The 144,179-nt window shown below is 32.7% G+C and overlaps 8 protein-coding genes, 1 non-coding gene and 1 pseudogene across 14 annotated transcripts; 4 read left to right on the top strand and 6 right to left on the bottom strand.

The window, feature by feature from the left end:
- Positions 1–7,666: 7,666 nt before the first annotated feature.
- LOC109177515 lies at positions 7,667–9,206 on the top strand. Its single transcript, XM_019326882.1, has one exon. The coding sequence runs from the start codon at positions 7,757–7,759 to the stop codon at positions 8,924–8,926; it is 1,170 nt and encodes a 389-aa protein (XP_019182427.1). The 5' UTR covers positions 7,667–7,756; the 3' UTR covers positions 8,927–9,206.
- Positions 9,207–18,353: 9,147 nt separating this feature from the next.
- LOC109177582 lies at positions 18,354–22,917 on the bottom strand (annotated as a pseudogene).
- A 19,260-nt stretch (positions 22,918–42,177) lies between these two features.
- On the top strand, positions 42,178–45,276 carry LOC109177885. Its single transcript, XM_019327362.1, has 5 exons — positions 42,178–42,703; positions 43,121–43,771; positions 44,109–44,436; positions 44,679–44,751; positions 44,857–45,276. Exons 2-5 carry the CDS (start codon positions 43,204–43,206, stop codon positions 45,052–45,054), a joined length of 1,167 nt encoding a protein of 388 aa, XP_019182907.1. The 5' UTR covers positions 42,178–42,703; positions 43,121–43,203; the 3' UTR covers positions 45,055–45,276.
- A 407-nt stretch (positions 45,277–45,683) lies between these two features.
- Positions 45,684–49,375, bottom strand: LOC109177886 (RNA-binding protein Musashi homolog 2). Of its 4 annotated transcripts, none has more exons than XM_019327365.1 (14): positions 49,156–49,375; positions 48,899–49,076; positions 48,741–48,830; positions 48,429–48,494; positions 48,249–48,314; positions 48,050–48,135; positions 47,872–47,917; positions 47,714–47,768; positions 47,462–47,538; positions 47,023–47,161; positions 46,796–46,926; positions 46,616–46,720; positions 46,291–46,437; positions 45,684–46,082 (listed from the first exon to the last, which is right to left on the bottom strand). In XM_019327365.1, exons 2-14 carry the CDS (start codon positions 48,917–48,919, stop codon positions 45,996–45,998), a joined length of 1,116 nt encoding a protein of 371 aa, XP_019182910.1. In that variant the 5' UTR covers positions 48,920–49,076; positions 49,156–49,375; the 3' UTR covers positions 45,684–45,995. The 4 variants fall into 4 exon arrangements, with proteins under 4 accessions (XP_019182910.1, XP_019182909.1, XP_019182908.1 ...); XM_019327364.1 differs by having other exon boundaries at positions 48,899–49,097; positions 49,231–49,375; XM_019327363.1 differs by having other exon boundaries at positions 49,231–49,375.
- A 1,008-nt stretch (positions 49,376–50,383) lies between these two features.
- On the bottom strand, positions 50,384–67,977 carry LOC109177545. 3 transcript variants are annotated; one of them, XM_019326926.1, is made up of 5 exons: positions 67,618–67,977; positions 67,302–67,492; positions 67,137–67,170; positions 66,156–66,775; positions 50,384–50,800 (listed from the first exon to the last, which is right to left on the bottom strand). In XM_019326926.1, exons 1-5 carry the CDS (start codon positions 67,937–67,939, stop codon positions 50,552–50,554), a joined length of 1,416 nt encoding a protein of 471 aa, XP_019182471.1. In that variant the 5' UTR covers positions 67,940–67,977; the 3' UTR covers positions 50,384–50,551. The 3 variants fall into 3 exon arrangements, with proteins under 3 accessions (XP_019182471.1, XP_019182473.1, XP_019182472.1); XM_019326928.1 differs by lacking the exons at positions 66,156–66,775; positions 67,137–67,170; positions 67,302–67,492; positions 67,618–67,977 and adding exons at positions 52,639–53,252; positions 54,695–54,728; positions 54,840–55,030; positions 55,152–55,290 and having other exon boundaries at positions 50,543–50,800; XM_019326927.1 differs by lacking the exon at positions 50,384–50,800 and adding an exon at positions 64,794–65,096.
- Positions 67,978–75,329: 7,352 nt separating this feature from the next.
- Positions 75,330–76,284, bottom strand: LOC109177652 (transcription factor HEC2-like). Its single transcript, XM_019327066.1, has one exon. The coding sequence runs from the start codon at positions 76,214–76,216 to the stop codon at positions 75,518–75,520; it is 699 nt and encodes a 232-aa protein (XP_019182611.1). The 5' UTR covers positions 76,217–76,284; the 3' UTR covers positions 75,330–75,517.
- A 7,666-nt stretch (positions 76,285–83,950) lies between these two features.
- On the top strand, positions 83,951–84,023 carry TRNAR-UCU. Its single transcript has one exon. It is a non-coding gene; the product is annotated as a tRNA-Arg (tRNA).
- A 14,998-nt stretch (positions 84,024–99,021) lies between these two features.
- On the top strand, positions 99,022–100,311 carry LOC109177854 (mitogen-activated protein kinase kinase kinase NPK1-like). Its single transcript, XM_019327326.1, has one exon. It carries the CDS (start codon positions 99,113–99,115, stop codon positions 100,139–100,141), a length of 1,029 nt encoding a protein of 342 aa, XP_019182871.1. The 5' UTR covers positions 99,022–99,112; the 3' UTR covers positions 100,142–100,311.
- A 1,437-nt stretch (positions 100,312–101,748) lies between these two features.
- Positions 101,749–103,531, bottom strand: LOC109177855. Its single transcript, XM_019327327.1, has 3 exons — positions 102,889–103,531; positions 102,288–102,473; positions 101,749–102,199 (listed from the first exon to the last, which is right to left on the bottom strand). The coding sequence occupies exons 1-3, from the start codon at positions 103,369–103,371 to the stop codon at positions 101,915–101,917; spliced, it is 954 nt and encodes a 317-aa protein (XP_019182872.1). The 5' UTR covers positions 103,372–103,531; the 3' UTR covers positions 101,749–101,914.
- Positions 103,532–111,235: 7,704 nt separating this feature from the next.
- LOC109177852 (transcription factor SPATULA) lies at positions 111,236–114,191 on the bottom strand. Its single transcript, XM_019327325.1, has 8 exons — positions 113,469–114,191; positions 113,264–113,368; positions 113,063–113,128; positions 112,893–112,958; positions 111,982–112,296; positions 111,827–111,896; positions 111,579–111,735; positions 111,236–111,500 (listed from the first exon to the last, which is right to left on the bottom strand). The coding sequence occupies exons 1-8, from the start codon at positions 113,718–113,720 to the stop codon at positions 111,440–111,442; spliced, it is 1,092 nt and encodes a 363-aa protein (XP_019182870.1). The 5' UTR covers positions 113,721–114,191; the 3' UTR covers positions 111,236–111,439.
- Positions 114,192–144,179: the final 29,988 nt, after the last annotated feature.

The raw sequence follows: 144,179 nt of genomic DNA, 5'->3' as shown, positions 1-144,179 counted from the left end.
ACCCAACACAGAACCCCACTTATCGGCGAACAAAACCCAACAAAAGACACATGCAACAACCTAGACTTCCTAATCTAAAAGCAGCCGAATGCACAACAATAAAATGGAGAAACAGTATGGAAACGAAGTCCCTAATTGACCTCAATGAATAAGTAAAAGCTTGGCAAAGCAAAAATGGAAGCCAATTTTTAATTACAAAGCACCCCCACCCCAAGCCTCATTTACCGCTGGCCAATGCCGACACTACAGCCCCAAACCGCCGAGCATACAAAAACCCAAAAGCCCGCCGGAAAGCCACCTCCCTGCCACAGTAAAAACCCACATAAAACTAAGAATAACTAAGCAATGGTGTAGAGAATACCTTGAGCAACACCAAACGAATTACCCCCTCGTCGCTTTGACCGCCTAGAGGAGGAGCAAGCCATGGAGAATGCAGACCAAAGGAGATCGCCGAGGAAGAAGCGAGATAGACTGTGGTCGACTTCTCTTCTGCACTGCTTCCGAGGAGAGTGGAGTAGCTTCAATTAAAACACACGCAAAAGGAAAACAAAAAGGCCGTATCGCATATAAAAAGGAAAGAGAATAAATACACACGGAAAATTACAGCCCTACCCCAATTATATTCCATAGTAGTCATTTACAATAAAAACAAACTATAAATCACAACCGTTCAAAAATTAAGATGAATGTTCAGGAAGTGTGTTCACGGGCTCGGCTGACTAGGGGGTGTGCACCGGATTCAAAATCTATATATATATATATATATATATATATATATATATATATATATATATATATATATATATATATATATATATATATATATATATATATATATATATATATATATATATATATATATATATATATATATATATATATAAAATAATGTATATATTATACACTAATATTAATAATGTACACATACTAGGTGGGCTTGATGCCCGGCTCGCCAAGCCCGCCATTTTGGCGGGGAGGGACTAAAATGGGAGCGTTATGCTGTGCATCATGCATGGTGCACACGGATGCAAAAATGACGTCGTTTTGACGTTGATTTCAAAAAAATAAATAAATAAATAAAAAATTCATAACTTCATAACTATACATCCAAAATTGCATAACTACACATTCATAACTTCATAACTATACATCCAGAATTGCATAACTATACATCCATAACTTCATAACTATAAATCCAGAATTGCATGCATAACTACACATCTATAACTTCATAACTATACATCCAGAATTGCATAACTACACATCCATAACTTTATAATTATAAATTCATAATTGCATAACTACACATCCATAAGTTCATAACTACACATCCATAACTATACATCCAGAATTGCATAACTATACATCCATAACTTCATAACTATAAATTCATAATTACATAACTACACCATGCATAATTACACATCCATAACTTCATAACTATAAATCCTGAATTACATAACTACACATCCATAATTTCATAACTAAAAATTCAGAATGAATAAACTAAAAATCTAGAATGAATGAACAACATAATGCTATTGCTGGGAATCGAAACTGATTTTTTTTTTTTAAAGTAGGACGCGCGTTTTTAGTCAAAACGATGTCATTTTTGCATCCGTGTGCCCCATGCATGGTACACACGGATGCACAACATAATTTGCCGCTAAAATGTCCGTCAAAATACGGGCAATAAAATTCAAAGCCAGGCGAGGTAAGACGAGCTAGCCCGGCGGACTAACCCATTTTAACAGCTCTAGTTATGGTCTTTTTTGGTTTTCAAGAATGAAAGATTCTCACATAAATAATTTCTAAGTTTATTTTTACCACATCTTCTGAAATCTCAATCCTTTCAAAATTATAAGTGATGCAAAATTCTTTTAAAAAAAAAAAAAGAAAAAAAAAAAAAAAAGGAAGAAGTTAAATTTAGAGATGTAACCGCGTAATTAGGTTTTAATTACGATGTTGTGTATGTTTGTGTAGATTGAATGAAATGAACTTTAAACGTATATGTAATGTAAAAAGGCCAAGAACGATGAAGCATAAATCCTCAAAATGGCAAACATCGCATAACCCTAGACACGTTTACTAGATTCTTTAACGTGTATTACCGGTCAACTGACTGTAACAAATAACCGACTAATTAAGGTAATTAATTTCATTTAATTTCTCGTAAAGTATATTTTTCTCTCAGACAAGTACGGGTTTTAAGCTGATCAAATCCACATGGAATGATATAATACAATATGATATATGCTTTATAAAAATGTTTTTAATCAAGTGGTCTCTAGCTTTGAATCATTTCTTGCACGTGTTTGGTTCCATAATACAACCGTTAGTTGCTAATGATCTTAATTAAGATGGCGAAAAAAAAAAAACATCATGGGGTTACCTAATATGATTATTAAAATTTAAGGAAACTTTTCCAATATTGAAATTGAAAAGGTACCGTGGATACCACTAAGTATAAAAAGGGACTTACATTTTTAAAAATTAAATGATAATTATTTATAAAAAAAAAAAATCACCATTTCTTGTTTTTTTTTTTTTTGTTTTTTTTTTATTTGGGTAATTTTTCTAATCAACTGGACTCTGCTTCTAGAGTCACTGCAAAAGTAAATTACACTTTTTAGTGGGATTCAAATACCCACGCTGCTGCCTTCAGTGGTGACATCAAGTTAGACTACAAACCACTACGTTAAGCTCCACAGAAGCTTCTCCATATTTTTAATTGTAGGCATGATACCTAGCATAATAAAATTTTCTGAAAATTGAAAAAAGTACCAAATTAACCCCCCAAGTACCAAGAAGGCAAGAATAGTGTAATTCTAGTTATTAAAAAAAAAAAAAAAAAAAAAAAAAAAAAAAAAAAAAAAAAACCTCTAATGAGGCCCCAACCTAAAGTGACTATAATATGACATATTCAGCAAGTTACTGCTAATGTAATACTAAGTAGTCTAACATGTGATGTTTTAGACTTAGCCACATAGGTGGATGTTGAGTATACTTTTTTTATTATTTTTATAAAATAAAATATATTTTTAATTCTTAATCAAAAGATATATTTTTATTTTTATTTGTTTGAAAAAAATCGTCGTTAGTCTTCTTCTATTGACAACCGTCAAACAAAATAGACAATAATAAAAAAAAAAAATGATATAGCTTAGTTTTTCCCTCAATTTTAAATGCGAACACATTTTCTTCCTTAGTTATCCTCAAAATTGTTATTTTTACTGAAATCAATTATTTTTTTACAATTGACATTTGAAAACCTAAATCTGATAGACATTTTAAGAATATTAGCTAAATCTTCCAATGCGATAATTCGTTTTACCCAAATATGTGAAACAGACAAGTTAATTTTTCTCAATTATTGTTTTCAAACACTAATTTCACGTCTAAAAACGAAATTTGAGAAAAATTATCTTGTCTATTTTGCCCACTTAAGTTAAAAGAATAATGACATTACAAAATTCACTTGATATTTTCTTTTTAAAAAATAATAATTTTAAATGTTTACTAGGAATAGTTAACTGGTTTGGATAAAAATAGCAACTTCGATAATAATTGTGGGAGAAATAGTGATGAACTAACTTATTGTTGTGGTTAATTATTCACTCGGGTTCTGTCTTTCGTTTTAAATTTAATATTTGTTTTAATATAGAAAGTTGAAGGTTTCCGATCTTGTTATAGTTGTTTTAGATTTTCCCCTCCAATTCCCCCCCCCCCCCCCCCCTCCCCCACCCCACGAATTTAATGCGGTTTAAACAAGAGTCTGGATGGAACACATGTCGAGCTTGCGACATGATCTAGACATGCTATTCATGCACGGTCGGGATGGCGACAATTGTATTGATCCCACGTGCCTTGAGAATTTGTACAGATCGCATGAAGATGATGTGACTATACAATCTGGTCAGTTATGCTCGGGAAATGATGCCGATCACCTTTGGTACGGTATCCAAACACAATTATATATTCGAGTTTGGTATAATCCCTATCACTTATATAATAAATGAGGGTAAATTAACTATTTCACTACAATTCATAAAGAAAAAATGGCATTTTCCCTTTTATAAATTAAATTGCATGATAAGTACTGTTTAAACGAAGTAGTTGAGAAAACATTAGGCAAACTTGATTTACCTCCTCATAGGTCTAAGGGCAGGTTCATGGGATTTAAGATATAATCCAACTTAACTTAGATACCTAGGTCATAAAAAAAAAAGTAGTTGAGAAAGTCAATCGCATATTTTTTTTTTAAATATGTTTTATTTTTATTACAACATCTACTGTTCTAACCGGAATATAATATGAATTGAGGTAAGCTATTCATGTCACATATATAAATAATTTTATCACTAATCAATTCTAACATAATATTCTTAAAGACTTGTTTCCTCTGATCTGCTACACCAACCGCTCAGATCATCCTCACCAACAAATTTAATTGTTAGGTGTTCAACAATATAATGTTGAAGTTGTTACTAAACCAAATAGCCATCCCATGAGTTGCCGGTTAAACATCCGATCAATTCACCCATTCTACAATGCCTTTATCATTATATGGACTGCTAGCTACAGAGTCATTGTTACCATATTATTATCACTTATCAGGACAAAACATCATATAGGAGGGTCCATCTCCTACACTTTCAACCACATACACTTCATTTGCACTGAAAATATAATTCTGCTTTATACTACAAATCATAGCCAAATACAAGAAAAATAATTATCACTTGACCTCAATATATTAATATTTTTATAGTAACGAAAAAACCCACAACCATTATTGGAAAGAGTGTGCAGTAGGTAAGTCCGACACATGTGTACTGTAATATTCAAAATTTATCTATTTGAATTAGTGTAGGGAAATAATGGATCCAATTAGTAACTAAAATTTAGTGGGAACAATGACAATATCTAATTAATAACTAAATTTTATTTTTAATAAGTGGTGATGCCAACCAATTCATGACAGTCACATTAAGAGAGAAAATATTGGAGGTGAAATTTAGGAGGGGAAGAATTCTTTTTTTTTTTTTTTTTTTGCCACAATTTTAAAAGAAAATGTCAGTCATGGAAAATTGGATAAAACTTTTTGCAGTTCCTCATCTTTATAAAGCATTGAGAATCAAAGCAAATGAAATTAAAATATTCAAATTGGAAGCATAACCTGCCAATGACTAAACACAAAACCTTGCCATGCCAGTTTTGGTGTTATTAGAATCACCTCTGCCTTTTCGCTCCCCTCCAAGAATTTCTATGGTATGACACAGTGAAGTAGCCAAGATTTTTCCTTGCGACATCTTTCATATTTTCTATGGATGTACATATAGACTGAGATAGGCTAGATATTATATTTATTTGTTTCGAAATCTAACCCAACTAAAAATTGATTGGAACTTGAATTTTATCTTTTCGAATGATGAGAGATAAACCTGCAATTACAACATTAGTGTGTGTACTGGGTAAGGGCAAATTATATCGTGCACCGCGGTGCATAATCGATTATGCACCGCACATCAAAACGACGTCGTTTTATTTAATGAAAAGAAACGGAATCCGTTTCGCGTCGTTCCGCAAAATATAACTATGTTTTTCAGTTTCATTTTGTATACACTGCATTTTCAGTTCAACACAACTACAATTTCATTTTGATATAACTACAGTTTTGTTCAATATTTATACACTCAAATATGTGAAAATGTTATTTAATTTTATTTTATATATACTATAGTTTCATTAAAACACAACTACATGATCATTTCGATATAATTACAGCTTCATTGTACAATATACACTCATATATGTGAAATGTTATTCAGTTTCATTTTATATATACTGCAGTTTCATTTCACCACAACTACAGTATCATTTTGATATAACTGCAGTTTCATTTGATAATATAAAAATAATACGTGAGGCAGTGTCGGTTTAGATACACTGTAGTGTCACTCCGTTAACACTAACAGCAAGCTGTTTCTTTACTTAAAGAAACGACGCCGTTTTGATGCGCGGTGCATAATTGATTATGCACCGCGGTCCACGATATAACGACCGCTGGGTAAGTGGGCAGATTTCTTGTGCGCACCGACATTTGGCCATGTCTGCTGAACCATTGAGTCACCGTGATTTACATCCTCCTAAATATCGGGCCGGGGTGTGGGGGCCCTTAGGGTTGGAGATTCAACATTTTGGGAGAAGAGTGTGTACTAGGTAAACCCAACCTTATGACCTTAGTTAATAAATGACTAAAAGGAGGTAAATCATCATAGGTCTCGGGCAACTCAGTTGATTTCGGGATAATAGATTTTAGGCAAAAACCCAAAATCAAGCCCTAGCAGCCACAATGTTGGAGTTACATTCATTGTGGAGGTTCCTTATGGGCACCAACCACCAGGTACTAGTCCCCACACTTAATACACATTGAGTTATCGTGATTTATCCATTCACTATTCTATTGGGCCGAGGTGTGGGGCTATAGAGACAAAGGAATTTCGCCTTTTGTAGACAAGCATAAGTTGTTCATAAATGACTATCTCAAATCAAGAATGCCACCGGCTCATATCGGTCAAATTTTACCCTTTTTTTTTTAATTAAGTTGATGCATCTCAATAAAATAAAATAAAAAAGAGAGGAATTGATTTAGCTTTGTGAACCAGCAAACTTCACGGCACGTTTGATAGTTAACGTTATGAAGCAAATGGTTACGCAGTAGTCAACGGATAGCTAGCTATTTTGGCTTGCAGATAAAGCATTTTTGACCTTCAATTTGGCTTGGCATTGCGACAATTGTGTTGCTATTTTACTTTCTGAATTATAATTTGTCACAATTGGAGTAAATAATTTTTATTATTTTTTTAAAGAGATTCATTTAGGCCATTTACCAACGACAAATTACTTATAATATATCCAAGAGAAAGTGTTTAGCTTTGAACTTTTGGTCAAGTTCCCCACACTCTCACCCCCAAAATACACCTTATTTACAAATAATAGAATCATTTTCATCCTACTCTTATTATACGTACAATTATGTATATTGAAACAGGGTCAGGTTTCCTTGCGGACAGTGCACCCGTACAGTCACGCATCAATAGGTATGCTTAAATGCACCATAAAGTATCTGAAAATGCATCATTTGGTGTGGTGTATTCTTTTGGTGTGTGGTAGTGTATTTGTGCATTTCATTCTGGTGTATTTTTGAGTAGTGTGTTGTATATTTATGCATACCTAATGGTGCAATACACTCTGGGCACAAAGAACCCTACTCTATTGCTGAAACAAGACTTCTACTTAAACCATTGAGCTAAATCATGGCGGGGTATGGCTAAATTATTTTAATATTAAAGACTCAGCATTCTAATTCCCAGAAGCATCCCTAACCCCAAGTTTCGATTCCGCGTATTGTTAAATTCTAGTCCTTATACGTTAATATAGGAGTTTACTCTGTATGTAGTCTACTAGCTGAAAATATACGCAAATCTTACACGGAGTAAGTGAGTTTCCGTTAAGTCCCAGATTCCATTGTCAACAACTTAAACAAATACGAGTAAAAACTTAACGACACAGAAATGTGGCGGTGGCGTTAGCCAAATCTCAGATTGGGCCCCACACTACACTGCCATGCTATAAATACCCTTCTTTTCCCCATTCTCACTTCACTCCCTCTTCCGATCCTCCATTGCACTTTCCGGCCTTCCATCGTTTCCGGCGTCAAGTTTTTCTTGAAACTATAGTTTTGGAGACCACGATGGTCGACGTTGACCGGAGGATGGCCGGTCTGAACCCGGCTCACTTAGCCGGACTCCGTCGTCTATCAGCCAGGGCGGCGGCGCCCAGCCCAGCGACGCCCGTTCCTCCTCGGAACAGCCTGCTGTCCTTCACTACTCTCGCCGATAAAGTCATTACCCACCTTAAAAAGTCTGGGGTTCAGGTGGAGCGTGGGTTGTCGGAATCTGAGTTTGCGAGAGCGGAAGCTGAGTTTAAGTTTGCTTTCCCTCCCGACCTCAAAGCGATCCTCTCCGCCGGCCTGCCGCTGGGTCCTGGCTTCCCCGACTGGCGGTCCTCGGGGGCCGCGCGTCTCCAGCTCCGCGCGTCCATTGAGCTCCCGATTGCCGCCATCTCTTTCCATATTGCCCGGAACGCTCTCTGGTCCAAGTCCTGGGGCTCCAGACCGTCCGACCCGGAAAAGGCAATCAAAATCGCTAGAAATGCTCTGAGGAGAGCTCCGCTTCTGATTCCTATTTTTAACCACTGCTACATTCCCTGTAATCCTTCCTTGGCGGGAAACCCCATTTTCTACGTCGACGAGAATCGGATTTACTGCTGCGGGTTAGATCTCATGGACTTCTTTGATCGCGAGTCTTCTTTGTTCCTCCGATCAATTAGCGAAATCTCCGCCGGCGATACTTCCAGGAGAAGAAGCCTTGACGCGCTCGCCGGCGGACGCACGCCGCGGTGGGTTGAGTTCTGGAGCGACGCCGCCGTGGATAGACGCCGGAGAAACTCAAACTATTCCTCATCGTCTTCCGCTGCTTCCCCTGAACGATTCTCCGGTATGCCCAAGTCCCAAGTCCCCATCTGGGTCAACGAGTATATAGACCAAATCGGGTCGGTTTTACGGGAAGGCGGGTGGAACGAATCCGACATCTCCGAGATCGCAACCGTTTCCGCCGCCGGTTTCTTCGAAGAAGAGATGGTGCTTCTGGACAACCAAGCCGTTCTCGACGCCCTCCTAGTCAAAGCCGATCGTTTCTCCGATTCGCTCCGGAAAGCTGGGTGGAGCTCCGACGAGGTTTCGTACGCATTGGGGTTTGATTTCCGAACGGAGAAAGTAAAGAAACCGACGAAACTACTCTCGCCGGAGTTGGTGGAGAAAATCGGAAAACTGGCCGAGTCGGTTTCCCTGTCATCATCATAGTCGTCGTCCCCTTTTCTGGTGCAACGGCCTTTTACTGGCTACCGGCAAACATGGAGATTCTTTTCTTTATCGTACTTTTAGATTTTCTAAACATCGGTTTACTTTTTTGCCTGTTTTTGGTTAAAAATAGATTTGAAATTAAAAAAAAAAAAAAAAAAAAACTATGCGATTTTTAAAAATGGTTGTAAAATTAGATGAAATGATTATAGTGCATGGGAGAAACCTCTGTAATTACGAATATATATAATATAGGACATATTACGGAATATTTGTTTTTATTTACATCATCTATATATTAATAAAAATATATTTTTAATACAATAATTGCATTATCTTATCTGCATAGTCACACACCAGTAATGAGTGTGAAGAACATAATTCGTGTCAGAAACTTTAAATTGTCGTATACATATTTTTATTTTCTACATAGTTTCCGTTAATTGATTATTAATTTTAAAAATAATTTTTAAAAATATTTTTCATGTTTAGTTAATCAATACACCTCACTAGAATGTATATACTTGTGTAAGAATATTGTTATAAATCTTTATGTATCTAAATTAGTTGAATTATTAGCTTGATAATTATAAAATTTTAAATTTAACTTCTAATTAAAATGTTCTATTAACTATTTGAATCGATTAACTATGAAAAATTTATATTAATTAAATTTATTATAATTTTTTTACTATAATTATGAGATGAGATTTATTCAAAATACATTTTAGACAGCGATAGTATGTTTTTCGCAAATCAAAATATAAGAATAATTAATAATATCCTAAAGTTTTATATCAATATGAAGAATTTCGGTAGTGGGCTGATCGGGTTGCATTGGGCTTAGCTTTTTGGAAAATTGTAAAGTGGCACGGGTTACGAAATGTGATGCGCACGTGTGAAACTGTGTGAAAATACTAAAGAGAAAGACGTTATTGGGTCCCACACCGCGGTCTTTGGAGCCTGGGGCATAGTCTGGAAATCTACAATCCATCAACTCAAAACTGGGATGATGATAGAGGGCAAATTATGCTGGGCATCCGTCTACATGGTGCAGGATGCAAAAATGATGTCATTTTGCATTAAAATGCGTGTTTTATTCAAAAAATAAAAATCAGTTTTAATACTCAGCAACATCATTATATTGTTCATTTTTTAGTTCATTCATTCTGAATTTTTAGTTATAAAATTATGGATGTATATGTATACAATTCTGGATTTATAGTTATGAAATTATGGATGTGTAATTATACATGGTGTAGTTATGCAATTATGGATTTTATAGTTATGAAGTTATAGATGTATATTTATTCAATTCTGCATGTATAGTTATGCAATTTTGGATGTATAGTTATGAAGTTATGGATGTGTAGTTATGTAATTTTAGATTTATAGTTATGAAATTATGGATGTGTAGTTATGTAATTCTGGATGTATAGTTATGAAATTATGGATATGTAGTTATGCAATTCTGATTTTTTTTTTTTTTTTTTTAAGTTAGACATCAAAACGACGTCGTTTTTGTATCCGTATGCACCATGCACGGTGCATACGGATGCACAACATAACGATTGATGATAGAGCCAACTAAATTGGCTAAGCATATAAATTTAGCAGAAAATGTTATATGTACTCTTATTTTTTACTCTCAAGTTATATTTTCACACATACAATTTTAATGTAGACACTTTGTACTCATAAATTTATAATTGAGTTAATACCCAAAATCGTCCTCGACTATAGTGGTTTTTCTCAATTTCGTCCTAAACGATTTTGGTGACCTAATATCGTCTCAGACTTTTGTGTTTCGCTCAATTTAGTCCCAAACTTTTGTGTTTTTGCTCAATTTAGTCCCTCATTTGTTATTCTGTCCATTTGGTGTTAAATAAATAGACAATTAGTTTTCAAAAAAAAAAATAAATAGACAATTCAGTAATTTTAATATTGGCATCTCTTTACTCATAGACATGTGAACTACGAAATCCTTTTTTTTTTTTACGAATTACTCCCAGAATTACTCCTAAAACTGCGAATATAAAATTTGATTTGCAGGTCCGGGAGTAATTCTGGGTGTAATTCGTACAAGAAAGAGGAATTTCGCACTTCACAAGTTGAAAGTAAAGAGAGATCAATATTGACATTACTGAACTGTCCCTTTATTTAACACCAATTTGACGGAATAACAAATGGAGGACTAAATTGAGCGAAACACAAAAGTCTGAGACGATATTAGGTCACCAAAGTCGTTTAGGACGAAATTGAGAAAAACCACTATAGTCGAGGACGATTTTGGGTATTAACTCATTTATAATTATAAGGTCAGAGTTTGAATTGTAATTTTTTTTTTTTTTTTGGTTTAAAATAGTCAATTATGAAAATCTAAATTAGTTTACCTCCTTACAATCATATTTGGTACACACTATTGAGTTCGATCATGTGACATTTCCTCAAAAAGAGTTACAGATATACCAATTAAGTATGAAATGTTTGGCAATCAATTTCCATTTAATTTTAGAAAAATTCAAAATTCATTTTTTTCTACATACTATGCTATAGGTATATTATACAAATATGATGAAATAATAATTTAGTATATTATTAATAAGATATAAGATATAATTGTTTTTAATATAAAACACCATATTGTTAATCTGCAATCCAATAGAATGGACAAGTTTACCATGACTTCTTAAGAGTTAATTCCACCAAAGGTCCCTTGTTTTTTGTGATAATTTTAAAAATTTAGTCTCAGATTATCATTTTTATCATTTAACATCCCAGAGTATTATTTTTTGGACACTTTTAGTCCTTCTCATGACTTTTTCTATATTTAGTAAGGGCGCTTTTGTCTTTTCATATTTTTTTTGGTTATTTTCCCAATTTTAACCGGTTTGATTGGTTTAGGACTTTAGGTAACCTCTGATTTTTAGTAATCATATTTTACAACCGGTTTTAGTAAAGTCCTAAACCAATTATACCAGTTGAAACTAGAAAAATAACAAAAGAAAAATATGAAGAGACAAAAACGCCCTTACTAAAAATTAAAAAAAAAAAAATATATGAGAAGGACTAAAAGTGTCCAAAAAACAATAGTCTTGTATGTTAAATGACAAAAATGATAGTATGAGACTAAATTTGGAATTTTCACCAAAGACATGAGACCTCTGGTGGAATTAACTGACTTCTTAATGCTCAATATTGCCAAGCACCTTGTGCTCATATAGTACCTCTATGACTTCCCTTGAAGGAAGGTCACAGGATCGAACCCTAGTGGAAATTTGCAATAGTTAGAGAAAGTATATAACATATACTACCTTGTAATAGAGTCAATAGTATTAAAAAAAAGAGTTAATACCCAATATAGTCCTTGACTATAGTGATTTTACTCAATTTAGTCCTAAATGACTTTTTGTGCTCAATTTAGTCATCAACTTTTTATGGTTTTATACAATTTAGTCCTTAGTTAAAAATTCTGTTAGTTGACTGTTAGAAATAGAGTTCTAATGGTAATTTCTCATCCTTCATCCCATTTAGGATGATCCCTTCTTCTTCCCTTATTAAGATCTACGCAGAAATGCAAATCTTCGTACCCAAATTTAACTTCAACCTAAATAAATAAATACTGAGTAAATAAAAATTGGGGTACAAAGATTTACATTTGTGTGTGGATCTTAGTAAGGGGAAGAATGAGGAATTATCCCAAATGGAATGAAGGTTGAGAAATTACCATTAGGACCCTATTTCTAATAGTCAACTAACAGAATTTTTAACAAAGGACTAAATTGTGTAAAACTATCAAACTCGATGACTAAATTAAGTACAAAAAGTCATTTAGGACTACATTGAGTAAAACCACTATAGGGTATTAACTCATTAAAAAAATGTCCAATCATTAATACAATGTTCAAATTCTTAAATTCACTCTTTCCTTATTTGTTATATACTTTGCTTTTTTTTCTTTTTTTTTGTGGTAAAAATATTGTGACAACAAGTTTAAAAGTATACACACAACTACACAAGAGATATATTTCCCATATAAATAATTAATCAAAATCTTAATATCATGTTAAATTTTATTTTTTTTAAATAAAAAATAGTTTCAAATTTTTAAAAATATACTTAACATATAATAGAATCATTTTCAAATAATTAATTGTTACAATTATTTTAAATTTGCACCAAATACATTAGAGTTTATCTATAATATACACCATATATATTACTATATTAGGATACTAAAACTGCCCTAGGAAGGAATAATGGTACATTGTATTTGCTTTATAGGAAGTGACATAAATGATTGTAGTTCCCACTGTTAGAGCATCCGCATTAGTTGGAGATATTGTGGGGAGGATGTAAGAGTGATTAAGAAAGAGAATGTGGGATGGGAGAGAAAAAAAGAGGAAAAAAAGAATAAAATTGAATTTTATAAAAATAAAATAAAAAAGTTAATGCGTCAGGCGCGTAGACTCAGTCTTTTTTTTTTCTTTTAAAAAATAAAATAAAAAAGTTATTTTTTTTCTTTTCTGACATTAATTGGGTCTTTGCAGGACAAATATTTTCTAAAATAACCCCACCCCAAATTTGCTATTAACCCCACTCAAGATAAATGATCAGACATTAACCCCCATTTCACCTTTGATGTGGATGCTCGTGTAATTAGACTATTAGAGCATTTTCATTAGTTTTTTTTGTTTTTTTTGTTTTTTTTTGTTTTTTTTGTTTTTTTGTTTTTTTTTTGTTTTGACTTTTTGGAGTTTTTTTTGTTTTTGTTTTTGTTTTTGTTTTTTTTTTTGTTTTTTCAAATTTTGTTTGAGATGAAGAAGAGATGAGAGTAGGGGTGACTATGGTTCCGGTTCCGTGGATGGCGAAATCGGAACCGGAACCTTATAGTAAGGTTCCGGTTCCGGTTCCGATTGGAACCGCCGGTTCTAACCGGAATTATTATAAAAAAAAAACTATAATATTTATTTTTTTCCGGTTTGGAACTGGAACCGTCGATTCCGGTTCCAAGATTTTACAAACCTTAACCGGAACCGTACGAACGGTTCCGGTTCGCATAGTCACGGTTCCGGTTCGAACCTACGGTTCGAACCGGAACCGTGGTCATCTCTAGATGAGAGACAAGAGACGGGATGAAACATGTTTTTGATACAAACATATTAATATTTTATTTAATACTTTCACATAAAACACGTAGGAAAACAAACTACCACTGCAAAATATCAACATAAGCTTGTAAGATCAAGAGTTCATAGTACAACTAAGATCCCAGTCATATACACAACAAGGAAAATCCATAGCTTCCTACACTATAATCTCATTGCATGACTTGTCATCTATGCTACCTGTGTCCTTTTTGTCTGAAATTTTTTCTGCTTTTCGTACTCTTGTTGAAATTGAAATCTGGAAAAAAATGAGTGAAAATTCGTTACCATCTGTTCCCAGTAAATTCTCAAAGTTTCGTCAAGTTTTACTGAAATTCACAGTTTTGCGCAGTCAACTTTGAAAATCTGAAAAAAATAGTTTCCTGTGTCTTTTTTTGTCTGAATTTTTGTTTTCTGCATTTCGTAAACTTGTTGAACTTGAAATCTGGAAAAAATTGAGTGAAGATTCGTTACCATATGTTCCCAGAAAATTCTCAAAGTATCATCCCGTTTTTAGCGTTTTATGTCCAGATTATGCCAATTCTTGTGTAGCTTGAACTTTTGTTTATTCTTGCTGTTTCTTTGTTTTCCTATTGATTTGAAGTGATCTTTGCAAAATAATAATAATAATAATAAAATAAAAATAGAAGAATACAAAAAAAAAAAAAAAAAAAAAAGTGTTGGAGATCATCAGTTGTTGAAATTCTGTAACTATTTGATACTGGTTTATAAACAAGTATTGAATACTTGTCATCACTTGTTTCATCCTTATATTTATCATCTATCATTCAGTAATTCTTGTTTGGAAGTATTGCCTTATCTGTTTTTCCTTTTGAGCCACACTTGAACAACACATTCCAGCCTAAATTGACCCTACCCTAGCCTTTCACCTTTATCCAAATTGTTATGTTTTAGTCCCATTTAGAGTACTTTTGGTTAGACTTGAGGAACCCGTCAAGAACTCGAAGGACGAAGCCTTGTTTGTCATCTTGGTTGAACTTTAGTGAGATTAATAGAGAGTCAGATACACGAGTGGTAAGAAACTGAGTGATCACCCCTTCCAAAAGAGTGCGAGTGAGGGAGTGCTGAGAGGTCCTTGAATTACTCTATTTTTTTTTTCTAACAAGTTTTGTGCAGGTTAAATATGTCGGGACCTAGTGAAATGGATGACCAACAAGTAAGCTCCGACGTGAGGTTCATGGTGCGGGTTATGAGGGGAGAGTTTGAGAGGGTTAATAGAAGGTTTGATGGGTTGACAGAAAGAATTGAGATAATGGAGCGAGAAGTGAATAGAAATCAAAATGGTGTACAAGCTCAAAATAGAGGACAAAATGGGAGGGAGAATGATAGTGAGGGAGGTAGTGATGGGGATAATGAGGAAGAAGTTGTGAGGAATCCGGAGAGAGGGAGACATAGAGGAGGAGTAAATAGAGCTATAGAGGGTAGTGATGATGACATGGGAAAAATTAAGATGTCTATTCTTAAATTTCAAGGAAAAAAAATGATCCTGAAGCTTACTTAGAGTGGGTGAATAAGGTGGAGAGAGTGTTTGAGTGTCATAGATATTCTGAACGAAAGAGATTGAAATTATCCGTTCTTGAGTTTTCTGATTATGCTACCATTTGGTGGGAAAAAGTTTTGGCTGACAAAATGAGGAATGGAGAAGATCCTATTGCATCTTGGCAGCAACTTAAGGGTATGATGAGAAGGCGCTTTGTGCCTTCATGGTATCAACGAGAGCTGTACCAACAACTTGAGGGGTTGGTACAAGGATCACGCAGTGTACCCGAGTACATTCAAGAAATGGATAAGCTCATGACCAGACTTAATATTGATGAGAGTTCAGAGCAATCCATGGCACGTTTCCATAGAGGACTGAATTGGGAGATCAAAGACGAGGTTGACAAGCAACACTATGTGGATTACGAGGAGTTGGTCCAATTGACCATCAAGATTGAACGAACACTCAAGAGGAGGAGAATTCAGACTCAATCAAGTTCTTCGTGGCGACACAAGGATAGAAGCAAACTGGATGCTAAAGTTGAATCTTGCAAGCCAAAAGAGTCCCGAGAGCAAAGAGATAAAGGTAATTAAAAAATTAAAAAGCCTAGTACTATTAAGTGTTTTAAATGTCAGGGAAGAGGACATGTTGCTAAGGAATGTCCAAACAAGTTCAATATGACGGTCAAGAAAGGAATAATTGTGACTGATTCCGAGCATGAACAGAGTGATCCTAGAGACAATATAGAAGCAGAATCTGCTAGTGAAAAGGAGTCCAATTCAAATAGCGATGAGGGATACGTGGGGCCGGTAGATGGAGAAGCTTTGATGGTAAGGAGATTACTTAACATTCAGGTCAAAGGGGAAGAGGAGCAACGTGAGAACATCTTCCATTCCAAGTGCTTTGTTCATGGAAAGGTTTGCAACTTAACCATTGACGACAACCCATATTTTCAAGAAAGCTCAATAGAAAATATTCGATTTGTAGCAAACTTCAACGGCACTTGGATCGTAGATTCGAGGTCGAATCTCTCTAAAGAGGGAAGGAATGTTACTAATACATGAGCCATCCATGATTGAGTTGTTAATAAATTATGGTGCTATTATAATTTTAAATTAATTAGTTTTTAGGAAATTATTATATTAAGTATTTAGTTAGTTAATTTGGAATTTAAATATATTGTTTATTGTTAGTTAGTATTAAATTAGATTTAGGAGTATTTTTTTTTATCTTAGGTTTCTTTATTATTTGTTATTCATGTTTATCATGATTAATTTGTTAGTTTGCTAGAATTTCTAGTTATCTTGGGAAGTGTTCAACGAAACTAGGATTCTACAACTATAAATACAGTTGTCTTATATGAATAAAAACAAAGTTAAGAATTTTTGAATTAGAAAACTGAATGTTTTCTGGAACTCAGAATGAGTTCGGCTGTAAGTTGGTCATGGCAAACCTGACTTATCAAGTGTAAAACCCCACTTGTGGCGTCATTCTTATTTTATTCTATGTATCACCTTATAACCCGGTGTGGTCGAGGACTTATAAAAATCCAAAAATTAGCCATTTTCCCCAACCTAAATCAAACATTCAATTCAAATTTACCCAACCGAATAAACCATCCTACAGTATTTTTGTAATTGGAGTGTGAAGAGAAGATCAGGCCAACCAGATTCGCATCAAACACACTACCAACTAAAAGAAAGAGGACAAATCGTGAAGATGAGACAATAACAATGTTACTCAATAGAGAATTAAGGATACTTAAAATTCAAATCAAAAGTAGTATTTATTTAACTATCGCTTTTAGACCAAGTATTTAGACTATTGAATTTACAAAGTTGCAAACATTTTGTTAGTAACAATTATAATGAATTTCCTATACCCATAGTAGTTTTTTTTTTTTTTTTTTTTTTTCCAAAATGGTGTCTCGACTATTGTTCATTCTCAATTTTTCATCGCGCACCATGAACCATTCTTGATTATTCATGCCGCACCATGATCTTTAATAAGTGATATTTAGAGCCATAAATCATAATTTTTTTTCGTCTAAAACTTTTTATAGGTTTCCTATAGGTTACCGGTAATAATATGCTGACATGAATTTTTTATTAATTTTTTTTTTTTTTTTTTGTATTTTTCTTCTTTCACTGTCATTATAATTTTTTGATATTTTTCTTTTTTCCTAAACGTATGGCCTACTTTTCACTTCTCGTATCTCCGATACCAAATGGTCCTTATATAAAAATGAAAATAAATAAAAATAAAATAATTAAAATTATTTTTTTTTTCTCAAAATGGTCCATCAACTATTGTTGGGTGTATTAAGCACAAAATAGGTAAACGGACCAAAATTTCCTACATTTTAACGATGAATAAACAAATGGATGGGTACAATTGAAAGTCAAATGCAAAATTGAAAATAAACAATAGCGGATGGAGCATTAGCCAGTAGGAGATATTGCGGATGTTGTGCGTCCTACATCTGCTTGTTTTGCCGTATCATCCATTCTTTACTTAAAGAAAAGAGAGACATTAAACGGAAGTGCAATGGTCTGTGAAAGCTAAGTTTTCAAGAACCATCTGAAGTGCAGTTTGGTGTTTCTGAGTAACTGCGAAGAGACGAGATGCTGGCAGAGAATACTAAAATTGATTGAAATTTATCTTTATGAGTAGTGAAATTCGTTGGGGGTGCATGAACAAAAATACAATGTTTTATTCTCCAAAATCACTCCCTAATATAACATTTCTCCTTTGTTTAGAAAGGGATAAAAATAATAATTCCTTAGGCGGGGGATTTGGCTGCACCGCCGGCAGGAGCCCCGGCACCGCTAGAAGGAACCCCGGCACCACCGCTAGAAGGAGCCCCGGCACCACCGCTACAAGTAATTGGTGGAACTTGCTTTCCAGTGAGGGTAGGCTTCACATTTGAACAAACAGTTTTGGCAGCACCTCCTTTGAAGGTCAAGTTAATGTCACCCACCTCTACACATTCACATGGCACCCCACTACTGCATTTAAAGATCACAGCTTCCTCGGTTGCAGAAGTACCCTTTATATTCTTATAGCTTATTTTGCTGAGCTTTACTAGCTATGGTTTCTACAAATTAAAATTAAACAAGCTAAGTTAAAAAAAAAAATTGTCATCCATCATGAGCAAAATCAAGTTCTACTCGTTGTGTAAAGTAGGTGTTATGTACCTCTAATGAGCACTGGTAATTCGGGCAGTATTCTTGATCAATCACAATTGGATTTTTGACATTTTTCATCTGAGAAAATTACACTTTTGGTCCTATGACTATAGTGGAGGTGATAGTTTCAGTTCGTGACTTTTAAAACTAACAGATTTAGTCTTTTTAGTATGCTTTTTTTTACACATTAAGTCATTTCGGCTAATTTGCCGGTAGAAATCCGCCGGAATGTCAATTGGAGTTGTTTATTAATTTTTTAGGGGGGGGGGGGGGGGGGGGGGGTAAAATCGTTCGTACAGGTCATAGAAAAGGGGGAAAAACGACTTCCCAAAAAATTATGTTCACGGCTTTCTGTTTTTGGCCGTCCGGAGAAGGGAGGATGCTCTGTATGTGCTACTGGTTTCGTGAGGCATTCTCCGGCGTGACATTCCGGGTGAGTTCCTCTTTTAATCGGTGCTTTTACGTGGCTTGTCTGTGTTTTATGGTTTTGGGAGTGCTGACCGGCGAAAGGGAGGTTTCCGGCGTATACGCCTCTGTTTATTTGACCCCTGTATGTGGATGGTTTGGCTTGGATATGGCGCCCGGAGTTTGGACTGTGGTGGAGTGGGTATGGGGGATCCCAGCCCTCTGGCTGATTGTCCTTGGTTTTTCCGGCCGTATTGGGGCATTTTCCGTCTGTGTTTGGGTGGTTGTAATAGTGGTGAACGAAGCACCGGCGAGATTTCCTCCGTTGTTCTTGGCTTCTGCCTGGCAGTGTCTATGTGTTTACAGTGTTTGTCGTTTTTCCGGTGAAATATATGTCGCCGGACCTTCTCCAGCTGCCGGCATGTGTGGGTGGCACCGGAGCTCCGGTGGTTGACCGCCACTGGTCTTTAGAAGGAAGGGAGGCTGTTTTTAGTATCTACCGGATTTTGGGGGATTGATTGTCAATCAAGGTTGATGGAGAAGATACGCACGTTTTGCATGGGGTTTGACTGATACAGACCGGGTCGCCCTGGGTATGGGAATCCGTTTTCCTCCCTTTTCTATGACCTGAACAGACGATTTTACCCCCCCAAAAAATTAATAAACAACTCCAATTGACATTCCGGCGGATTTTTACCGGCAAATTAGCCGGAAGGACTTAATGTGTAAAAAAAGCATACTAAAAGGACTAAATCTGTTAGTTTTAAAAGTCACGAACTGAAATTACCACCTCCACTATAGTCATAGGACCAAAAGTGTAATTTTCTCTTTTTTCATCTCTATATTCTCATAATGTATATCAGTTACAACTCCAGGATGAGAGTTTGGCCATGTTTTAATTCTAACACCATTATCAGTTCCACAAAATATGATGTCTTTGAGAAAAACACCTTTCACAGGATCTTCACTCGGAGTCCTGCCCAGACTTCCCACACTAATGCCATGTCCAGGCCCACATGTCACATTTGTTATGTGAAGGTTTTCTGTACCATCCCCAATCGAGATGCAATCATCTCCGGTTCCAATCACACTATCTATGACATTAACATCAATTATTTTCGCAATATGGATTCCATCTGTGTTGTGACTATCCGCGGTGTTTTAACGGTGAAATGATCAAATGTCAAGTTTTTACCAGCCAAAACATTGACATGAAACAATTTGCTATCCAAAGAAGTTATGTCGCGAATCACACTATTTGTTAAGAAATTAAGGCTCAAATTCTGCACAATAAGAAAAAGCAAAAAACTAAATTTTAATTTATGAAAATGCTTCTTGGTTATTATCAGGTCCGGTCCTATTCTTTTATAGGCCCAGGGCGTATCAACAAAAATGGGCCCTATATTAAATTAATATATATTTTTTATAACTAAAATTTAAATTAAATAAAGGAAAAATGCTAATGTCAAATAATTCACAAGTTTTTAACAATTATACATACACATTAAGACAATTCTAGATGCATTCTTAAATTCAAAATAATCAATAACCGCATTGCTTTCATAAATAAAGAATTATACTTTATAAAAACGAATAAATAATTTAAAACCAAATGAGTTTATAGAGAATAAATCTTAGTTATGGGGAACAATAAATCAAAATACTCTAAACGTACGTGATAAAAGATAAATATTCATAATAAAATATGAAACATAATTAATTGAATAAAATAGTTCGAATAAAAAAGACATAATAAATCACACATCTTCTTTATTGATATCAAATTTATAAATACTTCTTTCTTTTAGTTAAATTAATTTCAAATTTTTCTATATTAATATGAATACGATGACGCACAATAAGACTTTTAAACTACATTGACTAGATTTTTTTATTTATTTTTTTATTTTGAAAGGACATTGACTAGATAATTCATAAAATAAAAAACTAAATTATCTTTTAAAATATTTTTCATAACTAAATCACAAAATATATTACATATAAATAACTCATTATAAAGTTCACAAAATAACATATTTTTTAAATATAAGTAGTAAATTACTCGAATGAAAATATATTCAAATTTTGATATTAATCACAAATCAATCTATATTATAAATCTCAATATATATAATTATAGAAAGGTAAAAAAATATTACAAAGTTACATATTAAATTTGAAAAATACAAATTAGAAATATAAATAACTCATTATAAAGTTCACAAAATAACACATATTTTAAATATAAGTAGTAAATTAATCGAATAGAAATTGATTCAAAATTTGATAATAATCACAAATCTCACTATAATTATAGAAAGGTAAAACAAAAAATCACAAAGTTACAAATAAAATAAAATAAAATAAAATAAAATACAAATTTAAAATATAAATAAATTTCAAAAGTTATCATCTAATGTAGCTCGGTGATGAAGGCTTAGATTCTTTAGGCTGACAAATATTATCATATAAAAAATTATGAGTATTTCAAAAATTTCATAAGTTATAATTTTAATACTTATATATCTAATACGGAGTAATAATATCCCAAATTGAATTTTAATACTATATAATATAATAATATCAATAATATCCCAAAATTTGTCTTCTAAAGAATTCAAAATTTGATAATAATCACAAATCTCACTATAATTATAGAAAGGTAAAACAAAAAATCACAAAGTTACAAATTAAATAAAATAAAATACAAATTTAAAATATAAATAAATTTCAAAAGTTATCATCTAATGTAGCTCGGTGATGAAGGTTTAGATTCTTTAGGCTGACAAATATTATCATATAAAAAATTATGAGTATTTCAAAAATTTCATAAGTTATAATTTTAATACTTATATATCTAATACGGAGTAATAATATCCCAAATTGAATTTTAATACTATATAATATAATAATATCAATAATATCCCAAAATTTGTCTTCTAAAGAATAAGGCAAGAAATCTTAATGCAAAGTTGTTGTACACAAGCAGGCTCGAACCCTTGACCTTACACATAGAATCCAAGAACCATACCACCTCAGCTAGCTTTCAATTCAGTAATCGAAATTTATAATAAGTTATTATAGCAAACATCTACAATATATATAAAAGGTAATTGGATAGCTAGGGTGGTGGGCCCCTTCCAAGTGTGGGCCCAGCCTGCACTTGCCCAGGGCCGGGCCTGGTTATTATTTAATGTTTGCTTCATGGCTATAAAGAAACTTCATGCATACTTACGTTGGGAAGGTTGTTGCAAAGTTTAGTTTTTTTACAGTCATTTGCTGCCCAAGCAGCAGTTCCTTGGCCATCAAGAACACACCACCAGAGACAGTTAACTTATCAACATACCTGAAGGTTAACCATTCCTTGTCTCTATCCAAACTCTTAAGATCAGAAGAAGCTTTCAAGGTGGCTTTGATTTGAAGATCAATTGGACCTTTGCATGGACCACAAAGTGTAATTTGACCCATTGGGAATTCGCCTGTTGGAATCACAATGGTGCAATTGCCCCTGTAGCTGCACATGCTTCCTTCCAAGCTTTCTCCAATTCCTATTTTATATTTTTATAACCAAAAATTCAATTATACATATGTACATTCAAAATAAAGAGAATAAACTAATAGATAAAGATGAATAGCTTTTCTTACCGGAGCTATATCGCAATTAGGTTTTGCAGCAATGTTTATATTTGCACCCTCCACGAGATTGGACAACAAGAACAATGCAAATATGCAAAGAAGATTTGAACTCATCATTATTTCTTTTCTTTGTTATTATTTTTTGTATTTAGGATTGATATGATATCTCTATTATATTTGCTATGCTAGCTATTTATATGATTCATAGCTAAACTAATCCCCATTGAAGTAGTGAAAGCATGTAATTTATTAGCTATTCTAAAGGTGTAAATGTGTGGCTAATCTATACTTCCTTTCCTATATATTTTGTGTTAAAATTGTTATGGATATATAGTATTATAGTAATATTCTATCTCATACTTTAATCACTATTATTTATAAGGATGGTAAATTAACATCATTTATCTAAGTATTTTTCAATCATATATTCAAAATTCTTCAAATATCAAAATTATTTTATGAAGTTCTAAAAAAAAAATTTAAAAAAACAATTGACTCCACAAATATATCTAACAATAATAGTTTGAATGGAGGCACTAACAATATTGCAGTACAATGATATTAACTCAAAATTGTGTATTAGATGTTTTGGATTCAATCTCCTCCTGAGAATTGTAAAATAAAAATAAAAATTAATTGAAGTACGATAATAAGATTTGCATTGTTCTTGCTTGCACATCTAGAAGATGCTCAATTATATTTGACTTTTACAAAATATTATTCAACATATCAATATTTATTTATAAATGGTTTAATTTATAAATTGTAGAGAAATTTTGTTGTGGTAATAATGAAACAAGTTGGAATTTGTTGAGTAATTTGATTTATGGAAAAGTATGCGGTCATTATCCGATAGGTAAAATTCGTTTTATTACTTTAGCCGCCAAAAAATCACATTATGGTAAACTAGTTCAGATTAATTATCTATAACTGACTAACACAAATCGATAAGTTTAATAAGCAATTGTTGACTACTTAATTAGAAATACGCATGTGGGTATCTAACATAATGGGGTTTGGTCAACATAATACACATAAACTCTTAACTGAATACACATAAACTCATAACACAATACACATAAATTTTTAACTGAATAACATAATGGGGTTTGGTTAACATAATACACATAAACTCTTAACTGAATACACATAAACTTATAACACAATACACATAAATTTTTAACTGAATACACATAATGGGGTTTGGTCTGTTCGGACGGACGGAGTGACGTCAGCATGAAACGCGCACGTTTTGTGCCTGCGCGCTCATTACTATGTGCGCCGTTGTGCACGATATAAATTGCCGTCGGAGCCCTATAGCAATTGGGTATGACCGGGCCAATCCGGTTATAGCAAGCTTGGTTTGTGCTTCCCGCTAGCCCGCTACTTTGACGCCTTTAAATGGCAAATTATGCTATGCAACCATGTGCACCATGCATGGTGCATATTGTTTTATGTTCATAATTACTGAACTATATGTTTATAATTATAAAGCTATATATTCATAATTTTTGAACTTCATATTCATAATTATTGAACTCTATATTCATAATTACAGAACTTTATGTTCATATTCCCAATTGTTGAACTATGTATTCACAAATCACATAACTATATGTTCATAATTTGATAACTATACAGTTTAGAAAGTATGAATCTACAGTACAGAAATTATGAATCTACAGTACAGATATTATAAATCTACAGTACAGATATTATGAATTTGCAGTATAGAAATTATGAATCTACTGTATTTAAATTATGAATCTACGATTTAGAAATTATGAATCTGCAGTATAGATTTTATGAATCTACAGTATAAAAATTATGAACCTATAGTATAGAAATTATGAATTGGAACTGTGTGCACCTTGCATAAAGCACACGATTGCACAGCATAAAGTTCCGTTTAAATGTAGGTTCATCTTCTAAAAGATAGAGGTTCACAAACACAACACTACAATTCTATTATGTGAAATGAAAAATGTTATTTGCCCCTACATATACCACTTATAAATTTGTCACTCCATGACGTGACAAGTTTTAATAAGTTTGTTTTCTTCTTTTTTTCTTTTTTTTTTTTAATTTAATTTCAATCTCAATTTATTAAAACTTGACACAGTAAGAAGTGATAACTTTGTGAGTGCATGATAGATGTAAGGGCATATAGCATTGTCCTATAGGTTATTTTATGAAAGATGAAGATTTATAAACACAATATTACACCTCCATCATATAAAAATTATTCATCCTAAACTAGATTTATAATAAGTGCATGTATTGTAAATTCAAAAACTCAAAACTAGAGGTTCATAAACACAACACTACATACACCTTGCTCCATCATGTCAAATGTCATTCATCCTAAACTAGGTTCATATGATGAGAGTTGTGAGGAACTCAACTATTGTATTACGCAAAGATAGTTTGATAATAATATCAGAACACAATATACGAATACATATAATACTAGATAGAAGTAGAGTTGCCCCAAAAGAGCACCAGATGGGTTCGCGACTGTGCGAGCAGAATCATTAAACGCGGCTGGTTCTTTGACAGAGCCGTCAATGAAGCCGAGAAGATTGAAGCCAATCAACGTGGATTGGACCTGGCGCCTCCAGACAGAAAAGTTCGAAGGGGTGAGTTTGATAGGGAAATGTGATGGGGCTGTGAGTTGGATAATCTCAGTGGTGGTCACAAGTGGACTGGCCATTTGATAAGGAGATAGCAATAGGGAAAGGAAAAAAAAAGCTCTTACGAGATTATGGCTCTTGATACCATGTAAGATTGTGAATAAAAGTGTATTGATCAACATAAAAGAGCAGAGTTTAAATAGAGTACAGGAGAAGAGAAATAGAGAGAAGTTAGAGCTACTGGCCTAGTCCACATGAGCCTATTTAGAACAATAAAACAAATATAAAATATCAACCACTCATCTGCTTAACAGTACAATCGGCGGCAAAGATCGTACGTTTGGAGGAAGCATGGGTCTGTAGAGGAGTCATCATTTAGGATCAAAACAAAGCGATTGATACCGGTGAGAGTTGTGAGGAACTCAACTATTGTATTATGCAAAGATAGTTTGATAATAATATCATAAGACAATATACAAATACATATAATACTAGATAGAAGTAGAGCTATAGAAGGACACTACTAGAGAGTCCTAATACATATATAATCCTAAACTAAGTTCATATATAATTTATGTAATGTTGTAGATTCATAAACCCAAAACTAGAGGTTCATAAACACAACACTACATCAAATAAGAGTCAAATAAGTCCATAATCTTTTTACCATATGTTCAATAAACATAAAGTTGGAGGCTTATAAACACAACATTACACCCCATCATGAACTAGGTTTATAATCTATCTTTTGTATGTTCAATTAACCATTATTGCGCATTCATATATTCTTCACAACAAATTCATTGAACTTAAGGATCTTATTGTTCTAATGTTAAACAATTCGTTTTTTCACCTATAGTTTTGATTATTAATTTTTCAAATTAAAATGAATTGTAAAAGGAACTTCTAGAACCCTATTTATTTACTTTTTGATGAAGAACTAATTGAAGTTATCTTAAAATGATGTAAATTAAAATTTGTATACATTGATTGCATTTTAACAACTATCACAAATTTCAGCAAAAATTTAAAGGTTCAAAAACATAAGTTAGTTTTTTAACTTCGAACCGATGAAATTTTTGAACTATCACCTTTATTCGGTTGTTGGGGAAGTTTTTTGTGCGAAGTTTCTTCTCAAGCAATAACTTTTTCTTTTAAAACATTGAGAATATATTATAGAGAATTACAATTGTTTTAAAAAAAAACACTTAAATTATATTGTACAGTTTCATTTCGATATAACTACAGTTTCATTCGACATTATATATACACTCAAATATGTGGAACTCTTATTCAGTTTCATATTATATACACTGCAGTTTCATATCAACATAACTACAGTTTTATTTCGATATAGCTACAATTTTATTGGACAATATACACTCAAATATGCGAAACTGTTATTTAGTTTCATTTAATATACACTGCAGTTTCATTTCGACACAACTACAATTTCATTTGATAATATAAAAACAATATGTGAGACAGTTTCATTTTAGATACACTGTAGTTTCATTTTGTAATTAACACACCAAAAATACGAACTCTGTTAAGATGTAACGGCAACAGTTTCTTTACTTAAAGAAATGACACTGTTTTTGGACAATGGTGATGTAGACCCTGGTCTATGATATAAATTTCCCAATTTGCCAGGACCAACAGCAGCCAGCAATTATACTGTGGACCATGGTCCAAAACGGCAGACACTATAGTCTATCTAAACTAACACTGTCTCACGTATTATTTTTATTATATTATCAAATGAAACTACAACTGAATTGAAATGAAACTGTAGTTTTGTTGGAATGAAATTGCAGTGTATACAAAATAAAATTGAATAACAATTTCACATATTTGAGTGTATATTATCCAGCGAAACTGTAGTTATATCAAAATGATATTACAGTTGTGTTGAAATGAAACTGCAGTGCTATTTGATGTCTGGACCACAATGCATTGTGAACCACGGTCCACAGTATAATTTGCCAACAGCAGCACGCACTACTTAATCAATAATTATGTTGTGGAAACATGTTCACCATGCGCATGGTGAACACAGGGGTAGATCCATAATTTCTATACTGTAGATTCATAATTTTATTTTTTTTTTGAAAACGTAGATTCATAATTTTATTTTTCATTTGTTGTTAACGGAATAGATCCATAATTTCTAAAATGTAGATTCATAATTTCTATATTGTAGATTCATAACATCTATATTGTAGATTCATAATTTCTATACTGTAGATTCATAATTTTTATACTGTAGATTCATAATATCTGTAACAAATGAAAAACAAAATTATGAATCTACGTCTTCAAAAAAAAAAATTATAAATTTACAGTATATAAATTATGGATCTACCTCTATATTCACCATGTGCATTGTGAACACGTTTCCACAGCATAATTTGCGCTACTTAATGGGCTTCTTAGTTTACATGTGAAACCCAGCCTGAGATATAAGGTTTGGGCCCTTATCTCTAGCCCAATTAACCCATATCGTGTTGCAGACTTGCAGAGTTGCAGTCATACTATAATATATTGAAATTTACCGAAATGAGTAGGACAATTTATATTATAGATCATGATAATGTTTAGTTTAATATATTGAAATTTATTTTTAATATATTGAAATTTTAGTTTTAAGTATTATACAAAAAATGAATTTATAGTACATTAAAAAAAATTTAAAAAATCAGTATATTTAAAAATTAAAAGTGCCATTTTTTTTTTTTATTAAATGTAGATGCCATTTTACCAAACGTCGTTAAGTTTTCCTTTGAGAAATACAGTGAAATTTGCCAACTGCAAGTGAAGCAAAACTTCACCCGAAAGGTCGAAACTCTGTCGTTTTCATTTGACAGACAAGATAGATAGAGTGATATATATACGACGGCTCCAGACCAAATTTTTTATCAGTAGCCACCTTTTTCTGTTTTTTCTTTACCTGGCTGCCAATTTTTCTTTTCACATCATAGTGGTACAAGTGGCGACAATAAAACATTTGATTTGCGATGTCGGTAGGATCGGATAAAAATATTTTATCTTAGTCGTACAAACTTAGTTCAATGATTCAGTAAAAGTAATATTTTGAAGAAGAGACTAAAGTTCAAATTAAAATAATTATAGTATGGAGATTATGTTTAAAGTGAACAGATTCCTTATACGCATCTCTATTTGGTATTGTCTTATGTGATTAAATGACAAAGAGATGATTGAATATCGCATCACACATTAATATAAAACATATTGATGTAGTAAATACACTATGATATACAGATAAATTTTATGTGATAACACATAAATAATTATAAATTCTACAAATTAAAAAAAAAATCATCTGCTTCATAACAATATAACTAGAATAATATATACCACATATTAATATTTTTATAAACATTATTAGGTAAAAATTAGTTTATTGGATTTGAAGTTGTAAAGAACCTAAGTTATTATAAAGGCATAGGTTAGACTCTTATTAAATGACGTTTTTAGTATATTTTGTTAGCATATAATTAATGTGGCAATCAAATCACTGTCATGTTATCTAGCCACATATAAACACACATAAGTGACATATAAGTGTTAATAAGTTCATTTTATTATTTTGTATACAAAAACTAAATTGAACATTTCACTACAGTAAAGTATTTAAACCTAAAATTTATCATAAAAAATTAGTAGAAATAATATTTTTGGTGGACATAGGAAAAAATGTTCATTTACCTATTTTGATTTACCGAAAAGTGCACAGGCACTATCTGAACATACGTCCTGAGTGAAACTTGTATTGCGACGCTAGCAAGCAAATGACCATAAGGAAGTAAACTATTGCACATAGCTAATTGGTCCCAAAAAAAAAAAAAAAAAAAAAAAACAAATAGGTAATTCTCACAAAGAGTTAAATTTAGAAACTTAATTGTGATTATCAAATCAATTATCCAACTAACTGTATGGAAATAATCTTACGAAGAGAAGAGATTACTTAATTGATTTAGTACGAGTCGAGCGAAACACTCTTTCATTTAAAACCTTATTTGCTACTCCAAAAAATGTAAGAGGAGGAACAAGTGAGCATTCGTGCCCGCAGGTGCCAACGTACACGAAGCAAGCCTCGCGCAAGAGAGAGCTTTTATGCTATACAAGTCAGCCATCTTCTAAAAAGTTGTTGTATATATAGTGGTGCAAATTTCATTGCTTTTTCAATATGGGACAAGTGTTAGAAATTGTAAACATCATATACATTTATACATGTATTGTATATGTAGTAAAAGGGACTAACCTCCGGCCATAGTTGTTTTGCTTTTAATTTGCCTTGAAGTTGTTGCAGTGATTTGGGTAGAGTGTCTCCCACTTGTTCTCAGGTTCAAAGAGATGATGTATAGTTTTGTCAAAATGAAAGTGACCTAAACAGTGGGGGACATAGCTTATATAGCCTATTAACCATCAATATAGACTTTGTAACGGTTGTAACGATAACCATTACAATTGTTACAATTGGCATCCTTAATGGCCATTAAGGCCATAATAATCTTGCACCATAAATTGAAAATGTTACAACAAGTTATTGTTTCTAGCCTTTCCACCCTATATGTTTTGGACGTACAATATATCAATTTATTCGTCTCACTTTGACGCAATGCTAATCAAAAGCGAACCCCACATATATTTGTATTATAAAATAGTCACTTACAATATCATTTTTGTTATTTTTTTTCCAACACTAACAGCTTGTTTGGTTCGCTGGAAAATATTTGAAGGGAAATGAAATTGAAATTCCATGGAAAATAAATTCCAGGAAAATTGATTCAATTGTTTGGTTGGGGAAATGAAATTACTGGGAATATGAATTCCATTGTTTGGTTGGGTTTAGAAAGATAAGAAATAATGAATATAAAGACCAATATGCCCATAAAAAGATGAATGAATAAATAGGTGTCTATGTAATTAAGAAATTTTTATAAGTGTAAAATGGTACACTCATGTTATTTTTCTTCTCAATCCTTGTGGAAAACAAAATCCTACCCATTTGCAAAGAATTCATTTTTCTCAACTTTGAGGAATCCATTTTCCAATAAAAAATGTTTTCCATCTCACCAAACAACATAACCCAACATTTTTCTTCACTTTAAAGAAAACATTTTCCAATCCAACCAAACACCCCCTAACTTGATTTGGGCTCCGGCTCCCTTCTTCATTTACCTATTTTCAGTTACCAGAAAGTTTGGTGAATTATTGTGAATCTACAAAAATCTCAACAATGGTTGGCGTTCATCCCTTGTTAGATATATTAAATATAATATATTTAATATAATATATATTAAATATAATATAATATATCTATAATTTATATATATATATATATATATATATATATATATATATATATATATATATATATATATATATATATATATATAATATTAGAGAAAGAGGGAGAGAGGAATGGATAACTTGATTGATGATAAAAGCTTGAATACAAAGACTATTTATACTAGATAAGATAACTAAAATTAAGGAATTAATGCTCCATGTAAAGCTAACATCATGGCCATGTACTGCACCTATAATTACTCCCATTATTTTTAACCAATTAACTAACTACTTGGTTTAATAATAATAATAATAATAATAATAATAATAATAATAATAATAATAATAATAATAATATTATTATTATTATTATTATTATTATTATTATTATTATTATTATTATTATTATTATTATTATTATAACATTGCCTCCCTTAAACCAAGTTGGATATACTGGTCATCCCAATATCTCTTTCTTCAATTTAAGAAATGTCTCCGTCTTCAAGTTGGATATACTGACTTGTATTTCGTTCTATAAACCCACTTTACTCCAATTGGCTTCTTCCTAGGAGGTAAATCTGTTAACTCACAGGTACCACTCTTTTCAATGGCACGTATCTCCTCATCCATCCGCCTTAAGCCAATGAGTTTCTGTAGCAGCCTCCTCAAAAGATAAAGGATCACAATCTGCAAAAAGAGCAAATTGAATAATCTCTTCATCCAACAAGTCATTATCATGACCCAAAACATAATCTTGCAAGCGAGCTGGTAAGTGGCGCTCGCGCTGAGATCGTCGAACTGACGACTCTGGCTGTGAAGGAGACTGGACATTATCTGGAATCGGTTGCTCTTCAACAATATTTTCAACAGCAGGAATAACAACTGAACTTTCATCTTTAGCTAACCAATCCCAAGCACCATATTCATCAAAAGTGACATCACGACTTATAACAACCTTTTTAGTTTCAGGATTGTATAGTTTATAAGCCTTTGAAGCGTCACTATAACCAATGAATATGCATTTCTCACCTTTATCATCCAACTTCTTTCTCAATGGATCTGGCACATGTGCATATGCCAAACATCCAAAAACCTTGAGATATTTGATAGAGGGTTTTCTCCCACTCCAAGCTTCTTCGGGTGTCTTATCCCGGACACTCTTAGTTGGACACCTATTCAACACATAGACAGCACAAGCAACAGCTTCTGCCCAAAAAGGTTTAGGCAGATCCTTGGATTTCAACATGCACCTTACCATATCCATGATAGACCTATTCTTCCTCTCAGCCACTCCATTTTGTTGTGGAGTGTATCTAGCTGTCATCTGATGTTGAATACCCTTCTTCTTCAGAAAATCATCACAGGCAATATATTCTGTACCTCTATCAGTTCTCAAGATTTTAATTTCATAACCACTCTGCTTCTCAACAAAAGCCTTAAATTGTTTGAAAACATCACATGCTTCAGACTTTTGCTTCAGAAAGTAAACCCATGTTTTTCTACTGAAATCATCAATGAAAGTAATAAAGTACTTACAACCTCCATGTGAGGGAACCTCCAACGAACACAGGTCTGAGTGAACAATCTCCAACTGTTTTGTAGCTCTCCTTGACTTGCCCACGGGAAAGGGATCTCTATGCTTCTTCCCAATCACACAAATCTCACAGATACGATCAGGGACATTCACAACAGGTAAATCAGAAACAAGTTCCTTTCTCGCAAGATAGTTTAATCCAGAGAAATGAAAATGCCCAAACCGCATATGCCATAACCAATTATCATCACAAACTTCAGAATTAAAGCAATCAAGGAGAGTATGCTTAATTTTCAAAGGAAATAGTCGATTTTGGGACATATTTACCTTTGCAATCAAAACTCCTTTAGCATCTTCAATGGTACAACACCCCTGAGCAATATGTATCTTATATCCTTTTTCTAACAGCTGACCCATACTCAACAAATTTTGGTCTAGTTCAGGAACATAGAACACATCGGATATAAAATTTTGAGTACCATCCTTCAACTGAATAGAGATTTTACCTTTTCCCAAAATTAGCACTTTTGACTTATTGCCAAATGTCACTTCAGACCGGACTGATTCATCCAGTTCAGAAAACAATTCTTTCTTACCACACATATGGTTACTACACCCAGTATCCAAGAACCATATGTTTTTATCTGCAGAAAAACTATCACTGGCCAAAAGTAAAGTTTCAGAACTCTCACCAGACTTTTCAGCAGTGTTTTCAGCAATGTTTGCTTGATTTCCACGATTGTTGTCCTCATTATACCAACAATCTGCAATCTTGTGCCCATACTTGCCACAATTGTAGCAATGAAATGGAAATTTACCTTGTTTGGTATTACCTCCACCTCTTCCTTGGTTGGAGTTACCACGTCCTCCTTCTTGGTTGAAGTTACCACGACCTCTTCCACTAGAACCTCCTCTTCCTCTTCCACGACCTCTACCAGATCCTCTACCTCTTTGATTAGAGCCAGTCACATTAAGGGTGACTTGGCTCTTCAAAGCTTCTTCTGCTAGTGGTTCCAATTTTGACGCAATCCTGTCAATATGACTTTCTACCATACCTTTCAACTCTGCAATTAATAAGAGCTCGGTTTTGTGTGACTCTGTTATTGAAGCCACCACATGGTCATACTTCATCGACATAGTTCGAAGAACTTTTTCAACCACTGCACCATCTTCAATCGTATCTCCATATAGCCTCATCTTATTCACCATATCAATAAGACGAGTGAAATACGCATCTACTGTTTCTGTAGAGGTCATCTCACAATTATCATACAACCTTCTCAACGACTACAACTTAGACTTCTGTGCCCGATCGACTCCTTTGTGTGACACCTTTAAGATGTCCCAAGCTTGTTTTGCTGTTTGAGCACGAGCTAATTGTCCAAAAATGGAATAATGAACACCTTGGTGAATCTGACCCAAGGCCAATTTATCTCGCCGTATAGCGCCTGCATCAGCTCCTTCGGGTAGACCGGGATCAACAAAGCTCCAAAGATTTTGAGCTTGCAAATGTGTGGACATCATAATTTGCCAATAATTGTAATCGAGTTTCCCGTCCAATTTGGGACCCGTCCATACAATATTGAAATTTGCAGCCATATTTCACTACGGGAAATATCTCGGGGTTGAAAGGTTGACTGGCTTTGATACCAAATGTTAGATATATTAAATATAATATATTTAATATAATATATATTAAATATAATATATATATATATATATATATATAAAATATATTAGAGAAAGAGGGAGAGAGGAATGGATAACTTGATTGATGATAAAAGCTTGAATACAAAGACTATTTATACTAGATAAGATAACTAAAATTAAGGAATTAATGCTCCATGTAAAGCTAACATCATGGCCATGTACTGCACCTATAATTACTCCCATTATTTTTAACCAATTAACTAACTACTTGGTTTAATATTACTAATAATAATAATAATAATAATAATAATAATAATAATATTATTATTATTATTATTATAACATCCCTGTTTCTGTCGACCGTTCCAACAATTGTGTCGTACTTTTGTCCGGTTGGATGATTTCTGAAAATAATAATAATAATAATAATAATAATAATAATAATAATAATATTATTATTATTATTATTATTATTATTATTATTATTATTATTATTAATGATATTTTAAAATGTGTATAGATAAATTTGTTCTAAGTGGCGACATGCCATGTAAAATTATACATCGTATAATACCAAAACTATATATAACCCTATTGATGGGTACCTGATATTTTAAACTCAATTTGACCGCCTAGTTCCGATTAGACCACTTAAACCCGATCAAACCTCCTTAACCCCCAAAATAAGGCAAATTATGTTCTGGAAACGTGTTCACCATGAGGCGAACACGGATCCAAACGGTGCCATTTTTATGAGAAAAAAAATTGCTAATGTGGTAGAGTTAATTCCACTTTTAGTCCTACATTTATTGCGCGATGGACACATTTTGATCAGTTTTATTAATTTAGCCACATTTTGCCCAGCCATTTTAAAATGTGGACACTTTTGGTCCACCGTTATATTTGCTTGTTAAACAATCGTGAAGTGGGAGGGAAATTGTGTCCTTTCACGTGCTATTCTTTCTTCTGCAGCAAAGGTTAGCGGGAGGACAAAGAGTATTCCAACATTTTTTTTTCAAAATGGTGTCTGCCACCTTCCTCCAACAATACTCTTAATCCCAATGAAACTTCCCCACAACCCTGCCAGAAAACCAATTCTGGTGGACTACTCCAGCAGAAAAACGAGAACAAAAACGAGTGAGCCGCCACCACGAGCCCATTTTTTGATGCTCTTATGGACCAATTCCGACATCAAGGCAAGAAAAGCAAGAACAAAATCAGATGAGTCTGGATTGCCTCATTTTCTGTTTTTAAAATACTGGATCCACAAGGCTTTTTTTTTTTCTCTCTGTGACTGATCCTATATATATGTTATCAGAATTCTGGTTTTGATCGACAGTTTTATTGTATTTCATGTACGTATGAAGTTTGGTGCTCTGCTTGTTATAAGAGAAGATTTAGTTTCATTTCATAGGAAATGGGTTACACCATAGAATGACCCAAAAGTCCAAAATCCAATCAGATTTATCACTCCCAAATTAAGTAAACGAATAAATAATAAATACAATAATAGAATGAATACATTAAGGGTGAAACTGAAAGCTTAAATGTAAATTTAGACTTAGAAGGGCCATGGACAGTTCTTGAGCTCTTCCTCATCGTGAACAACCTTGGCGATCCTCATCGCAACGACGCCATTGGTGTTCGCGGCAGCCTTGTACTTGAGGATGAATGCAAAGGTGAGGACAGTGCCCACCATGCGAGCGCAGAGGATGAGAGGGCAGAGGCCGCCGGCCAACCTCAGGATCATTTCGCCGTCTTCTTCCCTAACATACGACGTGTGGTTCCCAAGGAAGTTACTGGTGCGCGTGAAGATGAGCACAAAGACGGAGCCCTAGAAGATGGCGTTGAGGACGGTGCCCACCATGCGAGTTCCGTACAAATTGACGCCATGTCCGGAGAGACAGAGGCGCAGCCGAGGACAACGCCGCCAATGGTGAAGATGTGGAGGAGGTTTGGAGGATGAGGAAGAATCCGTAGAGAGGAGGGAGGAGGCGGAGGGAGAGGGTGAGGAAAATGCAGCTGGATGTTGCACCCAGTAGAACGTAGTTGCAGTCTTGCAGAAGAGGAAAGCCTTTTGAGTCCGGGAGGAGTTGGAATCGTTGTTGCCGCCGAGGACACCAACGGACAGAATAGCACGTCAAAGGACATAATTGCCCTTCCACTTCACGGTGGTTTAACAGCAAATGTAACGGTGGACCAAACGTGTCCACCTTTTAAAAAGGTTGGGCAAAATGTGACTAAATTAATAAAATTGGGCAAAATGTGTCCATCGCACAATAATTATAGGACCAAAAGTGGAATTAATTAATGTCGCACGTTTGGTCAGATTATGAATTTTCTGTTATGAGATTATGAATGTACTGTAAATTCATAATCTCATAACAGACAATTCATAATTGCATAAAAGAAAAACATTTATTAAATTATGAATGTTCTGTTATGATATTATGAATTTACAGCTATGTAATTATAAATAATCTCATAATAAAAAATTCATAATTTCATAATAGAAAATTCATAATCTCATAACAGAAAATTCATAATCTCATAAAAGAAAATTCATAATTTCATAACTGCACACTTATAAATCCATGCAATTATGAATGTGCAGGCATGGATTTATGAATGTGCAATTATGAAATTATGAATTTTCTTTTTATGAGATTATGTTGAAGAAGTTTGCACGAAGAGGAAGTGAAACCGCAAAATGTAAAACTAAAGAAGAAAAGTCACGCGGTTAATTAACAAAAAAAAAAATAATAATAACAATGCACTGTTACCGTTGGGACCGTGTTCACTATAGATAGTGAAAACAATTCCATGACATAACGACCCCAAAATAAATACCCTATTAAATTACCCATAAATTCTCATGAAATACCCATTGACCAACCGTTAATCTTCCATCACCCCACATCTCTTATAACCCACTAACTACTAATAAATCCCTCATTTAATATCCATAACCCACATCCTATTTACTATCCTATTAAATTACCCATTATTTCCCTACTGACTATTCATCCCACGGATACTTCTTCTTATTCTTCCAAAATGTTGAACCACAATCCAAAAGCTCTCCACACCCCGGTCTGATAAAGAGATACTTCTTTTTATTGCTATTAAGAGGCGTTGGGTTCAGGTTATATTACATAACCAATAGAGTATAACATTCCAGAGATTACATTTCTATGTTTGTTTCATATTATCAGAGGGAATATAACATCCCCAGGGAATAAAACATTCCCTCCACATAAGATTTTGAAGGGAATGTGATTCCCTTCATTTTCTTAGATTATGTAAGATAACATTGGATATTTATAAATTTTGCCATTTTAATTTTAATTATTTAAAAATATATATTTTATGTTAGCTTATATATATATATATATATATATATATATATATATATATATATATATATATATTCTTAACATATTTTCATATGTTTTAATAAATTTAAACATTAAAAATCATGTAATTATTTTAATGTTTAAATTTATTAAAACATATGAAAATATGTTAAGAATATATATATATATATATATATATATATATATATATATATATATATATATATATAAAACTTTAAACCAAACTTGATTATATTACATGCCTCAATTTTAACCAAACAAAGCAATCTTACATTCCCTAAGGTAATCTAATATTCTGTGAACCAAACGGCTCCTAAAAGACAAGGAGAGCACAAGGAGGGGGACACACTATTCACCTACACATTGGAGGACTCTTCCACGCATCACTCTTCCAAGGGGAGAAGACTCCACCACTCTTCCACTCTATCACTCTTCCCCGCTACAAGAAGGCTCCAAATATTGGAGAAAAGGAGAGATAGTTTTATTCCTACAGAATATTACATTCCTACAGAATATTACATGTACAAAAATAGACATATACTATGTACCAATACTTACAAAAATAGTAAAAGTTTTGGTTTGGCACCGCCCAAAGAGGTCCGTGATTTTCCTTTTGATTTTCACGTTAAAATCATTGTATCTAATTTCTTTTAAGTTCATCTTTTCTATTTAATATCCAGTGAATCCACCAACTACTGTAGTTCAATTTTTTTCATCGTCAATTATATAGTACCTTAACTAATACTCCGTATTTTGTAATTTGAATAAAATGGGATGAATTTCTTCTTCTTCTTTTTTTTTTTTTTTTTTTAAATGCTTCAAGTATATTTTTATAAAATTATATTTGGGATCCCGTGAGATCTTTGTCAACTATGTCACACCAAAATAATATTTTTCCCTAGAGTTTTTACTTTTTAGGCACACTGCACCAGAAGAAAAAATGAGACTAACTTCTAATAAATTCAAAGTTTATGGGATTGTTTCGTGTTTTTAGAGTGAAAAATATTATGTGTATTTTCATTTTATACTTTCAATTTTTATTTTTACTTACAAAATATAGATTTAGACACTTGTATTGGGATTCACATGAAAAAGTAGCATTTGTCTACCACATCAGAGAGTAAAATTGAGAGAGTAAGTTTTGAAAGTACATGTAATAGAACACTTTTACATTAATTAAAAGGAAAAATTGCATCTTTAGTCCCTGTGTTATATTCAAGTTCCGACTCAGTTCCTAAGTTATGACCGTATCCATTTTTAGTCCCTCAGTTATGAATGAAGTGACGCATTTGGTCCCTGACCGTTGAAATTGATGGAAAAATTAAAACATATTTAAATTTTGAAGGGTAAAGTAGGAAATTCACATTTTATTCTCCTCCTTATTATATCAAAACCAATTTCACAACATTATTTTTCACTTTTTAGCCTCTTATTTCAAGATTGTTCAATTATAAAAGCATTTCAATAAGTTTAGTATGACTTGTTAGGAACCTGACTCTCGTATAACAAACTTAAGACTTAACACAAACAAAGAAACACTTGATCATTATTTTCAGACGTGTGAAACACACTATCCTCTCAATTTTCAATTTTTTTGAAATTTTTAGTATGTAAAATTTTTTCATATGTAGTAGTTTAGTCAATAATCATTTTTAGAAGTTACAAAATTTTTTAGAATTTTCATAACTGAGTCTTAGGTTCCTCATTCATTACTTTGGTTTTTAAGAAGACAGAAGAGGTGATGGATATATATATATATATATATATATATATATATATATATATATATATATATATATATATATATATATATATATATATATATATAATTTTCATATATTGTCAGGATATATGATTTTTGATTAAGTTACTGCAGAGCATACGAAAGAACTTTATGTATTAAAAATCTCAAGTTACTCCCTTGGTGAATTATTCATAAAAATAATCTGAGAAATTTGATATCTTCTTGTATTTTAAAAGTTATGGTTTGATTGCCATTATGTTCAGTAAGGAAAATCGGAATCTTTTAGGATGATGTGTTTTATATGATTGAAGACAATGATCAAGTGTTCTCCTGTTTGTACTGAGTCACAGGTTCCTTATACGAGACTCATGTTACTAACAAGTCATACGAAGATTATTGAATTGTTTTTGGAATTGAAGAACCTTGAAATAGAATGCTAGGAAGTTGAAAATAATGTTAAAAAAGTGGTTTTAATATAAGAAAGGGAATAAAATGTGAATTTCCAACTTTACCCCTAAAATTTTAAATATTTTTTAATTTTGCTGTCACTTTTAACGGCCGAAGACCAATACGTCACTTCATTCATAACTGAGGGACTAAAAATGGATACGGTCATAACTCAGGGACTGAATCGTCACTACCATTATAACTCAGAGACCAAACTCGCAATTTTCTCTAATTAAAATTTTGATTTTCTATAGAACTAGCTCAAGTGATAAACCACCAAATCTAAAATCAACACTTAAACAACAAGGTGGGAATTCGGCTTCCATTAATAACTATGGGAATCAAGGCTCCCCATACTAGAGTTTAGACTCTTGAGCTCCTTAAATTGAAGATTGAGCTCTTCAAATTAGTAAAAGTGCAAAGATGAATTAACGACATAAAATGAGTGAGAGACTTACAATTTACCTAATATATAATAAATTGTGAAACTTAATATATAAAAAAATCAAGAAATAAAAAATAAAAAAATCTGCGCGTACAGAATAAGACTGATACGCTGTGGTAAGTGATGATTATAAAAAATGGTTCAGCTTTGGGTTCCCACTGACGGACAAAGCCTGGCAACTCTACGCAGTAGCAATTATTCTGCTACGGACTCGCCTCACTCTGTAGTGTGTACTTGGATTAACTCTAAAATGAATATTTACATTTCCAACTTTTATAATAATATCATATTTTAAAAATAAAATCTAATATGAATATGTTTAGAATTTTTTATAAGTTGTATAGATAGGCAAGTATGTACTCACTTATTTTTATTTCATGTGTCTAATTTTGTTAACAAAACTTAATTGAATTTATTTATAATTTAATTTTTCATAATGTTAAATTTATATATTTAAAAATTAGATTAAAAGTATTATTAAACAAAAAAAATATAAAAAAAAATTTAAAAAATAGATGAATTGACGGATGAATATTAAATATGACAGGTAAAATAGAGCATATGAAGTACTTATTTTTAGATGCTTTAGTTTTTATACATGGTATCATTTCCCAATTTAGTTATAAAAAATGACCAATTTGTCATAGTGTCATGTGGACATCCATACAGCTATGGCTGTTTGCAATGGTGGACAACCATGGTTATCTTTATTGAGGTAGTCTTTTGTGTTTTATTTATTTATTTATTTATATTTTTTTTGTTTGGCTTAAAGAAATATAAAATAGTATATATGATGTAAGGAGGACCATATATGGTTCATTTCTAGTTCTGAATTATCAATTTTTTATTTCATATTTCAAGTAAGCAAAGTAATTGGAGTTGAAACTTGGTGAAAAAAAGTTTGATTCTAATTCATTGAATTATTGATTCGAATCTTTATTTATTTAATCTTCACTTTCCAATGTAATTGAATTTCCTGAAATAGTTTAGTGTTTCATTTATCTCTTCTTTTATCAAAATATAATAAATGTTATCCATTATGCTGAATATATATTTGATATGGACCTTTAAAATAAAAGCGACAAATATTAAATATAATGGCGACAAATATTAGAGAGGTTGATATGAGATATATAGTAGCATTGAATCCAGGGAGATATAGGTGTTTCACTTTTATGTTCAAGTGCTTTGCACTGCCACCGACTTCATATCCACTTCCCCTGCATTCAAACTTCAAACCAACATACCAAATTATGTAACCTAACTTGACCTACCATGTCTCTTCATTTTTCATGCAAAATAGTTGAAAGAAAGATAAAAATTAGGGGTTAGTTAGTACCATCAAGAAATATTTTATGAATTTAATTATATAAATTAAAAAAAAACTTTTTACATGTAAAATACTTTACATTTACAATTAAAGATGTTTTTTTTTTTTTTTTTTGGAATGAAAATGCGATTTGATTATCCATTCAATTAGTATTTGGTGAGATTTGATTACTCATTCAATTAAAAATCTCATTTCCTAATTAAAAGAGGTGTTCCATCTTATTGATAATATAGATTTTAAGTTTGAATTAGTACTTTTAGATTTTTGTTTTTATTTATTTTTTGTTCATATTGATACTTTGGATATCATTATATTAAAATCAATTGCCTTATTTTTTATTTTTGTATTTTTTAAAAATCTTTATTCTCATTATAGCGTCATATACAACCAAACATCAATATTGGTAATCATTTCAATTCCACCGTACTATCAAACATGCAAAACACTTTTACCAAAACTCATTATCATTTATCAAGTATTCGATTTCGATTTCGATTCCAATTTCTATGTGCAGACCAAACACACCCTTACTGTGTAAAAGAAATGTACTTTTTTTGAGTGACCATAAAAGCATGTAATTACTATTTAATTGTGTACAGTGAAAAAACTTTATTCAACAAATGGCCACAAAAAAATAAACCAAACATAAGTTACTCATAACAGATTTGTTCAAATAAAAAAGACGAATAGACTACTTAGACCAGGATTCAAAATTGTAATATTGTGGTTATATGGTTACCAAGAAAAGTAATTAATGAATATAAAAACAAGAATAAAACTATGAAGGTATAATTATTGAGGTGGCATATAGAGACATGAGCAATCCAGTCCATTTTCACAAGTAAAGTGAGTGTTGAAGGCTCGTCTTTTGCGACAGGGAAAAATAATAATAAATGAAGTTTTCACCGCGGGGGTGACGAGAAAAAGAGAAAATTGCGGCCATGATTTGAGGAGGAGGAGGAAAGATAAGCGGCGGGGACCGGAGAGAAAGCATAGAACTGCGAGCAATATTCCAAAAAAGCGAACCGGTCTGTCCGGCCGCCCGGCCCGTCTTAGTCACATGCTGGACTGTCCGCCATGTCCTTGTTTCCGACAAATTTCTGCCAGCAAAACTCCGTCTTCTTCTTCTTCCTATTCTAAATCTCTATTACTCTCCCTTCTTCATCTTCGTGCCTTCAAAATCTTCTCTTTCTTCCCCTCTGTAAATTGGGCCGAACATCTTTTGACTTCTTCTCTAACATCTCTCTCAATCATTGGACCATACATTAATTGCATCCTTCATTTTTAATTCTTTTGGTTTCTTTCCCCCCACTTTATTAAATTATCGCTTCTTTCTCACGAATCTCACTCTCCCTATTTGCTGCTTGCTGATTCGCTCCCTCCCCTTTTCAGATTCACACTGCCAACTCTTTCTCAGTTTATCCCAGGTGAGCTCCTCTCAAATACCCACTTTTTCTTTTCTTGCTCTTGCAATGCTGAAACCCTGAAAGATTAGATATATGAACTGGGTTTATAGTGTGGGGCTGTAACATATTTTAGTGTTTGGGAAAATTTTTGTTGATTTATTATATACATGGTTGTACTAGGAAGGATATTAGTGGTCCAGATTGCAGAGACTTATATTAGATTCTGCAGGTAAGAATGACAGATCAATAGTCAATGCTAGGCATTTAGGCAAGGACCATTATTCTAATAGCTTTAGCTGTTTTGAAGGGGAGAAGGTGGTGTAAAAACTCAGAATGAAAATATGGTTCTTTATGTAGGGTTTAATAGGATGATGGGGAGTTGTAAAGTTTGGATCTTTTTAACACTTGGGTTTGAAATTCTTCAATTATTGTTTTCAGGTAAGGTGAATAGATCAATAGAATAGTGAGATTTGGCAAATGGTAGGGGCAATGTGGGCTATACTTTGCTAGGATTGAAAGCTATGAGGAAAAATTCTACTTCATTGCGAAATTCGGGTACATATACGAGCCCTTCGACGCCAGAATATGGAGATAACCATGTTGGTGGGATTCAGAAGGGTTGGAGTTCTGAGCGAGTTCCATTGCCTACGAATAGTAGCCGGAGGCACGTTAGTGCAACGGCATTGATGCCATTCAATAGCGGGAGGTCTTTTCCTTCGAAATGGGATGATGCCGAGAGGTGGATCACGAGTCCATTGTCGAGTTATGGCGTTTGCAAGGCATCGGCTGTGCAACCTCGGAGACATGCTAAGTCAAAAAGTGGCCCTCTAGGAACCCCGGGTCTTATGTACTTGCCCAATTTTTCGCCCTCTATTCCAGTCTATGAAGGCGGAAGCATTGGTAATTTCGCGGGGAGTTCGCCGTTTACAACTGGTGTACTGGTTCCCGACGGTTTATGCTTTCATTACGGTGCTGGAATTGATCCAAAGGCTAATTCTTTATACACCACCGAGAAGAGGATTGCTCGAGCTAGTAGTGTTCCTGGTCTGTCAGATTTGTTGAGTGAAGCTTCGTTACCGAGCTCTCAAGGTAAATTATTTATCAACTCTCTATGGCTGTTGAGCATATAACCATTAATGTGCAATCCAACTATCAGCTTAGGCTTTTAGTTGAGATGGAGCACATGCTCGCCACACACGTGAGGGGGCGTGTTGAGCATATAACCATTAGCTTAGGCTTTTAGTTGAGATGAAGCATATGCTTCAATCGGCCCTTTTTGGTCATCTGTTTTGCCTACTTCGCTTATGCCCTTTTGTTCAAGTTTATTATTGTTAGCATAAACGTGCAAATTGAATACAATTGTCAGTGTCTTATGATTGATTTTGTAACTTGGAGATTACTGACTATTAAGGAATTGACAAAGCAGATGATAAGCTTGATGCCAGCAAGGTTGCAGAAACTGATGATTTGCATGTTGTTTCGCGGAGAGATATGGCAACTCAGATGAGCCCGGATGACAGTATTCACTCATCTCCCAAAGAGAGCCCGCCATTGCCTTCCTTTCCGCTTCCAGTCCCTGGAGTGGAGGAACAGAACAAGTATTCTGCAAAAGTGGAAATCAGAGATGTACAAGTAGACAAAGGTGCCACCATTTCCAGCCAATATGGGTCGAGAAAAATGAAGAGAGACTCACAAGATACCAACAACTCGTTCTCGCCTTGGGATGTTGTCGAAACAACAAAAAGCACGTCAAAGTATGCTAAATTACTTTTTATTTAAGTATTTGAATTTATTATCTGAAAAGAATTGTAGCCAAGTTGGTCAGACTGTTGACTTGGTAACCACTAGGTTACAAGTTTGACTCCCAGCCAGAACGGCCTATTAACCTTCTTGGTTTGAGCTGATCAGCTTTATCGGCTAGGGTTACATGAAAATATATATATATCATGCTTTTCAGAACACAAATATTGACTTCTCCATGTCCTATGTTGCGAAGGGAGGAAGCTAGGATTAGTGCCTGGGAGAACTTGCAGAAGGCAAAAGCCGAAGCAGCAATTCAGAAACTTGAGGTTTGTACACTGATACTTCAAGAAAATACCTGTTTCTTCTGTTGCTCCATTGATATTCTTATACTCTGTAGATATCCCATTTATGCAATTACAATTCATTTTCAGATGAAACTAGAAAAGAAGAGGTCAGCATCTATGAACAAGATTATGAACAAGCTTAGAACTGCCCAGATGAAAGCTCAAGAGATGAGAGGTATAATTTCAGAGAAACACGACGCCAAAGATTCAACCAAATCCATATCCTTCGGGAAGCAGTTTAAGATGGCCTTCTTTAGCGGTTGCTTTTCCTGCCGTGTCCATTAGAACTAGGTTCTCAAAATTCACCAGCATTGTTCATTCTTGGTGAGCAATATTTCAGGTAGCTCAGCATATCCGCGCCTCGATATCTAGTTTTGTACCAATTTTTGTAAAAAAGGAACAGATTGGTGAAAATCACTAGACTACCTCTCGTACACGATTGTCACATTTTATGTACTGTCTGGAGTCAGATTATACATTCAGTAAACATAGTTTCTATGTGTAGTATTTTCCCTGTATTGACAGTTCTTAGGAGCAAAATGCCAACGCTGATATGCCAAAAGACCCCCAACAACTCGGCTCAAGTTTGGGAAAGAAAAGACAGAACAAAACCTTGACCAATTAGAGGTGATGAAGGTCCTTTATGCGTAGAATGTACATGCAAGGGGCGGGAACTTGAAGATTGACGGGACGACTTGCAATTTACATCATAAAATGGCTCTTGGACATGAGTTCTGAAAGTTTAAAATTAGTCTGGCGTAAAGTGAGAAATATAATCACAAAAAGAAACGATAGAACAAAGGACAAAAGATGTGCCAGCAAATTAGTATAGAACCTTTTGATGTGCTACTGTACTCTGTCCAGCCAAGGGGGGAAATTGTGCACTACAATAACAATCCATTGGGGCAACCAAAGAAAAAGCAATAAGTTCAACAATGGCATTAGAAAATTGTGAATTCAATTGTACATTACAGTGGGGCATCCTTTCTGGCCCCTGCAAAAGCTTTCTAAACTTATGAAAGTAAAATATAACATAACTATTCCAGTTACACCATAATCAATGGTTCAAAGATATAATGGCAACAAGTGGCTGCATGTTGCGTTATAACTCCAGGCTTGGCCAATGATACGATTTTTCGTAACTGCTTTTAGCAAGGGGCACACATCCTTTATGCTCAAGACTGCTATCAGAAAGGCTTGTAACTCAGATCAAGATGGGACTGCTACTAATAAGGCCTATACCTCATATCTGCCCGGGAAGGTCTCCCTCCCCCCATACTACTACCCATGCCACCGTTCATGCCATATCCCCACTGTTGAAAAAGAACATTTAGTACATAGTTCACAACATTGAATAAAATGCGTAGCATGTTTTCTAAGTGCACGTAAATTGTGGACAAGCAGTAGTCTGTAGACAAGCAATGTGTAAGCAGTTAAGATATAGTAATTATATGTATGTATACACACACAGGTTAATTGAGTAAAATCTAAGCATTCATTGAACAAAATCAGGAAACTTACATCATCAAAACCCAGGCCACCATACATCCTGCCATAGGTCCGCATTGGGCCACCATAACCCCCGTATGGTTCTGGGTGATTATCTATCATGAAACCATTACTTGGACCACCAGCATCATCAAGTGGTGTGGCAGAATCTATTGCAACCTACAAGGCAAGCAAAAACTTCATATGAGAACTATTACTGCCTTCTCCAATGGACCCAACAACCCTCATGGCTAAATTTCAGGGAAAGTAGTATTACAATTCCTTCAAATTATGGAGTATATATGGTGTTTCATGAGCACATATAATATACTCCGTAATAATTACAATAAACCAGCACCTGCTGTCCACAAATCTCATGAGTCCTTCGAGAAACACGGTCTGCTACACCATCTTCAGCAAATGTAACAAAACCAAATCCTCTATGACCTGTCCTCTTGGGATCCTATGACACAAAGAATAACATTTTACTAAGAAAACACTTAAGTTTCATTTGCAGAATTACAAATGCAAATCTTACCTTAGGAACATAAACATCTAAAATTCGGCCAAATCTACCAAAATATTGGCGGAGATCATCTACAGTTGCCTCCTGAGGAAGCCTTCCAACAAAAATCTTTCTTCCCATGCCACGAGTGGGTAACCCCCCTCCTAATATTAAAAATTACAAAGTCAAGCAAATAATCAACTATAGTGACAAAGATCACATTCAACTTATGAATATTCTATTGGTCAAGATTAACTTACTTCCATACATAGAACCTGGATGGTCATACAATGTTGGAGCACCTAGGGCGGCATATCTAGTTGTTCCATTGATATAAGCATTGTATGCTCCATATCCACCAGTCTGAGGCACTCGACTTACTGGTCTGAAATCCTCTTCCTAAAAACAAAATATCCACAGTTATCACTCGTAGTAAAAAAAAAAAAAAAAAAAAAAAAAAAAGAAGCAAAGTTTTGACTTTCAACAACTGCCTTAATCCTTATACATGATCCCCAAAAGTATACAAAACTTTAAGCGGGTGCACTATATAGAATGTATGACTCTAGCTTGGGGTAACCAGAGGGTTTTGAGATGGAAAACAGATATTGCTAAACTAGTTCAGCTGAATGCTTTGCTATTCCACTTGGATGCTTAAACTCAAAACAGAAGCCTTCAAGGATGGAAGATACTCTCACTTACCTTAGGTGTTGCTCGGTCAACAACAACAGTAGAACCACCCAGTTCATGACTATCATGCATCAGGTCATCAACTGACTCTGAGAAAAGAAGATATACAGTCAGATACTTTTTTAATACAGACTTTCAAAATGGTGTAAAAAAGCCAAAGAAATTAGGTTTGATCAATTTCAACTGAACAACATGAAACAATCAATAGAATAACTAAAAGCATTGATATTATGCAGTTATGCACTACAGAAATTAAACACTTGCCAGCATTTGTGAAAGTGATGAACCCAATTCCACGATGGCCCTTGGTGGCTGGATCCTGAATAATTTCATAAATTAGATTTTACTTGAAGTACTGCATTATAAACCAGGTTTATTAAGTAGTGGCATGAGGGCAGAAGAGGAGAGCAAAAGATATAAACCTTTGGCATGTATAGATCTGTTATATCACCATATTTCTCAAAATAGCTGCAAGAAAAAAATACAATAGATCAGATTTAAATGTTCAATATTTGCAAATCATTTCCTATCACAACCAAACTGATTAAAGATAGTATAAATTACAATGAAATAACTTGATTGGCAAGAACAAACAAATACCTTCTGAATGTAGCTTCAGTTACAGATGGTGGTATCCTAGCTACAAAAATCCTGCTCACTTTCTTTGCAGGTGCCCTCATCTCCTCCTGCAAAAAAATTGTTTTCAATGTTTAGATAAGGCTAAAAATTATACGGAGACACGGAGTACAATGGTAAAATGTAAGATAACTGTTTAAACATTCACATTAACTAGTACAACCTTTGGTGTCGCTATTTTTACTTCCAGCACTCTGTTTCCAAGGAAGTGCTCCTTAGATAATGCATTCTGCAGTACAAAGGCATAATAAAAATAAAAGAAATTTTAACATTAGCTATCACTGAAATAAGAAATAATATAAATAAATAACAAGCATTTACAAAAGCAACAATGTGTCATCACCTTAGCATCCTCAGCTGTTGCAAATGTTACATAGCCAAACCCTCGAGAACGGCCAGTGGATCGTTCCTAGAAACATGGAAAAGAATTGATTGCCTTAAATGCTTGATGATGAATTGCAAGACATTTAATTTCAGCCACTTGTTCAACTAACATTTAAGCTTATTCCATAACAAAATTTAAGTTTTTGTAGCATAATTATGCAAGATCTTGCTTTTGCTACCAAATTCAATATCACTAACATCAAGACTATGCAATATCATATGAAGAAAACTGTAAAGCAAATATGAACCAAAAATCAGCTACCAGACTGACCTTCATTACAATACAGTCTTCCAATTCCCCAAATTTGCACATGTATTCTCTTAAGCCCTCGGTATCAATGTCCCAAGGGATACCCAAAACCTTCAAAAATCAACACATAAATGAAAAGAACCAACCCAATTGGTACAGGGGAAAATAAGAACACTTACAACAAGCTTCCTATCCGACATGGTAAAAGGGGGCGCAAAGACAAATCTAGCTGCAGAGATAAAAAATCGCTCGAGACACACACAATTTCTCTCCTCTGTTCCTCTTGCGCTCTCGCGATCCCACCACCTCCCTCTCTACAAATCAAGCGCTCACACTCGACGACGATGAGGAGAAATCCTGCACACAACACACACACCTCTTTCTCACACAAAAACATCATCATCATCATCTTCATCATATACCACAAAAAACTCACCATTTTTCTTTCTAGAATTCTCAGGTCAAAGGAACATACAAATGTTATGGAAGAAATTTAAGCGCACTCACTAACCTTGGGCGATTCAGATTTTCAAAACCCTAACTCGCTCTCTCTCGCTCGCTAACTCGCTCGACTCGCGCTCTTCCTCTCGCCGCTCAGCGACTCCGTTTCAAACCCAATCTACTCATCCTGTACCCAACTCCCTTATTACCCGATCCGATTTTAGGTATATAAACGAATAAACTATATGCTCAATTTTATTCTATATTTAGAAATTTATTGTGCATAAAATTAGAAATAATAAACAGTTAATAATTTTATGTTTACCACTCACAAAAATACTTCACTCTTTGTTGTTTTCAAAAAGATGGAATCCCCACTTTTTAATGTCCTTACGCGCGTTTCAATCTGACAAAATATCTGGAAAGATGTAAGCTCGTTACTGGTAAAACTCGATTCTGAATTATTATTTTCAAATTTCATTGACCAATTTAAATACTCAGACAAATTTACTAATTCATATATATCTACACTTTAAACATTGACATATTTATAAAACATTCATATCGACTTAACTATTTAAGAAACTTTTTAAATATAGACATGAAGTGAAAATACTATAGCTTGGATACTCATACCTAATCAATACAAAAATGAGATAGTTGTTTTCTACTTTGCCATAAATCAGAATAAAAGCATTTTGGTGATCATATATCTACAAAACAAGTTTCATAGGTTTGCAAATTGCAAGTATATTAAATATTCTTTTATTTGAGACTATTGTAATTACACTCATAGAAACTCATTTAAACTTTAGAATGAGGAGTTTTAATTTTTTACTTTTAGTATACATTGATTATTGTATATTTTTCATAACGTATTATTATATAAAATTTATATATTTAGAAATTATATTAAAAAGTATTATTGAATATAAAAATAAAATTTATAAAAAATATTAAAGAAAATATATACGCAAAAAAAGAAACATTTAGCTTAACCAATAAATAGTAAACATAACAGGTAAAATTGGACAGATAAGTATTATTTAACATGTATAGTAATACTAGAAGAATATATATGTGTTTCTGTGTGTGTAAGGGATAAAAAGTGTGAATACATCCACACTATCCAACTTGATAAATCAAAGGCTAAGATCTTATCATTACTACTAAACTTTCAAATTTTCAATAATTATAAATTATCAACCCGCCAAGAGAAGACATGAGTAAGAGAAAATATCAATCTTTATTATTCATTATTATTCAGTCCAATATAAATAGGATATACAATGTTGTAATTGTATAGTTATAATATAAATCGTCTAATAATGTTCGCAGTTATTTATTTACAACACGCACCGATAACAATATACATTTAAAAAAAAAAAAAATTAATAAAATAAGCCATCAACTTCTCCCAACTGGATGGAGTTGATATATTCTTGAGGAGCATGAGCAGGAAAACCAGGGATGATGAGTCCAAACAATCTACAACCTTTGAGAATCCACCCTTCTTTATATTCAGCTCCATATATACCAGGAAGAAGAAACCCTCTCACTATTTCCCACAGAGCATCCACCCTCTTCGTTACAAATTCCCTTAAGGAAAAATAGTTCTTTAATGGTTCCTCTTCCACAACCTGTTTCACATTGAAAAGAATTAACATAAAAAAGCTTATTATTACTAGCTTTTCACAATTCTAAAATCATTCATTTCTATTCATTTTTTTCGACTATTAAAAAGTTTACAAAATTTTACTACTAAGTTTTCTAGGTTTCTGTTTCTCATCTACATCACTATGGTTGCTGATTTTTATTTTTTATTTTTGTTGACAATAATGGCGTTTTTAAATGCTAATAGAAGAGTAAATTGCGCAAAATCATCAAAGTTAAATTAAGAGTAAATACCAGGACTATGTGGTCTAATGGTACCCGGGTTGGACTTCCATTTGGAAGATTATGAGTTCGAGCCTCAGTGGAGGCGTTATTGGTTCTTTGTGTTTCAGTAGGTTGAGAAAGTATATGAACAGATCCTACAATGTAATAGAACCAGTAACTTTCAAAAAAAAAAAATTAAGAGTAAATACCTAAAATGGTCCCTCAACTTTCAATTTCAACCAATTAAGTCCTTAACTTTGTAATTTTGACACGATTTGGTCCTCCATCTATTTAACCGTGATTGAAGATCTCCAACCAATTAAGTCCTTAACTTTGTAATTTTGACACGATTTGGTCCTCCATCTATTTAACCGTTTGTTGACCGTGATTGAAGATCTCCAGAAGAACCTTCAGCTCTCTTCGGAGCACGTGGAGGCCTCCAGGATGACGTTGCACTGGTTCGGAAACACGTCGTCTTCTTCGCTCTGGTACGAACTCAACTACATTGAATTCAAAGGGAGGATGAAGAAAGGCGACCGTATTTGGTAGATTGATTTCGGTAGTGGATTCAAATGTAACAGTGCGGTTTGAAAAATGCAACCAGAACCTTAAAAAACCGACAATGGACCAAGAAATTACATATATATCCTCAAAAATCACAGTCAACAAACGGTCAAATAGACAGAGGACCATATTGTGTTAAAATTACAAAGTTAAGGACTTAATTGGTTGAAATTGAAAGTCAATGACTAATTTGTGAATTTAGCTATAGTCAAGGGACCATTTTGGGTATTTACTCTTAAATTAAATACAAAGGAATCATCTAAGACTAAATCGAGTAAAATCACTATAGTCGATGACTACATTGAGTATTAACTCTGATAAAAATACACCCACCCATCTTTGCCACATCAACCTAGCTAAAGGTAAAAAAAATTAATAATCTTTTTAGGTGGCCCCGGTATTACCAACCACTCTTATATATAGGCGTTGTCTGCACGACTGCACTACTGGAGTGTTTTTTTTTTTTTTTTTTTTTTTTTTTCAAATTTAAAAAATGGTTGAAAAAGTAATCCAAAAGACGACCCCTTATGTTCTGCCTTTGACCATAAGTTAGTTATTGACGCGTTCAAACTAATAAGGTCAACTGATCAGTTGGGTTTCTCAACTTGGAATCTTATAGTTATCAAATTAATTATTATCTGACTAACTCAATCAGTTGTGTTTCTCAAAATATATTGGGCCTATTTAGTAACATAGTTAGCTTATTAGTCAATTTTGACTTATTTAGCCATTATTAGGTGTTTGACTTGGATAAACAACCAGTATAAGTGTTTGGTTAATTAGCTTTTTGTAACAGCTTATTACTTCAAAACGCTAAAATTCAAAAAGCTACTCAAAGTAGCTTTTTCGATTAGTGTTTTTTTCAAAAAGTCATTTTAATGTAAATCAGCTATCAACTAACAGTTAATTTACCAAACATCTTTCTACAATAAGTTAATACTATCAACTAGTCAAACACTAGAACTAAATAAGCTAACAATAATTTATCAAACACTCCATCGTCCTGACAAATTAAAAAGTACGTGGTATTACATACCTGTCCTTGGAATAGGCAATCATAGTAGAGACATGTCCCAAAGTGTTTAAACATCATGACGTGGTTATCAAAGGGCAGTCTAGGCACAATATCATGACTGTACACAAATCTGTAGTACCTAAAAGAGTCATAAACCCTCAACTTCTCTTCCATGAATTCCTTAAACCCCTCGTCTCCAACCCTGGGCTGCCCAAACGTGTACACCGCCGCCAACCTTTCCAGAATGGATTCTTCGCCGTGCAACGCCAGAACCGCCGGAAACAGAACCGCCAGTGCGCCGCCCAGGCTGTGGCCTGTCACAATGAACTTGGTCCGACTGTTTTTCTTCAACATCTTTCTCAGCTTTTGCCTTATGAAATAGTAGGCCAATGGGTGTTGGGGGTCTTGTTCGATTTCTGTCGGCCATGTTTCGCCCTTCTGTAAGCCCAGTGCCTTCATGAAACCGCTGTGAACTCTCCCCCTGTCGGCAAACTCGTACAAGGGAAAATCGATGTCCGTACGCCAATCCTCTGAGTGGAAAGGTTCCGTACCTCGGAACACCACGAAGATCATGTCGGGATCGCTGCTCTTGTCGTGGAACATGAAGCCTTGTGTTGAGAATTTCCGCTGATACTCTTCCAATTCGGAACAAAAATATTAATGCAACACATAGGTTCTCGGAATATAATAGTTTTATCACGTTTAGTCCTAAACTTAAAATTGACCATCTATCCTAATTTTTAAATTTAACCATTTCTGGTCCAAGTTAACAACCCATAGTCCTTCAATTTTCAAAATTTAACCGGTCATCTTAAAAGGACCATGGTTTGTTAAAATTTAATAATTGAAAGACATGTGTGGTTAACTTAAACCAAGAATGGTTAAATTTGAATGTATAGTCACTTTGAAAGTTTAGGATTAAATGTGGCAAAATCATTATACTCGGGGTAAATCAAAATATTATATCAATTATTGACTTCTTGTTCAAAACAACGTTACGTTAATCGAAACCCGAATTCAAGGTGTATATATTATTGGTTCACGTTTTCCCCCTATTTAAGAATGGAAATTATTGTACTCTCTCGGTCTCATTTTATCTTCCTATATACTATTCATTAGTCAAATTAACTTTTTATTTATTTTCTTTAATATTTTTTTTACTTGTTTTAAAATTTGATTGTTTGTGTTTAATAATACTTTTGGTATAGTTTTTAAATATATAAATTTTGTATACTAATACTAAACTTTTTTTTTTTTTGAAAATAATACTAAACTTAATATTATGAAAATTTGAATTAAAAATAACTTCAGTCAAGTCTCATTAACTGAACCAGACACATAAAATATTGGGACGGAGAGAGTATATAAAATATTTCATATTCATCTAGTTCTTGAACATATATGTTCTTATAGATCATCAAAATCAAACCGTTATCAAATTTAGCCTAAGAGTTCGTTTGGAAACCTGAAAATTGATTTTCAGAATAATTCATTTTCTAAAAAATATTTTAATTTTCTATGTTTGGATGAAGGTTAGAAATATATTTTTATGTGAAATTGCATTTTGTCTATTTGGTCCATTTTCAACATATTATTTGTTGTAATAATAATAATAATAATAATAATAATAATAATAATAATAATAATAATAATAAGTGTTAGTGTTTAGAAAGTATAGAACATATACTACTTTGTAAAGAATTATAAGTATTTCAAAAAAAAAATATTGTTGTTGGTGCTGGTAATAATAATCCGTAAACTGACTTGAAGAGAAATGGAAGAGAAGAGAGAAGGGAAAATAAAGAATTCCTATATTTTTTTTGAAAAGAGAATTCTGATATTTTTTCTTATTAAAAATCTAAGAAGACATTTTTGGTCTAATTAAATTTTTTTCAGTTGACTAGAATAATATTTTTAAAACTTTATTTTCTTGGAATAATCCCGACAAAATTCGAAAATGACTTCATTTTGCAGTTTCCAAACATACTAAAAAAGAATCATATATAGAAGTTTTTCAATAATATATAAGATACTATACTCCAATTGTGGAAGTATATGAAAAAATATGTTACCATACCATTCCAAAAATCATTGGCACCCAAGAAGTCCATCTGCATAAAATTTGAGTTGAATGGGATAAAAGTCAATTATATATGTGCTTCCAAATTCTAATTAAACCGACATGAATGCAAGTGATGTATGTTTAATTAATTATTAATTACCTTCCAACGATGTTCGACCACAGACTGGATGAATGCCTTGTTCTCGTAGGATATTTTGGATGCCATGGCACAAAGTGCTCCAAAATATTTTTTGTCTCCTGGTTTGAACTTCCCCAAATCCACTCTCTTGTCTAAGTGCCCAATGAACGACATATAGCTAGATGATTTTTCATCCGGCATCTCCAGTGTACCTATATATTACATGGACAGATCAAATGAGAATCACGGTTGCATGCTAACGTGCGAATTGTACAATCCTAAAATTACATAAATGCACAATCGTAATTACAGAAGCACTGATCAGTAACTGACCTTGCAGAGCACGAAACAACATGATACAAAAGCTTTTGTTATGTGAGACAAGGTTGAGGCAGAACTCAAATTTGGAACCAATGCAAGACAATGATAGGAATGACATTATGAGTTGGTTGAATTGACAGTGTTGGTTGAATTGTTGGAAGATGGTTAATTAATTATGAGTTGCATGCGGGCAGTGCTAATTTATAGCAAGGAAAAAGGAAAAAAAAAAAAAAAAAAAAAAAAAAAAAAAGCTAGGGAATTACACTTGTAATCCATTCCTTCCCTGTTGATCAAGTAATAAAATTATTATATTCCTCCCCTAAGCTACAAGTTTAAGTTGCACTAAGAAAGGCTAAAGAATGTAGAGGTGTGCAGTGCGTGCAACACATGGAGCAAGTGGGAGCCTATCAGGGGATCACACGTGTTATGATTTGTTTTTCTTTTTATTGCTCGGGAAATCTGTAAATAGGCCGCTCTTGTTGGGATTCGAATGTGTAAGTTTTTTATGGGATATGGACCTAAGATCGAACGGAAGGTTAACGTTGGCAAGCGACGCAATAAGGAAGGCAGATAAGGAACTGGGCGGAGTATAGCAAAGGATCATCAACAACCAAGTCAGGCAAGGGAGCCGGAGAGGGCACAATTGGGGGAATGAAACAACCATATCAAGACCAGATCGAGTATTATTGTAACACTCCCGTTTTCTATTACTAGAGCCTAGATAGATTACAAGCTTACACAACGAAATAAAATTTAGGATTTTATAAAAACAAGATAAAACTAGAATCCTTAAACACTAACAGGGACTGCTACCGCCGTAGCCACCCATGCTAGGATGACTACCCGGCTAAACTACTAAGATAAATCCTCAAAATAAACATAAAAGGGTTCACGGACCCAGAAACTAGAGTCATAGCTCACAAGGTAAAAGAAATGAGGCTCACAGGCCTAAGTGTCTAAGCACTACCAAAACTACATAAAAGGATAACAGATTAAGTTCATAATTCTACACCTCAAGCTAGACAAGACTAACAGTAGCTGAACATAAGGAGCTAGAAGCAAAAAGACTAAAGATTTAATTTCTATCTCCCTCATCGCGCGCTTAGCATTCAACCAACAAATCCTGAAATGGGTTTAGTAAAAACATACAAAGGAACCCAGTTAGCATAAAATGCTAAGTATAAACCACAACCCTGTAAAGTATATAAAAGTTTAAAAAATAGTAATTTTGGCATTTAAACATATCAACACATGTAGGATCAAAGAGGATCACAAAAAGTATAAATATAGATAGGATCACATGTTTACATATTTATAGGTATATATAACATATATATATAACTCAACTCACACTCATGCTTATACAGTTGTCAAGTATCCACCAAACATGACCATGCAAAAGATGCAAATAAATGAGGATGAGTAAATAGGGGTAGGGTATACTGGGAAGCAATAAGTGTAGAAAAAGCACGATACTGACTTTAAATCACCGCAATGAGTAAAACTGGAAGGTTAAGTAATAATTGCATTTCAATAATAATAATAAGCAAAGGAATTATCAAAGTAAGGTAACCTTTAAAGATATAAGTAGATATCATTTCATATAGCACCTTTTCACTTGTTACTTTCGCTTCCTGCGATGCTATAAGTTTCTAGCAATGATAGTGAGAATAATCATAACCCGTTCATCTAGGAAGTTGAACATTTGTCTAGATAACGTGTTAACAATTTAGGAATATTGATATGCCCTTAATTGTAATTGTTGGTCCTGGTAGGGTCGAAAGTATGTTCGAATAGCTATTAAATGTTATTTGTTACTATAATAGGCATATTATAGTAACATTTGCTATAGATTATTATAGGAACAATTACTACTTTACCATATATTATTATACTAGTATTTCATATGCGCGATGCGCAAAAATATATGCCCAATATTAATATTTAATGTTAAAATCTTAGTTATATATATATATATATATATATATATATATATATATATATATATATATATATATATATATATATAATTGTAGAATTCATATTAATATTAATGAAGTAAGAATTATAGAAATAATATATTACTAAATATAACTATAGTAACATTTAATTAAATCTAAATAAAATCAACTTTACCAATTGAAGAATGTAAGAAAAAATATTGTGTATGCATGTGCATGGTAATAATAATGTGAAAGATAACAGAAGTTATAACGGCATGGATATTTCTGTCCAAATAATTATGTAGTACAACATTTATAGCATAAGGTACAAAAACAGTTAACAGAAAAAACGGACATAAAACCAGGGACATAACTTGGATTGAAGTTTATTATGTTTTTAGATATGTCGACTTTATTACTATAATAGGCATATCAGTTATTGAATGTGATCTACTATAGTAATAGTAATAGTTACTTTTTTATTAAAATAATAGGCATATTATAGTAATAGTTATTATATATTATTATTATTATTATTATTATTATTATTATATTAACAATTACTACTTTACTATATATAATTATATATGTCGATTTTATTACTATAATATGCATATCAGTTACTTTTTTTTTTTTTTTTTTTTGTTATTACTTTACTAATCTTTCGCAAATTTCACTTTTAGTCCCTGACTATTGTCGCATTACTGCATTTAGTCCTACTCTATTAATTTACCACATTACATAGTTAACTTTAGTTTACTTGTCATAATTTATCCAATCTTCCATTTGTAATTTCGTTCTTCCACTATTTAATTAATAGAGTTAATATGTAATTTAATCATTCAATTAAAAGTCTTTAACTATAAGAGATGGATAGAAATTACATGTCGGGGCAGGACGCTTAAACAATAACATTACATATTAGCCCTATCTTGTTACATGGAGAAATGACAAACATTTAAATGGATGACTATTTGTTGAAAACAAATAAATGTGAAGGTTGTAGTAAGACAAACATTAAAGAATATATATAACTAAAAGTGAATTTTTGCTCATCTTTTAATTTATATTATTATATATAAATTTATTTTGGTATAAACAATAATTATTATCATTAATCAATAACTATTTTGGATTAAGAAACATAATCAATAATTAGTCACTATACAACAACAACAACAAAAAAAAAAAAACAATTTTCTTGTTTCCACATCAACCTTAAATCAAGATAATATATTGGATTAAGAAACTATCTCGTTTCCACATCAACCTTAAATCAAGATAATATATTGGATTAAGAAACTATCTAATCATAGTTAAATTGAATATTGTGCGTTGAATATTTAATACTTTGTTTCACCATTACAAATTTCTATCTTTTGATATATCAATGATAATTTTTTAGCTAATTCTATTTTTATTCTAAATTTATAGGTAAAAGTCAACTTTTAGTCTTTTTCTAGTATGTACGAGCTCTATGCACTAATAACATTCAATTCAATTCAATTCATTACATATATGTGATACCCAATATATATATATAGTTTTCAGAAATTGTTCATTCATCGATTAATCATAGCATTACTCTATCATCTAGATATTGCTATCAATTCGATCTGCAACTCGCTCATTTACTAAATTCAAATTTTTGCGACTTGACCATGACTTTATTTTTACCCCCATATTTATATTGGGCGGAACGCATACATGACATATGCAGATGCCACCCGGTCCAGGTCCTGCACAAACAGCTGGAGGATCGCACGGATTAGTCGCGTTGCATGGTCTTGATATATTCCTTGCTTTAGCAACTAGTGAAATGTCTGCAAAGATTTTATAATTTTACATTAGTGATGTTAGAGAAAATAATGATTCAGATTTTCAAAATAATAATATTAATAATAAACACACACATCACAAACAAAAATGGATTTAAAAGATATAATCAATAATATTATAACTTCAGCTATTAATTATTTTTGTAAATGAAATAATAACCACGGTCACCTGTAGCAATAACCAAGGACAAAATTAAAACTAACATGGATGTCATTGTTCCTGGATTCATTGTTGTTTATATACTAGAGAAAAACTAAGAAGCCTAGACGGTAATGTACTGAGGGTGGGATGTGTAACATAATGTATATTTATAGGTGTTTTGTAGCCAATTATATTTTTAAATACATTAATATATAACTAAATTAGTACTACATAGTAATCTATATATATATATTATAGTAATTATTTTTAAATACATTAATATATAACTAAATTAGTACTACATAGTAATCTATATATATATTATAGTAATTATTTTTAAATACATTAATATATAACTAAATTAGTACTACATAGTAATCTATATATATATTATATTAATTAATTACGATATAGGGAATATTACTATTTCTCAAAAGGTATTACTTTGAAATTTTTTAAATAATTATATTTTTAAATACATTAATATATTACTAAATTAGTACTACATAGTAATATATATATATATATATATATATATATATATATATATATATTAATTACGATATAGGGAATATTACTATTACTATACTAATAGTAACAATTTGTCTTTTTGTTTTTTCTTCTTATCTTACAATAATAGGGATATTATAGTAATAGTTACTATATATTATTATAGTTACAGTTACTACTTTACTATATATTACTATATATTTTTATTTTATTACAATAATAGACATATTAATTATTGAGTGTGATTTACTATACTGATGCAAACAGTTACTTTTATTTATTTATTATTACTATATATAATAAGAATCTTGTGCTAAGATGGCATGTAGTGACATGATATTGAGCTTCATGGAGGCGTTGTTGACTTTTTGTGCTTCATTAGGTTTAGAAAGTATGTTTGAACAGATACTACAATGTAATAGAGTCATAATCATTCAAAAAAAAAAAAGAAGAATATTATAGTAACAGTTACTATATGTTATTATACATGCCGATTTTATTAGTATATAATAGATAATAGACATATCAATTATTGAGTGTGATTTACTATATTGATAGAAACAGTTACTTTTTTTTTATTATTATTATTACTATATATAATATGAATCTTGTGCTCAAATGGCATGTAGTGACATCTCCCATGTGAGAGGTTATGAGATCGGGCTTCAGTGGAGATGTTGTTGAATCTTTGTGCTTCATTAGATTGAGAAAGCATGTTCGAATAGATATTAAATGTTTTTTGTTACTATAATAGGCATATTATAGTAACATTTGCTATAGATTATTATAGAAACAGTTACTACTTTACCATATATTATTATATATGTCGACTTTATTACTATAATAATAGGCATATCAGTTATTGAATGTGATCTACTATAGTAATAGTAACAATTACTTTTTTTTTTATTAAAATAATAGGCATATTATAGTAATAGTTATTATATATTATTATTATTATATTAACAATTACTACTTTACTATATATAATTATATATGTCGATTTTATTACTATAATAGGCATATCAATTACTTTTTTTTTTTTGTTACTACTTTACTAATCTTTGGCAAATTATTGTCGCATTATTGCATTTAGTCCTGCTCTATTAATTTTCCACATTACATAGTTAACTTTAGTTTACTTGTCATAATTTGTCTAATCTTCCATTTATAATTTCGTTCTTCCACTATTTAATTAATATAGTTAATATGTAATTTAATCATTCAATTAAAAGTCTTTAACTATAAGAGATGGATAGAAATTACATGTCGGGGTAGGACGCTTAAACAATAACATTACATATTAGCCCTATCTTGTTACATGGAGAAATGACAAACATTTAAATGGATGACTAATTGTTGAAAACAAATAAATATCAAGATTGTAGTAAGACAAACATTAAAGAATATAACTAAAAGTGAATTTTTGCTCATCTTTTGATTTATATATAATTTTATTTTGGTATAAACAATAATTATTATCATTAATCAATAACTATTAATCACAAAAAATAGTCACTATACAACAAAAACAAAAAACAAAAAAAAACAAAAAAACAAAAAAACAAAAAAAACAAAAACAAAAAACAACATTGTTAACATGTGCATACACCCCTTGAACCATTTCTTCAAGTCTGTCCACCAACTTTAGGATAACAATTTCCAAGGTTTTTAACCTTTCATTTGCCAGATTCTCTTGCATGCTAAATCGGCCTTCATGATTATTTGCTTGAAGATTTCCCACTGCCTCATGAGCAAGAATATCACCAAGGATGTGAGATTGTGCTTGGTCCCCAAGGTTTTGCCTTGCTCCTTCTTGAGCACGATCCTCCAAGACAATAGTTTCACCTTCGCGACTGCCTAGATGTTGAGAGAATTCTTCTCCAGTATGTTGACTGCAGTGCACGGTGTTGTCATTTACCAAGGTGTTGTTGGTCACCATATCAAACAGTTTGTATTCATTGGAAAGAGTTGGAAACCTAGCGTACCGCCTAGCGTTGCCTGCCGAATTGGACCGTGTGCATAACGTTTTCCATGTGTCCCAACTCACGTTCTCCAACCGGAAGTGGTGTGTTTGGATGAGACCTTGTCCTATGAAGAAAGACCTGTGAGGATCTTAGACACCAAAACGAGAGAAAGCCATAGGGAGTCGGTGAAGATGGTAAAAGTCCTATGGTCCAATCACGAGACCGAGGAAGTAACCTGGGAACTGGAGGATGCGATTAGGGAACGCTACCCCAACTTGTTTTCTCAAGGTATCTTGGTTACCCCCTAGCTTGTGTTACTTAGAGTTAGGATCAGGTAGGTTGTATAGTTCGACTTAGTGGGGACCTCGTTGAATCTAAGCTTCGAGGACGAAGCTTCTCGTTAGGGGAAGAGTGAAACACCCCGTAATTTTACCCTTCAAACCCAAATTAATTATTAATTAATTCCGTTGGGAGTAGCTAAAAAGGATTTAATTCGGCATGAGAAGCATTAATTAATTGGTATGCTTCATGGTGGACCGTGGATCCTTATCTATAGCAAAAGCCTTAAGCCTGTTAGTAATCAAATTGTAAAGGCTGAATCCCCAACCCTAAGGGCCACCGACACAAGGAATCTGCCCACTTTAGACATAATTCCCACACTACCACCGCTGAGGTTCAAACCTTGGTCTCCTACCCTAAATACTGCCCACTAAACCATTGAGCTAAGCCCGTGCAGGTTTTAATTGGAAATCCTAAACCTATTTAAAGGGGACTAGAAAGCATTTAGAAACCTTTCTTTCATCTCACTCGAAAATTCCCTCCCAGAACCTTGTCAGAGAATTCCCCATCACCAAGCTTAGGAGATATCTTTTGGAAGGAGAACTTGAGGAAAGATCTTAGGAGTCGTAAGAAGTTTAATTAAGCTAAAAGGTAACCCATGTCTTACAAAACCTATTTTCCTTGTTATCTTATGATTTGTTGGCATCCTTGAATGATTGAATGTGTAACCTTGTGATTATGGTTTGTTAGAGCTTGTCTTTAGGAGTTTAGGGTTTATATTGTGGTTCTTGATATTCTTGAATGATTATGTGTTTAATCGTGTGTCTATGCATGATTAGAACTTGTATCTAGGGTTTAATTATGTTGTTCGTCGAGTCGTTCTCTGTGTTCAAGTCCATATAATTGTTTATGTGAGTTTTGGTGGGTTTGGACTTGAAATTGGGAAAGATTGGTTAATTCCCGAAGTGGGAAAATCCCCGGTGGGTGGTGTTCTAGCGGGTAGTCAGTGGGGGGTCAAACCCTACCCAACCACCTGCCGGTCACGGTGGATGTTCCAGTGGGGGCTGGCGGGTAGACGAACACCCGCTGGAACGGTGGGGCTCTTCCAGCGGGAGTATGGTATATTGCTTTCTTTTTTGAGGTATTTATGGTCTCAAATTGTTAGACTTGACTAGTTGTTGATGTTGTGACATATATTTGTGATTAATTTGTGATTTAATGTCATATTTGATGATCTATAGATGCAAGCATGAACCCTAGTTTGAATTTGGGGGTTTTTGGTCTTGAAGTGCATGTGTCTTACATGATGAAATTGATGATGAAAAACTTCAATTGCGAGACGCTATGATCAATTTTGCATAATGTGAGTAAATGCCATCATAAATTTGCATATACCATTTGTGATGAAATCTTCCCTAGTTTAATTGAAGAAGATAAAGTTGCCTTTTGACTTTTTGATTATGAGCTTATAAGGTGAATTTGATGAATGTGCAATTATGTAGTCTTCCCTATCTCAAATTAAAGTGTGGAAATTGACCAATAAGTAGGGGAAACTATGGCAAAAGTTTGGTAGAAATTGGTCACCCAACTTTGAAATTGTAAAGGGAATATAAATGCAATATGCTTATACTAAATGTATGGTTTGATTTGTTGTTATAAGTGCATAATTGTTGATAGTGTTAATACATGTGGTCCTAAGGATAATTTACACGACTTAACTCGAGGACCGACCGGGTGCGGTCGGGTAACTTTGGGTCAAGTCTTTCTTATCTTCCAAAAGTCCCATAACTTAAGTTATTGAAGGGTATTTATAGCTTCACTCTTCATTGGCATGTAACACACGTGTCCCCTACGTGACGCCATGCCAATCTAGCTCTTTGTCGGCTCCTTCTATTGACACGTGTTTTCTTTTCTGTATTACGGCGAAGGCAAGGCGGTCGGGAAAGTAGTGGTCGGACAAACCGGTCGGGCTAACCAATTGGCAGGCGGGTCGAGCTAACTGCTAACCGATCGACAAAGGCAGTACGGTCTATGAAAAATACACGTGGAGGTGGCGGTCGGGGTTTATATTACCAATTGTGAAAATGCATCTCTTATGAGGAATTGTAGATCAACGCAAAAGGAGAAGGAAGGAGATGGCCCAGAAGCACAAGCATGATATAGCAGGCTCAAGCCATCGGCAGCAACTAGACTCTAATTCTGAGGATGAATGGCTCGTAGAGGACGAGCAAGAGGTGCTGGATAGGGTAGCCATGACTAGGAGGCTAAACTTGAAAATGGCCCAACTAGCCGTGGTGGAAGAACTTAAGAGATGAAGACCTTTTGGCGTGAAATATCGAATGGGTCCAATTTCGACTCAAACAACACCAATGCAAAGGCCATCGAATCAAATGAGTTGAAGGTTCCAAGGAGAAGAGAAACAAAAACAATTTGACTTTGGGGCACAGTTGCATTTGACAATATTTGGATACTGTGTTTAATTTTCTTGCACTTTATTTCTGTACTTTGTTTTAGTTCTTGCATTACTCTTATGCTTGACTATTTTACATTCTAGTTTCTTTTCTTGACTATGCTTTACATGGTACAACTTAATTAGTGGGAGAGTTAATATTGTGCCTAAATTAGTATAGGGAAATTATGTAAATCACAATATATCATTACTTCGTATAGTTAGTATAATTTTAGTAGGTTAATTATTATAGGTATTAGTAAATTAATATAAATAGACCATTACCAAGACTATGTGGTCTAATGGTAACCGGGTTGGACTTTCATTTGGAAGGTTGTGAGTTCGAGCCTCCATATACAACAAAGTAAAGAGAAGATCGGAATAAGAGAAAATATCAATCTTTATTATTCATTATTCAGTCCAATATATATAGGATATACAATGTTCAAATGGTATATAGTTAGAATAAAAATAATCTAATAATGTCCTCAACTATTTATTTACAACAATAATAAGTAATAACAATATAATTTTTTGGCTTTCAAAAAAAAAAAAAAAACAATAATTTTTTAAAAAAAATAATTTAATAAAATAAGTCAGCTTCTCCCAAATGGATGGAGTTGATATATTCTTCAGGACCATGAGCAGGAAAACCAGGAATCAAGAGTCCAAACAACCTACAACCTGTAAGAACCCACCCTTCTTTATATTCAGGTCCATATATACGAGGAAGAAGAAACCCTCTCACAATTTCCCACAGAGCATCCACCCTCTTCGTTACAAATGCCCTTAAGGAAAAATAGTTCTTCAATGGTTCCTCTTCCACAACCTGTTCGTTTCACATTGAAAACAATTAACATAAAAAGCTTATTATTACTAGCGTTTCACAATTCTAAAATCATCCATTTCTATTCATTTTTTTTCGACTATTAAAAATTGACAAAATTTTGTTTAAAAAAAAATGACAAAATTTTACTACTAAGTTTCTAGGGTTCTATTTCTCATGTATATCACTATATATGGCTGCTGATTTTTATTTATTTATTTATTTATTTTTACAATAATGGTGTTTCTTTTTTTTTTTTTTAAATGCTAACATAGGACTAAATTGCGTAAAACCATCAAAATCGAGGACTAAATTAAGTACAAAAAGTCACATAAGACTAAATCGAATAAAATCACTATAGTCAAAAATTGAACTATATTGAGTATTAACTCATAAAAATAGACCCACCTGTCTTCCCCATCAATCTAGCTAAATGTAAAAAAAAAAAAAAATTATTAATCTTTTTAGGTGGTCAGTATTACCAACCACTCTTATAGGCATTGATCTAAAGTGTTTTTTTTTTTTTTTTTTTTTTTTTTTTCAAACTTTTAGTTGAAAAAGTAATCCAAAAGACCCTTTCAGTTCAGTCTTTGACTATAGGTTATTCTTGACCGACTCAAACTAATAAGGTCAACAACTTAGAACCTTATAGGTACCAAACTAATTATTGTCTGACCAACTCTCGCGCTGATTTTTCCAAAATACATTGGCCTTGTTTGGTAACATAGTTAGCTTATCAGCCAATTTTAGCTTATTTAACTATTATGAGCTGTTTGACTTGGTTAAACAACCAATATAAATGTTTGATTAATTAGCTTTTTGTAACAATTTATTGTTCCAAAACGCTAAAATTCAAAAAGCTGTTCAAAATATAACTTTTTTTCATTAATTTTTTGAGAAAGTCATTTTTTTGCATGTAATCAGTTATCACTTAACAACCAATTTACCAAACATTTTTCTACAATTTACTAATGCTATCAACCAATCAAACTCACTAACCCAATCAGCTAAGAGCTATATATATCTATCAAACACCCTATTCTTAGCAAATTAAACAAGTACCTGTCCTTGGAATAGGCAATTGTAGTAGAGACATGTCCCAAAGTGTTTAAACATCATGGCGGCGTCATCAATGGGCAGTCTAGGCACAATATCATGACTGTAAACAAATCTGTAGTACCTAACACCATAAACCCTCAACTGCTCTTCCATGAATCCCCTAAACCCCTCATCTCCAACCCTCGGCTGCCCAAACGTGTACACCGCCTCCAGCCTTTCCAGTATGGATTCTTCGCCGTGCAACGCCAGAACCGCCGCAAACAGAACCGCCAGTGCGCCGCCCAGGCTGTGGCCCGTCAGAATGAACCTGGTGCGACTATTGCTTTTCTTCAACATTATTTCTCTCAGTTTTTGCCTTAGGAAATAGTAGGCCACTGGGCGTTGGGGGTCGTCTTCTTGGATTTCTGTCGGCCATGTTTCGCCCTTCTGTAAGCCCAGGGCCTTCATGAAACCACCGTGAACTCTCCCCATGCTGGCGAACTCGTACCAGGATAAATCGAAGTCCGTACGCCAATCCTCTGCATTGAAAGGCTCCGTACCTCGGAACACCACGAAGATCATGTCGGGATCGCTGCTCTTGTCGTGGAACATGAAGCCTTGTGTTGATAATGTCTGCTGATACTCTTCCAATTCGATCAACAAATTATTCTACGTTAATCCAAACCCGAATTGAAGGTATATATATTATTATTGGTTCACGTTTTTCATTCCCTATTTAAGAATGGAAGTTATTATATTGTATATAAAATCTTTTAAAAATATTCCATATTCATCCAGTTCTTGAACGTTTATGTTCTTATAGATCATCAAAATCAAACCGTTATCAAATTTAGGTTGAGAGTTGGTTTTGAAACCTGAAAAATGACTTCTAATTTTGTGGTTTCCAAACAGACTCTAAAAGAATCATATATAGAAGTTTTTTAATAATATATGCATGATACTATATATACTCCAATTGTGAAAGTATATGAAAAAAGATGTTACCATTCCAAAAATCATAGGCACCCAAGAAGTCCATCTGCAAAAAATTTGAGTTGAATCAGATAAAAGTCAATTATATATGTGCTTCCAAAATCCAAATTCTAATTAAACCGACATGAATGCATGCAAGTGATATATGTTTCATGTTTGTTTAATATAAATAATTACCTCCCAACGATGTTGGACCACAGACTGGATGAATGCCTTGTTCTCGTAGGATACTTTGGATGCCACGGCACAAAGTGCTCCAAAATATTTTTTGTCTCTTGGTTTGAACCTCCCCAAATCCACTCTCTTGTCTAAGTACCCAATGAACGACACATAGCTACTATCTTCTTCATCCGGCATCTCCAATGTACCTATATACAACGACAGATCAAATGAGAATCACTCATTCGTGCTAACGTGCAAATTACACAATCAGACATTACAAGATGAACAGTTTTAAAATTACAGAAATACTCCGTAGTATTTAGTAACTGACCTTGTAAAGCACGAAACAACGTGGTACAAAAGGATTTGTTATGTGAGACAAGGTTGAGGCAGAACTCAAAAGTGGAACCAAACCAAGACAAAGGCTTTGAAACGTAGTGAAAATACTTCTGGGCGAGGATGGAGAGAAAGATGATCCCTCGACGCTTGAAGGTTGTGCTTTTCTCTCGGATGCCATCTATGAAGTCCAAGTCTTGGCTCTCTATGTCACGGTTCGATAGTACGCGAAATAGGTCCGACAGTTTTGCTTTGTCTGCTCTCAGATGAAGGTGTCTACGACTACTAAGACGACTTAGATCTTTATTAGGAGCCATGGATGGATATGATGATGAATATAATGTCTGCAGATTATATTGACAGTGTTGAATTGGTTGAAGTTGGAAGCTATATTATGGTTAATTATGAGTTCGTTTATAGCAAGGAAAAAGGAAAAAAAGCTAGGGAATTACACTTGTAATCCATTCCTTCCCTGTTGATCAAGTTTTCTTAATAAAATTATTATATTCCTCCCCTAAGCTACAAGTTTAAGTTGCACTAAGAAAGGCTAAAGAACGTAAAGGTGTGCACTCCGTGCAGCACATGGAGCAAGTGGGAGCCTATCAGGGGATCACACGTGTTATGATTTTTTGTTTTCTTTTTATTGGCGGGGAAAACCCGCAAATAAGCAACTCCGGATGGGAGTCGAACTTATAAGTTTACGATTACTAAGTTAACAATTTGACCAACTTGACTGGAGTTGCCACACATGTTATGATTCTTGTGATTAAAAAGATGGGAATTCCATGTTTTATGATAATGGTCCGCTAGTATGAACCATGGAAGAATGATTGAAAGCAATCAAGCAAGAACAAAAATTTCGTGGTAGAGTGTATATTGCCAATGTTATAATAATATTATTATTATAATTATTAAACCAAGCAAGTAATTAATAATTAGTTAATTTGTTGGAAATAATGGGTGTGGGTCATGCATTGTATGTGAAGAGTGGCCTAAATTATAGCATTAGTACGTGGAGCATTAGCTTCCTGATTAGTAGCTTTCATTTAGTATAAATATGTGGTTTGTATTCATTTGTTAATCATCCCTTCAAATAACATTATTCATTCCTCTCTCTTCTCTCTCAATATATAAATATAATATATTGATATATTATATTTAATATATATTATAGATATATTATATTATATTTAATATACATTATATTAAATATATTATATTTAATATATCTAACATTTGGTATCAGAGCCAGTCAACCTTTCAACCCCGAGGTATTTTTCATAGTGAATTATGGCCACAAATTTCAATATTGTATGGTCGGGTCCCAAATTGGACGGGAACCTCGATTACAATTATTGGCAAATTATGATGTCCACACATTTGCAAGCTCAAAATCTTTGGAGCTTTGTTGATCCCGGTCTACCCGAAGGAGCTGATGCAGGCGCTATACGGCGAGATAAATTGGCCTTGGGTCAGATTCACCAAGGTGTTCATTATTCCATTTTTGGGCAATTAGCTCGTGCTCAAACAGCAAAACAAGCTTGGGACATCTTAAAGGTGTCACACAAAGGAGTCGATCGGGCGCAGAAGTCTAAGTTGCAGTCGTTGAGAAGGTTGTACGATAATTGTGAGATGACCTCTACAGAAACAGTGATGCGTATTTCACTCGTCTTATTGATATGGTGAATAAGATGAGGCTATATGGAGATACGATTGAAGATGGTGCAGTGGTTGAAAAAGTTCTTCGAACTATGCCGATGAAGTATGACCATGTGGTGGCTTCAATAACAGAGTCACACAAAACCGAGCTCTTATCAATTGCAGAGCTGAAAGGTATGGTAGAAAGTCATATTGACAGGATTGCGTCAAAATCGGAACCACTAGCAGAAGAAGCTTTGAAGAGTCAAGTCACCCTTAATGTGACTGGCACTAATCAAAGAGGTGGAGGATCTGGTAGAGGTCGTGGAAGAGGAAGAGGAGGTTCTAGTGGAAGAGGTCGTGGTAACTTCAACCAAGGAGGAGGACGTGGTAACTCCAACCAAGGAAGAGGTGGAGGTAATACCAAACAAGGTAAATTTCCATTTCATTGCTACAATTGTGGCAAGTATGGGCACAAGATTGCAGATTGTTGGTATAATGAGGACAACAATCGTGGAAATCAAGCAAACATTGCTGAAAAGTCTGGTGAGAGTTCTGAAACTTTACTTTTGGCCAGCGATAGTTTTTCTGCAGATAAGAACATATGGTTCTTGGATACTGGGTGTAGTAACCATATGTGTGGGGAGAAAGAATTGTTTTCTGAACTGGATGAATCAATCCGGTCTGAAGTGACATTTGACAATAAGTCAAAGGTGCCAATTTTGGGAAAAGGTAAAATCTCTATTCAGCTGAAGGATGGTACTCAAAATTTTATATCCGATGTGTTCTATGTTCCTGAACTAGACCAAAATTTGTTGAGTATGGGTCAGCTGTCAGAAAAAGGATATAAGATACATATTGCTCAGGGGTGTTGTACCATTGAAGATGCTAAAGGAGTTTTGATTGCAAAGGTAAATATGTCCCAAAATCGACTATTTCCTTTGAAAATTAAGCATACTCTCCTTGATTGCTTTAGTTCTGAAGTTTGTGATGATAATTGGTTATGGCATATGCGGTTTGGGCATTTTCATTTTTCTGGGTTAAACTATCTTGCGAGAAAGGAACTTGTTTCTGATTTACCTGTTGTGAATGTCCCTAATCGTATCTGTGAGATTTGTGTGATTGGGAAGAAGCATAGAGATCCCTTTCCCGTGGGCAAGTCAAGGAGAGCCACAAAACAGTTGGAGATTGTTCACTCAGACCTGTGTTCGTTGGAGGTTCCCTCATATGGAGGTTGTAAGTACTTTATTACTTTCATTGATGATTTTAGTAGGAAAATATGGGTTTACTTTCTGAAGCAAAAGTCTGAAGCATGTGATGTTTTCAAACAATTTAAGGCTTTTGTTGAAAAGCAAAGTGGTTATGAAGTTAAAATCTTGAGAACTGATAGAGGTACAGAATATATTGCTTGTGATAATTTTCTGAAAGAAAAGGGTATTCAGCACCAAATGACAGCTAGATACACTCCACAACAAAACGGAGTGGCTGAGAGGAAGAATAGGTCAATCATGGATATGGTGAGGTGCATGTTGAAATCTAAGGATCTGCCTAAGCCTTTTTGGGCAGAAGCTGTTGCTTGTGCTGTCTATGTGTTGAATAGGTGTCCAACTAAGAGTGTCCGTGATAAGACGCCCTAAGAAGCTTGGAGTGGGAGAAAACCCTCTATCAAATATCTCAAGGTTTTTGGATGTTTGGCATATGCCCACGTGCCGAATCCATTGAGAAAGAAGTTGGATGATAAAGGTGAGAAGTGCATATTCATTGGTTATAGTGACGCTTCAAAGGCTTATAAACTATACAATCCTGAAACTAAAAAGGTTGTTATAAGTCGTGATGTCACTTTTGATGAATATGGTGCTTGGGATTGGTTAGCTAAAGATGAAAGTTCAGTTGTTATTCCTGCTGTTGAAAATATTGTTGAAGAGCAAACGATTCCAGATAATGTCCAGTCTCCCTCACAGCCAGAATCGTCAGTTCGGCGATCTCAGCGCGAGCGCCACTTACCAGCTCGCTTGCAAGATTATGTTTTGGGTCATGATAATGACCTGTCTGATGAAGAGATTGTTCAATTTGCTTTCTTTGCAGATTGTGATCCTTTAACTTTTGAGGAGGCTGCTACAGAAACTCATTGGCTTAAGGCGATGGATGAGGAAATACGTGCCATTGAAAAGAATGGTACCTGGGAGTTAACAAATTTACCTCCTGGAAAGAAGCCAATTGGAGTGAAGTGGGTTTACAGAACGAAGTACAAGTCAAATGGAGAAATTGACCGTTTTAAGGCACGGTTAGTAGCAAAGGGTTACAAGCAGAAACCAGGTATTGATTATTTTGAGGTTTTTGCTCCTGTAAGTAGACTTGATACAGTTCGAATGGTTATTTATCTTGCTGCTCAAAATGATTGGAAATTACATCAAATGGATGTCAAGTCTGCTTTTTTGAATGGTTTTCTTGAAGAAGAAATATATGTTGAGCAACCTGCAGGATTTCTGAAGAAAGGGGAGGAAAATAAAGTGTACAGGTTGAGAAAAGCCTTGTATGGCTTAAAGCAAGCGCCTAGGGCGTGGTATGGTTGCATTGACTCATATTTTGTTGAAAGTGGTTTTGTGAGATGTCCTCATGAACACACTTTGTATGTCAAATGCACGGATTCTGGTGACAACAAATCAGCAATATCGTTGTCCAAAAATCCAGTCTTTCATGGTCGCAGCAAACACATTGATATCAAGTATCACAAAATCAGAGAGTTGGTTGCTGAAAAGCAAATCAACATTGAGTATTGTTCAAGTGAATGTCAAGTTGCAGATATCTTTACGAAGCCGCTGAAGACAGAGACATTTCTCAAATTGAAGAAGGAAATTGGAATGACCAATATATCCAACTTGGTTTAAAGGAGGCAATGTTATAATAATATTATTATTATAATTATTAAACCAAGCAAGTAATTAATAATTAGTTAATTTGTTGGAAATAATGGGTGTGGGTCATGCATTGTATGTGAAGAGTGACCTAAATTATAGCATTAGTACGTGGAGCATTAGCTTCCTGATTAGTAGCTTTCATTTAGTATAAATATGTGGTTTGTATTCATTTGTTAATCATCCCTTCAAATAACATTATTCATTCCTCTCTCTTCTCTCTCAATATATAAATATAATATATTGATATATTATATTTAATATATATTATAGATATATTATATTATATTTAATATACATTATATTAAATATATTATATTTAATATATCTAACATTGTGTGTCAGAAATTGTGAACTCTTTATGACCCTTATTCTATGATGTTTGTACAAGCTAAGAGCGAGCATTGAATGCCTTCAATATAATTAGAAACCAAATTCTTAAAGACTACTAATTGATTACAATTTGATTAGGTTCTAAACATATACTGGAAATTATGGAATTTTCGACCACCTGAAAGTGATCTTAAATCAAGTTGAAAGTAAAAAGTGGTCGGAAATAGCAACAAAGATTTTTCCGGATACCAAAAGTGGTCGGAACAAGGCTTTCGACTTGATTTAAGATTACTTTAGTGGTCGAAAATTCTATAATTTCTAGTAGTGCATAGTGTTTCAAAATATGTATGTTAACAAATTACCCAGATCACACATTTCTAGGTAAGTGATGGAGATATTAAAAACGGTCCAAGAATAGAGATGCAGGGCCCCACAACACCACTCGAACCCAAATAGGTGGTCTAGGATTGGCAACGCGGGGCCGGCCTCCGAAGCTGCCCCAGCACTATCCATTCTTGTCCTAGCTAGAGCCCGTCTCCCTGTCCAGAATAATGGTGGGCTTTGGCTAGGTTGTGCAACCCGTCGCAAATTATGCTGTGAAAACGTGCTCACCATACGCATGGTGAACACAGGAGTAGATCCATAATTTCTATGCTGTAGAAATTATGAATCTACAGTACGGTATAGAAATTATGAATCTACAGTATAAAAATTATGAAGATTCATAATTTCTATGTTGTAGATCCATAATAATTATGGATCTACAACTTAGAATTTATAGATCTTCTAGGTATAAATGGCCATTGCCTTGGCCTAGAAAAATCATGTCCAATTTTACTACAAAACATCATTTGTAATATTGTTACATCCATCCACGAAATACTATTACAATTGTTCTATCTTACCATTTTACCCTTATAATTATAGACATAGTGTTTCAAAATATGTTAACAAATTACCTAGATCATGCATTTCTAAGATATGCAAAATGCGTTCTAAGATTTCAAGTTGACCAAAGACGAGGATAGTGGTCAGGTACAAGGATGAGCACAGTGCCCCTCGTCCGCCACCCATCATCCATCATCCCTTAAAATGTAAAGATCAGATGGGAATAAAATTGTCAAATAATAATTTTGAGGGCATGCAACAACTAACCGTAATATGTCATTAGTATCTTAATTGGTAGAAAGCAATATTCCGTATGAAAAGAAAAAAAAAAAGTTGAGATCCAATATATTTTATATGTGACAAGTAATATTCAAGGCCGAATAAATTCAACCAGACTTACCATCATATATCACTATATAACTATTAACTATACACTTGTTTAATTTTTATGTTAACGGCATGGAAGGTTGAGGCTACCCATACCTTAGGATAAAATGGTCTCATGGGATGTCCATATGAGACTGGAGTTTTGTGGTACATGCATGCATGCATTCATTCATTAATTTTGAATTCATGGCCGGTTTTTAGATTGAAGATCTAATTCAATTCCTCCAGGGAGAGGGGATACACTAACAAGATTGGCTTCTATCAAAGCAGGCAGCTTTGGTCTTTGAAACATCAACATTTCCATTATTAGACCCTTTCTTGGGTTGCAAACCTACCTCACGTACTATATATTACTCACCCAACTAACATTTCTATCTCCCATACTTCATGTCTCATTAATTTAACTTGGTCCATTATTGTTTTTGCTTTTTGGATATGGGAACTCACACTTAAAATACATTTATTCTTTCACTAGCATTATTATATATAAATTAAACAACATTCTAGATGCCTATATAACATTCCATCTAAGATGCTATACCTATTTTACATACAAATAATAATAATAAGTTTATACAAAGTACATAATTGTAACAATAACTAATTGATCGAATTATACACGAAAATTTTATTTTTAAGCATACACAAAAAAATTGTGAAGTAATATTATAATATATGCTTTTGGGTTGTTGTATACAATCGAACTCGTGGCCTGGTTTTAATTGTCACATCAAGTATTTACTCTAAAAATTATAGTTAATAGCAAACACATAACTTTATTTCTTTATACTCATTATTATACTGACTTAGCATGCAGCGTCATGTTTAGATTGCAAGAAGTTGGACTCAATTGTTTATACACTAGTGGAAATTATGAAATTTCCGACCACCTGAAAGTGATCTTAAATCAAGTTGATACCAAAAAGTGGACGGAAATAGCAACAAAGGTTTTTCCGGATACCAAAAGTGGTCGGAACAAGGCTTTTGACTTGATTTAAGATCACTTTCGGGCGGTCAGAAATTTCATAATTTTCAGTAGTGATACTCCTTATACCACGGCTGGAAATTATGGAATTTACGACTACCTAAAAGTGATCTTAAATCAAGTCGAAAGCAAAAAGTGGTCAGAAATAGCAACAAAGGTTTTTTCGGATACCAAAAGTGGTCAGAACAAGACTTTTGACTTGATTTAAGATCACTTTCAAGTGGTCGGAAATTCCATAATTTCCAACTATAACGGGCAGCGTCACGTTTGGATTGCAGGATGTTGGACTCGATTCTTTGGGGGCTACCAATAACTATGCTAGAAATGGAATGTTTGGGTGGAGGGGATGGAGAGAGAAGGAGAAGAAGAAGAAGAAGAAGAAGAAGAGAAGAAGAAATTTCTTTATTATTAGAGTAGGTGTTGCACAGACAAAGAGGGATGATTATTATTTTAGGGCGGTGCAGGTCTGCTGCATAATATATATTCATGTGTGGTCAAGTGGTGGAGTCATATATATGTTACAGTGATATATGTCTTCAATTCAAAGCATAATTTTCTTCTGAATTTGAGATTAAGGTTACATAAATGGCTTCAGAATCACGTGCAGGAAATCTGACCAAAGTTTTACACACTAATAATTTCATTTCTAGGTAGCTAGCAGTTGTTGTAGATCGAGGAATCTGGTAAATTAAAGTACAGTAATGAAACAAAAGTACAGAGAGAGATCGATGGAGTTGAAACATATATAACTAACTTAACATTTGTAAGTTAGACCCCATTGATGGAACAGCCTGGCAGGCGGCTTTCATGGAGCCCGACGACGATGATGATGAATAATAATTCATGAGATTCATATTCATATTCATATCCAATAATGTCGGCGACATTGTTGTCGGAAACCCCGGCGCCGCCGCCGCAATCGTCGTCGGCCCACTCGCCGCCGCCTCTAAATACTCCAATTGTTTCTTCAGGAACTTCACGTAATGCACCGCCTCGTCTAACATGGACGCCGTGTCCATCTTCGTTCCCCCGGGAACCAGTCTCTGCAGGATCCTTATCTTCTCGCTAATCCTCTCCCGCCGGTGCCGCGCCGCCACGCTCTGCGGATCTTTCGAAATCTTCACGTTCTTCCGCCGCGGCGGCTTCACCGACTCCGGGTCTATGTGGATGGGCTGCATCATCGCTATGCGGAAGATCATCTCCCTCATCGCCTCCATGGACCCGCCGTTTGATGAGCTTTTGTGCCGGGGCGGATCTGCGGCGGCGGCGCCGACTGGGTGTTGCTCAACCCCCGAGAACGACAAGGTGGCGCCGCCGTAAGGATTGTGGATTGAGAATCCTAGGTTGTCGTCGAGCGGCTGATGAGGAGGATTATTGGGGCGCATGGTCAGCAGTGTCATTATCTCCATTTCGTTTTCCGATGATGATTTCATGAGGTTAACGTCCATGCTTTCCGACAGGTTTTTTGTGTAAGAGGAAATAGGAACAGAGGGATCAAGGAGGAAGGGGTGTACTATGGTAGTGTAAGAATGTCAGTGACTGTGTGTACACATGTACACAATGTGTATATATATATATATATATATATATATATATATATATATATATATATATATATATAATAGTTTTGGTGAGAACCTGTGAACTACTGCATAATCATGCATTTTATGATACACAATTATAAAATTATAAAATGTACAATCAAACACTACAGTGCACAATCTTAATTACAAAAATATCTGTTTTTAAGATACACAGTCACTTATTCACAAATATATAGTAAATATTATAAAAATATAGGTAATTTAGACGGGAGAGGTGGTTCTCATTTGATCTGTCCATATATAGAACAATTCAATTAGTAGCAAGCCACTTGTCTTCATTTTTAATATATAATATGCTATCATCTTTGAATACTCCTAATTTTTTAATGTTTTCCCCTTTTTTGTTAACACAATGTACACTGCACCAGGGGCTTCCACCTTTGACATGCTTTTAGTGCACTAGTGATGGTGCAGCCTGCTTTACATGACTTACATAAAAATATTTTTTAAAAAATAAAATAAAACAATGCTTCTAATTAAGAAGCAAGAAGCAAGATAGTACTCCAACTTGGAATCATAAGTAACAAAATCATTATCATATGGGCAATTAAATCATTCTGATTTAATTAATGATATAACCTAGTCTCGTAACCCTAATTATATGATATATTAAAGTCGGGTTAACTAACCAAACCTATCTATGCAACTATTTCATTAATGAAATCCAAAAAGGGTTTTTTTTTTTTTTTTTTTATTTGTTTTTTTAGGGGGGATGAGATGCAAGGTATTGAAGATGAGTATGTACAGTAAAGGTGCATGAACCAAGATGAGTAGAGAAAGTAATGAGTTATGGTACTCAAGTGAAAAGCTATAGCTTTGGGTTGAAAGATTTACACTTCAATTCTTTTGGTTGAAAGGTAACCCCACAGTCACATGACATTTGTCAGGAGGATAACAACTCTGGGCCTTCAGAGGTGGGGTTTCAACGTAGTATAGACTTCAATTCTTACTTACCTGTAAAACTATGCATATATGTAATAATCCCTAAACTTCACTTCTCATCTACTGTCATATATACATTCATATTCATGTTCACCACCGACCACTGTACTGCTCAGGCTGCATGCCACACATGACAGACAACGTTAGAATAGCTCTTGTCCTCACCACCATCATCAACTTATGTAATAACCTATACCTAGATCCTACCTAGATGTCCAAAAACATGATGTAATAACCACCCGTTGGACCATATTTAATTTACTCGATCAGTGCAATAACGGCAACAATAACATCATTTTAGCAGTCAGTGTCACGTTTCGATGGCTCTCAGGCCAACATTGGTGCAAGCTAAGCCAGCTTCCAAGAATCTATTACAATTCTGGCCGGTGCAGATGGATGAGGTGAGGAATATAATGAGTTGGGAGGAGTTGAAGCAACTTAACTTAACCCAAAGCAGATCAGAAATGCAGAATCCATGATGGGGCCCTCCCCCCACTAAAATTTTCTGATTTATACAACCAGCTTATATGCCATAAATGGTAAATAATCCTATCAAGATGACATCTGCTCAGCATTACATTTATATTATAACAAAAGGACTACTGCATATATATATATATTTTTTCCTTTTTTAGTGAAGAGAGAAACTTGCACCCACTACTCGAGAATGTGCATTGAGTAATTAAATTCTATCTTGTGACTAACCGGCAGAGAATCAGCTCAAACCTGACCCTAACCAGCAAAGGATTAGCTCAGACTAGTCTATGTTGCCCAAAATTCATAAACTCTAACCGGCAAAAGACCGACTCAAACCAGCCTAGGTTGATCATAATTTGTGACCCTAACTAGCAAATTGTCCGCTCAAATCTGACCTTAACCGGCAAAGGACCAACTCAAATCAGTTTATGTTGTTCATAATTGACCGACTTAAAATAAGAAGACCAATAGGTCAACTCCAATTGAGAATAAAACATGTAATGTTATAGTTACAAAGTTAACAGTATGATAAATTTGATTGGGTTTAGTGAAGGCATATATTTCTTGGTTATGAGAGTGGAGGTGGGGAAGAAAAAGTCCAAACACAAATGGTGTTGGTGGAAATAATTTAGCATATTTTGCAGTGCAGAGCCAGCAAATATTGAATCACCCCCTGGCCTACAACCTTAATCTTTTATGCCACATGAAGATCACAGCGCTTACATTTGATAACAAAAATAAAATAAAATAAAAATGATGTGCGGTAGGGCCTACGGCCTGCTGCTGCCATTAGAAGATATTGTTTTTATGCACATCATCACTAATATCACCATTTCTTGGATTTCATATTTTAGTATTATTTTTTGGAAATATTGTGCAATTACTGCTCTGAGTGTTTCACATGATTCAACTAACCCTGCACCCTGCCACTCTCACTTCACCATATATAAATAAATTATAATCGTGGAATTTTGTTTCTATTTTATTATTCTCTCCTGCCCATTATTCGATGATTGTAATTTTGTTTTTATTTTAAACATTCAAATTAGCCACTTGATATCACCAGCTTACCTAAAATAATTTTGTATTTTAAAAACAAAACACTAACCCAGGAAAAAAAGTTATGGGAATCTAAATTTTGGATTAGTATGCAGCTTAACTTATCAAAATTAATTTGCTAAACGTTTAACACTAACAATTTTATTATTTTAATTTTTTTTTGAAAAAACAACAACCTTTCATATATTAATTCAAAAAGTTCATGCACCCAGAAATACAAAGAGGAATATAATCGAAAAGTTCAAACAACGATCAAAGCTCGGATTACATAGAGCCATTCTTGCCATTCTATGAGCCTGGACATTACCACCTCGACGCACAAACGAAAGAGTAATAGAGTCAAGCTCCTACAACATAGTGCGAATATCATGAGTAACACTAATAATTTTAAAAGTTAAACTTATATATTAAAAATAAATTGATCCGTTTGAAAATCTGAAAGATATTTTTAAAAAATATTTTAATTTTCTGGTGCTTGGCCTACTCAGCTCATTCGATTACTTCATCTTTCTATTTTTCATTTTTTCAGTTTTTCGTTTCTCCAATTTTTCATTTCTCTAATTTTTAATTTCTCTAAGAACAAAAGAGTTAGAAATATAATGTTGTTGCAAGGAATTGAAGTGTGAATCTACATTCTCCATTTCTCTAAATTTGGAGAATTAGTTAAATGGATTCTCCAAATTCTAGAAAAATGGTGATCAATTCTCCATTTTTCAATTTGAAAAAAATTATTTTAGTAAACAAGATAAATTGCAGTTACTAAAAGTTAAGAAATTACATTTTTATATTTTCTTGAAAATGAACATAAATATAGAGTTAATTACCAAAATGGTCCCTTGACTATAGTGAAATTACCGATTTGGTCCTAGACTATTTTTGTTACCCAATTAAGTCCTCCAACTATAAAAATGTTAACCAATTTGGTCCTTTGGTTGGGCAGCCGTCAAACATATGTTAAATGTGAGGGTATTGTGGGAATTTCACCACCACTTTCTCCATCTTCTTCGTGTCAACCGGCGGCGAGTTGTGTTGGAAGCCTAGAACTGGTAATTGTAGATGTTCCTCAGGTGGAAGATACTGGCGAAGGTGAAGTGATAGCTCAGTCTGATTTTAGACGATGAGTAGAGTTCCTCCGCGCCATGATACTCTGCAGATTCTTTGCTCAGTTTCGCTTTCAACGAAGAGAAGCTCAGCCCAGGCTTACCGTCCGACGACAAGCCTCCAAATCGATCAAAGTGGACTGATGTTTTTTGCTATTATTTTTTTAAATGGAATTTGACGTCTTCTGGTTAGCCACCCAAATCATGGAGGTAACAAAGCAAATTCCTAATTTGGTCCATGTTTTTCAGCTTTTGAAGTGATAAATTAAAAAATTAAAGCAGATTTAATTTCCTGCCCCAATTCACCCAACCGCACATGCCCAGAGCAACCTCTGAGATCTGACTGCGACCAGCAGCGGTGGCGGGCAGCATCCTTCCGGCGAGCTTGGCGAGCAGCGAGATGAGCCAGCATCTGTCCTCAGTCCCTTTTCCCCTTTGGTCGATGGCAGGAGTCGGTAGCTGCAGGTGGCGCGGGCTGGCGGAGATCTCCCCGTCGACTGCGTGTTTTCTAGCGAGAGGCAACGACGGTGATACCCTCTGTCTCCAGCGTGGACAGCTCCGGCGAGGGCAGATCAGAGTAGAGCATTCTAAAGCAGTGGGTGATTGGATATCTTCTCCGATCTTCATCTTCTTTTCGCGCGGCGTGAAGATTTGCAGCAACGTTCTCCCTGCGAAGGGCCATAGTCGCACACGATGAATCTTTGATCTCGCCCTAACGGCCTTTGTCGGACCAAACCTTTTGCAGCGATGTAGATTTTGCAAATTAGGGATTTTTAATCTTCAAGTCTTGAACCAAACATTCGACTCTAATTACATGGGCAGCCTGGGCAGTCTGGGCAGCCTGAGGAGAGAAGTGAAATTCCCGCATTACCCTCACATTTAACAGATATTAGACCATTGACTTAACGGAGGACTAACTTGGTTAACATTTTCATAGTCGGAGGACTTAATTGGGTAATAAAATTAGTCAAGGACCAAATCGGTAATTTCGCTATAGTCAAGGGACCATTTTGGTAATTAACTCATAAATATATTATAAAGTTATTTTTTATATAAAATAATAACAACAATAACAATAATCCAGAAACTAGTTTGAAGAGATATGAGAGAAAAAAGATAGACTGAACAATAAAGAATCTAGAAAATGTTTTCCGACTAAAAATTTAAGAAGACATTTTTTGTTGAATTGAGATTTTTTTTTCCCTTGACCAGTGATAAGTATTAATTTTTATTACTTTTATGTGTATAATTTACATCAAACTAATATGAATTTGTGTTAATTAATTGGAAGCTTGATTATGTGCTTATTTGATCCCTTTGTGTCATTAAGGTGATTTGGAGGCATTGATTGTAAAATTATGTAAATTGGAGCTCAATTGGATGTGTTTGAAGTCATATTGACACAGGTGTGTTCTACGTGTTTGAAATAGCACAACTTCTATGAAGACCACAAAATCAATCCAATTCGAACACCTACAAATTAAAGTAAAAATTGAATTAGAAACTAGAATATAATTTTTGCATAGAGTCGGAAAGAAACTTTAGAGAGGACTTCAAAGTTGTCACGAGACCTATCACACATGTCGCGTGATAGGCCTCGTGACATGCTAAATTTTAGGTTATAAATTGAGAAAGTTAGTTTTTCATTAGGCGTGTTAGACATTAGTTTCAATTCTTAGTTCTTAGAACCCTGACTACAAAATTTATAGCCTATATACTTTCATTTTAATGTCAATTCTCATTGCAATTTCAAGTTAGATTCAATTGTTATTTCTATTTCAGAAGCATGGGTTGATGCAGATTGAAAATTCAATTCATTTCTCAGCTGCAAGTATACTTCCAATTAGCTAAGTTAATTTCAATTTCACTCTTCCAATTAATTGCAATTTGTTACTTGGTTGCTTTACTGCTTTGATTCATTATTGCCTATTGTTGATATGAAATTTTCCTTTGTCTTTGAATCTATGTTAGTTTCCATCATAATCATGCATGTGTTAGTAGTCCCTTAGGAAGGGGATAGGAATGAGTATTAGGTTTATATGAATGTGACTTTGAATTGGTTAAATAAGATTGATGGGACATGACTTTATGAAGTTAATTAATGTGATTGAGTTCCAATTGGAATCTGATTACTTAATTTAGACTCGAAAGGTTAATTAGCCATACCCCACCTTTGAGAAAAGGGGAGTATGGAATTTCAAGAGTACAAGATGTTTGATGAAATGTCTTTTAGACACTTATGAGTTATGAGAATGTTTATGTGTGTTCTAAAAAAGCAAAATAATAATGATAACCTTGAGAAAGGCGTTACTCCCTTTTGATGCATCCGTTACCAAGTCACTTAGCTCTCATTTTTGTTTCCGGCTTGGTCACGTTACTTGAGCCTAGTTTAAACTCTTATCCTCCTCCGTCTTTTCTATTATTTGTTATTCCTTCCCATTGCTACTCATTTTAGTTGTTACTTTTATTTGTCAACTTCTATATTGCATGAAAATAGGGCTGGATTTCTAGAGAGGTTTTAGTACTTTGTGTTTGAGAGAAACACAAGCATACATCTATTGTCAATTCTCAAGAGAACACCAATTACTGGCCTTAAGCAAAAAATAGTAAAATATTTTTCATCAATCAAAATGAATATTTTTCTTTAAGAGTGTGTTTAGAAACTCGGAAAATGATATTCTGAAAATCATTTTTCAGATTTCAAAGTGTTTGGTAAAGAGTGAAAATATGTGAATCAAAGGAAAATGAATGTTTGATCAACCCTCATTTTCTTGAAAAATTTCTCTTCTAGTTTAGGAAGTCATTTTTCAATTTTCACACCAACACCAACACCAACACCACACCACCACCACCACCACCACTACTACCAGTCTACCACCACCACCACCACCGCAACTACACCACCACCACAACCACCAATACTCCAACACCACCACAACCACCAATACTCCAACACCACCACAACCACCACCACCACCATATTATTATTATTATTATTATTATTATTATTATTATTATTATTATTATTATTATTATTATTATTATTATTATTATTATTATAAACAAAACAATTAAAATGTTTAATTATACAATTATGCTAATTTTTCATAAAATGAACTAAACACACCAAGACAATTTTATGGAATGCAACGTAACCAAACATTGAAAATTAAATGTTTTATGGAAAAGACTCATTTTTCAGAAGTCATTTTCTTGGTTTCTAAATGCATCCTAACTTTATTTTCTTTGCATACCTATACACATAAAAATTCAAAAAATTCAAAAAAAAAACAAAAAAAAAAACAAAAAAAAAAAACAAAAAAAAAAAAAAACTCTCATAAGTTATTTTTTCAGGTTTTCAAACGGACCTAAGACCATATTAAGGACTAATGAAGAAACTTAAGTGTTTTTTATTTTTAATACTATTAGAAAACAATAATCCAAAAAATAAGTAATTAAGACTAAGAGGCATTAGTGTGTATAAAGTCATAATCACGGCCTCACTTCTAATCATGGACCTCTTGGTCTCCATACCTGAGACGAAGAGCTCTTTGTCCCCAGCCCGAGACGAAGAGCTCTTCGTCCGACAGCCTAGAGACGAAGAGAAATCTTGTTTTAAAAAATAAAAATAAAATTGTTATTTAAAAAAAATATTTTTTTAATATGATAACCTCCACGTTAGCAAATTAAGATGTAAACATGTCATTTTTTGTTTAATTGCATCATTTTACATTGTTCAGGGACTCAATTGCATTTTTGTGTGTAGTTCGGTGGCTTATTTGACATTTATTCTAATATTATATTTTCCAAATCTCCACGCTGTAAAGGATTTTGGGCTCATTTGAATATTATAATTTGGAGGATAAGGCGCTTGACTTCTAATCAAGCGATTGTGGGTTTGAGTCCCTCTGGGTGTGTATTTAATTTTCTAATTCTCCACTTTTAAAGGATTTTGGGCTTATTAGTATATTTAATTTTGGACGATCAAATAAAATCATTGGCGCCCGTGGCCTAATGGATAAGGCGCTTGACTTCTAATCAAGCGATTGTGGGTTCGAGTCCCACTGGGCGTGTATATTAAATTTTTCAATCCTTCACCTTGTAAAGGATTTTGGGCTCATTTGGAAGTATTTTAGACTTCGGACGTTCAAACTGGGCCATTGCCCATTGGGTTGGCAGTCTTTATGCCCCAAAAATCATACTTAGATCCATTGCATTGTTCCTCCTACATTAATAACAATCATCATCTTCTTTGAAGAAGTTTACCGGAAAATGCTTTTGCTGAAAAATACCACCACCGGAAACAGCTTCACCTCTTCATCCAGAGGCTTGACAAAGGGATTTGGAGATTAAAGCCTTATTTGACAATTAACGGTTACTGAATTGTATTAATATTTTTTTTTACTAGAAAAGTGTTTTGTAAAATTAGTTAATTGTTGTTTGTGATAACATATAAAAAGACTTATAAATGCATTTGTATAATAATAATTTTTTTTAATATTAAAAAAAAAAACAAATTAAAGAATAAAAGATTAAAAAGAAATAAAAGTTATACGGGGAGTCACATGCTATCCTTGTATTACTAAGAGCAACCATAATACTATCCTTGTATTACTAAGAGCAACCATAATAGTTGTTAAAATGTGTAAGTCTTTTGTTTAATAAGGGGAGAGGATGGGAGGAAAGTGGGGCGGGGTGAGAAAGAAAACAAATAAAATTACCGCTAGTGCGAGCTTTCTTAAAAAAGAAAAAAAATTATTTTGTGGGGTCCAAAAAAATATCATTCATATTATGTACATACATGCAATTAAGAGATTATATACTTATACCATGGACCAGGGTCCACCTTGCATTGTGGATCCTAGTAAAAAATGTCATTCATATTATGTACATGCAATTAAGAGATTATATACTTATAAATAAATTAAAGATACATAATATGTTAATTACACGTATATAATCTGAATGTCGTTTTGAATCAGGGTCCACAATGCAAGATGAACCATGACCCATGGTAAAGCATGCAACCTAAATTGCCAATCGACTTAAATAAAAAAGACCAATAAATAGCTCCTATAAAAGTTGAACTTGAAATCTTGTGATTACGAAATGAAGTGTGGGACCAACTTGGCATAAATCAAAATCTCGAAAATAAAAGTTTTGGACTTTAGAGAAGGTACCCTCGTTTTAAATGGTGGATGCAGTTTCCTTGTCATTGTTTGAAGGTTTTGTGTTCCTTCGCGTCTGACATGGGGTGCGGTCGTGGCCTGGGGACGTCTTTATATTGTCATATCTATCGTTTTAGGCTTTGGTATTAGCCATTACAATCCAATCCTCCATAGCGTCACATGAAAATCGTTAACAGATGAACGTACTCCGATCCTGTCAAAATGATGGTCGAATCTGTTATCTTTCATTTAGAAAATCATAGTTATGCTGCTTGACCACAAATGCTCTGTCTATGTCCTTACACAGTCACACCCACAAATGGTGGTTGAACTTGTGACCGGCATTTGGGCGTGATTGTTGAACCATTAAGTCATTGTGATTTACATTCTCCCAAATGTTCTGTTGGACCGAGATGTGGGGGTCCTTAAGGTTGAAAATTCAACCTTTTGGGAGAAGAAGATGATGTATCATGTTGTGTGGACTTCCATTATTTTGTGTTGTAGTATATAAATTGTTTTTAATTTGTTTATTGGGGAGATCTCTTTAGTGTTCCCACTGCAATCCAACATTAATGACATTGAGGACCTGGATGTGTCCCCAATTTTACTGTGATTTGTTCATCACCAGCTGGATTCGATCTCTATGCTCATACCTTAGCTTTACCAATTTGCTTTCAACTTTATTCCCATTACATAATGCAGATAAGTCACATTCTATTAAAGGTTGATTGGTGTATGGTTTTAGAATTTAATGTGAAAAAAAGAGGGGGGGGGGGGGGGGGGGGGGGGTGGTGGAAGAGAAAACAGATGTAAAATCATATATATGCTTAATTGTTAATTTGTACATTTAGATGTTGTAGGCATATATATTTACTCATAATATGTATAATTAGATTGTTGTTGGATAATATCTAATAGTTTAACCACATCAATCAGCTTGTAATTACTTGTTTAATTTGAATATAATGTAAATTTTTAATATACTACATTTATAATATTTGATGATATATGATCCACACAATCATTCATGATTGAAATATTAATTTGTGGGTGTGGGGCAGTGGCAAAATGGGCTACCAGTTTCATGTGAACTAGCTAGCTAAGTTGGTAATTTCGTTTTTTCAACCAAAAAGAGGGTTGGTAATTTCGTGGTGTGACTGTGAGGGCCCACGACCAACACCAACGTAGATTCAACGAAACCGACATCCGGTCCACGTGGTCCGACTCACCCTCCGCCTCGGCCGTGTCCGTGTCGCCGGTGGCCCTGCATGCGCTTTCCTACCTCAGCTCCCTTCTGCTTCTTTTCTGCAAATACCGACGATTTTTGTACGGTCCAAATTTGCCTTCTTTGTTCTTTCCCTTAATTAGTACGGTAGTACTACTTTCCTCATCTCTTCATTTCCCCACCCCAATCATCGCCAACTACACGTGAATTGCACCTACATAATCATAATTATAATAATAATAATACAATTTTAGAATCCACACAACATAATCGAATATCGAGACAACATTATATTACCTGATATATATACAATTTAACTGCCAAGCACTTTATGCTAAAATGGTATGTAGTGACCTATCCCATATAAGAGATCATGAGATTAAGTCTTACTACAATGTAATAGAATCAGTAACATTTAAAAAAATATACAATTTAACTCCACATTCAATTCATTAAACAATACAAGTTGGCCCTGACCGGCCGATTGATCTCCATACCTAATAAAACCAACGCCGAGGATATATTGGAAATTAATAATTTACAGTAAAGAACGTGCCAACATGTGAATCCTACGTTAAACAACCAGGGAAAATGTGAAATGTTTTTTTTTTCTTTCTTTTAATAATATATATTTCCTTCTTTAATACTACTACTAGTATATCATATCATTGTTGTGCTTTCAACACTGTCCGGTCCCATACTCCCATACTGATTATACATATGCCTTTAAGAAAAGATGAAAACGTAATAATAAATTTTACGTCGCATTCTTTGCTGTCTTTTTCCGCTTTAATTTTTGCAACATATATATCAAAAATCCGTGAAATGAATAACCTCAACCTCTACCATTTAACTAATTTAAAACCCAACAACGTCACCAAAATTCTACAATATTATCCGTACGTACTGTCATTTCAGACAATCAATCAAGAAAATAAATGAATAATAAATATTGATATATATAAAAGTGTACAATATTTTACGATCTCATGTCTTGATAGTATGCTTAATTGCTAGTGTACCTTCCTACTAGTATTTTACATATAGTACAAATTATAAAATATGGTATAAAAAAACATGACAAAATTTTGCATATGAATTAATTAAAAATTACACTTAAGAAAAATTAAATTTACCTACAATGAAACCCATAAATATATAATTTACATACGAGTTTTTATAGATATTTAAGTTGTAGACATTTTAATAGGTAAATATTTCAATATTCTAAAAAAAAAAAAAAAAGAAGAAAAGATTAGTACTACTATTAAGTTAGAAAGTGAAAGATTTTGTTAATGAGAAACAAAGATGTAACTAAAGGGGTGTGTGTGTATAATATGTATATATATATATATATATATATATATATATATATAAAGAAAAAGTTCAAATGCGGCGAACCCTTCTCGTGTGACGGTGCGACGGAGTTCTAGAATGCACTAATAGTGTTAACGATAAGCACCAACAGTGTAAGGTAAGCACACCACAATGAAATGCAAAAATACACTAAAAAATACACAACATATTCAAAAAATATACTATATAACTCACCCCTCTAATGGTGTATTTCAGAACACTGTATGATGCTTTTACTCACACTTAATAGTGTATTTTTGGTGATGCGTACGTAATTTGTGTGTGTTTTTGTGATGCATTTTCTAACGTTGATGGTGTATATTTACTTAACTATTGATGATGTCGCAGTGTACTGCTGCACGAATAGAGTCCGCACCTGAACCATTATATATATATATATATATATATATATATATATATATATATATATATATATATATATATGGAGAGCATAGCATTCTGTGCCGCCCGGCCAGCTGACACAACTTTTTCTGGGATGCACGCAATCGCTGGCGAAAAGAAGTCGCAAGTCGCAACTTCCTACTTGCCTTTTGGCTTTTCCTGCTGCGCCGCAAAGATGAGAATCTTTACTGTGCTGTTATCACATTATATATCTTCTACATACCTAGCTAGGTTCAAAGTATTTTTCTTCTCCTAACTTTTTTTTTTAGTTTTTACTAGATTTATTTTAAAAAATATCATCAAAATTCTATATTACCAGTAACATGTATTGATGTCAATTGTCATGAACAAATACTTACTCATAGTCTCATAGATATATTAGAGATGGACCCAGACCAAATTGACCTGAGAAGAAGTGGAGATGATTCGGAGGATGACCTAGGCTGGGGGCGGGCTCAACCCAGGGCGACCTCGGCCGGGGTGCCCACCTTGCGCATTACGTGCGTGGACTCCGTCACTAAGATCCAACCACCCACCATATTCTTATGAGGCGATTGGGGGAAGTTTAGTATAAAATAGCATATCATTGTCTTGTTTAGGACAACTAATCACATGTTCTATTATGACAACTCTTTGTAATCTTCCTACAATGCTATATTAATACAAGAATTGTCTGGCGACATATATTCCTTGTCTTTTTCCTTTTATTATATTTATATTTTATTTATCAGGTTTAGTAATTCGGGCTAACCGGATTAATTAAATCCATCATTTACCACAACCTCAAAAGTTATAGCTAGTAATAAATGTGCAACTCTATTTCTTTATACTTGTGTGATCGTCAACGCTACGTTTCAATGGTAAGATACTGGATTCAGCTCCCTAAGCTGCCGGTCAATAATTGTTAAATAGAGTAAACTTAAATCAAATAGTGTCACATTAGGATATGAATATTAAAATGGGAAATATAGGAGGTGTGTATAACATTACTATTCTTAAAATATGTGTTTGTTGCTCGGTAAAGGGTGATCGAGTAGGTGGAACATGATTTTCATATCAGAATGTCACAAGTTTGATTCTTTTCAACACCCTCTAGATCAAGTTCGTCGCACATGGTATTTCTAATGTTGTTCACCTCTTCTACACTAAAGCGGGAGTTACCTAGTGTAGCCCTTTTGAGTAGTGGCTATCTCAGCTAGGGTCATTTTTTGGATTTTTGTGGTCTCGTTCTTGTAAATCAATGAGGCTATACCAAAAGTATAAGCGTAATCTTTTAAATCAAACCATAGGAATCCTACTAACCTACTATCTCCAAAGTCCAAACAAACAGAAAAGTCGCTATCCTTTGGAATGCAAGTAGAACGATCTGTTAGGGAAAAAAATCAATTACTCAGGCGGTATTGGTGGTGAACTGGTGAATGGTACAAGTTTCAAGTTATCTCGCTCTATCGATTCATGACTTGAGACATCATTTGTGCCGTTGGAAAAACCAACATACTCAATTAATTATGTCCTAATTATTCGGATTTATTAGGAGATTCCAATTTTTTTTTTTTATTTCTTAAGTAGCTAGGTCAAAAATAAATATTGGACCCTACGCTCTTGGGCATTTTACACACTTTAAAATCCAACCCTAATCTCAGGGCACTGGTCACCCATCTCGTGATGGTTGTAAGTCAAGTACGCTTAACCACAGAGTTTTTTGGTTATCTTGTTGTCATATCCTACTTTAAACCAATTGATGATAAGTAAGTGAACATCAACCATTTAACTACATCCCTTCATGGTAAACTACAACGTTACATCTCGAATCGAGTATGGGCTGAACTCGACCAACCTAGACGACGCCCAACAGATAGTATTACTATGTTGTATTTGACAATTAAGTGCTAATTGATTATATTAAATTTTTTGACCGATCAGTAGTAATACTTAATAGTGTCTATAAATAGACGCTTGGTAAATTAGATATTACAGTTAGTTTATAAGATGTCAAATGACTTATAAGTATATTATTTTATTTATTTAACTATCCTTTAATTATTTAAGTTGCCAAATGCAACCATACATTTTAAAATAATTTAAATTAAATTAAACTTTTTAATATAAGCTAATCTCGCAGTGTTACTTGAATAACATTTTTCATTTTTAGCTTATTAGCATCCGTTAGTTTAAATAAACAATTGTTTACAAAACATCTATTTTAACTATTTGACTTAATTGAACAACTAAAATTTATAAAATGAGCCAAAAATGGTTGTAAGTGGTTCACCAAACACCCTCTATAGGTTAATAGACACATGAATAACTAGATCAGGTAATTAATTGAATACTGCAAAAGAAAAATGTTATTTTTTAATAATAATTTTGTTTGACAATTTTCAATTAGTAGAATAGTAGTTAATGGAATGTGTTAACGATTTTAACTATCAAATAGTATTAGCTATTTGTGTAGAGGTGTTTGGTAAAAACACTTACTCTATATTTTTTTATATTGTAAACTACGAGGTGGTCTGTGTCATTTCTGGCCCAAGAAGAATCGTCACTTGTGGGAATTGCTCATTTGTCACTTGAACTATCCACATGTAAAAATAATATATATATATATATTGAATACTACTGGCTCTATTACAATGTAGTACCTGTTCATATACTTTCTCAACCTATTGAAAAACAAAGAACCAATAACACCTCCACTAAGGCTTGAACTCACAACCTTCCAAATGAAAATCCAACTCGGGTATCATTAGACCACATAGTCTTAGTGTATATATATATATATATATATATATATATATATATATATATATATATATATATATATATATATATATATATATATATATATATATATATATATATATATATATATATTTATTTATTTATTTATTTATTTATTTATTATAATAATAATAAACAAATAACACAATTTGAGAGAGAGAGAGAGAATGAAGCTTTCATGTTGAAATCGACTAGCAACCAAAGTGGTGAAAGCTCTCAAAAAAACTCGATCAATTTTTTTAAAATGTGTTTTTAATTTTTTTTTTTTAATAATGGACAATAGGTCAAAGCAACGTTGGTTTTCAACTTTAACATCTAGATCCAAAAGACAAAGGAGAAAAGATAGTTACAAAACACCCACTTTAACTATTTTAAGTAACGTAGTTAAAGTGAATTAAATAACTAAAAACTAACCCAAAAAATGTTTTAAAACAAGCCCAATACTTTGTATACAAGTTTATGCATGTTAAGATTATTTTATAACTCTTAGTTACAGATATCAATCGGGCTACTATACTTAATTTTGCACATGTTTTCTCGAGTTGTTGGGATTATCATTTTCGAACTTACTAGCTAAATTTTATTGGCTCAAGTGTCAAATTGCACCATGAACCAATTGCGATATGTCATGCCGCACCATGAACTTTCATATCTGCTGTTCCGATGCACAAACTATAAAATTTTATTCGTCTAGACCTTTTAGCAGGTTGCCATCAAGTTACAGGTTATAATATGCTGATGTGGAGATTTTTTTTTATTGACCAACATTTTTTACTTTTCTGCATCGTCTTTCTCCATACAAATTCCAGCATCAACATCAATACTTTCTCCATTTATAACGCCGGGAAGCTTCGTCAGTTTCGATCGCCGCAGTCACAGCTCAGCTTCGCCAAGAGGACGCCAGACCTGCTATGACACGAACGAGAGAGTGTTAATGCCGCCGGAGGTCCAGCCACCGTTGCTTCGCTCGCCAGAAACAGACAGCTCTCCGGTCATCACTACAGGAAGTCGCCAACCACTAACACCGCAGCCGTCTCGCCGGTCAGATCCAGACGTGTCTCGTCACCGCTGCTGCTTCCAAGTGATGCCGTCGTTGTTGCTGACCACGCCGCCATCGCTCCACTGCTGCCCTCGTTCACGCCATGGCTGCCGGCGAGAGTGGAGACCAAATGCCTCTGTCGCACACCTTCGTCGGGGCTCCTGTAGTCAAGAGAGTGATACAGAGAAACAGATCAGCTAGAGAAGAATAGAGAGATAAAGAGAGGGGTGAAGAAGCTTATGAATTGCTTGAACAGAGAGATAAAGTGACCCTCAAGAATCTGAAAAAGGTGCTTCTTCACCAAGTGGTATATATGTTGGTTTTGGTATCATGATTGGTCTTTAGTTTAGTTACAAATTTACACCATAACGTTCGAGATCTTTGAACCATTTTTGTTCTACAGACTACAGGCACTGTGAGAAAATTTGGAAAAAACAAGGTTGTCACCTCCCAAATTGCTAGAACCATAACCATCAAAGACGTAATTGTTGCCCTCGAAATTGAGCCACAGATGTCCAGATCTACATTAGTATTTCACTATTTTGTTTGTATGAGAGAATCGGAGAATGAAGATCAACCAGAGAATGAAGGTTGCGAAACTTCCCGTCGATTTTCAGAAGGAGCTTTGTCGATGGCGTTGAAGATCAATCCGACGGCCTTCAGTCCACATCAGCTCATAGTCCTTAAATGGGTGTTGAATCTTAAAAATAAGTCAACATCAACACATAACCGTTGCCATGTCATCAAGGCAACTTGGAAACCTACTAAAAAGTCTAGACGAATAAAATTTTATAGTTTATGCATCGAAACAGCAAATACGAAAGTTCATGGTGCGGCATGACATATCACAATTGGTTCATGGTGCAATTTGGCACTTGAGCCAATTTTATTTTATCATATTCAATTCTTTTTTACTTTTACCCTAAAACTTCAGGCTATTGAGTTCATCGCCAGACTCAACTAAAATTTGTGACTAAAAATTATGACATTTTAAAATTAATCGTCTAAATTTTCAATTTTAACAAACTAGCACATTTACATTATAAATATAAATTTAAAACATTGTTCAATTAATCTAAATCTCCAATTTTAAATTCCAAAGTAAAAAATATAATGTAACAATTATGCGCATTTGTATAGAATATATAAATAACTAATAATTTTTTTAATTTAAATTTTAACAAATACAAATAATTATTATATTTGCATTTATAATATAATAATTATAATAATTATTACACAATTTATTTAAAAGTTAAATTTAAAAATATTAAAGATGAGCCTACGTACAAACTCCACTCTATAATTTGTTTCAAATCACTTGTGAAACAAAAAACAGCATTGAGCGACTCGAGTTATTGAGATAGCATGTCAAGCTAACCCACTAAATTTCGGATTAGCCAGTTCAAGTCATTTGACTTTTTTGTTTTAGGTTAATTGAGATAAAACATTTTGGTTCTAACCCTTAAATTTTTCAGTATTATTAGAACAACCCATTAATTTAAAGTTAATATTTACATCATATTCCTAATATTCATTGAGAACTTATCACTTATCCGACTCTACTAAGAGTTACTTTTTTTTTTTTGAATGCTACTAGCTCTATTACATTGTAGTATCTGTTTATATACTTTCTCAACCTACTGAAACACAAAGAGCTAATAACGCCTCCACTGAGGCTCGAACTCACAATCTTCCAAGTGGAAGTCCAACCCGGGTACCATTGGACAACATAGTCCTGGTTCCTAAGAGTTACTTTAATTGTATGTAAAAGCCTTTAATTTGTCCATATTATACCGAGATGTCCCGTGTTTTTTTTTCCCCATAAACACAACAACATTTATAAGGTTATTACCTAAAATACCATACATTTAGTGTGAACAAAAGTGAAGAGATCGAAAATTTGCAATGCATCGCTACAAACAAAAGTCTTGACTTAGCGTAGTTGGTTTTTTGTCTGAGTTAAAAGATCATTATGATTGGAGATAGCAATTTGGAGTTCGAATTTTACTAGAAGTATGTATGGAAAAAAAAAGCCCAAAGATGCTGGAAAGTTTGAATTATAGGCTCTAGGGGCGGAGTCTGGTGAGTTTTGGATTAGCCCAGCGAAACTGGATCACCTCAGTTTAAAAAAAAAATGAAAACATATTTGATTAGTATAGTAAATATACTCTATTAAATTATTTACTATATTAAATTGATATATTTGATTAGTATACTAAATATACTCTATTAAATTGATCAACAAGATTTCCCATATCGATCATAAATTGTCTAAGGTTATTATTGCTCATATTAAATTGATCAATTAGATTTCCCATATCGATCTAAATTGTCAATAAAGATTTTATTAAATTGATTACCGTTAAAGTTTAGATTTTTTTAAAATCAACACAATACACTAAAATCATTCATAATCGAAAAGATTTAAATTGATCAACAAGATTTATGGTAAATTGTCTAAGGTTATTATTGCCCATATTAAATTGATCAATTAGATTTCCCATATCCATCTAAATTGTCAATAAAGATTTTATTAAATTAATTACCTTTAAAGTTTAGATTTTTTCGAGAGTGAATACATACAATACACTAAAATCATTCATAATCGGAAAGATTTAAATTGATTAACAAGATTTTACATATCGATAGTAAATTGTCTAAGGTTATTATTGCCCATATTAAATTGATCAATAAGATTTCCTATATCCATCTAAATTGTCAATAAAGATTTTATTAAATTGATTACCGTTAAAGTTTAGATTTGTTGAGAGTCAACACAATACAGTAAAATCATTCATAATCAAAAAGATTTAAATTGATCAACAAGATTTAGTTACAATATAATGAAAATATATCACTTAATATTATTGAATAATATTATTGGGTTGAAAGGAGTAATTAAATGAGGTTATTATTATCCATATTAATTTGATCAATCATATTTTCTTTCACCATGTCAATTAGTTTTTTCATATCGATCTAAATTGTCTAATGTTATTATTATCCATATTAAATTGATCGATTAGATTTCCTAAATTGTCAATAAATATTTTATTAAACTAATTACCGTTAAAGTTTAGATTTTTTGAGAGTCAACACTCTGCACTAAAATCATTCACAATTTAAAAATATAAATTACACTGAGTGTTAATTAAGTAGATCATATGTTATTTGATTATCACACATCATATTGAGATGCCCCAAAAAATATAATGTAAAAAACAAAGATTTTTTTTTTTGGGGACGTCTCAATATAATGTGTGATAATCAAATAACATATTCGGAATAATCTACTAGATTGTTCATATTAATCTAAATTGTCTAATATCATTATTACCCATATATTAAATTGATCGATCAGATTTCCCATATCAACCTAAATTGTCAATAAAATTTGTATTAAATTGATTACCATTAATGTTTATGTTTTTTGAGAGTCAACACCCTGCACTAAAATTATTCACAATTGAAAAATGTAAATAACATGAGTGTTATTTGATTATCACACGTCATATTGAGACTATGCCCCAAAAAATATCTTTTGTCCATAAATACAACTTTTATAAGTTTATTTTATTACCTAAAGTACCCTACATTTATTGTGAACAAAAATAATGGAAAAATTTTTAAAAGCACTTATTATGCACAAAAAATGAAAATATACCACTTAATCAAAATATTAAATATATTCACCTAAATTTGTCTGTATAATATTTTTGGGTTGAAAGGAGTAATTAAATGAGGTTTTTATTACCCATATTAAATTGATCAACCAGATTTTCTTTGACCACATCAATTAAATTTTTTATATCGATCAAAATTATCTAATGTTATTATTACACATATGAAATTAATTGATCAGATTTTCCATATCAACTTAAAATGTCAATACATTTTTATTTAATCGATCATCATTAATGTTTAGCTTATTTTTGGGTTGAAAGGAGTGATTAAATGAGATTTTTATTACCCATATTACATTGATCAACCATATTTTCTTTGACCAAATCAATTAGATTTTTTATATCGACCTAAATTATCTAATGTAATTATTACACATACTAAATTGATCGATCAGATTTTCCATATCAGCTTAAATTGTCAATAAATTTTTTATTAATTAAGTCGATTACCATTAATGTTTAGATTTTTTAAGATCATATGATATTTGATTATCAAACATTATATATTAAAATTGGGGAAAAATCTAACTTGCATTTGTTCTTAAAATGAAATAATTTAAGGTCATTTGATAATGTAGTACTGAAATATATGCTAATTAATTAGGTATTCCGATGCGGTAGGAGATATATGGGTCCTTTATTTTCCACCTACTTATTTACTCATTCCACATAATGCATGGCTCCGGTGTCGTTTCAGAACTACTTGCCAAAAAAAATTAATTAAATTAAAATAAATGATACAACACAATTTTCACATGCATCTTGTATTCAGAGTGACGGATTTTGTCAAAGTCTTGACAACTCAAGAATCAAAGATGTGACGTGTATAATTAAGAGGTCGAATTGACCATTTGCCAACAATTGAATGATCTGAATTGGCATTTTTATGATTGATAAGAACAAAGATAAACGATTGGAGTATGCCAATATCATAATTATTTTATTTTGAAATCTATTAACGTGACAATACTAATCAATAGTTTATAAACCTTTAATGTGCATAATAAAAAAATTAAATAATATATATATATATATATATATATATATATATATATATATATATATATATAACGTGAATAGAAGTCCTACCAAATCAACTTGTTTAATTAACGTATGACCTTGTGACCTCTTGCAATGTACAGCTTAGCAGAATGGGTTTAGTATTACTTTTCTTGAATAGACAAATAAGGATTTCTTTTGCTGCACACAATTGCATGTGTCTAATATGCCTTGGTTTTTGTTTCACTTGGGTTAACTTGCCTCCTCTTCTCACCCCATTACTATCATATCTCATTTCTTTGTTATTTACAGAAGATATCTCAGTTTTAACAGACTAATCTTGGGATCTTCAACTCCCTCCTAAAATTATTATATTTTAATTTTCACTAAATTAATAATAAATATAAAATATAAAATAATTTTTTTTGGGTCTAATTTTGTGTCTAGTTCAGTTAAAGAGACGTGTACATTGACATTAAATCATTATATAAAATGATTGTGAGGCAAATTAGGGGTGTGCATCACACAATCGAGGCCAAATGAGGACCATAAAGAAATGCTCCTATAAAATGTGCGCTTTTATAAAGACAGCGACGCCCCAACTTGTATTTTTGTGTTGCTCAAGCTTTCCAAAATATAAATTGTACGTGATGAGGAAAAATGTGGTGTGGGCTTTCTTTTATTAAATTACTTTTTATTCATTTTCACTTAATTTGAGTGCAATACAAGAGTGTCGGCTGAATGGTATTTTCTATTATTTTTGTACAATATTTTATGCCCTTTGTTATATAGTGGACCGTGGTCTATACATCGCTATATAGACTATGATCGTCAAATGAAACTGTAGTAGAATTAAAATGATACTTTAGTATTACTATAATGAAAGAAATGTGTGTGAAAATGAAACTAAAAAACAGAACACATAAATGAAACTAAAAAACAGAGCACATTATTGTCAAATGAAACGATAGTATAATTAAAATGATACTTTAGTATTACAATAACGAAACTAGTGTGTATTGAAAATGAAACTAAAACCCAGAGGCATACGATAACATATATTGTCAAATGACCTGAAGTGTAATTAAAATAATACTTCAACATTACTATAATTAAACTAGTGTGTGTGGAAAATAAAACAAAAAAAAAATAGAGCTCATGCAATAATGTATAGGAATAAGGTTCAAATTAGGCACTGAACGTAACCTGAAAATGCAATTAGGCCACTGAACACTCTAAATGTATGCAATTTTACCTGATAGCATGTTACCATCAATTTCAGCAGGTCACCTGCTTACGTGGCAACTGAGTTGACATTTTTAATATTTTTAAAAAAAAATTAAAAAAAATAAAAGGCCGAGGTGGCCAACCCCAGCGATTTTTGTTTTGTTTTGTTTTTTTTTTTTAAATACTTGAATTTGATTATAAATATTACTCCCTCCATCCCATTTTATGTGTTTGGTTCAATTAACGAGGTTTGACTGAAATTATTTTTAATTCAATTTTTCATAACATTAAGTTTAGTGTTAGTATAATACTTCCTCTGTCCCATTTTATCAGTCCTACTTATTATTCATTGATCAAAATAACTCTTTCTTCTCTGTTTATTTTCTTTAGTATTTTGTACTTATTTTTAAATTTGATTTTTTGTGTTTAATTGTACTTTTAGTGTAGTTCGTAAATATATAAATTTTTTTATACTAATAGTAAATTTAATATTATGAAAAATTGAATTAAAAATAATTTCAATCAAGCCTCGTTAACTTAACCAAACACATAAAATGAGACGGTGGAAGTAATATTTATGATAATAGAAATAAATTCATCCAATTTTTTTTAATTTTAAATTTCTTTAAAAAAATTATTACTAAAAATTATTTAAAATGCCAACTCAACTGCCACGTAAGCAAGTAACCTGCTGAAATGGATGGTAACACCTGCTATCAGGTAAAACTGCATACATTTGGAGTGCTCAGTGACCTGATTGCATTTTCAAGTTAGGTTCAGTGGCCAATTTGAACCTTATTCCTAATGTATATTATCAAATGAAACTATAGTAGAATTAAAATGATAGTTTAGTATTAATATAAGGAAAAAATGAAAGTAGAAAATATAGTAATATTATCAAAAGAAACTGAACTGTAATTAAAATGATACATCGTATATATATAAAATCCACTTCACGATACGGGAGTAATATTTTGTATAAATAATCGTATCTATAATTATTACCCGGCCCAATCATATTCACAGATTTGATATGTGTTAAAAATAGGTAATTTTTAATTATTCCCACGTTTGCGAAAAGTGACGTTGTACGTTATGAAGAACAAAATCCTCTCCAGATCACGTGCTGGGATGGGATAAATAGCCTCCGCCCCTGCTGTATAAATTCCACTCGATGTGAATCAAACTCAACAGTGAATTCGTGACTTTCCATTTCTTTAATCATCGGAAAACCCAAAAATTCTCTGTTCAATCAATCTTTCCATCCCCACCAATCGCCATGGATTGGGTTCGTGGCGAAATGATCGGCCATGGGAGTTTCGGCAAAGTGAGCTTGGCAGTGCCGGCAAGTCAGACCAGCGCCGCCGTTCCACCGGCGGCGATGGTTGTCAAGTCTTGCTTGGCGTCGAGCGCCGCTTCTTTGTTGAACGAGAGAATTGTGTTGGAGGAGCTCCAAGGTTGTCCGGAGATTATCCGGTGTTTTGGCGGCGGGTATAGCGTTGAGAAGGGGGAGAAATTGTACAATGTGTTGTTGGAGTTTGCTTCTCAGGGGAGTTTAGCCGACAAGGTTAAGAATTCCGACGATCGCAGGTTGTCGGAATTCGAAGCTCGGAGGTATGCTAAAGGGTTGGTTAGAGGGCTAACCTTTGTTCATAAGAGTGGGTATGTTCACTGTGATATTAAGCTTCAGAACATTCTTTTGGGCGACGATGGTGGAGTTAGGATCGCAGATTTCGGGTTGGCTAAGAGGGACCGGGAGGGAGTGAGGAATTCGGGATTTGAATTGAGGGGAACTCCGATGTATATGTCGCCGGAAATGGTCGCCGGAGGGGAACAGGGGACAGCGGCGGATATATGGGCTCTTGGATGTGCGGTGGCGGAAATGGTCACCGGAGCTCCGGTGTGGAAATGTTCAGATGCTGTGGGACTGTTGATGAGAATTGGGGTTGGGGAGGAAGTGCCGGAAATCCCCGGCAAGCTATCGGAGGAAGGGAAAGATTTCCTCGGAAAATGTTTTGTAAAGGATCCAAGAACAAGATGGACGGCGGAGATGCTTTTGAGTCACCCATTCGTGGCGGATCATGATGATGATGAGCTTTCTTCTCCGTCAAATTCTCCAAGATGCCCATTTGATTTCCAGGATTGGGTATCTGAAGCAGAGCTCCTTGAATCGTGTCTGACAATTCTGCCCTCGCCGGAGCCGGAATATTCTCGTTCCAAATCGCCGGCGGAGAGGCTGCCGGGACTAGTTAGTGATAACCTACCCATCTGGTCTGAAGATGGTGACAGTTGGATCAGCGTTAGGTGATGGCACCTTCAAAATTCAGGGCTTAAAAAGATTTTTTATGTGCAACTCATTCCTTATTCAGTTTTCCTGATTAAATTTGATTAGGAAGATTTTTTGATTTTTGATTTTAATGTACATAACATATTGAGGGAATTGAGTATGCATGAAAGATGAAATGGTGTTATCATAAATGCTTTTGGCACTTTGTCATGGACTCGTTTCCCTTTTAACATCTCGAGCATCTCCTCAATGGATGGTGGAGATTGATTTGATCCTATGATTAAGATTTGTTCTCTAGAATTCTCCAACTCTCTACAAAACTAAGAGGATTCCCTAATGTTTTAGAAATATTCTAAAGTATCCCTACATCTTCTAGTGCTATGTATATGCTTCCAAACTATTCTACAAACTAAGGGATGATATGTACAAGTGTTAAAAAATTCTAAGTGGCGTAGCAAATCTCGGAATCTCGTAAGAATATTGTCCGGGTGTTACAACTTGCTCATCTCCTACAACCCATACATACCTTCTTGCTCACTTTAACTTGATATAGACTAAGAAATTGATAATTTTTCATAATTCATAAAAGACGGCTTATCATTTTTTTGATCATGAGTACCGTGTAGCCTAGTTAGTACATATAGTTCTCATCGTTGATAAATGATAACTCTCGAGATAGGCAAGTCTACCCGATCATCCTTTAATGCTTTTTCACTCTAAAGGGCACCTAATGTCCCTCTATTGGTCATTTTCTCGGGCCGTTATCTTTACAATACCAATTGAGATCTTTTTTAACACAAATTTTGAAATCCATTTTCCGTTATATATATCAGTTGCATTCTACCCCTCGTACGATATATATATATATATATATATATATATATATATATATATCATCTTTTTCTTTTCTGGTTAAATTTAAATAATTTTGATATTAACTTTAAGCTCAATATGTTAGTCTGTTTCTTCTTATTATTATTATACATACAAGTTAACTTGGATTCCCAACTAACTAGTACTTTTTGCATGGTCTTTGGACTAATAAAGGAAATATTTTAAAGTTCACAAGGTAAATACAACTCCCACATAATATATTTAATTGTTGAGAGAATTCATTGAATAGGGTTTGATCAAAATTTGACTTCAACTCCATGCGGGAATAACCTATTGGCGTTCTTAATTTTAGTTGACCGATTATAGGTAACTTAAATTGGTTTATCTCTTCTTTCCTTCTTCGAAAATGTTGAATTTCCAACCCCAAGGGCCCCCTCACCTTGGTCTTACAGAACATTTGGGAGGATGTAAATTACGGTAACATACAAGGGATTTGCCCACTTTGGGCATAATTTCCACACTGTCATTGCCGAAGTTCGAATAACCTTGGTCTCTTTTTCTAAATATAGTTTACTGAACTAGTGAGCTAAATCCGTGCGGGTTTAAATTAGTTTATCTCATGTTGATCGTTTGTCGGCTAGAGTTACAAAGCAAGATTTACCCAATGTACATCTTCAAATAGTGACTACAAGTTTCTCTAATCACTCGAAAAAAAAAATCAAATTGAGTTTAAAAATAAAAATAATAATAAAAAAAGAAAGAGGTATAAAAGAATTTAATAACTCATCCACAAGTGCATCCAAAATTTCCAATTTAATTAAGTAGTCCTCCATAATTCTTTAAAAAATTAAATAAACATCATAAAAATTTCAAAAAAAAAAAAAAAAAAAAAAAAAAACACCCTCCAGTTTTATTTTTGCCCCCACTATCATTCCTATATTACACAAGTAGGTGAAGAAATTATCTGTAAGTGCAATTGTTCTTCAACTGCAGTGCCTTGTTCATCTTCTTTGGGTCCATAATAACCGAGCAGCGGACTTCTCTATAGAACTTGGGCTTCACGAGCCGGCCCAATACGTAAGCCCTCGCTCGCACCGTGAAACCCAGGGTCAACGGCACCGGCGCCGTCGGCTTTCCATTCATGCTGTTCAAGTCAGCTCCCCCGCCGTACAACGGGATTCCCTTCCCCCTTAACGTCACCGTCAACGTCCTCTGGCTCTTTCTTGATTGATAGAACTTGTTAATCTGACAAGGAATATCAACAAAACGTCAAGTTCAGATCGTTTCTGTGTAAAAAAATGGACGGAAAGTTTTAGGGTTGTAGCTAGGTTACTGTTCCGGTGGCGACGGGGAGCTCGGAGAATGAGAGATCTAACGGCGTTGACGTCACGTGCATCCCAAAAAATGTGCCTTTGTTCCGGAACACAAGCTTCACGGTGGAGTTCATGGACACCATCTCCGTCGCAACGCCGGAGTGATCCATCCCCGCTTGAACCACAAATTCATCAAATGAAATGCTCTGCAAAATGCGACAACCCAGCCAAATTGGTCAGACTAATTAATATTCACAAGGATCAAAGTAATTGATATTCAAAAAAGTACAAGTCCAACGTCTAAATCGTCTATTATCATTCTTGATTTGAACTGATCAGATAACCTAAACTAGTATAATGAGACAATCAAGTCAAATTAGCCCCATTGACAAAGGTCTATTGCCCTTCTTTAATTTGAGCTGATCAGATAACTTAAACTACTTTACATTGATGTGATCTTTTGCTGATTAGGGTCACATGAAAAAATTGACCTAGTTTTCTAAATTTTTGATGACATTATAGAAACTCCGGGTGTGTAAGAATTTGATGAATTTAAGAATGAATGAGTATTAAATCTTTAACCATTGGATCTATAAGGGGAAATGAATGGAGCTTAATTACCTTCATGGTGACTACGGGTTTCTGATTCCGGCTAGCACCCCACAGGATCAAAGAGAAGAAGCCGAAGAGCAGGAAGAAGCCGACGACGAACATCGGAAAATAGCAGCGGCGAGGGATGCCCTTCCGGCTATGGCCCTCATCAAGAAGTCCCTCTTCTTCTATGGCGTCAAATTCCTTCCACTGCTTCTCGTCTTTGCGGTGGTGGTGGTGGTGGCGCCGGCTATTTGACCGGGACCCACTGCTGGACTTCTGGGAGCCGGGTTTGAGCGAACCGGAGAATCTGGTGGAGGAGGAGTCCCGGGAGGCGCGGCCCGGAGAGCCCATTGGGCTGAGGATGGGGGTGGAGTGGAAGGAGTTGGTGGTCTTCTCGCCGTCATGGGAATCTCTCGACGGGCTCTGCACGTAGTAGACCGCCCGGTTCGGCGATGAAGGAGCTAAGCTCGTCACTTCTGAATCCGTCTTGGTATGATGCGTCGACGACATTTTGCACCTTCTTCCCCGTCAATCAATGAAGTGCAGAAATCTTGATGAAAAGAACAGAACAGAGAGAGAGAGAGAGAGAGAGCAGATCTGAGGTCAATGTTGTGAGTTCGATCTGCTAATGAATTTACAAAGTCCAACGTAGACCATGTTCCGGTCTTCTTCGTTTAATTGTTAATGTTGTCCACAATGGCAAAATCCCTAGTCTTGGACCCACACCGCAACCAGTGTTGCAAAAATAACACCTAGACGTTAGGCGGCGCTCGGTCGTGTCAAATTTAAAAATCAGGCGCTTAGCATCTTTTTCAACACTGATTGCAACTCAACTGAATTTGTGAATATGGTAAATTAGGGTGATTCACTGATCCATTAGTAGGGAGGACCAAAGTGTCCATAAGAAGTCTACAACATTGAATGTAACTCTCACCATGTTAGGGTTCGGTTAGGTATTATTGCCCATAATTTGTCACGTAGGAAGTAGGAACTAACTGGCTACCCGTGTTAACTTTTATTGTTAATGTTGTTTCCTAAAGGTTGAATCCCCAACCCCAAGGGCTTCAATCCTCTGATACGACAGAGTATCTGAAAGAATGTAAATTATCTGAACACAGAAGTTAAATTTTTATTTATTATGCACAAAAAACCCTCATCACTTTAAAAAGTTACTCCCATATTATCGCTAGTAAAATTCGATCTTGAATTATTGTTTCCAAACTTTAACTTTGTGACCACCACTTAACTTCCCATGCGGGAGCTTTTATTGTTAATGTTGACTAGATGGTTGCGTGCGGGTTTTATTTAATTGAGGCATGAGTAAACATTAGGTAGAGAAATTTTACTATATTTAGCTGGAAATGCCAGTTGGTAATTTGTTAATTAGTATTATTAGTTGTATTCCATACATGTGCTCCGGAGAATAAGTTAAGCCGCGTTGCCTTTATTTTTTTTTTAAATAAAGTTTTATGTTATTTCACTTATTTGCTAGCTTTACATCAATTCTTCATCAGTTTCATTTTGCTTGTTAATGATGGAGTAAAAGGTCTCCAACTTTCCACCAACTCAATAACAAATACCAAGGTGGTCGCACCATCATATCTATCCAACACTATTTATATTAATAATATAAGAATGAAAGTATTAAATATAAAATGTCTAAAATCTCCTTAATTACAACCCTTTGGTGCCTACAAAACTAGCTTAATTAAGTTCATTCGACCAAATTAAACACCCTAAAACTTTACTTCAACGAGTACAAAAAAAAAAAAAAAGACCCTTTGATCTTGGCCTCGACCCATACGTGCCTAAAAAATCATATATGACAGATTTGATTAAAAAAGAGTTGATAATAATCACTCATTTTTTCATACATGTTGTATATGTAGAACAATGTCAAAGAACACAGGAAGCGAACGCAGGCTGCATGGAACGAAGAAGAATGAAGCTGGAAAGTTTGTGTCGTGTTTAGACAGTGCAATCTGTGAAATATCTGCGGCCACAAAACTGTGGGTAATGTGTTTGAACAAATCACCTCGCGGACAGCGGTGGCGGCATACACCTGGTTCTCCTTTCTTCCCTCCCCATAAGGCTTTGAAAGGCCTTGAGACTTGAGAGGTTATCTATTATATGGTGGGAAAAATAGAGGTTCTCAAACTAATATGGGACAATTAGTAAGTCAAAAAGTTATTTTCTTTTAGAATGACTTCCCAACAACTTTTCATCATAATCTTTAAGTCAAACGAGTAACTAACTATACTAAACTCCGGGACGAGTTTATGACGTACTTTTCTTAAGTTGGGTTTGAGTGGAGAACACTAAAATATTTTCCTATTTTGCATAATTAATATTAATATAATACTTATAGATTTAAAAAATTTTGGCTCTCTTTATTCCGGAACGAGGGTCGGTGTGTTTCCAGGAGCGGCAGTGTGAACGGAGGAGGGGATGCATGCATGGTTGTCAGCATTAGACACAGGCCAACTATGCCAGCTAGGAAATGGGGTCCACCAGAAGCGCTGATTTTGTCCTCACTCTTCCTAAATCCTACCCAACGCCAAACAAATCTTATGTCTACCCGTATGTCACACCTCCAAAGGTTAATTCTACAATTAAGCTCACAAAATCAATGGCGGATTTAGCGTATGTTCATATATCAACACCGCTTTCACTGAGACTCGATCTCATAACCTCCCATATGAAAGAGTCATTACATGTCATCTGAGCACAAAGTGTTTATCAGCGTTTTTTTAATTTAGCTAAATTCATTAATTAGCCTTACTAATTATCTCAATTGAGTAATTTGGGATGTGATTGAATAGAAGTGATTTATCAATAAATCTTTGACTAAAAGTCAAGAGTTTGATCATTCTGTTCAATATAATGGTGGAAACACTGGATTACACTCAATTTTTTTTTTTTTTTATCTCAATTGAGTCACGGCACCAAATAACAATGAATCATGAGTTAATTTGAAAACAATCCTTTTCATACCTATAATTATCATTCCCAATTATTCACTATCTAGTTTTTTTTTTTTTTTTTTTTTTTTTTTTTTTTTTTTTTTTACATTTTATTTTCATGGACTATTAGTAAATTGATCGATCAATAAAAGAGTAATACACCAATTAATAAGAAGTGATTTATGTAAGGGTGTCAAGTATGATTCTAATTTCTATATGAGTATCCCTACCAAAAAAAAATATATTTCTATATGAGTATATCACTCCATCTTACTCAACAACAACCTATTAACTTCTACAGATTAACTATTTCATTTTTAAATAATTAATTCTTACAATGCTCTTTTTACTATTACTATATCTTAATTTTGTCATTACTTGAATTTTAATTTCACTTAAACTTTTTTGAAAGCACTTAAACTAGTCTTATGACTATTAAAATTTCAGTCAACTCAATCCTTCATTGGAGTTGCCATGAAATCTAGTTTAAAATTTAGGCATTTAGGCATTTCACACCCATAAAATTCTCATAAAATAAAAACCTCATAAAACATATCCAACTACTATACAATCTAATATTAAGAATAAGCAAATGGAGCTATTGCATTGAAAATAGTACAAAGATTGCACTTTCATAGAATTGACATCAAACTTACTTTAGAGTGTAAGAAAATAATAATGATATAGCTACATACGTGTCAAAAGGATCAAATTGAATATTAGACAAATTGTGGTGTCATATATGTGATGTATGTAGCTATATGGAACTTGCTTTGTTATGCTTTAGTAACTTTTATGTTAAGAGTAATCACAATAGTGGTTTTTGCTCGGTTCTTGAGGAAAAAAAAATTAGAAATTAATTTTTTTCTAATGAGAAAGGATGTTTTTGACTAGATTTTTCTCCAGCAAATATGGTTTCTAGGTGGGTCCACTTTTAGGGGGAAAGGAAAAACTTGCGCAGATTACTGCGTGTATGCCCAGAAGGCGCTTGCACCTTTGGTGCGTAATGCCTTTAATTTATATATATATATATATATATATATATATATATATATATATATATATATATATATATATATATATATTTTTTTTTTTACTGTCTGAATTTATTGTTTCTTTTTCTTTCTTTTTTTCCTTTATTCTCTTCCTACTTGCTTCTCTCTTCTACATGGCCTGCATAAAACTCATAAAAATCTACAACTACTGTGGTTGCTCTAACATTTGGCATAGAATTAATAATTCAGTATCTCTATGTTTGTACATCTAAACTAGGTAGAGGTTAGAACTCAAACACTTACAACAAATGGAGAGAGGAAAGAGATCAGCTCTGTTTGGTAGAGATTTTTTTTTTTTTTTTTAGAACTTATAACTTATTTGTAGCTTACAAATAAGCTATAGCGCTGTTTGGTAAAATATGTAAACTTTAAAATAATAGTTTATAGTTTATTTTGAAACGCTCCTCCAAATAGCGTTTCAAAATAAGTTAAAGACTTTTAACATTTTTTTTTTATCTTTATTAATTTATAAAAATGACACCATTTACCATTCTTTAATCAGAATCCTAATATCTAAATACTCTTATCCTCTTTTAGTTCTTTACCTTGTATTTTCCTAAATATTATTCTCTCTCCAGTTCTTTACTGTGTTCATCAATGTGAGAGACAAACAACACTCATCACCCTTGTGTTTTAATCATCCAAGGTAATCAATCTTTCTTTTTTTATCATTATTATTATTATTATTATTATTATTATTTAATCAGAGTAATATATATATATATATATATATATATATATATATATATATATATATATATATATATATATATGCGTGTGTGTTGAATGATTACAGAGTATATATATCAATACATATATGTTGTGTTGATTTAAGTAATTTAAACATTAATTTCTAAAAATTATTGTTTTTATTTTTTAATAGGAAGATATTATTTGGTGGATAAATGATATATGGATAGATCAAGATATTTGGTACCATATCTAAAAATAAGGCACCATTAATCTCAGTTTGAATAAGAGCCGTAAAGTAAGCATCTTGAGGTTATGATGGGGTCATTATTTGTTGCTATCTGTAGTTGTATGGAGAGATCATTTGGAGTAGTATTAAAGAAGAGATGGATGATACTTACATCAGAAGAGAAATGAGGGAGAATTCATTACTACTTTTGAGGTCAAAATGTCATGGTGGCAGAGAGAGAATCAAGAGAGAGAAGGGGTGGGGAGCATCTACAAAGGTTGGGATATTACTCTGCCCAAGAAAAAGAATTAATGACAGAGGAGAGAGAATCAATAGAGAAATGACATGCTTATTTTATATATATATATATATATATATATATATATATATATATATATATATATATATATATATATATATATTTATAAAATCAGTTTTGATTTTTTTCCCTCCCCTCCCACATTATTCTCTTTCCTACTCACTCTTACATTCTCCCCCTAATATCCCCAACTGATAAGGATGCTCTTAGTAAAATGCCACAATTTAGAGGTGTGGATACCCAAATTGATGTTATTTTGGCCACATTTGCATTGCATAATTACAACTCACAAGATGATATGATGTTTAATATGCTCGAGCAACATCCGAATTACATACTGTCCTATAATCTTCAAGATTTTTGTTCTACTAGCACCGACAATGAAAATTTAAGTGAGTCAACTAGTGAAATGAAGGATATTCGAAATAATATTGCTACTTTATTATGTGATGCTAGATTATAAATGTGATACAGAGTATAAATTTAGACTTTAAATTACAATATATATATATATATATATATATATATATATATATATATATATATATATATATATATATATATATATATATATATATATATATATATATATATATATATCACTATTTAAATTTGAATTTATAAATTCATAAAAATACCATTTTATGTCTTTTTACACTTATCATATTATTCACCAACTAATTTTACCAAACACCTAAATTTCGATCATTTAACTTTTTAGCTACTAGCTTTTCAACTAGACCTGCTAAACAGAGCCTTAATAGAAAACAGAAAAAGAAGAGTCTTGAATGATATTTCAAGCTTTCAACTCTCTCTCTCTCACATTTCTTAAAACTACAGTCAAAATGCTATAGTAGATAGAAATATACCATTACTTATACAATCCCTTAGAAATGCAATGAGCATACATATATAATGTTTAAATTTAAGTGTTAGTATATAGTTGATTTTTAATTAGTATCACGTGGAGACGAGACACAAGATCAGATGTTATCTTATCTAGTGAGTGAATGAACCTTAAATTCTTAGATGAGAGATTTGAACTAAGTAACACGCGTTTGTCCTTAAAATTTTATGTGAGATTTGCGAAGAGCAATAAATAATGACCCCATCATACCCTCAAAATGCTTATAAGTGCTCTAGAATGATGATTGCCCACCTTACGACAATATAGCATTCCAATTTTTTGAATCAGAGGGAGGGGTCATCCTGACAACAACATAACTCTTATATTGTCTAATAGTGTGTCTTCTCGGGTTGGGAACACCCATTTTGTCAGCTTGATACCTTGCTAGTTTAAGGATGTTGTTGAATCAATACATGCATGATATGATGCAGTCTAGTAAAGAAATATCATGCATGCATCTACCCGATATTATTGATAGTTATTTACTCATTTACTTATCAAGTTTTAGCATTTACTAGGTCTAAATTTTTTTCGTAACAAAAGCTAAAGCTCAGGAGATTAATTAAATAAGTCAATGCATGATATATATGATGAAGGGGAACCATATTTGTTCTTTTTGTGTGTAATTGTAGGCTATACAAGTCAACACAATAATTATTTGGTGGAAATTTAATTTGTATATTTTTTTATTTGTTCAAAATTCATTCAACTTTATGAATGTTTCTGATGCCACATGTAGAAACTTATTTATGGAACATAACATATTTGATCAATAAGGTATATTAACACATTCTTAATTTTAAAACACATTGGATAACACGTACTTTACAAGTAGGTGGGAACTCCATAGCATCAACAATAGTGAATTACTGGTATAAATCAAATTTATGTACCTAAAATAATGACTTTATTTACATGTAATTTTTTTTTTTTTTACAAATTTTTTAAAAATCAATATAGGTATTTTTTTTAGACTAGTTCACCTTGCAAGATAATGGACCATGGTCCATAATATAACTACTGTTTTACAAATTTACAAATTTTTTTAAAAATCAATATAATGCGTCTCCACTGTTTTAAAAATCAGTATAACTACTGTTTTATTAATTATATTGTTGTTGTTGAATTTCGTCTTTGTTTTGAATGCTACTGACCCCATTACAATGTAGTATCTGAGGCTGGAACTCACAATCTTCCAAATGGAAATCCAACCCAGATACCATTAGACTATATAGTCTTAGTTATTGAATTTCGTCTTAATCTAATGGATATTAAAAAAATTATGGTCATTTCATGAACAATTAAATAACTAAAAGTAAATACAAGAATAACTGATATATTAAATCTATATTTTATTAATTCAGGTTGTACTGTATAAGTATGTCATTTTCTCATTTATTTATATTCTTTTCATCCGACCTGCTATTGTGGACACTGCGGAGGATTGTTTTGTTCTTGGTAGATGGTCCAGGCTTTTACATTTCTTTTATGTAATAAATTCTGAAATTCGTTGAATTGCAGGTAAAAGTGCAGGTGGGTGCAACGCAGGGGTTAGATTGTTCGGAACCAAAAAATCATATCTCGCAATTTATCTCATTTATAAACTGGACCTTTGGGTTTGAGCCACCCGCAATTATACTGTGGACCATGATCCAAAACGACAGACACTATAATGTATCTAAATTGACACTGTCTCACGTATTATTTTTATTATATTATCAAATGAAACTGCAATTGAATTGAAACTGTAGTTGTGTTGAAATGAAATTGCAGTGTATACAAAATGAAACTGAATAACAATTTCACATATTTGAGTGCATATTGTCCAACAAAATTGTAATTATATCAAAATGATACTTTAGTTGTATTGAATGAAACTGCAATGTATATTTGATGTCTGGACCACAATGCATTGTGGACTACGGTCCACAGTACAATTTGCCTTTGAGCCACTAGTTGGACCATTCTATTTAACTTTATGAATATCTCATTGGATTGGACTCATTGGGTTGGCTTGAAATCCAATATCCTCCCTCTTATTGGGTAAGCCATCTGCCCATAACTGATAAGCTCAAACTAAAAAGGCCAATAGACCTCTTCGACCGAGTGTCGAACTTGTAACATTTTGTTACCAAGTCAACAATCGAACCAACTGGTTGGTATTACCTCTTCATTTATCCTTTTTGGTATGTGCCATGATGTGATATATTATGGAGCAATTTCATTTGTTGGTTAACAACAAACACAACAGGTGTTTGAACCCAAAAGCTAAGCATACATTCTTTACATAATAAATCTAAACAACCATCCCAAGCAAGAATGAAAGTTACAAGCTCAAAGCAAGAATGCTACAATGCTGCTACTGTCTGGTAAAAATGGTCCATCAGCTTAGCTTATAGCCCAGGCAAACAGGTTTCAGAAATTGCTGCTCTCTGTTTTGATGCTGTCAGCAGAAGCACTCGTTCCCGCTTTTGCACTGATAATAAAGAACAAGATTAGGTTAAGAATTAGCGAAGTTTTGGCAAGTGACAAAGGGGCATGGTTAGTTGGTTACCTATACGATTGCGGGGGAATAACTAGGGAGCAGTCCACATTTGATGGATAAGAAGCAGCATCTGATTGGTTTCTTCTCAGATAGCAGAACTCAAATGTGTCATTTCTCAAGCCAGATAGTTCAGTAACAAATGGATTTGAAGGTGTGGTGTTTTCTCCTATACAAGGAGAGAACAATGTAGTTTAGTTAGATTAGATTAAGGTCTAATGTTGTCAACTAGGCAATGAATGAGGCCACTCATGACTCACCTATTGGCTTTGTTCTTGAATGACAACCATCCATTTGCTCAGGAGACAAAATCCCTGCCCTACAATTCTCCTTTGTAAAGCACACAATATAAAACTGGCTAGCAATATCTCATATATAGCTGTGAAATGCTCGGGACTAGAGTGATTGAGGTTACCTTGAAAGAAATGGGAGGCTGGAAGGGGTGAAGGTGAGGCTGCATTGCTGGTTCCATGTCAGCTGAAGCTTCGGAGCTCACGATATTGGAGAAAGTTGCCACAGATGTGAGCTTTGGGATTGGACCATTGTTGGATGGGGTGAACATAGCATTCAGGAATCCATCTTGGTTCATATGAACCGCGCCAGCCATGTTAGCATTCGGGGATCTGTTTCCCCCGTAAGCCCCCATTGCTACAATGGGATATTGGTTCTGGTTCAGCACTCCATTTATGCACATAGGATACAGGCTTAATCCATTTCTGATTGTCAACATCTACAACAACCCAAATGTAAGTCGCCCAGTGTTAGATTCAAACGCTTATCACTACGCCAAAAGTTATAACTAATAGCGTAAGGGCAGCCAATGCCACATTTCGAAATGAGGTGCTGGACTTGACCCTTCAGACCTCCGCCCAGCAATCCTCTAGCCATATGGTGCTGGACTTGGCCCTTCAGGCCTCCGCCCAACATTTCCTAGTCACATGGTGTTGGACTTGACCCTCCAGGCGTCTGCCCAACAATTTCCTAGCTACATTATGCTCGATTTGACCCTTCAGACATCTACCAAACAATACCCTAGCCACAATATGCTGGATTTGACCCTTCAGGCCTTTACCGAACAATCCCCTAGCCACATATGCTGGATTTGACCCTTCAGGCATCTACCGAACAATTCCCTAGCCACATTATGCTGGATTTGACCCTTCAGGCATCTACCGAACAATCCGCTAGTCACATTGTGCTGGACTTGGCCTTTCAGGCCTTTGCCCGACACCTGGGATCTCAAATAACATGTACTCAAGCTGGATTTTAATCTTATTTTACCCTTTTGCAGATTTTATTTGCACTAGAAAGCAAAGAAAAACACACCTGCACTTGGAGCTGTAGCTGCTTAAGGTATTCAATGGCTTCATCAAGCATGGAAGCCTTGTCAGTCTATCCAAACAACAGATTAGATTTTTGTGAATCATAACCACCCTTATGTTCTTAGACACAAACCAGAACTAAAGATTTGAAAGATAATGAAGTATATATTTCACCTTGTTTGAGTTTGGTATTAGATTCTGCAGTGCTTTCATTTTCTCATTGATCCTACTCCTCCTCCTCTGTAACAAAATCCCACATTATACCCAACCCCAAATCACAACTAAAACAAATATCATAACCATTATAAACATCAAGAATACACAAGAAAAAAGAAGAAGAAGAAGAAGAAGAAGAAGAAAAGAAAAAGATCCAACCTTTTCAGACAAATTGTGAAACTCAGCTGCTCTGCTTCTCTTAGAGTTTCGAGTTGGTCTTGCTCCTTCTGCTGATGCTTCTTCCACCACAGCTTCACTGTTCTCCTGCACACAACACAAAAGCAGAAACCTAGAAAAGTTGCAGAGATTATAAGAATAAAAAGAAATTGTTCCCATCCCAGAAGTTGTGTCAGATTTAACTTACCTCACTTTCACAATCATACTGATCTGGTTCGTTCTCAGCAGTCCCAACAGAGGATGAACGCACATCCCCCGCCGGTAAATACCCCAGAGAAGGAAGAAACCCGGCGGAGGAGGAGTCGGCCACGGCGGCGTAAGGTTGCGTTTCTTGCAAAACTTGTGGGTGTGAGGAAGAACGCAGCAGAATTTGATTGACAAAAGCAAAGATATCATCAGGCTCAGAAGAAGAGTGTGCGGTGGCATATGCATTCGCCATTACTCACTCCTCAGAAAGGCCAAATTTTCAAAGGGATATATGCTTTCTTTCTTCTTTTTTTTTTTGGTTTTCTCGGGGAAATGAAAGTTTGGTCGTATTGGTTTCGCTGTGCTGCTTTATCGGGAAAACCCCATTACCACACTCCTTTAATCTCTGCAACTCTGCTAGCAATGTTGCAAACTGCCACCAAAACACTTATTTCTAGCCTATAGCTTAAATTAAAATCTGTGTCGTCGTCCCAATTTTTTTTTTTTTTTTTTTTTAGGTGGGAAAATGGGAAATGAAAACTTTGCTCAAAAAGAAATATATCAAAAAATCAGAGGCCTCAAATCAGTAGAGCAGTAATTTTGAGACGACGTGTGGGATGAAAACTATGGAAGTCAGAACAGAGGTGAAGGAGAAGGCGCATGTGAGAGTCACTAAAAAGTTTTTCTTTCATCTATGCTCTCTTCCAGAGAACGTACAATCCCACTTTCTTCCAACTTTGCACGCTACAATACAAAATTTCATATTTCCTTTTTTTAACATATATTTCCTAAATGTCTGCAAAAACTTGTGTAAGATCGTCTGGAATCATTGTAACCAGTTTCACGGATCCGTGAAACGGTCTTTTTATGAATAGTTTATAATAAGGAACAATTGGGAGCAACCTCTCAAAGTGAGGGGTTCCTTGTGCGCAGTGAGCACAGGTCTAGCCTCTGTGTTTCATGTTCAGTTAAGTTACTATGATTTACATCCTCCCAAATGCTCTGTCGGGTCGATGTGTGGGGGCCCTTAGGATTGGGGTTCAGCCTTTTCGAAGAATGAATAGTTTATAATAAGGAACAGTTGGGAGAAACCTCTAAAAGTGAGGGGGTTCCTTGTGCACAGTGAGCATAGGTCTAGCCTCTGTGTTTTATGTTCAGTTGAGTTACCATGATTTACATCCTCCAAAATGCTCTGTCGGGTCGAGGTGTGGGGGGCCCTTAGGATTGGGATTCAGCCTTTTGAAAGAATGAATAGTTTATAATAAGGAACAGTTGGTACAATCTCAATCAAGTTAGTCAGTTTGTTAACTTGGTAATTACAAAGGTACAAATTTGATATTGATTTTCTAAGAGAGCGGCCTATTGTGTGATTAATGTTAAATTGTAAAATTTATAATGTAGTTTGATTTGTGATTAATTAACTCAGAATAAGTTGAAAGCTTTGTTTTGCTAACCAGTGATTGCAAATTTCTTACCGACCAACGAACCAAAGAAGAAAAGGGAAAAGTAATATGGCAAAAAGTGAAAAAGGAAAAAAGATAACATTTAACAACTTTTGTACTTCATTAAATTGATAGGTGGTGTTAATAGATTTGAATGGTTGTTCATATGGGAGGAAAAGGGGATGAGAAAGTAAAGAGAGTTTCCAGTTTTAGGTGAGAAGAAATGTCAACAGAAGAGCATATGTTTCCTCAGTTGCAGTGTGTTGTCACTTTCCAAAGATTACTTCTAAGCTGCAGCCAAGATCAGGGAAGAAGGGAGATCAATCAGATCAGATCAGATCAGATCTGTGAAATTAAGCAACACTGACCAAATTAAATGAACCATTTAATAATCATCATTCCAAACACACAAATGACAAATCCCCTTCTGCTTTTGTCCAACACAATGTTACTCACGCCTTAAATTCCTCGTTAATGTGGTAATTTTCTCCCATTAATTTCAATTTGGTTTTTTTGGTTGCATAATATGTTTGGCTATTTATGTGGGATTTGTCTTTATCCCAAAATTTGAAAGTAAACATGAAGTAAAAACATCCCCTAAATTTTACAGTGGACCATTATCTATGTAACAGCGTGGAACATGAAATATGTATCATTTTAATTACACTTCAGTTTCATTTGACAATATTATTATGTTTTTTAGTTTTATTTTTCCTCAACACTAGTTTCATTATTTTTTTTTTTTTTGGTAGAGGCACTAGTTTCATTATAGCAATACTAAAGTATCATCTTAATTCTACTATAGTTTCATTTGATAATATACATTATTGCTTTAGCTCTAATGTTTTGTTCCATTTTCCACACACACTAGTCTAATTATAGTAATGTTGAATTATTATTTTAATTGTACTTCAGTTCATTTAACAATATATGTTATTGCATGATTTGGGATTTTAGTTTCATTTTTCACGCACACTAGTTTCATTATAGCAATACTAAAGTATCATTTTAATTATACTACAATTTCATTTGACAATAATGTGCTCTGTTTTTTAGTTTTATTTTTCACACATACTAGTTTCATTATAGTAACACTAAAGTATCATTTTAATTCAACGATCATGATTCGCACAGCGACGTGTGAACAAAGACAGAGCCAAAGGAGGGGGGTGGGGGGGGGGGGGGGGAAGGGGCAGCTCCCCCCCTCCCCCCCCCCCCCCCTCACTCACTCCCACCCACCCCATATATAATATTTGTATGTATATATGTATATATAGTACATGTTTTAGTATTAGTATAAAAAAACTATTAAAAGTTAATAAGAAATAAGTTAGGTTAGTTGGTAGAGTATATGTTTTGTAATAGTAAAGATCAAGGGTTCGAATTCTTTGGCATCAACATAGTTTTACAGTTTAATTTATAATGTGTTTCTATTCAAATTATTTTACCAAATTAATTATGTTTCATATTTTGTTATGAATATTTTTATAAAGTTTCGATATGTTTTATTTTTCGCTCATATCTAACAATATTTACAACTATATTTCTTAGGTAATTTTTTTTTTAAATTATCTCTTTTGTTTTAATGTTTCGCTTTTACTGAAATTTTTTTCTGAATACGTACCTATTGCTTCGTCCCCCTCAACCGAATTTATGGCTCCGTCCCACGTGTGGATCATGGTTCATTGTATAACAATTGTCAAATGCATATAATGTTGGAAAAATTTTGTTATATTTTCCATTTAAGGCGACAATTTTGTAGTATAATAGAGTTCATTTCCAATTTTGATCATGTGAAAATGAATTTGGATTTTCTTAAGTGTGATGTTTAATTTGATATACACTAAAATTAGATAAGCAAGATTCTGGCTTATTGCCCCAATAAACTAATGTAATAAGCTATTTTTACCAAACACTTTGGTGTACCTGTAATTGATAGTTTTTGACAGTTGTTATACTGTGGACCATGGTCCACAATGCTAAGTGGACCATGATCGTCAAATGAAACTGTAGTATAATTAAAATGATATTCTAATGTTGTTATAATGAAATTAGTGTGTGTGGAAAATGAAACTAAAAACCAGAGCTCATTCAACAATGTATATTGTCAAATGAAACTGTAGTATAATTAAAATGATACTTTAGTGTTGTTATAATGAAACTAGTCTGTATAGAAAATGAATCTAAAATTAAGAGTCATACAATAACATATATTGTCAAATGAACCTAGAGTGTAATTAAAATAGTACTTTAATATTACTATAATTAAACTAGTGTGTCATGTGGATAATGAACAAAATAGAGTTTATGCAATAGTGTATATTGTCAAATGAAATTGTAGTAGAATTAAAATGATGCATTGGTATTGCTATAATGAAACTAGTGTGTGTGGAAAATGAAAAAAAAAAAAAATAGAGCAATACTATCAAATAAAACTTAAATGTAATTAAAATGATATTTACTTGTAGCTATCATATTATGTGTCAGTAATTATGATGTTATTTATTTACACATACAGAAATTATTATTGTAAGTACAAAATGTATTAATTGAAGATACATAATTTTTATATCAGAGTGCACAATGCAATATGAACCTAGTCCATGTTATACCAATTGCCCACCCATATATTCTCTCTTTTCTTTGTTTTTCTCCATCACGACGCCCTCTCCTTTTTTTTTTTTTGGGTTGAAAATTTCTTCTTTTTTTTTTTTTTTTTTTTCCTGCGACAAAATCTTCACATCCTTCACTTTCTCCGTACAAAATCCATAGCTTTCTTGTAAGGGAATTTGCGTGACATTTGGTTAGAGTGAGGGAATTAGGTAGAAAAAGAATTGTAACTTTATAGGAGAGGAATAATGTATGAATAAAGTCATAATTTAAATTCTAGCGTTTAGTTTGCAGGAATAGAATTACTAACAACTCAAATTTCAATATTATGTATATATGTGAATTGGAAAGGGATAAGTAGTATAAAGTCCAAAATGTTCATACTTATTAATATTATTACAATTACAATTACAATTATTATTATTATTATTATTATTATTATTATTATTATATTATTATTATTATTATTATTATTATTATTATAAATAACCAAATTCAAATTTTGCTTTTAAAATTTTGTGTAATACGCGGTAAATAAACCCTAGAATTGCATAACAAAAGCAATAAAATAGATAAGAGCTAGAGTTTGAGAAAACATGTTTGATTGGGTCAAACATCAATTTTAGGTTAAACAAATAGGGATAATTTTGTCTCAAATTTTTTTTTTCTTAAAATTCATGGAATTGAAATACCAATGGGGGGAGTGGGCATGAGATTCCAATTCCTTGAAAATGGAGTTTTAATTTTGCGGAATTGCAATTCTCTCCAATCAAATGAATGAATTTGTTTGCCTTTCAAATTATGTGGGAATTAGGTGAGAATGGAATTGTAATTCCCTCCAACCAAACGTCCTGTAATGAGGTACATTTTTCTACATATTTTTGTTGATTTATAATGAAGATGGAAAGAAATACGTAGTAACTTTGTAAAGGAACAAAAATTCTAAATATCGTCTTAAGTTAATCAATCCATTTCCAATATTAGATACGAATGTGACAATAAGTTATTTTGATCATTTAAAAATGAGTCATTTTCTTTCTTTAAAAAAAATCTCTAATTTTATTTTTTTTAAAATAGACAGTTAGTAAACATGTACTTAATTAGTGTTTTGAATTTATAAGTATAGCTTGAAGTTTAATAAATTCATTTCCAATATTGGGCACAAATGTGAGAAGAAATTGTTTGATCATAAATATAAAAAGTGGACGAATTTATTTACACATCATAAATTCTTGTAAAAATTCAACTAATCTAATTAAAATATTTTGCTTTTAATAAGTAAAATCTCAAATTAATGAAGAGTGTGTTTAGGAGTGTAGTAAGATTGAAGTTATAATAGTTGAAGATATCTACAACTTTCGCTAGACCCTTACCCCTGAATGTTTAAGTTGTTGTTGTTTGGCTTTTCGTATTTAGTATTATGAATTTATTATTGTATTAATTAGTTTAAATTAGTGATTAATTTTTGGTATTGTTCTGACCATGTCTTTCATTATCCTAACACTAAAACAACATGTTTGGTTCAAGGAATAATGTTATTCCATTGGAAATGACATAGACATGAAATATAATAGAATTTGTATTTCATTGTTTGGTTTACTGAAGGAATAGACTTTAAGAATGTTATTTTAGTGTTTGGTTGGTTTAAGGAATACAAATGAAATATATATTTAAAAGACATAAATACCAATATACCATTATATAAAATATATAATATTATTTATTTATTTATTATTAATATTAATATTATTATTATTGCTTCTTTTTTTTTTTTTTTTTTTTTTTGCAAATGCAAAGACAGAATCAGGTGGGGATTAAGGGATTGGTACCCAAAGTTTGGAAAAGGAGCTACTCGTCGCCGTCTTCTGCATCATCGATTGTTCATAGCTACAGATTCAAGCGGGCTATTGTGGTGGGGAAGGACAGGCACGGACTGGGAAGGTCCAAATCTAACACTCCCTTGCCAACTTGGAGAACGACACATTTGATGAGAGCCAAACGTGCAGTAAGTCTATTATCATATTTAGTTCACGTAATGAATTTCGAAAGAATAAAAATGTTATTTCATAAGAAATGGAATATATAAGGAATATAATAAGAATTTTATTTTATTACATTGTTTGGTTCAGTGACAAATAGATTTCAAAAATTGTATTATAGTGTTTGATTGGTTTAAAAAACAAAAATGGAATAAGTATTTAAAAGACATGAATATCCTTTATACGAAATGTTATATATGTGAGAACCCGTTCCAAGGTGAGAACATGTATTCTAATCTGGGCTCTTCATTATATTTAACAAGATTTAATGGGTATTTTTAACGATTTTTTAATTTATTGCTTTAAGACATTTAGGTAGTTTTCCACGTAATTTCTTTGCAGGCGGTTTCCTTAGAGACTATGTTGCGTGATTTTAGAGAATTGTAATCGCGAGTTTAGAAAATTTTTCGGTAGTTTCCTTCGTTTCTGTTTGGATTTATTTGTCACTGTTTCCCTTCGTTCTTTTTTGGTTTTTTCCGTTGCTGGTGGTGACTGTTTTGCATAGTTTCATGGTTGTTCTCTCTCTCTCTCTCTCTGTTGTTTTTTGTTTTGTTTTGTTTTGTTTTTGTTTTTGTTTTGTTTTTTTTTTGTTTTTTTTTGTTTTTTGTTTTTTGTTTTTGTTTTTGTTTTGTTTTGTTTTGTTTTTTGTTTTTGTTTTTGTTTTTGTTTGTTTTTTTTTTTTTTTGCGGTTCATTGGAGTATTTTTTTTATTAGATTTGTTGATGAATATGTGATTTTAAGGGGGGTTTGTATCGTAGGCAATTGAGAAGTGCATTGATGCGCTAGGTGTGGTACAACGCATGCCTTTGGGTTATATATTGGTTGGAGCGTGTCAGGTATGCATTTGTGAATTTTTATTTATTTTTTGTCATTGGGGGGTATTCGTTGAGGGGTGGTGCATCATAAGTTATGTGGATGTGTATTAGTGCGCTTATTGCGGTGTATCGTAGTCATAAGACATTGAGCTGTGCATCGACTATCCATTGTATGGTCACTTTTGTGGGTTTAGGGTATAGGGTTTAGAGGTTTAAGGTGTGGGCATACAAAATTTTATACTTGTTATATATATATTTTTTCAAAAATAATCGTTTTCTTGGGATTATTTTTAACACATTATTGCAATGAGGAAGACTCTTTTTAAAGCCAGGCCTTTTATTAGTGAAATATGGTTATATTAATAATTTTTCTTAGTTCTTTTATTAATTTAATGTATTAGTTAATATTAATATTAATATTAAATTTAATTTTAAATGAAATTTACAAAGGTTTGAAGTTTGAACGTGCACCCTTGCGATGAAATTAATGCCTTTGCAACGGAAAATTTCAATTGGAATGTTCATTATAGCTTTTTGCAACGGACCCGAAATTTCATTGCAAAATTTTTCAATGGAATTGTGTTTCGTTTGGAATCATGTTCATAATAGATTTTAAGAATTTTGTTATGAAAATCTGACGTTGCAAATTGTAAATTTTCTTGTAACGTTTATAGGTTCGATCCTTATTTAATAATAACTTATATTTCCAGTTCTCATTGTATAATTTATAAAGATATATGTTTGAAAACTAATTCTAATTAGTAATTATCTTCAAAAATTTTAATTAGTAATTACTCTTTCAAAGGTCAACAAAGTTTATCTACTATTTACTGATAAAGCAACCCAAATCGAATGGGAATACCAAGGATTATCGAATAAGGTGTTGAAATACGTGCAATGTCGGGGACAACTTGAATTCACGCAACACAACATCGTTGATTGTACCTAGCAAATCATTATGAGCCAATTTCTTTTTTTTTTTCTTTTGTTTTAAGGGTTCAGGGTTTATAAATTATTATTATCAATAATGGTAAGATTTAAAGTTTGACCATAAGTTTTTTAATTTTAAAATATTTAATTTTTAACTATTATTTAGTGTGATGACATTTTGATTACTATTCTAAATTGGTGATCACACGATCGAACTTAATGTCAGGGAAATTGATTCATTAGGTTAAAAATTTTGAGAAAATATAGAACATGTACTATCTTATAAAGAATCATGAGTATTTCAAAAATTATTATTATTTTTATTATTATTATTATTATTATTATTATTATTATGTGAATGTGAATTGGACATTCAAGTCATCAAACTGTATTAATCTAGCATTCCTTCCAATCAATGTTAACTGGAGTTTATCAGCAATAACAGGTTAAATGAGGTTAATTATACTTTTTTTGTAAATTTTAAGTGTTTAATTGGAGTTTTTTATACTCAGAGTTCTTAATTATACTTTCATGAATAATTTAAGAGTTTTATTATTATTATTATTATTATTATTATTATTATTAGTACCAACGATAAAAATGTGTTGGCCCCCACCGGAAGTATCAACGTCTCCATCACCACCACGTCATTCACCCACAACCTACTTACAAGGCAACCAATAGCCTTCGCTGTCTCTGGATAAGCGGACGTGCCAATAATCTAACGCTAGATGCCTACCCATGGACCCCACCAGATGAAACATCTACGGTCATCGTTCGAAGTTGGAACGATTGCGACGCGTGGATGATGTCATACACTTGACTTCTTTTGAAGTTGGAACTTCGAAGGCTCTCCTAAACACTAAACTAGGTAAATTAATTATTATGTGGAACATGATATATCTAGCTGTGTGAACCATGAATGTTTTTGTCATTTAACATTCATCATAGGTCTCTTGTTTTTGTTAGCAATTCTAAATTTAGTACTAGACTATCATTTTTGTCATTTAACATTCTAGACTATTATTTTTTGACATTTTTAGTCCTTCTCATGACTTTTCCTATTTTTAGTAAGGGCATTTTTGTCTTTTCATATTTTTCTTTTGTTATTTTTCGTGTTTCAACCGGTTTAATCGATTTAGAATTTTAGGTAACCTCTGATTTTTAGTAACCATATTTTTCAACCGATTTTTAGTAAAGTTCTAAACCAATTAAACAGATTGAAATCGGAAAAATAACAAATGAAAAATATGAAGAGACAAAAATGCCCTTACTAAAAATAGAAAAAATTATGAGAAGGATTAAAAGTGTCCAAAAAACAATAGTTTTGAGATGTTAAATAGCAAAAACGATAGTCTGGGCTACATATGGAATTGTCACAAAGACAAGGGACATTTGGTGGAATTAACCCTTTTTAATATATTAAAAGTAGATTATTTATATACTTAATGTACATTATTTGATAATATATATAAAATTATGTACTTTCAAAATTCAAATAATGTACTTTATGTTTATAAATAATGTACTTTTAGTATATTAAAAATATATTTTTTATTTAGGGTTCATACAGATGTGTAGACCATGGTCCATAGAATAATAATCGCCTAAACTAGTTATAATGAGTTTTATTTTCCACACACTCTAGCTTAATTATAGTAATGTTGAAGTATAATTTTAATTACACTTCATGTTCATTTGACGATATATGTTATTGTGTAAGTTTTGATTTTTAGTTTCATTTTCTACATATACACTAGTTCCATTATAGCAAAACTAAAGTTTTATTTGACAATGGTTCATTTGACATTATACATTATTTATGAACTCCATTTTTTAGTTTCATTTTTCACAAACACACACTAGTTTCATTTTAATAACACTAAAGTATCATTTTAACTCTATTATAGTTTTATTTGACAATCGTATTAAACCATAGTCTACATAGCACTCTGTGGACAGTAGACCATGGTTCACAGTATAACTACTATCAACTTATAACCATTGTTATATTATGGACCAATGTCCACATTGCATTATGAACTTTAATCTAAAAATTATGTGTCTGTAAATAAATTAAAACACAAAATTTGTTAACTATAGATATATAATTTGTTAACTACAGACACATAATATGTTAACAATAGACAGACACATAATATGCCGTTAACATATTATCTATATGTGATCAACATATTATGAGTCTGTAGTTAACATATTATGTGTATGTAGTTAACAAATTATGTGCCTTGAATTTATTTACAGAAACATAATCTGTTAATTGCAGACACATAATATGTTAATTACAAACATATAATATGAATGTCATTTTTTACATTACATTGTGGATTCTAGTCCAAAAGTACATTCATATTACTATCTTTGTCCCATTTTATTTATCCTACATATTATTTATTGGTCAAACTAACTATTTTTCTTTGTTTATTTATATTAGCATTTTTTTAATAATTTTTTTTTTGTATTTAATAGTGTTTTTAATGTAGCATATATATATATATATATATATATATATATATATATATATATATATATATATGTATGTATGTATGTATGTATGTATGTATGTATGTATGTATGTATGTATGTATGTATGTATGTATGTATGTTACATACTAATTCTAAACATAATATTATGAAAAATTAAATTGTAAATAACTTCAGTCAAATCTCATTAACTGAATTCGACACATAAAATGGGACGGAGGGAGTACGTGTCTGTAGTTAACATATTATTCCCTCCATCTTATTTTATGTCTGGTTTGATTAACGTGACTTGACAAATTAAAATTAAAATTAAAATTAAAATTTAAAAATAACTAAAAACTAATAACAAAAATAAGCAAGAAAGAAAGAATTGGTATGGCAAATTAATAGTAAACATGACAGATAAAATATGATGGAGTGAATTTCTAAATTCAATAACAAATTATGTGTCTACTACAATTAACACATTATGTGTCTGTAATTAATAAATTACATACATGTAGTTAATATATTATGTAACTTTAAATTTATTTATAAGTATATAATTTATTAATTGTAGACATATAATCTGAATCTCAATTTAAATTAGGATTCACAATTCAAAGAGATCCTTGTGGTATAATTTTAATCATTATCATTATTTTATTTGTCCCATTCAATCAATTATGACTTATTTTAAAATATTTATGACAAATTTTATATTATATTTAATATTAATAACAAAAACTTTATATCTATAAAGTATACAAATATTTCATTAAAAAGTTAAATTTCACCTTTTTAATTATCTGTACCCTTTAAAAAAAAAAAAAACAATAGCAAAAAGTCGATCTCCTTTATTTTTTTGTGTAATAATGAGTCTAAATTTTTATCGTAAATGACACTTTGACTCAAAAAATCTAATTACAAATATTTGAAAAATTAAAGACTATTTTTTTTTTTAATCTAACAAAGAAATTTAATTGCCCTTTTACCATTTATCTACCACATCACTATCACTATTTTCATTATTTGCTATTTACTTATTTCTGGTATAACTTATTTAGTCTTTACCTCTATCTACTATTCTACTCATCTTTGTTACCACCACTATAATTACTACATATTTCAAGTTACAACTCAATGTTATGAATTTACCCTCCACTATACTCATCTTTATTACCACCACTACATAATTTCTATACATATTTCAACTCAAAATTACCTATTTTCAGCTCCATGTACTTAACCTGCTATACCCTCCACTATACTCATCTTTATTACCACCAGTATAATTTCTATATATATTTCAACTCAAAATTACCTATTTTCACCTCCATGTACTTAACCTGCTATACCCTCCACTATACTCATCTTTATTACCACCAGTATAATTTCTATATATATTTCAACTCAAAATTACCTATTTTCACCTCCATGTACTTAACCTGCTATACCCTCCACTATACTCATCTTTATTACCACCAGTATAATTTCTATATATATTTCAACTCAAAATTACCTATTTTCACCTCCATGTACTTAACCTACCAACCGCCACCAACCTGGTGGTCTCGCTTCTAATATTTATTACATATTTAGTTGTAAGTTGTAACACTTATCTACCATACTTTAGTATAATTATGACAATAATATTATTATCATTTAATACTTGTTTTGGACTATTTTTAAATGATATAATAAATATAAATAATTTAACATTTTATGTAATGTAATGCAATTAAATTTAAACATATTTTTAATAGTATACATAAGCATAAGCTAAAGAAAAAAAATTATAATATATAGTTTGAGGAATGTAATGCGTGCACCATAGGTGCGTTGTCCGTGCATAGTGTGTTGTACGCCCACTCGTCGCCGAAGCTTGAATTGAGTCCACCACCGTACCCAAGGGCGGCCAATTGAGGTTGAGAGAGATGTCTCCATTTCTGCCTTTTTAATTTGCTCCATTTCTTCACTACCAACTGATGTGTAAAATCTCTATGAATTCTAAATAATTTTCTAAAGATATATGTAATCGGGTTTAAGGGAGTGTTTGGTAAATGGCTGTTAGCTGATTGGAGTAGTGTGTGTGTTTGATTAGTTGATAACTGATACGTCATTGATTGGTGATGATCAATGCAGCAGGAATAATGTATATTACCTTATATGTAATTAGGAAAATAATTAGCATTTATGTGTAATTGATAATTAAGAGAATAATTAGTCATTTCATTATTATAATTACATTATTTTAGGAAGTGAGATAGTATATATAGGGTACTATATGTAATGTTAAAGGCATGCAGAAATCATTTATATTGAAGAGTTCTTCATTTTCTTTCGCTATATTATTTTACTTTTGGAGTTACCGTAACTCGAATACGGATTGAAGCTAGAAGCCTGCTCGAAAGGTTTCTTCCGTTGCGTACTAAATTTCAGTACGTAACATTAACATTAGCTGATTGTAGAAAAGTGTTTGATAAATTAGCTATTACTTGTTAGCTGATTACATACAAAATACTTTCTCAAAAAGCTAATTGAAAAAGCTACTTTGAGTAGCTTTTTGAATTTTAACATTTTGGAGCAATAAATTGTTACAAAAAGTTAATTAATTAAACAGTCATTTGATTGTTTAACCAAGTCAAACAACTAATTAATAGTGGTCAAATAAGTCAAAATTAGCTGATAGGCTAACAATTTTACCAAACAGGGCCTAAATCTTTTTTCAAGATTGCAAAAGACCTTTAGACGCTATTTGGTCCAAAGAGTGTTTTTAGAAAATAATCAAATATAATAATTTATGTGTGTGGTGTGCGTGCATTGTGTGTGTATTGTAAATATGCTGTGTCCTGAGAAGACCCTAACTGTATAAGGCACTTTTAACATTCTACCATACTCAAACTAATCTCCATTTGTATCAAGACGATTAAATTAAGGAGTAAAGTGCTAGACAGATTGATTTTTTCATACCAGCGTGTCATTGTTGCTTACTTGCTTCCACTTTCACGCTCCATTCTTGAGTTTCAATAATAATAATAATAATAATAATAACAATAATGATAATAATTATTATTACATATGTAAGTTGCGTGCATTTTACGTGTGTTGAATGTATATCATGTTTTTCCTCATAATATTAAAAGATTAAAATAATACGGTCCATAGGACAATATAGTAAATCCTATAACACATTAAAATAATGAAAAATCTAATTTCACAAAAATTGTCCATCCCCAAAAATAGAACAACATATAAATTTTACGTTGCATTTAGTATGTACAAAAATAGAAATAAATCATTTAATCAACGCATTAAAATATATACCTAAATTTATATACGTCTAGTCGTCAAACTCGATCAACAATATGTTTTGAGTTAATACCCAAAATCGTCCTCGATTATAGTGGTTTTTCTCAATTTCGTCCTAAACGACTTAGGTGACCTAATATCGTCCCAGACTTTTGTGTTTCGCTCAATTTAGTCCTCCATTTGTTATTTCGTCAAATTGGTGTTAAATTAAGGGACAATTCAGTAATGTCAATATTGATCTCTCTTTACTTTCAACTTGTGAAGTGCGAAATTCCTCCTTCTTGTACGAATTACATCCAGAATTACTCCCGGACCTGCAAATCAAATTTTATATTTGCAGTTTTAGAAGTAATTCTGGGAGTAATTTGTAAAAAAAAAAAAAGATTTCGCAGTTCACATGTCTATGAGTAAAGAGATGCCAATATTAAAATTACTGAATTGTCTATTTATTTAACACCAAATGGACAGAATAACAAATGAGAGACTAAATTGAGCAAAAACACAAAAGTCTAGGACTAAATTGAGCGAAACAAAAAAGTCTTGGACGATATTAGGTCACCAAAGTCGTTTAGGACGAAATTGAGAAAAACCACTATAGTCGAGGACGATTTTGGGTATTAACTCAATATGTTTTAGACGGATGGAGTATTCATATATTCATTTTATTGAGGTTTTATATATAATTATCAAATTATAATTTTGTAATGTACAAAGAAAGAAAGAATTAAATTCCTATCTATATGCTACGATTAAATACTCTCCTTATCTGAAAAAATTTGTCACATCCAGCCAAACAAGCAATTTTAGTTTAATTTTAGCCCAAATAAGTGCACGTTAAATTTACGAGCATAATATAGTATATTTTTTTAAAGGGTATTTTTGAATAATGACAAATTATACTATGGACCATGGTCCACATTGTGATATTGACTATGAATAAATGTTTATTTTTTTAATATATTAAAGATATATTTTTTTGTTTTTCGAAGATTCATTATTTGGTAATATATCAAATAATGAATTTTCAGTACTCAAATAATGTACATTTAAAAATGAACTTTCAGTGTATTAACAATGTACTTTTTTTTTTTGTTTAAAAATAATGTACTTTTAATATATTAAAAATGCACTTTATGTTAGTAGTTCACCATACAAGGTGGACAATGATCCATGGTATAATGCTATTGAATAATAAAGTACTCCATCCGGCTCATTTTATGTGTTTAGTTCGATTAACAAGGTTTGAAAAAATTATTCTTAATTCAATTTTTCATAATACTAATTTTATTATTAGCATATAAAATTTATATATTTAGAAACTACACTAGAAGTACTATTAAACACAAAAAAAAAAAAAAAAAAAAAAAATTAAACATATAAAATATGTTCTTTAAATTGTGTATAAAATATGTTCTTTAAATTGTGTACAGAGAAAATTTCAATTTTGGTCATATGACTATAGGGGTCTTGTTAATTTCAGCTCTTGACTTTTAAAAGTGTCAATTTAGTACCTTGACTATGCAATTTTTGTCAATATTGGTCACTTCGGCCAAATTTCGCCGCAAATTTTTAATTGGTCAAATAATGAGAGTATTTTAATCATTTTACTCCCATTCTTTCTTCTCCGACGAGTCCTTCCCTTTTCTACATTTCCGGGGAGAGGGACTAAATCAGAGACTTCGACTGCGTCGCCGGTGGGTGAGGGACGGCCGAGGAGAACGCCGTTGACGACAGAAGATTTGTGCTTGAGGGCATGGAGGACGAGCTTGATGTAGGCGTTTTGGTGATGTTTTTGCTCTGGTATAGTGCAGCCGCAACTTCCTCCATCATTTTCATCCTCGCCGGCGGCGGCGTAAAGCAGATCCCAAGCAGCTTCCTCCATCATTTTCATTGCATTTGCCGGAAACAGGAGAGAACGGGATGAACTTGCCTGGGAAGAAGAAAAGAGACGTGAAATGACCAAAATACCCTTATTATTTTAATTATTAAAATTTTCCGGCAAAATTTAACCGATAATTTGGCCAGAATGACCAAAATTGACAAAAATTATACAGTTAAGGTACTAAATTTACACTTTCGAAAGTCATATGCTGAAATTAACAAGACCCCTATAGTTATATGATCAAAATTGAAATTTTCTCTTGTCTACATTTGTACATTTGGCACTCACCCCTATATTAAAATATTACTTAGTTTATGTGTATTTTAGTGCTTTAAATTTAATGTTTTTTAATTATAGAGGGTATTTGACAAATAGCTGTTAGCGGATTGGATTAGCGGGTTCGATTAGCTGATAGCATTAGCTAGTTGTTGAAAGATGTTTAGTAAATTGGCTGTTAGCTGATTACATACAAAATGACCTTTAAGTGTATAATTTATTTTCTCAAAAAGCTTATTGAAAAAGCTGTTTTGAGTAGCTCTTTGAATTCTAACATTTTTTAACAATAAATTGTTAAAAAAAAAATGATTAACCAAACACTCATATTGAATGTTTAACCAAGTCAAACAACTACTAATGGTCAAACAAGCTAAAATTCATTGATAAGCTCACTATGTTACTAAACAGGATCATAATCTGCTTTAATCTCGATTTTTTATTTGTAAAATAAAAAACTTGATTTTAACAAATTTTGTATGCGAAATAGGAATGATGTACTAAAATTGAAAAGTAAAATTTAGGGAAGAAGCTAGGTTGTCAATTCTCTATTTTGCAAATGAAATACTAAAATTGAAAATTTATAAATAATAAAAATAAAATTTAAAAATACCCATGTATAATGTAATATTTTAATAGAGTTCAATAGTTTTGTTCATCTAAGAATTAAAAGTATAACTTTTTTAAAGAGTCATGGGTGTATATTAAAATGCTAAAGAGTTAAGAATTAAAATGACTAGTAAAGAACAATTAAAAGACTAAAAATATAATTTTTTTTTGAATCATATAATATTTTATTTGTAAATACTTTCTATCTTAAAATTGAGATATTCCACAAAAATTGTGCAATCTTCAAATATATAAAAACATTTAAATTTTGCATGCATTTAGTATATGTAAAAATAGAAATAAATGATTTAATCAACAAATTAAAATATATACCTAAATCTATACCTGTCTAGTCAAACCCGATAGTATTTTTTAGACATATTAAATGCCTCTGTATATGCAATGATTAAATACTCTCCTTATACCGAAAAAAATTGTCATATCCAGCCAAACATGCAAATTTAGGAAAATATATTTATACATTGTTTGGATACTATATTTTATTTTTAGCCCAAATAAGTGCATGTTAAATTTACGCTCACGATACATTTAATTTTTGTCATGGTGGTGTTTATTCAAAATATGCTTAAATCAAGTCAGGCAGGATTGAATCTCAATACATAGCAGTAGTCTGACTAAAAGCTGATGCAGTTAAAGTATAAGCTAAATAATTCTCTGATCTAGGAATAAATTTAACTAAACAAGAATCAAAAGACGATATGTAAGATTTGCAGCTATCAATAGCGTATCCAATATATGTGAGAACTGGGCCAACTGTGGAAGATAGATATTGCTAAACTGTTAAGCAATCTGTGTGTAACTCTATATTGCATTCCCCGCGGTCCTTTAACCAAGACAAGGCTTCTTTGCATGCAAACGCTTTCGCCATAAGTGGAGAGAAGCACTGTAGGCCGAAATGTAGCCTACATCCCCATCTAGCAAGATTGCTCCGGTCGTGGTTGTGTTTGTCGCATGGTGATAGCCGGCGTCGATAAGGCAGCGTCTCGGAGCCGTCGGCAGTGGAGCAGGTTCGTGGCTGGCAGCAGTTCGGGTGGATCCGATAGGCGCAGCGATGATGGGTGGCTCGGTAGTGTGGTGTATACCACACCATGCATGCAAGGCGGTAGTGGCTGCCGTCAACAATCTTCTTGGCAACGGGAGATAGGCCTCCCAAACTGCACCGTTTCTTGCTCTCCAAATGTGATAAAGGATTGCATGCAGCTGCGTACATTATCCCATCAGTGTCTAGAATATTTAAGATTTCACTAAACCACACATGAAAAATATTTGTCACAGTAGTAGGGATTGAAAGGTTGGATTGTCTCCATATGGTGCTTGCAAAGTCACACAAAACCAATGAGTGCAATAGTGTCTTCATGGGTGATACTACACATGGCAAGATGGTTCGCCATCTACTCTCTTTATAAGCAAGTTCTTGGTGGTGGGAAGGATATCACTTAAAGCTCTCCATAAAAATGTTTTCCATTTGGGGGAAATTTTAGTTTCCAAAGAGTGTGCCATTTGTCAAAAGTGTCATCATTATTATCAACATAATTCCCAATAATGCTTCTGTAACCATTTTTAACAGAGTAATTCCCCTTAGGGCACTTTGAATAATGAAGTAATAATTTTTGATTTTTTGTCATTAAAGTGGTATTTTTGTTTTATACAAAAGTTTCTATGAGTCATATTTAAATATGTAATATTTTTTAGCAAAAATATAATTTTTTTTTCTGAGTTTAATTACAAGTATTACATTATCATAGAAATATTTTATTTGATTGTTAAAAAGTAATATTTTCAATAAATTTATAATATATGTTAACATATAGAAAAATATTACTCCCTCAGTCTCATTTTATTAGTCTGATTCCATTAATTAAAAATGTTACATATTTGAGATTCATTTGATCCCTATGTGGAAGTAAATGTTTAAATGGGTGAGGGTAGGTACAGATGAAACAATGTTACATATTTGAGATTCATTTGATCCCTATGTGGAAGTAAATGTTTAAATGGGTGAGGGTAGGTACAGATGAAACAATGTACCATAATTGAAGAGTAAAAATTTAGTAAAAAAAAGTTGTCAATTCTCTAATTATTTTGCAAACGAAATACAAAATTCAAAAAGTTATAAACAATAAATATAACAGTATCTAGTATGCAGCTGTAACAGATATAATTTAAGTAAACTTGATCTTTGCAGCAAGCTAAGGTTATAGTCAAACACTTGTATAAAAGTCTTAACAAAATGCTTTCTAATATAAAATCAATTATTGTAATTATCCTATCAAAGAAAATAAATGTATAATACGTTCCATACAAAATTATAGAAAAATTTATGTCACAATCTTATACTGAAAAATTAGAGTATTCCGACTCAGCTCACAGACAAAGCTATAGCCCTGCAAATTGGGCAAGTGTTGTTTTGCTTCAGCCATTCCAATATGCACATGAAATGGAATTTGTGGTAACAATTGATTTTTCCCAGCTCATCCCTGGTTGAGAACTCATCCTACAAATTTAAAATTCAACTATCTGAAATAATTCATAAATTGATTGATTCCATCACAAATTACTTGAGTGAAATACTAGTTCAAATGCGGACAGTACTTTCCGTGCGGATTCACCATCAGGTATGTATAAATGCACCACACAGTATTTGAAAATGCACTAATGCAGAACAAAATGCACTACACCTAATTACACCTAATGGTGCATTTCCGTACATTTTGTGGTACATTTATGCGTACCTAATTGTGAGTAACCGCACAATCGCTTGGGAAGCAAAACTTGACCCTATATTTTGAAGCAAAACTAATGATTGAGAATTTAAATAAGTATTTTTCTTACCAAGCAAATGCAGCAGGAGTCCTTATCCTCAGATGATGTTTCAAAAGTAGAGGTACCCAAATGACTCATAATAACTTCCTCACTCAATCCAGGATGATCCTCCTGCTCATCGTATGAGTCCTCCATAATCGCCCCCATAATCTCCTCTAACTATCATATATTAGGAAACATTAACATATGTCTATGTATAACCATTCAAAACTAATTTTGAAGAGAAGAGTATTATTATTATTTTTTGGTGCGCAGAGGGACCGGGAGGCCCCAAAAATTAGTAAACTCTTCTTGTAACAATGTTCTTAGTATTGCGCTCCAGGATGTCTCTTACGCCGTCAGGTGGGTGAATCATAATCATTGTTCCCCAGCGGCTGCCTTCCCCATGTTAGCTACGTAGTTAGCACATTGATTACCCTCGCGAAGCACATGTATGTACGATCTCACACTCAAGAAATTAGTTCATAAAAACTTGTACTTTAGTCAGCAATCAAAGTTTCAGCTTCCCGTCTGGATTTAGTATCTTTATTCACGACTTGTATAATAACTTCTGAATCAGTTTCCGCTATAATCTTATTGAGACCATGGTCTTGGCAATGAACCGCGCGCCCCTCTCGGAGGTCCCAAAGTTCATTGATGAAGCTATTCACAATTCAAATTTTTGTAGTGAACCTCACGATCCACACACATTATTATATTCCCCTTTTAAATTTACTTCGTATGTATTGTCCCACTATTACAATGACTCATTTTTGTATTTGATTGATTACTTAGTAAATTCTTTTTTTATTTATTCTTAATTTATGCTGGCATTAATCAATTTATAAGCAGCTAATGAATATAAATAACTTATTTACAACATAGGAGGTGAATATTATGAGATAAATTTAGAATGTAACATAATTTCCAAGAATAAATCCATTTCATCATCTACTTTAAAGTAGGCAGTAATTAGGGGTGTTAGCGAACAGAGTTTTCGACAAACTACTCGTGTTTGTGTTCGGTAAACGTTCGTTTATGTTCGTTTGTTAAGGTAAACGAACCATTAACAAACAAAAATTAGAGCTTGGTTAATAAAAGAACAGAGCTTGAATAATTGTATGCTCGTTTGCTAAGAGATCGTGAACAAGCTCGTTTGTGTTCGTTTAATAATGTTCGTGAACAAGCTCGTTTAGTGTTCGTTTAATAACGTTCGCGAACATGAACGTAGATTATTTCTTGTTCACAAACGAATTGTGATCATGAACATGTGCAGGTGTTTGTTTATTAAAGGTTCACAAGCGTGCTCATGAACGGACACCAACATGTTCGTGAACGTGTTTGTTAACGAACATGTTTGTGAACGTTAACGAACACGTACGTTTGTGAACGTGTTCGCCAACGTTGACAAACACGTTCGCGAACATATTCGTTAACGTAAACGAACACGTTCGTAAACGTGTTCGCGAACGTTAACAAACACTAATGAATGCTTAACAAACGAACACGAACAGGATTTTCAAAAACCTTAACAAACGAACACGAACATAAACACCCCAAAATTCTTAACAAACGAACACGAACAACCTTCGTTCGTTTATGTACGGTTTGTTAACAGCCCTATGCTTATTGCTATATATATTTTTTGAGAAGAGCTTATTGCTATATATATTTACCTGTATTGACAATCGCACGTGCAGGATGTCATCATGGTCCGCATTGCCTTCAAGTTCTTCCAAAATAACCTGCAAATTTGGAATTACTAATTAGACATAAAAATTAACACCACCACATTAAAATCAAAAGATAGATAATTTAAAACAAATTGTAATTTTGTGTATCATAGCCAATATACAAATAAATAAATAATAAAATTAGTTATTGTAGTTTCATTTGGATTTCTACTAAAATAATTAATATTAAATAAAATAATCTCCTAATCTTTTTTATCTAATGGATGGGGATATCAGTAATGAGATTAGTAATCTATTTTTATTTTTTTTTTGAGTACAGATTTTTTTTTTTTTGAAAATTTGAGTACAGATTAGTAATCTATATAATATTAAACATTTTCAATAATGGTTTTCAAAAAAAAAAAAACATATTCAATAATGATACTAATTTTCAAGAACCATATTTTGACTGACGAGAGAAACCTACAACTAGGATATGTTGGTAAATCCCGCCTTGTGACCCTAACTAGTAAAAAGTCACAATGAAGTAAACCAGCATAGGTTGTCTATAGCTGATCGACTCAAACCAAAAACGTCAATAAGCCACCACCACTAAGAGTCAGATTGTAGTTTTATTGTTACCAAACCAACAACAAATCTAACCAAATTGGCCGAGGTTGCCAAAAAATATCATATTTGAAGTTTTGAACAATATATACATCATAGACACTAATTATACCAAAATAAATAAATAATAAAATTAGTTATTGTAGTTTCATTTGGATTTCTACTAAAATAATTAATATTAAATAAAATAATCTCCTAATCTTTTTTATCTAATGGATGGGGATATCAGTAATGAGATTAGTAATCTATTTAAATTTTTTTTTTTTTTTTTTGAGTACAGATTAGTAATCTATATAATATTAAACATATTCAATAATGGTTTTCAAAAAAAAAAAAACATATTCAATAATGATAATAATTTTCAAGAACCATTTTTTGACTGACGAGAGAAACCTACAACCAGGATATGTTGGTAAATCTCGCCTTGTGACCCTAACTAGTAAAAAGCCATAATGAGGTAAACCAGCATAGGTTGCCTATAGTTGAACGGCTCAAACAAAAAACGTCAATAAGCCACCCCACTAAGAGTCAGACTTGTAGTTTTATTGTTACCAAACCAACAACAAATCTAACCAAATTGGCTGAGGTTGCCAAAAAATATCATATTTGAAGTTTTGAACAATATATACATCATAGACACTAATTATACCAAAATAAATAAATACAAAAATTGTGTACATTTGTAGGTAGTAGCGAAGGCTAGAGTTAGAACCCACCCCCGTTAGTCGTCTAAACACTTCTTTTTACTGTCGTAGTATGAAAAACTTAGAAATATATTATATTGACCTCTACATGAAACTGTATTTTTTTTTTTTTTTGAGTACTACTGACTCTGTTATAATATAGTATCGTTTTATAACTACTTGCTTAATCTACTAAAGCACAAACAAAAACTTTTCCCTAATTTTTTTTTATCCATTATTGAGAAATACTAGAATCTGATAATGTTATATATATTTTACAGATCTTTTATTCCTAAAATATTTAAAATAGAAGAGTAATTAGCATGATTTGAAATTAAAGAAATGCTATAATCTAAAATCACATTTAGATAATAGACACTAATTACCTCTATTATGGCATGGGCCATATACGGGTCCACATTTCTTGCTTCCCGCAGACCATTCTCTACTTGCTGAAAATGTAGATTGATCGAATTACCATCAGATCACATTAAAAATCACAAATATTTGTATATGTTTTCCTATTATATTTTGTAACATATATTAATTTTCATGTAATTAATTAATTTCTAATAATAAGGATATGTTGTCTCGAACTTTGTAATTTTCACAAGATACAAACTAAACATAGAATGATCAGAGGATCCATGTTCATATACACCTAGATAGATACATGTATATACAACGTTTTAAATTAAGTCAAGTAATAAGATTTTAGAAATCTAGCTTGTGTGTAAAATCATATAATGAATTGGTAATATCGAAATTTAATTAGCGTTACCATTTGAGAATTGCGTGCATCCATTAAAGGATTATTTGCATCAGCATCGTTTGTAGCAATTTGCGGCGGCGGCAGCGGTGGCACAACAAGTTGGTGAGGGTGGCTATGCGGCGGTGACGGCGGCGGAAGAGCAGCAACCTCAGGTTCTTCTTCTACAACCATTACTGTGGTTGCACCGCTGGCCACGCTAGAGCTGCTTGTGAACAGGTCACCGGCGATAGATGAATGAAATGCCGGCGGGTTTATTGTGATGCCGGGAGAAAAAGAATCGGTTAGTTGAGTGATTGTGGGTGAGTGAATCTGCAGCGGCGATGTAGGTTGCCGCCGGTCATCTCCATTCCCCGGCAGGGTTATGTCCACTCCGAACAGATGTTCCGGCCGAAATCTTGGTGGCGTGCCATTGTTGCTTCCCCTTTCACGCTCCATTCTTGAGTTCTAATAAGAATAAAATAATTGAAAAAATTTAATTGAAAATGTTTGCAATCAAATAGGTATTTCAAACAAGTCAAAGCGAAATTGGAAAATATTGCTGGAAATAACCCTATTTATAAATATTTCTTCATTCTTAAAAAGGTTGTCCTTCTTATTAAATTAAAACTGGTATAAGCACGTTGCGTGAAAATTTGTATCCAATATTAGAATAGTAGTAATACTAGATTTTTTAAACTTTTAAATTCCAATTATCTTTTCTCAAAAAAAAAATTCCAATTATCTTCTGTAATTTATTAAAATACTAAATTTTGATTATCAAAAAAAATATTTTTGTTATTGTTTAATAATAATAATAATAATAATAATAATAATAATAATAATGTAAACCCTTTTATAAATTTAATATGTATAGAAATAACTAACTAGTCCTTACTAATTAAAATGTTAATGAACTCAGTTTTTTATATTATATTACTCTAATATAATGTGTGTGTGTGTGTTATTATTATTATTATTATTATTATTATTATTATTATTATTATTATTATTATTTTTAATGCTACTGGCTCTATTAGAATGTAGTATCTGTTCATATACTTTCTCAACCTACTGAAACACAATGAACCAATAACGCCTCCACTGAAGCTCGAACTCACAATAAGAATATATATATATATATATATATATATATATATATATATATATATATAATGGATGCATATGCATAGTAACAACAACAACAGCAACAACAACAACAACAACAACAACAACAATAATAATAATAATAATAATAATAATAATAATAATAATAATAATAATAATAATAAAAGATAACAAAAGTTGTAATAGTAGGGGTACTTTTGTCCAAAAATTGTATACTACAAGTCTACAACTTTTATAATATAGTGTATGATAAAAAAAAAAAAGAAAAGTACTTGAAAAAATATATAAATGAAGGTAGAGAACCAATTTTCATCCACTCTTATTAATTTTTAGGTCAAAATATCTATGAGATCCTTATACTATAATGTGTTTTTCAATTTATTCATTGTACATTAATTTTGTTCAGTGCCCTACACTTAAAAAATTGCTATAATTAAAGACAATTGTTTTTTGTTTTTGTTTTTGTTTTGTTTTGTTTTGTTTTGTTTTTTTGTTTTGTTTTTTTGGTTTTGTTTTTTCAATACTATTGACTCTATTTAATGTGTTGGCATTGACATCATGATATTAACATGACAACTCATATAATATTTTATAAATATTTAAAATTAAATATTTTTACCACCAATATATTACATTAATATCTCCAAAACATAAATACATGTCCACATTAAGATTTGAACACTCAATTTATATTCCAAAATAAAAGCTACCAAACCACATTACTACACACTCATCTTGTCATTTATTGCAGCAAATTATGAGTAAATAATATTATAAAATGAGACTGGTAAATAATTTATTATTTGTATTAGAATAATTTGATATGCAAAAGATTTTAAGTTTATATTAGAAAAAATTAATAATAACGAGTGAAGTTGCAATATTTTAATTTATTCTAATCTATATTATTTTAACAATTGACAATTATATATATATATATATATATATATATATATATATATATATATATATATATATATATATATATATATAAACAAAATCCTCCTATTTCATTTTTCCGCTCAAACTTAAGGGTAATGTAGTAATATTAATATTATGAATTAATTAGGAATATTAATATAATGACTTGATTAGGAATATCAATATAATAAATTAATTATGGCAATAACTTAAATAAATAAATACAATTTCCTTTTGAAAAATCTTACAAATTTATAATTCTCATATTTTTTCACCTACAAATACAATGAGTTGATAACTAAAAAAATTAAAGTCTTCATTTTACATTGCATCCCTCTTTTCCCTTGGAGGTGACTCTCTCATCACCAATTTAATTATTGTGGCTCAATAGCTGCTCAAACTAATATGCATATTTCAACTTCTAGCTATTTCTATCTCTGTGAAAGAAAGTTATTATTTTTTCATTTTACATCTTTTATTATGGATTTGTCGGTCGATGCCACTCCATACCAGTTGTAGTCGCTCCGACTAAGCCGATGCAAAAGGTTTAATTTTTTTAGAAAAATATATATTTTTTTGTATTATTTTTGTCTGTAATTGATCTTCCATAGTTTTAAATTATTGTTTTGTTTTTATTTATTTTTTTTTAAAAAAAACATTTTGTATTATATGTATTTTTTTTGTATTATTGCTTTGTTTAAAACAATAATTTTGTAATATTATTTATATATTTTATTTCCAGGCATGTTATTTGTGCGATGCAATGGTTACGGAGTTAGTGGGGGATACTATCCGAGTTCACTGTTTTTTGGTAACTTTGCAGTTAAGTGAGAAGCGAAAGCTACGGTCGAGAAGGCTAGCACAAAAAAAAAAAAAAGCAGAAAAATGATTCAGGTTTAAAACAAGTTATAGAGAAAAAGAAAAGAAAAAAAAAAGTCGATGATAAATTCAGAAGAAGGTGGTGGAAAGTGGTTCCTCTTCATCTAATGAAGATACTTCTTCTTATTCTGAGAAAGAATTGAAGGCCAATAGAATAAAATATCTCTATGTGTGCATACTTGAAAGTATCAATTAGTGTTTTTTGCTTTTATTGACCTAAACTTGATTTTCTGTAATTAAATTTTTATAAAAATAATGTTCTTATATATATATATATATATATATATATATATATATATATATATATATATATATATATATATATTGTTTTTAGAGTATGGATTATTTGTTCCATTCAATATTTTTGAAAAAAATATATTGTGGGTTGTGTTTTAAGTACCGAGTATCTGATGTTGTTTTTTTATTGTTCTCTTTGTGTTATGTAGGGAGGATTTTATTTTTTTTTTATGAATAGAATAGATTATCATATGATTAATATTATTAAAGTAATAAATTTATATATGACAAATTAGTATATATAATTATGGTAACATTTATTTAAAATCTAATGACATTAAATTTTTCTATACTATTAATAAAAATAAAATTCTTCTATGTACAACAATTGTACATTAAAATATGGTAATACAATTCTTAATATAATATATTATTTTTTACTTTTTTCTATTCCTACTATAATTCTAGATTAAATTTTATATCAATTTGCCTTATGTAAGACATCGTATGACATCTATATATTATTTCCTATTCTGTTTTTCTTATTCTTTTTTTTTTAATGCCTAATAATTACCACAAATAATTATTAATAATTGTAAATTTATATTAGGCAATTATTATTAATAATTCATTATTAAATCAAGTATAATTTATTTTGTATTGTAGACGCATTATTTTTAATAATTTTAATTTAAACTATTTAAGTTTCTATGTTTTTCATATACAAAACTATAATTGTAATACTCTCATAATAATATTGAATAAATATTAACCATATGTTTAGATATAATTATATATTATATTAAAATAATTATATATTAATCTAATATAGTGATGGTTAATACGAGTAAATCATATATAAGCATAATCAAATGTAGAAAATATTCATTACTAACCATATATAACTTAGGAAATAACTAAATTTATTGAAACTTAATTATTTATAATTTCAACTTTAATATAAATATATAGTTTTAATATCCAAAATTAATAAGATTTTTCTTAATGTGGGTCTATATATTTTAAATAATTTTGATTTAATAATTTCCGCTCAAACTTTTGTAGTCAATTAATTAAATATTCTATTGGTAATACCGTGTACAAAAAATATTAATTAGGTAATTACATAATAGCATAATTGGTAATAATATGTATGGTATTTTATAATATAATTGGTAATATAATTAATTAGTAATAAACATATTCAGTAAACTGCACGAATAAGCATATTCATTTACCCACACCTGCATGTCCATAGGTGAAATTATAGTATTTAAAAGAATATTACAAAAATAATTATTAACTGAGAATAAAAGCGGCACAAAATTTAGGCTAATTGAAATAGGAAATGACTATTAATAATCGATTGAAAATTAAAAATGCTTTGAAACTAACTCAAATGCACAAAATGAAATGATTATTAATAATTGATTAAAAAATAAAAATAAAATGAATATTAATACTTGAATATTAATAAATTACTGGACATATAAAATTTTTATGGAAATTAGGCCAATTGGAAAATGAAATGAATATTAATATTTGAATATTAATAAATTACTAAAAATATAAAAATTACTGGTATAAAATGTATTAATAAAAATGTAAAATGAAGTTTGCATCTCAACGTTTAACTGAGATGGAAAGAAATATTGATCTCGGTTATATATTAAAAAAAACTGTTATTAATAATTAACTAATTAATTAATATGTATTAAAAAGAATAATTGACTGAGAATAAAAATGACACGAAATTTAGGCCAATTGAAATAGGAAATGACTATTAATAATTGACCGAAAATGAAAAATACTTCTAAACTTACTCAGTATATAGAAAGAATATTAATCTCAGTTATATATTTTATAAAATATAAAGTTACTCGAAATATATATAAAAAATATGTATATATATGTTACTGAAATATAGTTATGTAAAGATATATATTTAAAAATTGAAAATGAAATGGAATCATTTAGTATCCACAATTTATAAGGAAAATTTTGTAATTAAAGATGGAAAATGTTTTGCAATACGAGATGAAAATATAAGGTTTAGCCGAGATGGAAAGAATATTAATCGATATGAAAATTAATAATTTTTACACCAAATGTTGTTTTATACTAAGAATATAAGGATTGTGTAATTATAAGGTTTAGCCGAGTATGTAAAAAAAAAAAAAAGTTTAGCCGAGATGGAAAAAATATTAATCTCGGTTATCTATTTTATAAAATGTAAAGTTACTGAAAATATTTTAAAAAAATGTGTGTATATATGTTACTGGAAATATAGTATGTAAAGATATATATTTACAAATTGAAATTTGAATAGAATCGGTTAGTATCCACAATTTATAAGGAAAATTGTGTAACTAAAGATGAAAATGTTCTTGCAATACGTATAAATGATTCAAAAGAAATTAATTATTACTGATTTTGTAGCACATCTGATCTTTATTCAAAAGTATATGACCTCATTACAATACTTTTTTTTTTTTTTTTGCTTTTTGAATGCTACTAGCTCTATTACATTGTAGTATCTGTTCATATACTTTCTCAACCTACTGAAACACAAAGAGCTAATAACACCTCCACTGAGGCTCGAACTTACAACCTTCCAAATGGAAGTCCAACCCGGGTACCATTGGACCACATAGTCCTGGTGACCTCATTACAATACACATATATAAAGATGTAAAATTATGTATAGAATGTGTAAGGAAGATTTTGATTAAAGATGAAAAACAAATTAGACCAATTGAAAAAGATAATGAATATTAATAATTCACTCAAAATTAAATATGATCCCCAGATATAATTCACTGAACACTGATATTTAAAATATCTAAAGTTTCAACACTTAATGCGTACATCTACACATTGACTATTAATTTTGGACAATTATTTGATCGAATTTAAGCAATAATAACATTAGAAAATACAATCGATCTAACTCAATTCATCAATTGCATTATATAATATTTGATATAATAATTTATATAATTATATATCAATCCAAATATTCTTAAAATATTTTAACAAATCTATTCCGTGCATCGCACAGGGGCAAATACTAGTAAGGGTAAAAATAGAAAAAAGTTAAGAAGATATTAACTTATTTTTAAAAAGAGTTTGTTAGGAACCTTGTATTAGGATTTTGATGATACCAATGTAATGTAGAAAGTAGACCCCTAACTCTTACGTTTTTCTTGTATCGCTACTTTCGTTCTAGACGAAAGTTGCCATAACTCATATGTAATTCGTGTTAAGCTAGAACAAACACACGAAAAGAGTTATGAATAGAAGATAGGCTGATCAAGACGAAAGAAGACTCCACAGCAACGAAAGAAGGAGTTGTCATTAAGAAGACAGTTCTTTTCAACAAGTATTCTTCTTCTCATCAACAAGAAGAATGTTCTACCTGTCTGATTTGACAACATTCTAGGACAATAAGGACCTCAACTCATGGGACACGCTATCCAAAGAGCATTTAATGAAGCTGTACTATCTCTGGAGCTAAAAGACAAAAGTCATCAGATCCTCCATACCTTCAACGGCTACATAGTACAAACCCATTAATGGAGCATTAAATGCATGAGGCTCCATGGTCCTTGTCCAACAGATAAAAGGTTTAAAAAAAATTCATCTCCCTCCAACGGATGAATTTTCATCACCTATATAAACCAACCTTCATCAACTAAGAAGGTGCTGGTTCATTTTATCACTCTACTCACTCTCTTGCAAAAAGCTCTTAAAAAGTGAACAAATCTCAAAGCTTTTTGCGAACCAGTTATTTAAGGTGTTAGGGCATTTGAAGTAGATCACCCATCACTGCCCTACATCTTGTAAGAAGTCTTGCACTCTTGAAGCAATCATCCCACACCAACAAGACTTCACAGTTGGAGGAATCAAGAAATACTTTCTCACCAACCTCAACTTAGAACAAGAAGTTGATAGAGGCGGAGTAAACTCTCGGAGTTGAAAAACCTTCAAAGGATGTCTGGCTTAGTGATCAAGGAAGTCTTTGTGTAATTGTACTAAAGAGTGATAGTGCAATCCTTCCAGCAGTTGTGGAAGAAGAGTGGAAGTAGGCAAAGTTTGGCCGAACCACTATAAAATCTCGTTTCGCTCTTCTCTTTACTTACTGCTTTAGTTTACTGCTTGCATATCATCTTTTTCATCACTCATCTTATCTTTTTATCAAACTCGTGCAACCCTCTCTTTATAACCTTTCCGCTGTGCTTATCTTACTCAAAAGTGTTGTCAGGGTTTTTCTTTTAAAGAATCTAAAGAAAAACGAGAGTCTATTCACCCCCCCCCCCCCCCCTCTAGACTCACCACACAATCTATCGGGACCAACAGAGTTAATACCCAATTTAGTCCTTGATTATAGTAATTTTACTTAATTTAGTCCTAAGTGGCTTTTTGTACTCAATTAAGTCCTAAACTTTGATGATTTTACCCAATTAGATCCTCCGTTAATAATTTCGTTAGTTGATTGTTAAAAGCATGATTAATATGGTAATTTTCCCTTCATCCACCTTTTTGGCCAGATTGCCCAATTCTTCATAATTTCCATTCCCTCTTCTTCGTTGACTGC

This window comes from Ipomoea nil, unplaced genomic scaffold, assembly GCF_001879475.1.
Source record: "Ipomoea nil cultivar Tokyo-kokei standard unplaced genomic scaffold, Asagao_1.1 scaffold0805, whole genome shotgun sequence".
In the NCBI taxonomy this organism is placed as follows: domain Eukaryota; kingdom Viridiplantae; phylum Streptophyta; class Magnoliopsida; order Solanales; family Convolvulaceae; genus Ipomoea; species Ipomoea nil.
Note: the sequence above shows the minus strand (reverse complement) of the source record. Positions and strands in the feature narration are given on the sequence as shown.

Bases quoted from the DNA above. Each gene is read 5' to 3' on its own strand.
- LOC109177886 (XM_019327365.1), bottom strand. From the start codon at position 48,919: ATGTCGGATAGGAAGCTTGTT. The intron at 47,918-48,049 runs GTATTTGTTTGT...TTTTTCTTGCAG, and splicing joins ACTGAAGCTACATTCAGAAG to CTATTTTGAGAAATATGGTG. The intron at 46,438-46,615 runs GTGCTGGTTTAT...CTTGCCTTGTAG, and splicing joins ATGAGATTTGTGGACAGCAG to GTTGCAATAGATTCTGCCAC.
- LOC109177855 (XM_019327327.1), bottom strand. From the start codon at position 103,371: ATGTCGTCGACGCATCATACCAAGACGGATTCAGAAGTGACGAGCTTA. The intron at 102,474-102,888 runs GTAATTAAGCTC...CGCATTTTGCAG, and splicing joins AACCCGTAGTCACCATGAAG to AGCATTTCATTTGATGAATT. The intron at 102,200-102,287 runs GTAACCTAGCTA...ATTCCTTGTCAG, and splicing joins TCCCCGTCGCCACCGGAACA to ATTAACAAGTTCTATCAATC.
- LOC109177885 (XM_019327362.1), top strand. From the start codon at position 43,204: ATGAGGAAAAATTCTACTTCATTGCGAAATTCGGGTACATATACGAGC. The intron at 43,772-44,108 runs GTAAATTATTTA...TTGACAAAGCAG, and splicing joins TTCGTTACCGAGCTCTCAAG to ATGATAAGCTTGATGCCAGC. The intron at 44,752-44,856 runs GTTTGTACACTG...ATTCATTTTCAG, and splicing joins CAGCAATTCAGAAACTTGAG to ATGAAACTAGAAAAGAAGAG.
- LOC109177854 (XM_019327326.1), top strand. From the start codon at position 99,113: ATGGATTGGGTTCGTGGCGAAATGATCGGCCATGGGAGTTTCGGCAAA.
- LOC109177852 (XM_019327325.1), bottom strand. From the start codon at position 113,720: ATGGCGAATGCATATGCCACCGCACACTCTTCTTCTGAGCCTGATGAT. The intron at 112,959-113,062 runs GTGAAATATATA...TTGTTTGGATAG, and splicing joins TAATACCAAACTCAAACAAG to ACTGACAAGGCTTCCATGCT. The intron at 112,297-112,892 runs GTGTGTTTTTCT...GGGTTGTTGTAG, and splicing joins AGCTACAGCTCCAAGTGCAG to ATGTTGACAATCAGAAATGG.
- LOC109177515 (XM_019326882.1), top strand. From the start codon at position 7,757: ATGGTCGACGTTGACCGGAGGATGGCCGGTCTGAACCCGGCTCACTTA.
- LOC109177545 (XM_019326926.1), bottom strand. From the start codon at position 67,939: ATGGCTCCTAATAAAGATCTAAGTCGTCTTAGTAGTCGTAGACACCTT. The intron at 67,493-67,617 runs GTCAGTTACTAA...CGTTGTATATAG, and splicing joins GTTGTTTCGTGCTTTACAAG to GTACATTGGAGATGCCGGAT. The intron at 50,801-66,155 runs GTACTTGTTTAA...AATGTGAAACAG, and splicing joins ATTGCCTATTCCAAGGACAG to GTTGTGGAAGAGGAACCATT.
- LOC109177652 (XM_019327066.1), bottom strand. From the start codon at position 76,216: ATGGACGTTAACCTCATGAAATCATCATCGGAAAACGAAATGGAGATA.